Source organism: Hemitrygon akajei, chromosome 4 (assembly GCF_048418815.1).
Source record: "Hemitrygon akajei chromosome 4, sHemAka1.3, whole genome shotgun sequence".
Lineage (NCBI taxonomy): Eukaryota > Metazoa > Chordata > Chondrichthyes > Myliobatiformes > Dasyatidae > Hemitrygon > Hemitrygon akajei.
Window position 1 is genome coordinate 85,017,057 of NC_133127.1, and position 144,179 is coordinate 85,161,235.

A 144,179-nucleotide genomic window follows, 5' to 3' on the forward strand; every position below is an offset into this window, starting at 1 on the left:
AACTGCTCACAGTACTCCAAATGCAGTCGAGACAATGCCTTATAAAGTCTCAGCATCACATTCTGGCTTTTATACTCTAGTCTTCCAGAAATGTCCTTTTGAAATGAAGGCTAACATTGCACTTGCCTTCCTTACTGCAGGTTCAACCTGCAAGTTAACCTTGAGGAAATCCTGCACTAGGACACCTAAGTTCCTTTGCACCTCTGATTTCTCAATTCGCTTCCTGTTTAGAAAAAAGCCTACAGTCCAAAATGCATGACCATACACTTCCCAGACTGTATTCCATCTGCCTCTGCATTGCCCATTCTTCTAAACTGTCCACATCCTTCCGTAGACTCCCTGCTTCCTCAACACTATCTGTCCCTCCACCTATCTTTGTATTGTCCACAAACTTGGCCAAAAACCCACCAACTCTATTATCATTGGTAAGGAGGTATGTGTTAAATCTGGATCTAATAAATGAAAGATACTCCAAAGATTAAGAGCTCATGGTGTGAAGGGTACAATTTAGCTGGGAGAATTTGTTGAAGGAGATAAAAGATAATAAGGAAAATAGTTCATTTTTACATGGGCCAGTCTGTAACTGATAGATTGTAACTGGGTTTTCTGTTGAGATCTCAACAGTGTATAATCCATATCAATGACATTTATGAGGGATGCAGTATAATCTATCTTCAGTTATTGATAGCATAAATCTAAGTAATAAAGTGAACCATGAAGTGTTTGCCATGGGACTCTAGATATTGATAGCTGAGTTGGGGGCACACTGGCTCTGCCAGTAGAGCTGCTGCCTACTGACTCCACTCATCTGTGTTCAATTCTGATGCCTGGTGTCGGTGGAGACTCACACATCTTCCCTGTGACAGCATGGGTTTCTCCTGGTAATCTGGTTCCTCCTACAGCCTAAAAACTGTGTGAGTCGAGTAGTTAATTGGCCGCGCGCTCTGTATAGTGTGGGGGTGAGTGATAGAAGATGGTTGGAGATGATGTGAATGGGAGGAAAGATTACTGGTGAAATTGAAGGGCCATGAGATTTCTCTCTGAGGGAGATTTGATAGGCTGAGTGATCTCCCATGATGTTCAGAATAAAAGAAGGTGATGTGGGATGTATTATGAGTAAAAATGCGAGATGGCTAAATTTAATTTGAAGGAAGTAGAATATTTTGTTTGTGAGCGGAGTTACAAATAATAATTTTGAGGGAAATTTGAATAATCTTACACTCAAAGAGAAATAGACCATAGAGCAGGAACTAGTCCTTTGCCCTATAATGCTCTGCCAAACTAATCAACTCAATAATTAAATTAAATGTTGACTAATAGACAGTGGAGGGCATTCTGACTTGTTGCATCATGGCCTGGTATGGATCACAAGAGACTGCAGAGGGTTGTAGACTCAACCAGCTCCATCACAAACATAACCCTCCTCACCACTGAAGACACTTTCAAGAGGTAGTTAAAGATCCTCACTATCTGGGACATGGCTTCTTCACCTTCCTATACCACTGGGAAGGATGTAGATGTGCCTGAAGACCTAGTATCAACATTTTAAGTACAGCTTCTTTCCCCCCCCCCATCAAATTTCTGAAAGGTCCACAAACCTATGGACACGACCTTATTGTTTGTCTTTTGCACTACCACTTATTTTTGTAACTTATATTAATTTTAGGTCTCGCACTATACTGCTGCCACAAACCTCAAATTTCACAACATATAGTATGTCAGTGATTATAAACCTGATTCTGATTCTAATCCCTTCTGCTTATACAATGTCCTTTTCCGTTCTTTTCCTGTACATCCCTGTGCCTATCTAATCACCTCCATCACATCTGGAATATTACCATCCCTGGCAGTGCATTCCAGACATCTGCCAATCTCTGTGTGAAAAACAAATTCTTGCCCTGCACATATCCTTTGAGCTTATCCCCTACATGGCCTCTAATATTAGACAGTGAGGAAAGAGATACTGGCTGTATACTCTATCTATGCCTCTAATAGTCTAATAGATCTCTATCAGGTCTGCCATTCCAGAAAATAAAACAATGCAGGTTTGTTCAACCTCTCCTTATAATAGGCACCATCCAGGCCAATCTTTTCTGCACCCTCTCCAAAACTTCCACATTCCAAGAAATGAAACTCAGAGGTAGAGCAAGACAGATAGATGTTGCAATAAGTAGAGTAAGAAAGTTTTGCTGAATTGCTCCAGGCATTGATGACTATCCACCTCAAATACTTTCTGCAGTTCTGTAGTCCATACTGAGTAAAGTATACACTTGATCTGTATCAGTTAATATTATGATGCTTACACTAGTGTGGACTGGGTTCTTCAGGGAAATACAAATAGTTCTATATGGAAGGAGTGGCAATCATCTGTGTAAATTCCGTCAAGCTCCAGACTCCAGCATAAGTAAAAGTCCCAAATGTGTTTTTTTTTCTTTTGAAAGGATTTTCTGGTGCACACAATGTTGGACTCCAAATGGATAACACTGGCAAAACACTGCAATACCCCTGCATTTATAATGGATGATTTCACATGAAAACTTAAACTAGATCAAATCTGGTTCAGGAATGGTGGTTGCTTCCAGTTGAATAGAGAGGAAGGTAAGCATTAGGAAATTATATATTTTGTATTTTGTTAAATGTCATTACTATTTTTAGCTTAACAAGTGTCCTTAAATGTTCTGTGTTTTATTTTTGTTTTCATTTATCCCTAACAATCAATAATGTTTTCATTATTTGATTTTTGCTATGATCCAAACATGTTTTGTTGTCATATTTTACAGGTTTGATGGCAAGTTACCTCACAAGAGCTTGTAATTGAATATCAGGCCAGTTTGTGAGTAAATATTTGGTAATGATTGTTCCACATTAAGAAAACTCAGTCATATTTTCAGGGTCAGCAGCTCATAATGTCAGGAATATGATTAACTTGAGGAAGTAATTTTCGTATGGAAATAAAATTGATAGAATAGGCCTAAACTCCCTTAAAATTAGAAATATGAGAAGGAAGTAATTGAAGCCTGTAAGCTTCTGAGGAGGATTGGATCGGGTAGATGCTGGGAAAATGGCTGAGTAGTCTAGAACAAGTTACAATTCTAGGATAAGAAATTGCCATTTAGAACTGAAGAGACATTTCATTCTTTAACGTGTTTGAATCCATAGAATTTCTCTCCCACAGAAGGCTATAAATTAAATATATTAAAACCTTACTCTGGTGAATTCAAAGGAGATCAAGGCTCATTGGTTAATATTTCAGGTTGATGGCCTTTCACCAGAACATCTGAAGAAACATTATCGACCTGAATCAGTATCTCCTGTTTTTCTCTATACAGATGATGCCCAACCCACTAAACATTCAAAATACATTTTTTTTTATCTTAGATTTCCAGCACCAGAAGTTTTCTTTTGGTTTTCAAGTAGATGAGGCAGAAAAATAGTGATGCCTTTTCCTATCAGGCATCATCTTACTAAACGATCGAAAAGGCTCAAGAGTTGACCTATCTTCTGAAGTGCATAAAACCTTTATATCAATGCACCAGTATTATTTTTTCCCAATATATCATACTTTTAGCAGCCACTTTCAAATTTATTACACATACAGTAGTCCATCTGTCAAATTTGCAAATTTTATTTAATATGGGAGCAGATTAGGTAAATAACATTTGTGTTCTCATTATACACAATTAAATAATATGAAATATTGATTGCTATGAAAGTTAATTTGTAACATTTCAGATTTTCTTTCATGTTATGCAAATGAGTTAAAACTTTAGATTGTATTTCACAACAATTAGAGTACAGGGGAATAATCTTATCAATGTTATAATTAAAATATTACATAATTACACATCGTGTACATTTTGATCAAAGAATTTTTATGTTGAACGTATAGAGTTGATGTGTAGAGATCCTACACCACTGACAATTTTGCATGTTAATTACAACACGCTATCAAAGGGAAAAGTGGTGTGGCACTCCAGGGGGTGAGGGGCAGGAGGAGCCATGGTGTTCAGCATTTCCCAGCAATCCTAGTGACCATTTCTTGTTTTAAAATGCTTTTGTGGGATTATACTGGGAAGTTCATTTATTGTTACATTTTTGCCTGGGTTATACACTTTTTTGTGGGTGACATTGACTGTAACCGGAGTGAGTAATAATCACCTCCCCTGTCTGTATGTGACTGAGTGGGTTCTCCCCCCGGGTCATAGCGCCCGGTCTGGTTTTGCGATTGTCACAATAAAAGCATCAGCTTTTCTCGTCTCTCATCATGGAACTAAAGCTCACCACACTGGTGGCAGGAGTGGGATTAGAAATTAACGGCAAGATTGAAGAGCTATGACGTCAGATGGAGTGCTTTAAAACTCAGGGGAGATGTCGAGGGACCGAGCAGCATGCCTTCACTGCAACTCCGGGCTGGGCTTCTGAAGATGGGAAGCCAAACCAGAGGGAGCACCTGGAAACCAATCATCGTGCCTTCCCAGAGAACCCCGAAGTGGTGAGCATACCCAGTTTCCTCAACCGGGGGACATGGCAGAGCGTATCACCCACCTCCCTCAAGGCCCACACCAGGGAACAAGACTCCACGGCCATGGTAGGATGGGCAACATGGCAGGCACCACCAACGCTGTGGAACAAGAGGAGGACCAACAGGCCTCAGCGATTAACAGCAAAAGGTCCACCCTGAAGCTCCCCAGATACAATGGTGTCAGACGCCTGGAACCTTACTTGACACAAGTCGAATGCCGCATGGCATAATAGGTGGAGCCTCTCCGATACGGCGGTGCATCTTGGCCTGGCACTGGAAGGGGATACTCTGCTGGCCCTCCTCGACCTAATGCTGGCTGAGAAGTACAACTACAGGCCCTCCTAATGATGCTGGAGCAGCGATTTGGGCAGAGACATTGGAGGAAGGAATGAGGGAAGAACTGGGCAGCAGGCGGTGCCGTCTGGGAGAAGGCTTGGCATATTTTCCAATTCCTTCCCACGGCCCGGGAAGAGTTTGTTCTCCATGCCTTTGAAAAAGGCACTGACGCCAGAGTGCCTTCGGCAGCATGTTCACCTGACATCACCATCATCGCTGGCCGAGACGGACAGGGCAGAGGCAATTCTAGACCGCCAAGGCATTCCAGAGTCACCCTAAACGCCGCAAGCCCAGGCTCGTGTCATCGAGGCAGAGGAGGAAACTAACGAGGAGGAGCTCATGAGACAGGTCCGAACAGGACCCAGCCACCCTCCGCGTGCCATCGAGCAGTCTCTGCCTCCGGTGTGGCGGGACTGCCCCAGTACCACACTACAGCCTAGCGCAGCCATCGTGAAACACTGAGTGGACAGCACAACCCGAAACCTCCAGCAGAATCCCTCCGTTGTCACCCCTCTGGGTGGGCTGTTCGGGTGAAGAGCAAGGCTTACACATGGACCGCGTGGTGGGGGACATCAGATTGGTGGATACGGGGTCAACCATCACTATCATCTGTCCCTGAACACAGACCAGCCATCCCCACCTGGGTGGACAACGACAGTGGCGGTTCAGCTGGCTACGGTCCCCAGCGAGTGTGCGGCGATGTGAGGGAAGAGGAGGCTGTACATCGCAGTGGGGAGAAACACAGTGGAGCACGAGGTGTGGCTGGCCAACATTCAGGACTCCTGCATCATTGGCCTGGGACATCAATCCCACGTGGGGACCCGTGTGGATGTGGCAGGGGTAACGCTGAAGCCGTGGCTCTTCGGCAGGGCAGCTCCAGGGAGCGGAGCCAGCAGGGACAGCGACAACCAGCACTGGTCTCGCAGTGGACAGCCACAGTGCAGGGCACCCCACAGCAGCCCAGTGCAACACAGCAGAACTGGGGGGGCAAGCAGCAGTGGTGGCAGCTAGCGACGAGATAGACCTCCCCACCATTGACCAGCAGCTGCACAGTGAGCAGGTGAGCGATTCCGCGCTGGCATGGATGAGGAGATGGGAAAGTGTGGGACAGCGGCCAGAGTGGGCTGAGGTCTCCAACCTGGATCCGGAGATCAAAGCCCTATACTCTCAGCGGGGCACACTGGAGGTGTGCGGTAGGTTACTTTTCCGGCGGTGGCAGTTTTCCGATGGGGGCGGACATCTCCTGCAGCTGGTGGTCCCCTGGGGGCTCCATGCCACAGTGCTGCGGTTAACGCAAGGGCTGGCGGGGGTCGGCCATTTTGGGTTTGCAAAGACGTTGAGCAAGCTGTGTGAATGCTTCTACTGGCCTGGGTACAGGCAGGGCGTGGGGCTGTTCATGTACTGCTGCAACATTTGTATGTCCCAGAAGGGGCCAAGCCACCAGTCCAGCGTGCCAATGCAGTAGTACCTGGTGAGGGCTACCCGGATCCCACCCGGATTAATGGACTATCCCCCAAGCTTGGAGGCTTGGAAGGGGCTGGGAGAGGTGCATCTCTGATGTGGTATCCTGGGTGCAGTTGCCTGAGCAGCGGAAGGCAGTCGTGCTGCACTGCGACCGAATGGCAACGTATTGGCCTTTGGCCACCGCTGATGTTGCGAGGCTGAAGGAAGGAACCCAGCCAGGCGAAAGAAGGAAGGGTCAGCCTTGGTGCCCTGCCTCTTGCCTAACCAATCAATGCCTCCATGAGGGGGAGGGGGCGCTACAGACACCACACATCGCCCCAGGTGGTGGCGTTGACCACACTGGGACTTTTGAACTGTGGCATTGGTGGGGACGGCTGCCCCCTCAGGCGGGGGCAGTGTGGCACTCCCGAGGGCACAATTGACAGCCCGCCCCGATTTCCTAGTGTCCAGCGCTATTTATTGTTCTTGTTTTAAAATGCTTTCATGGGATTGTGGTGAGATGTTCAAGTTCATTTATTGTTAAACTTTAGCTTCAATTGTACAGATATTCACATGTGTGTTTGTGGGTCATCCTAACTGTAAATGAGGTGTGTAATTATCACCACCACCCCCCCACCATCTGTATGTGACTGATTGAGTTCTCTCCCCACATTATAGCACCTGGTCTATTTTTATGCTTGTTGCAATAAAGACATCAGTTGAGATAAACAAACTTTTCTCGTCTGTCATCAGGGACTGAAGGGTCACCACAGAGGCAATGAAATTGTGGAATGTATGAGGTGCTGCTGATAATGTGTTTTTAAAGATCCAAATTATGGTAGGATAATACATTGTTCTATCTGATTAGAGAAAGAAGAATAATTTCAGAGTATGAATTCAGCATTTGTATAAATGACCACTTGATTTGTTTACCCCTTCAGAATGTCACTTATGCTACTATATCTTCTATCTTTCCCATCTTCTGATCTTCCCTTAAGTTTCATGGTCAATAAATCAAAATCCTTCCTCTGCTCCACTATTACTGTGGATTTCTCCTATAAGAAACAGTCTGTTGACTACAAAAAAAAGCAGAAATATTCCAACCCACATATTGAAAGCAGCGTCAACTAACCTTGTGTGAGCCTATGAATGTACAGTTTTCAAGTACATTTTGAAAATCAGAAAAAGACAGCAGAACATAAACAAGAGAAATTCTGCAGATGCTGGAAGCCCAAAGCAACACACACAAAATGCTGGAGGAACTCAGCAGGTCAGGCAGCATCCATGGAACGGAATAAACTATCAACGTTTCTGGCCAAGATCCTTCTTCAGAAGCTGGAAATGGAAACTATAAATAGAAAATGATGAAAATACTTAGCAGGTCAGACCATGTCTGTGGGAAGAAAATGAAGAGCCTTGAACTGAAGAACAATAATCCTTATCCCACAGATGCGGCCTAACCTGCTGAGTATCTACAACATTTTCTACTTTTATTTTGCTGGCATCTTTTGTTTCCCATACTTGGTGGCATTTACAAGCTTTTCATAATAGAATGCAGGCAAACAAGTGCTCACACTTTGATGCACCATCAATAACTCACGCTGAGACTTAGGAAGTGAGATATCGGCTTTTATTGACTGAAGAACAACACTACATCCTGGGAAAATGAGGGAGAGCAGCAGACCACAGTCGCCTTTATACAGGGGTCTGTGGGAGGAGCCACAGGAGCAGTCAGACAGGTATATCTAGTTCACCACACACTTGTCCCCCAGCAACAAATGCTTTCTGCAGCAGTGTTTATGCGTATGGATGTGTGAACAAGCTGAAGATTACCAGAGAGCCTTATACTTGGCATTAATTAACTGGACCAATTTGACATGTGAAAAAAAACACTTCCACCACATTAGCACAAGGAGTTCTGTGGATATTAAAATGCAGAGAAGTAAATGCATGATGTTAGGAGAACTCTGTATCCATCGGGAGCAATAAACAGTCGATGTTTTGGGCCAACGCCTTTCATCCTGAAAAGTCGACTGTTTATTTGCAGGACATTATTTTTACATGTGATGTTACAACAAATATATAACTTCTGGCCACTACAGTTTTATCAATCTTCCAGAGGGCTGAATGTATTCAAAATTTTGCAACATTCATTCTTTGATGTTCTCATAAAAGGCATACAGCACAGTAGACTGAAGAAAGTGGATCTTTGTTCTGTTGAATAGAAGAAAAGTGGAGATGCCCCTTATTTGAATGCAGCAGCCTTTAAAGAACTGATTGCTTGCTGGAAATCCCACTGACATAGTCTGCTCACCGCACTTCTACACTTGGGACTGTGTGTGGAATAAGCATACGGCATAGAAATAATCTTAACACACTATCAAAATGCACATCAAGTGTGACCTCCAATCTACTCCCAGTGGGTGGTACTAGACTAGGTCTGGAAAATTGGCCTGTAATTTCTGCTGATCCAGTAACTACAGAGATATTTGTGTATTATAATAATCAATTAATGTTGCTAATTTCATTACAGCTGGTAAAATTGCAATCACGCAGCCCCATTATCTGCTGACATAAGATGAGTTAATATCTATTAACTTAAACTTTTTCATTGGCTGCTGGTACTTAAAGAGAGATGTTTCCTTCTGTTGTGTAATTGATTCCCTGCTCAGATAGAATCCTCAGTGAAACCATCTAAATATCAGTATGGATGTATTAGTATATCATCTATAATTGTCCTTAAGTTGTTTCATAGTGAAACTATTCTTTTGTGTTTGCAGTTACATTTAAACTATGCTGAAGTATTTTGAATTAAATGACTTTGTCCTAGCTCAGATGTTAAACGTGTACAGTTGATACTTAAGCATTATTAGTTTATTTTATATTTGCAAAAGTTCATCACTTAATGAAAGATCCATTATTTATTATCATCCATAATATAGGAAACTTATGAAAACTTCCTCATAAATAATATAAACTATTATGGTATTACAATTTATTTAATATAGTTAATATGCATTTTAATACAATTAATTGGACAATTCATTTATTATAGCTTTAGTTTAATAATACTAATGTCTTGATGGAATGATAAAGTGTTATGGTTTCTTTTACAACTGCTGTATCCTTATTTTCTGAAATCGTTGCCATTCAGATAGTTGGAATTATCACTTGGTGGATTGCTTGCTGACATTCCCATATTTGCTGGCATTTACAAGTTTTTCTTCCCAGAATGAAGGCAAACAATTAAAGGTACATATCTGCTCATATTCTAATATATCCTAATCCATAATACTCATTTTTGATCCTTTATCCTAGACTTAGAGCAAGTGAGGGAATGAGCCAAAAGCATGGGTTTGTGCAAAGCCCCAGTGTGTGGCCACAGGCACTGCAGATTATTAAACACTTACTAATTGCATTTAACCAATGACGGATGCTGAGCAGAACTCAGAGTCTCTAATAACTATGAAATACCTTAAGGACAATTATAGATGATATACTAATACATCCATATTGATATTTAGATGGTTTCACTGAGGATTCTATCTGAGCAAGGAATCAATTACGCAACAGAAGGAAACATCTCTCTTTAAGTACCAGCAGCCAATGAAAAAGTTTAAGTTAATAGATATTAAGTCATCTAATGTCAGCAGATAATGGTGCTGTGTGATTTCAATTATACCAACTGTAATGAAATTAGCAACATTAATTGATTATTATAATACACAAATATCTCTGTAGTTACTGGATAATAACATTCCAGCATAGGGTAGGCAGTTTGGCCCAAAAAGCTTTGCTGTGCACAGGGCCTTGCCTCTCCTTAGGAGACTGCCCAGGAATATACTGGTAGAAACATGATGCTCCCAACTGTATGATAGTTCTCAGATCTCTGCTGCCCTGCTCCCCAGCCACAAGATAATCTTGTTTCAATCTAGAAAAAGTATCCATTTATTATCATTTCACATAGTATTGCAGTTTCAGGGAACACAGAGGATCTCCTGTCAAAGCAGACTATGATTGTTCAAGAATGTACTCTTCTAAAAAATTCAGTCAAGTAACAAACTGCTCTCTAGGTTGGAGTGCTGTTTTCTAAAATGTTCTGGAATTCAGGGAAGATTTTTAAAAAATCCACTTCAATTTTACACTGACGGCAAGGATAATGAGGAATAACAGCCGTTAAAATGATGAAGTGGTTGATAATTTATTGTTAAGATGAATCCACGAAGCTCATGATCAATCATGGCAAGTCTCAGGTTGAAAGACAAGCATGGGAAAAGGGAAGATGCACATGAAAACAGAGATGCAGATATTATGACAGGACCAGACACAGAATGGTTCCATTCGGAACAGGGAACTATTCCCTCTATACATCAAAAAGAGTTAAAACAATTTAGGGAAAAACATTTTTGTGCTAGAAAACGGGTTTTGCACAAAAATAAAAAGGTAAATTTGTTAGTGGAATATGATCATACATCATTGGCAAACTTATGCCCCATAGATAGTCAATGTCTCACCAAACAAGGGATTGGGTGGGACTACAACTAGAGGTTATGGGTTAAGTGTGAAAGGTGAAAAGTTTAAGAGGACCATGAGGGGAAACTTCTTCACTCAGAGGGGTGTGAGTATGGAACGAGCTGCCAGCACAAGTGGTGTATCCAAGCTCAATTTCAACAGCTAAGAGACGTTTGTATAGGTACGTGGAAGGTAGGGGTATGGAGAGCTATGCTGCAGGTCAATGGGAGTAGGCAGCTTAAATGCCTCAGCACAGTCCACATGGGTCAATTTTCATGCTGTACTTTTCTATGACTCTAGGACATTATAGAAACCACAGAAGATTTGCAACCTACCTCCCAAAGAAATTCAAATTTACTGCAAGTCAGCAGAGAAGGATGGAGACCATGTATCGACTCTGTAAGATCTGGCATTCCATCAATACATTTCTGAATCTTGTGCAGAAGTTAGTTTCTGTGTCAACTAATGGATGAAAGCACTCAGTCCAGATTAAGATTTCATGTTTGAACAGGCATGTGTAGAAAGGACCTTTTAAAATGTGAGTGAATGTTGGCCTGCTGATTATATTTGTGACAGAGCTATGACAATGAGTCTCAATCATACAAACGGTGAACTGCAGGCCTGGCATTTCAGTTGCTGTGGGAATCATTCAGCATAAAAAATTCAGCCAGATATTTTATTTGCATCGACACCATCTTGAGCATGCAAAGCTAAACAGAGCTCACCTTTATGTGTTATATCATTAGACTAACTAATCACTGAGTTACAATAATGTTTTCTAGAAATTTCCAGAGGGATAGTCTGTAGCAGTTCTTAAACAAATGCACACTTTGGGTTTCTCATGTCTCATTTATAAAAGTCTGCACATTTTGCATCGGATGTGCTGACTGAAAGGTTGATCAACTACTGTGAACTTATCCCAGTGTAGGTGGGTGGCAAAGCTTTGGGAATTGGTGGAAATGTGATGAGAATGGGTTGCAAGGAAACGTAGTTAAGGAGTGGAATTTCTCATCGAGCTCTCAATAGCCTAGTAGGCTGAAAGGGCCTTCAATGTTAGAATAATGGAATAATGCAAGTATATAAGTATATAATAACCAAAAAATTAAGAGTAGAAATTAATATTCATGATACAAGCATGACTATCACATAGCTGAAACTGACTCCAGTGAGGGAAGGTGCCTGCGTTTAAATGGTCTATCTCGCCTTTGATCTTTTTGGAAGATGGTTCCGAAGTTCCGGGTCTGCAATTTGTGAGTTGGACTGTAGTTCCTGTTTGCTCATTTTTCTGTTGTTACTTTGGGCGACTTTGAATCAGGGTGGCCAGCAGATAATGAGCACTGAGCTGAATTGAATTATGACACTTCAATATTGTATTTAGTTTTTGTGTTTATGCTCATTCTCTCCTATTGCTGTTTGCGCGAGGAGGTAGTTGATGTTCTTGTTGCTTTTGTGCGATTAGTTTTTTTGCACACACGGGTGTTGATTTTTTTTTCATTGAACGGGTGCCATGGTTTACTTTCTTTTGTGGCTGTCTGTAGAGAAGATGAATCTCAGGATTGTATACTGCATACATACTTTGATAATAAATTTGAATTCTTTGAAGTTGATGTCTAATCAGTAGTCAGGTGCCATTATCCAGAAGAACATTAAATTTGAAGATTTACTTTTCCAAGGTCCCAGTAATATGAGGGAAAATATACATTGAATCTATTTTACCTAATTGCCTCCCCCCTTCCCCCATAGAAAGCATTCTGTATCTTTTTGCCATGCTTGGAGCTATTGAAAACCATGTCTCCCCCGCCCCCCCCCCCCCCCCCTAATTCCGATGCTATTCACCATTTGTGTTTCTTAGTGTACTCACTCTAACTACTTTGTCACTGACCTTCATGCCCTGCTCTGAATAAATCATACTCACATATATCATAATGAAAGTAATGAACTATACTTGAATTAAAGTGACACCCAACATGACATTGTTTTATAATTAAAAATAATTCCTTGTAATTTCTCTTCAAAGTAATTGGTGCAGGAAGTTGTTACGCCTGTGGCCCCCTCCTTTTTGAGAATGGCAGGATCGCTATTGCTTCGAGTCAGGAGACCCAGGAAATGAGAGAGAGACACGCAGATTCCTCAATGTTTGGAATGTGTCCTGGGCCTCCGAGATACAAAGCCACGGAACAGGTCATTGTCTTTTGGAGATGGAATTGTGTATTGAATACTGTACGATTCATTGAAGCCCCCCCAGGCAATGAACCGAGGGGGGTTGGTGGAGGGATTGCATCATCCCAACTTGATTGACATCTGAGACCCTGTGAGTCAGGATAAAATAGGGTCTGTGGGAGCAGCCCCTCAGACGCACCAGAAGAAATGCTAGAACTCCTGTAACGGCATAATAGCGAAAGCCGGTGGAAAAGCCCACGTGCGTCCTTTTCCATTTGCCTCGGAATTGGTGGGGCGGTTACCATGGAAGCCCGGCTTTAGCTAACCACAAAGGGGAAATCAGTCCCCAACGACTCTCGAAGGATTGACATCATAAAAGGAATGGGCAAGTTAAACCTCCGTCTTTCTCTCCAACCAAAAGCTGCAGCTTGAATGAACTAAAGTGACTTTTATATTTCCATCGGACAATACATTATCCCCTAGACAATGATAGAGCTATTTCTTATTGATGATTATTAGACCCGTGCTTTTAGATTTAGTATTGACGACGTATATTATATGTATGTTTGCATTGATATTATTTTTGTGTATTTTTATCAATAAATACAGTTAAAAATAGTACCATCAGACTTCAACGGACCTCTCTATCTTTGCTGGTAAGTGACCGAGTTATGGGGTACGTAACAATTGGGGTTCTCGTCTCAGGATTTGACACCAAATTGGGAGGCCAGTGAATCGGGCTTGTAAGTCCAAACTTTGATCTGGTTATGCGGGTAGCCAGAAGGGAAACCAGCAAAGATGGACGTGGGTGAATTTATAGAAAACCCGACTCTGGAGGCGCTAGAGGCGGCCACCAGATCAGACTTAATAAATATGGCGAAGGGGTTAAACCTTGCAGAGGTGAGGTTGTCAATGAAAAAGCGGGAAGTGCGAAGGGCCATAACTCAGTATTATATTAAGAAGAATGTGTTTGCAGCGGAGGTATTGGAAAATGTCCCTGAAAAGTACCAGCTAGTGGGACGGCTAGTGGGACGGCTCAGTTAGAGTTGGAGAAATTAAGGTTGGAACATGCAATTAAGTTAAAGCAGCTGAGAAGGAGAAAGGCAGAGCCGAGAAAGAGAAAGAAAGAGCCGAGAGAGAAAGAAAGGGCCGACAAACAAAGAGAGCATGCGCTCCAGCTAAAGGAGTTAGAGGTGAAACAGGAGCATGAGCTCCAGCTAAAGGCGTTAGAGGTGAAAAGGGAGCAGGACAGGGCTGAGAAACAAAGGGAGCATGAAATTCAGTTAAAACAACTGGAAGCAGCTGAGAAAGAAAAGGAGAGAGCTGAGAAAGAAAAGGAGAGAGCTGAGAAAGAAAAGGAGAGAGCTGAGAAAGAAAAGGAGAGAGCTGAGAAAGAAAAAGAAAGCTGAGAAGGAGAGAGAGTATGAGGAGGCAGAGAAACAGAGGAAACATGCCTTGGAGATGGAGAAGTTAAGGCAAGAGTGAAGAGATCCAGGATCAGACCAAGAGGAGTGGTTTAATGTTAGTTGGGAGTTGAGGTTAGTACCTCCGTTTGAGGAGACCGATGTTGATAGTTATTTCTTGCTTTTTGAGAAGGTGGCAGTGAATCAGAAGTGGCCCAGAGATCAGTGGGTGGCGCTGTTACAAAGTGTGTTAAAAGGGAAGGCACAACGAGCATATACGGCGTTGCCCATGGAGGAGGAAGAGGAGGAGAGTTATGACAAAGTAAAGGCGGCCATTCTCTGGAGTTATGATTTAGTACCTGAAGCGTATAGACAAAAGTTCAGAAATTTAAAGAAAGGGTGGAATCAGACGTATACCGTGTTTGCCTATGAGAAGGGTGTGCTCTTGGACCGTTGTTGTACAGCAGAAATAGTGGACGAGGATTATTGGCGTCTCAGGGAGTTAATTCTGATTGGGGAATTTAAAGGTTGTGTTTCGGAGGATATCCGGATGTACTTGAATGAGAAGCCGACTAAGTCCATCTCAGAATTTGCTAGGTTTGCAGATGAATATGCCCTAACCCACAAGACAAAGTTTTCCTCGAATAAAAGTTCCCAGAGAGACTGTGGGAACGATAGAGAAAGCCCGCCGGCTGAGGCAGAGGTCCCGCCGGGAGCTAGTAGTAAGATTGAGGGGGAAAGGCAAGACAGCCAGAGATTTCCGGGCTTGACCTGTTTTAATTGTGGAAAGGGGGGGGGGGGGGGGCATATCGCATCTAGTGCTTTGCTCCGAGGAAAGAGACAGGAAAAGGGAAAGCAGTATTGGATGTGCCGTGGTAATCAGTAAATTGACAAGAGAGCCCCGGGTAGACAGAGTATGAGAAGGGTCTGAGACTTGTATGTCAAACGGAACCATGTCTGTAAGGGAGGGAGACACACCAGTTCCAGTACGGATCTGGAGAGACACGGGGGCTGAACTATCATTGATTAGCAGTGAGGTACTAGATTTTGGTCGCAAGACAGGAATGGTAGCGGTGAAAGGAATAGGAAAAGGGACGGAAATGGTACCCTTGCATAGGATCATTCTGAATTGTGAGCTCGTTTCTGGACCAGTTGAAATGGGGGTGCGATCAGAATTCCCGAGAACTGACGCGGACGTCCTTCTGGGTAATGATTTAGCCGGTGGTAAGGTTTGGTCAGCAATGACGCTAACCAGACAGCCGGTGGAGGCTCCGCCCCTAGATTCCAAAATCTATCCCGCATGTGCGATCGCTCGCAGCATGTTGAGAAAGGCAGCTGAGAAAGGGAGCAGTTTAAATCCGGCCAGTATCGATTTGGCTGAGACGTTTTTACCGACCCTGTACCATAAGGGTTTAGAGGGTGGTAAAACGAAGAGTAGTAAAGGGAAAGAGAATAAGGGAGTGGAGGTAGACCTTCCCTTAGCGAAGAGAAAAGTTCTAGGGGCATGAAATAAAGATGAGAAACAGATAGAGCTGTTAAAAGGTCCAGAGTTGGACATGGATGATCTGTCTGGTTTGGCAGAACTGTTTGAAGAAGTTGAAAATTCTAAAGGTGTTCCGGATAATGAAATGAGGGCAGTCCTAGATGAAAAGGGTGTCCTTACCTTGAAGAAGTCTGCTGGGTTGGCAGATGAGGTTGTTTCAGCCCGCGGGGTTGAGTTTACTCTGGAAGGGAGTTGCCCAGAGAGTAGCTGGGAGAAGCGGGGGAATTTAGAAATTGGACCGGGTACGGGTATTGAAAGCCTGGAAGAGGCAGATGTCCCGTTTGAGTGTGTCCAAGATTTGGATGCACGTGGTACTGAACCTAGTAATGGAGCTCAGAAAAAGTCTGAGGTATTTGATTTAGTTGAAAAGGAATGCAGTCCTTGTGGGTCAGATAGACTTGGTTCAGTGAAGAAAGGGTTAACCTCGGTAATAGTGGGAAGTGAGAGTTCCCAGGTGTTTGTGCTTGAAGAGGTGTTAAAGGTTAGCGAGGAGATAGCGGGTGGTGAAGTGACTATTATTATTGCAGGAAAAGGGAAAAGTGCGGTTTCCAAATCGAATGAAGAAAGTTTAAAGTCTGAATTGATATTAGAAGCAGCCACCAGGCTACAGGGACAAAGGCTTGGTACCGCGGCACCTGTGGATCAATTACAGATTGAGTTGGAAGGTAAAGGGGCCCCACACGCTATTGTTATTCCAGAGTGTGGTGTGAAACCGCAGAATTCGAAATGCTGTTTGAACAAAGAGGGATCACTGGTATCGAGACCCAATAGCCTGAAGGGTCCGGAAGAGAAAACTAGCAACTTGAGAAAAATTAAAGAATTGGGTGGAAATTTGGGAAATGGTCTAAGTTTGGAACACATTGTTAATAAAATCACTCCTATGGAAGGAGCGGACAAAAGCCTGTTTTGCCAGGGTGCGCCAGCCCCCCACGTGGAAGTAACCGGAAAAGAGGCGAGGGTTAATGGGGACGCCATTTTTAAATAGCAGTAACCGGTTTTAAGGGATTTCAACAAAGCCTGTGAATAATAAAAGACAATCCCTATGGAAGCCTGCCTGTTAAGTTGAAAGCAACATAAAGATTAGTATTTGCATGAACTTCTGTAGTATACCCATAAGCTAAGATCACAACTCTTTAGTTCTTGTTTGCTAAAGACAATAAGAAAAAAAAATAGGTGGTTACTAAATTGGAGTCTGATGCTACAAGACTTTAGTAAGGTACAAGATGTTAAGATATAAAAGGAAGTGACAATGTAATCGTTACCTGTTTAGATGCTGAACTGAATGGAGCGGCTGATAATACAGAATCTGAGGCCACAAACCAGGCACGCCCGGGATCCTCTTCAGTTTGCGTATAAGGAGAAGGTGGGAGTGGAGGATGCTATCATGTATTTGCTGCACAAATCCCTCTCTCACCTGGATGGGGTCAGTGGTGCTGTGAGGATTACATTCCTGGACTTCTCTAATGCCTTTAACACCATCCAGCCCAAGATCTTAAGGCACAAACTAACGGAGATGGGAGTAGACTCTCACATGGTGGATTGGATACTGGACTACTTGACAGATAGACCTCAGTATGTGCAGTTGGTAGACTGTAGGTCTGACACGGTGGTCAGCAGCACAGGAGCGCCGCAGGGGACCGTGCTCTCTCCGGTCCTGTTCACCCTGTACACATCAGACTTCCAATATAACTCGGAGTCCTGCCATGTGCAGAAGTTCGCTGATGACACGGCCATAGTGGGGTGTGTCAGGAATGGACAGGAGGAAGAGTATAGGAAACTGATACAGGACTTTGTGATATGGTGCAACTCAAACTACCTGCGTCTCAATATCACCAAGACCAAGGAGATGGTGGTGGACTTTAGGAGATCTAGGCCTTATATGGAGCCAGTGATCATTAATGGAGAATGTGTGGAGCAGGTTAAGACCTACAAGTATCTGGGAGTACAGTTAGACGAGAAGCTAGACTGGACTGCCAACACAGATGCCTTGTGCAGGAAGGCACAGAGTCGACTGTACTTCCTTAGAAGGTTGGCGTCATTCAATGTTTGTAGTGAGATGCTGAAGATGTTCTATAGGTCAGTTGTGGAGAGCGCCCTCTTCTTTGTGGTGGCGTGTTGGGGAGGCAGCATTAAGAAGAAGGACGCCTCACGTCTTAATAAGCTGGTAAGGAAGGCGGGCTCTGTCGTGGGCAAAGTACTGGAGAGTATAACATCGGTAGCAGAGCGAAGGGCGCTGAGTAGGCTACGGTCAATTATGGAAAACCCTGAACATCCTCTACATAGCACCATCCAGAGATAGAGAAGCAGTTTCAGTGACAGGTTGCTATCGATGCAATGCTCCTCAGACAGGATGAAGAGATCAATACTCCCCAATGCCATTCGGCTTTACAATTCAACCGCCAGGAGTAAGATATGTTAAAGTGCCGGGGTTAGGACTCAATGTATTTAAGTAAACTACTTAAGAACTTTTTAAAAGCTATTATTAATGCTATTTGAGAGGGTGATTTTAGATGCATATCATATTTTTACTGTTAAGTATTGTATGTAATTAGTTTTGCTACAATAAGTGTATGGGACATTGGAAAAAAAATGTTGAATTTCCCCATGGGGATGAATAAAGTATCTATCTATCTATCTATCTAACTGTATTACTCTGTAGTGAAAAGAAAAGCTTTTGTATTGTTAGATTCTAAAATCCTGTAAGACTCTGTATTACTCCGTTTTTACCAATGGTAAAAACGCGTTGAAGAAAGGGGGTGTTACGCCTGTGGCCCCCTCCTTTTTGAGAATGGCAGGATCGCTATTGATTCGAGTCAGGAGACCCAGGTAATGAGAGAAAGACACGCAGATTCCTCAATGTTTGGAATGTGTCCTGGGCTTCCGAGATACAAAGCCACAAAACAGGTCATTGTCTTTTGGAGACGGAATTGTGTATTGAATACTGTACGATTCATTGAAGCCCCCTCAGGCAATGAACCGAGGGGGGTTGGTGGAGGGATTGCATCATCCCAACCTGATTGACATCTGAGACCCTGTGAGTCAGGATAAAAGAGGGTCTGTGGGAGCAGCCCTTCAGACGCACCAGAAGAAACGCCAGAACTCCTGTAACGGCGTAATAGCGAAAGCCGGTGGAAAAGCCCACGTGCGTCCTTTTCCATTTGCCTCGGAATTGGTGGGGTCGTTACCACGAAAGCCCGGCTTTAGCTAACCCACAAAGGGGAAATCAGTCCCCAACGACTCTCGAAGGATTGACATCATAAAAGGAATGGGCAAGTTAAACCTCCGTCTTTCTCTCCAACCAAAAGCTGCAGCTTGAATGAACTAAAGTGACTTTTATATTTCCATCGGACAATACATTATCCCCTAGACAACGATAGAGCTATTTCTTAGTGATGATTATTAAACCCGCGCTTTTAGATTTAGTATTGATGACGTATATGTATGTTTGCATTGATATTATTTTTGTGTATTTTTATCAATAAATACCATTAAAAATAGTACCATCAGACTTCAACGGACCTCTCTATCTTTGCTGGTAAGTGTCCCAGTTACGGGGTACGTAACAAAGTCATCTGTAAAGATCAGCCCTTCATGAACTGTTAGTTCACAGACCCATCAGCCCCATTCTTGTTGCTGATTGTAAATGCTTGGGTTCACTTGTACCCAAGGTCCTGCATCATAGTTGGAGAGGAGTGGAGGAGTCTTCCGGGTTTAACCCTGTGCTGTCACCCCCCCAAAAAAAAAACCTCTCTTCTCCTCCTTCCCCTATTCAGTTTGCTTCATCTCCAGAAAAGACAGTGCTTTCCACAGACAGATCAGGTAACTGCCTATGCAGTAAACAACTTACTTTCTAGCTTATCTATATTAATTAATTGATTAATTAACACTCAAATAATTACTTTCAATCTGAAATTGCCCCTGAGCAGATGGTCGTGTGTTGCCTTCTTGAACCACTGCAGTCCTTCTGGTGAAAGTAATCCTAAAGTACTGGTTCTGAGATTTGCACTCAGCAGTGATCATTGACCAGTGATTTTTTTTTTTCCCAAGTGAGTACAATGTGTGCCTTAGAAGGGAAAATTCTTCAGGTGGTACTGTACCAATATGCCTCCTATCCAAGTGGTTTGTGGTAGAGAATTTCACACATTTGGAGGGTAACATAGCTGAGTGTTGCATTTTGCAGATGGTAGACATTACAGCCTATCGGTATTTGTGCAGCAAAAAAATAATACCTAGGAAGAGGTGCCATCTAAAGTGCTGAACTCCTTTGAGTTGTTGGAAATGCATTCATCAGGAAAATGGAGAACATTCATCCACATCCCTCTCTTGTGCACAGTGCCCGTAAATTGTGCAAGCTTGATTTTAATTCTATTAAGGTATTTTATGATTATCTTATACTTAATGTAGATACCTACAAGTTATTCTGCCTCTGAATTTTAAGATGTTGATTCTAAATATGTGATATAGAATCAAAGGGAGGGGAGGGGATTGTTGGATTAAACTTGATAATTATTATTTGCAATTGAACTTTCTCATGTCTGCTTGTACTTTATATAATTTCCTCTATACACATAACTTTTCAGTGTGGCACCTAGTAGTTGTAGGTCTTGTATCATTCTGCAAGTCTCTCTCTCTCTCTCTCTCTCTCTCTCTCTCTCTCTCTGTCTCTCTCTCTCTCTGTCTCTCTGTCTCTCTGTCTCTCTGTCTCTCTGTCTCTCTGTCTCTCTGTCTCTCTCTCTTCTTTCCCCCCCCCCCCCCCCCCCCACTCGTCCGTCCGTCCAGTTTTACAGCAGTTGGCACCCAGCTTAATGGTGCATTACCGCCACATTCTGCTCCGGAGTGTGCGATAGACTCACATTCTAAATCCCTTCACCCAATCTCACACACACATACTGATGCACCATCAATAACTCTCTCTGAGACGTAAAGGCGAGGTATTGGCTTTTATTGACTGGAAGAAGGAACAAGCAGTGGTTGACCACCATACTACATCCTGGAGACAGAGGCCGGGCTCAGACTTCAATCGCCTTTATACAGGGGTCTGTGGGAGGAGCCACAGGAGCAGTCAGCAGGAGGCGTGTCCAGACAGGTATATGTAGTTCACCACACATACCCTAACCTACACTTTATCTTCCCATCTTTGGCCATCCTAGTACCCTATTCCTGTTTATTCATCATGTCCTATAAAAAACCCCTGTAACCCTTAAGAAAGACAAAAATACCATGCTCAGCAACCCTTTTAATGTGAATTCCTGCACCCCCAATTCCCTTAGATTAATTCTCATCATCTCTCTCTGTATCCCATACTTCCTGCAACTCAGAACTACATGTTCTACTGACTCCTCTTCCTGACATTCCTCACACAGCCCTATCATTTTCAATGTTTTGTTTAGTGCACAGTGCCCCAGCCTAACCTAGTCCACACAGTTTCCTCTCTTCTGTATCTACTACCTACACTAGTACCTGCAACACTTTTTTGTATTTGATATAAATGCCTCCCTTTCCCCTCCCTGTCCCATCTTTCTTGCCACATTTGGTTGATTTTTTTCCCAGATAACACACTTAACCTCTGCTTTACTGATACTAATGTGCATTTCTATATTATCTTTCTTTAATACCCTCTTTGCCAACTCATCCACCCTCTCATTCCCCTTCACCCCTACATGAGCTGGAACCCATAGAAATTTAACCTGACCTCCCTGATTTGCAACTCTTGTGACTGACTGAAGGACTTCATGAACTACATCTTGCCGGCTGTTTGAGTGAGAAGACCTTAAACTTGCTAGAACTGAGGATGAATCTGAGCATATCAACGCTTTGACTAATCTAGCTTTCTCCACCCATCACAACGCAACCAATACTGCCATCATCTCCACTGTATACACCGCTAACTTATCAGATGTTCTTCTGCTGATTGCAATTGCTTTTGCTGGTATAGCCACCCCAAACCCTGTCACTCCTGTCTCAGGTTCCTTAGCACCATCTGTGTAGACCTGAGTATTATCGCTATACTTTTCCATCACATGACAGTTTGACTGTCAATGCACTTACCAAATCAGTTTTATATATTCCTTTCCCTTTTTACCTCTAACAAATGCCAGTCTATGTCAGGCCATACAAGCTTCCATGGAGCTACAACCGGATAAACAACTGAAGGACTTATCCTTAGATCAAACACTCCACATGATCTAGCAATATCATTCCCTACCCGACTAAAGTTTTCCCTCTGAAACCTCCCATTTTCCCAAGACTCCTGCAACACTCCTTTAGCAGGGTGAGAATCATTGTGCCCCTGCAAATTAGCCCAGTAGTTTGCCATCAATTGCATCCTTCTTAATTCCAAAAGGATTACTCCCATTTCTACCTGCAGGGCTGATAATAATGATGTTTTAAAAGCCCCACTGCACATTCTCAAAGCCTGAGGCTGAATCACATCCAGTTTCCTTATAAGAGACCTAGCTGCTGATCCATATGCTACACTTCCATAATCCAACACAGATCTTACTAAAGCCACATACCTTCTCCTCAATGCTGAACAACTTGCTCCCCATTCCCGACCAGTCAAAAATCTCATCACATTTATTACTTTTTTACATTTCTCCTCAACTTTCCTGATATGGTCTGCCCATGTTAATCGTGAATCAAATATAACTCACAGAAATTTAAATGATCCAACCCTTTCTAATTCAATCCCACACATTCTTAACTTCTTCCCTACCTCAATTATTTTCCTGGTGAAAAATACAGTTTGAGTTTTTTCTACTGAAAATCTACATCCCCAACCATAACCCCACTCTACCACTTCATCAATTGCTCATTGTAGTTTCCTGATAATATGCTCCATGTTTCTGCCTCTTTTCCACAAGGCCCTATCATCCGCAAACAGTGACCTATCTATATCCACTGGTACCTTTGTGAAGACATCATTGATCATAATGATGAAAAGTAATGGGCTAATCACACTACCCTGAGGTGTGCCATTTCCCAATATGTACTGTTTTGATAATTCTGATCCAATCCAAACTTTAATTTTCTTACCAAACAAAAAATCTTTAATCCAATTAAAAACTCTCCCCCCAACTCCCATTTTGTGCAACTTAATTCATAATCCTCCTTCCACATCATATCATAGGCTTTTTCAATGTCAAAAAACACTGTAACTACTGATTCTTTATTTGCCTGGGCCTTTCTTATTTCAGTCTCTAACCTTATCACTGAGTCCATGGAATTTCTCCCCTTCCTAAAACCACTCTGATAACTTGCCAGCATTCCTCTCTTCTCAAGATCATATGATAACCTTTCTGTTATCATCCTTTCCATTATCTTGTATATATTTGATGTTACTGTTATTGGTCTGTAGCTAGTGGGTTTTGACGGATACTTGCCAGGTTTCCTTATTGGAATTACTACTGCTTCTTTCCATGCACTTGGTAATCTTCCCTCCTCCTACACTCTGTTATAAAGATGCAGTAACTTCAAGAACGCTCCTTCTCCTAGATTTTTTAGCATAACATAGCATATCAGATCTTTCCCTGGGGAGGTTGGTCTCGATCTCCTTATTGCTCTCACCATTTCTGCCAAAGTAAATGGATCATTAATTATATCATCAGTTTCTTCCCTCCTGTTTAACACACCTGGGTGTTGACTCATTGTCCTTTCTCTTCTCCTTCTCCATTCTTCAGACAAATATTCTGAACTATGTATCTGTACAAATGACATGGCCATGATCTCAGCCTTATCCCTGCTGGAGACTTGCTGTTTCCTCCTCAGATATCATTACTGGATACTCCCAATCCCTTCTATCTCCCCCTATCCTCTTAATCATTCCCCATACCTCTCCCACTGGTGTTGTTCTTCCTATTTTGTTGCAAAAACTCCTCCAACTTGCCCTTTTAGCTTGACATATAGTTCTTCTCACCACTGCCTGTGCCTTCTTATATTGAATTAAATGCTGCATGTTCTGTTAACTAGTTTGAATGCTCTATTTCTGTTTTTTACAGCCTGACAACATTCCTCTGTCCACCATGGAACTAGTTTTTTATTCATCCTATTTTTTCTCCTGGGTATAGATCCTTCTGCTGCTACAATAATTGCTGAAGTCACCTGACTGTTTAATTCATCTATATTTCCAGAAATGTCAATCCTTGTCAATGATTCTTCACTCAACTTCTGGAACTTACCTCAAGCTGCTTTTCCAAACATCCACTTTGGGATTCCACCACCTGATCTTACTTCAACACTTTCACCCACTAAACATGAAACTGGGTAGTGATCGCTGCCTACTGTGATGGAAAAATATAATGATTATACTCATATTTATACGGATGGTGCTAAGGAACCTGAAACAGGAGTGACAGGGTTTGGGGTGGCTATACCAGCAAAAAATTGGAATCAGCAGAAGAACATCTGATAAGTTAGTGGTGTATACGGTGGAGATGTTGGAGGTGTTGGGTGGAGAAAGCTAGACTAGTCAAAGCGTTGATATGCTCAGATTCATCCTCAGTTCTAGCAAGATTAAGGTCTTCTCACTCAAACAGCCGGCAAGATGTACTTTATGAAGTCCTTCAGTCAGTCACAAGAGTTGCAAATCAGGGAGGTCAGGTTAAATTTCTATGGGTTCCAGCTCATGTAGGGATGAAGGGGAATGAGAGGGTGGATGAATTGACAAAGAGGGCTTTAAAGAAAGAAAATATAAAAATGCACATTAGTATCAGTAAAGCAGAGGTTAAGTGTGTAATTTGAAAAAAATTGGAAAGATGGGGCATAGAGGGGAAAGGGAGACATTTATATCAAATACAGAAGAGTGTTACAGGTACAATTTTCTGAACTATGTATCTCAGCCTTATCCCTGCTGGAGACTGCTGTTTCCTCCTCAGATATCATTACTGGATATTCCCATTCTCTTCTATCTCCCCTCATCCTCTTAATCATTCCCCATACCTCTCCCACAGGCATTGTTCTTCCTATTTTGTTGCAAAAACTCCTCTAACTTCCCCTTTTAGCTTGACGTATAGTTCTCACCACTGCCTGTGCCTTCTTATATTGAATCAAATGCTGCATGTTATGGGTTCTTTTAACTAGCCTGAATGCTCTATTTCTGTTTTTTACAGCCTGACAACATTCCTCTGTCCACCATGGTACCAGTTTTCTATTCATCCTATTTTTACTCCTGGGTATAGATCCTTCTGCTGCCATAATAATTGCTGAAGTCACCTGACTGTTTAATCCATCTATATTTCCAGAAATGTCAATCTTTGTCAATGCTTCTTCACTTAACTTCTGGAACTTACCCCAATCTGCTTTTCCAAACACCCACTCTGGGATTCCACCACCTGGTCTTACTTCAACTCTTTCACCCTCTGAACATAAAACTGGGTAGTGATCACTGCCTACTGTTGAAGAAGTCCAACCTCCCCTGTTACTAATGCCAGCCAAGACATTAGACACTAACGTAATATCTAATACTGACTCAGTTCCTGTTGTTATGTTTATCCTTGTTCCTCTACCATCATTCATACACAGCAAATCCCTTTCTTCCATCAAATCTTCAATAACCTTTCCATTTGAATCTGTAATCAGATCCCCCCATATTGTGCTGTGAGCATTGAAATCTGCACGCCACACTACTTTATGTCTGTTTTGTCCGTGTATCCTTAATAGGCTGTCCAAATCGAACCTTTTACATGGATTGTAGTTGTTAATTATAACCACTCTCTCCCCCTCTCCCAGATTTCCACCACTATATATTCCTGGTCCTCCCCTTTTTCCAGTACTCAATACGGTATACCTTGCTTGATTAACATAGCACAACCTCCTCCTCCCCCTAGATTTCTATCTTTCCTTATCATTGTATACCCATATACCACAAAGTCTAAAGCTGGTTTCAACCATGTTTCCTGGATACACACTACATCTGGTTTTACAACCATTTCCTTAATAAAGTGCTTGAATTCCTGGCCATTGGCCAGTAAGCTTCTTGCATTCCATTGCAAAAGAAGCACCATAATGAGTATTAGCCAACCCATGACACTTCCTTGCTTGACTGATTAGTGAGGTTCTCCCTCATTTCTTCCCATGTCAGTCCTACTAACCCTAAATGGTTCACTGCTGCTTTGACCACCAGCTGAATTTTGTCACTTTTTGACTTTACCTCTACCGTACTATTAAACACTCCTGCAATGAATTTTACTAGGGCCTTTTTGTCTACATAAATCCTGTCATTTGTTCTTTGCTGCATCTCTCGCATCCCTCTTGCTCCCTGTTCATTAGGAGCATTATTCTGTTCTTTTGACATTCTTACAGCTTCTGCATAAGTGATCTTTCTTTTCACTCTTATTTCTTGAATTTTATTCTCCCGTATCATAACCTCACACCCACTATCTGCCACATTATGAGCTCCTCCACAATTACAGCATTTTGGTTGCACTCCTGTTCCGCACTTTCCATATTCATGATCATCCCCACAACTAGCACATCTCCTCTGCCTTTTACAGTTTTTAGCTATGTGTCCAAACCGTGGATAATTATAGCACCTCAATGGCTTTGGCACATACACTCTTACTGAGTAACTCATGAAACCCAGGAACACTTTCCTTGGCACTCTTTCTTCTTCAAATTCAATCAATACTGATTCCTCTTTAAGTCCTCCATGTTTATACTCATTGGTACACCCATGATCACTCCTTTACAACCACCATTTCATGCTCCCACCCTCCCTGTATACTCCACCTTGCATTTTCCTATCTCTTTTAGCTTGAGTGCTTTCTCAAGTTGTTCCTTATTCACACATCTTACCAATAGGTTGCCATCATTAAGGACTTTTCCAAGTACTATTTCCCCTATCTTATTTGCCAGAGTTGTTGTTAGCACAAATGGGTTAATTTTCTTCATGTGTCCTTGAGCCTTCTCATTAAACCTAATTATGACAACACCTCCTCTTTGAACTTGTTCATCTTCCTCACTTTCAGAACTCTCTCCACTGTCATTTCTTATTCTTTTATTCCCTTTGTCTCGGTTTTCATTCATCCATCCCCTCACTATCTCCTCATTCCCTTTATTTCTCCCTTCACCATAATCCATTTCTCCCCAGCTGCCTACCTCTGATCCCAAATCCCTACCCCGCTCCTTCTCCATTCTTTCCCTCAACCCCCCCCCTTGCCTTGTCCGCCATTACCAGACACGGACGACCCCCTCCCAACAATTCCCACTCCTTCCCCACTCTCTTTCCCTCAACAAGTTCCAAACCACATTCACGCATGCACCAGCCCTTCACTTCCACCCAGCCCGCACGACTACCGCCTGCTCCATCCTTTCCGTCCAGCCAATATGTGAGCCACATTCTGCAAGCTTCTTTAGCATTGCATTATTTGAATGGGGGCTATTTGATTGGTTAACTCTTATCTACAAATTTAAATGGAAAGTCTCTTATCTATGATAAAAAGGGCGAGCACATAGGCCTGCATCTTTTTCTGTTCTTTGTTCTCAGCTATTATACTTTGTCATTTTCCATTTCCATTTCCTCTGTTCTATGAGCAGTTAGTGAAACGATCATGAAGTAAGAAGTTCTATGACAATTTCTTGACTCTTGAAACATCCTTGGGATCAGAATTCAACTGCATGCTGATAATGAAGACTGATAGAAAATTTCCAAGTCAGCATGGAGTGTGATTTGGAGTGGGATTTACATTTTATAGTGTTCCACCATGCCTGCTGCAGGCGTGTGCCGTTTAAGCTTGCAGAACATTGTCATCACATTTTTTGGGAAGGCCATATCAATCCTTGTCAACATTCAACAGTGCATTTTGTAGATTACACATATTGTAGCCATGGTACACCCTTTTTGAAAGGACAGGATATTATGATAATAGAGGGAGGCCTTTCAAGTCAATTGTTTTTCCTGAACACGGTTGAATCTTTAAAATTATCATAGAAACATAGACACATGGAAAACCTACACCACATTACAGGCCCTTCGACCCACAACGTTGTGCCAACTATATAACCTACTTTAGAAGCTGCCTAGAATTTCCCTTCCCTATAGCCCTCTAATTTTCTAAGCTCCGTGTACTTATTCAAGAGTCTCTTAAAAGATCCTATTGTATCCACTTCTATCACCTTCACCACCACCCTCTGTGTGAAAAACTTACCTCTGACAGCCTCTATGTATCTACTTCCAAGCACTTTATCACTATGCCCCCTTGTGTTAGCCATTTCAGCCCTGGGAAAAAGCCTCTGGCTATCCACACAATCAATGCTTCTCATCATCTTAAACACCCCTATCAGGTCAACTCTCATCCTCCATCGCTCCAAGGAGAAAAGGCAAAGTTCACTCAACCTATTCTCATAAGGCATGTTCCCCAATCCAGGGAACAACCTTGTAAATCTCTTCTGCACTCTCTCTGCAGCATCCACATCCTTCCTGTAGTGAGGTGACCAGAACTGAACACAGTACTCCTAGTGGGGTCTAACTAAGGCCTTGTATAGCTGTAACATTACCTCATGGCTGTTGAACTCAATCCCACGGTTGATGAAGGCCAACACGCCATTCGCCTTTTTAACAACACTGCCAACCTGTGCTGCAGCTTTGAGTGTCCTATGGATACGGAACCCAAGATCTCACTTATCCTCCACCAATAGTCTTATCATCAATATTATATTCTATCTTCAAATTTCACATACCAAAATTAACCACTTTACACTTAGCTGGGTTGAACTTCATCTGCCACTTCTCAGTCCAGTTCTGCATCTTATTGATGTCCCCGTGTAACCTCTGACAACTCTCCAGACTATCCACAACACCACCAATTTTTGTGTCACCATACTTACTAAACCACCCTTCTACTTCCTCATCCAGGTCATTTATAAAAATCACAAAGAGGAGAGGTCCCAGAATTGATCCCTGTGGAACACCACTGGTCACTGTCCTCCATGCAGAATCTGAACAATCTACAACCACCCTTTGCTTTCTGTGGTCAAGCCAATACTGGATCCACAAAGCAAGGTCTCCTTGGATCCCTTGCCTCATTACTTTCTGAATGAGCCTCGCATGGGGAACCTCATCAAATGCCTTACTGAAATCTATATACACTGCTCTTCATTCATCAATGTGTTTTGTTACATCCTCAAATAATTTAATCAGATTTGTAAGGAATGACCTACCCTTAAAAAAGCCATGCTGACTATTCCTAATCAGATTGTGCCTCTCCAAATACTTATAAATCCTGCCTCAGAAAATCTTTTCCATCATCAAAGGACTGTCATCTTTTTGGGAGTGAGAATATCCAATAACCCTTCTGATTCATGTCCTGAAGAAAGTAGTTAGGCATTGAGAAGCCAGGTGGTGTGTCACCAGTCACTAAGTATCTAGTTCCCATCTCACCAAAATATAACTTGATGTTCCAGTTAAACTTCTGATCAATGATGACCACTAAGGTGTTGATTGTAGAGGAACTGCTGAGGTTAACATAACTGCATTAGAAGTAGAATAATTATGCCAAATTGAGAAGTGTAGCACTACGATAATCTTCATTCCAAAACCATTACTGTTGTTTAGTGGATAGTTGTGGATTGTACAAATGAGCAAGACAAATTATTGCATTTCTTGAAGTGAGCTCTATACATTAATGAAAAATAGGTACAGGTGAAGGGACAGTATACTAGATCCAAATTTTGTGACAAGTCAGGGCTAGGTGGGTATGAACTCTGAGCAAGATGCAGAAAGCTATTTTTCCTTTATTGGATACATTTTGATTTCTTTGGGCAACATTGATTCTTCACTTCTGGGAAATAAGTCTATACAGTAACTGATTTCTCTCAGCATGATGAACATAAAAATCTTTGAAGCCAATGGTGTATTCTATAGTTGAATGGAACAGAAGAAGAAGAAACTATCAAGAGTAATTATGAAGAAATGTGTTCTGAACACTGCTGCAGATAGGAAGAATCTGAAGCTAAACTCTCAATCACACTGTTCAATATGCAGTTAGTCATACAGCATCTCATGGGTGCAGGTAACAAACCACTTCAGTGTTGGATCTGAATGGGCTCAGGTTCGTACTTGGATATGAACTTTCTACTGTTAAGTACTCATGACATGTGACAGTGGTGCCCTTGTCATGTGACTGGGGTTGAAGCTATACTGGACTTGAAGTGGTGGTCTTGTGGTAGTGGAGTGATGTCATTTTCCTGCCAGTAGAGATCATCTGACAGGTTTTTTTTACAGGGTATAAAAGGAGGACCCCTCCCTGTGAGGAGGGGCAGTTCGTGGCTGCATTTGCCATGTTGACTTCATGCCACTGCGTGATTTAATGTGATGACGCAGTTTAGTTGAAAGATGAAGTTTTATCTAATGCCTAAAGTTTAAAAGGTCATTGCCAGCAGTTTCTTTACAAATACTGCTAGTTGAGAATCAGTGGAGAGTGAAGATCGGAGTTCGGGAGTTAAAGATCGAGGAGAATCGATTTTTGACGGTGAAACGGGTTCGACCTTGTTTGATCCTTATTCAGAAGGATTTTGTTGACTGTTCTCGTGTTAATCTCTGGGAAATACCAGAAAAGATTGAGGACAGTGTGATAAAGAAAAGGTCAGTGCCTTTAAGCCGTTTTGTTTCGTAAAATTCTTCGTGGGAAAAGTTCGACTTCGGGGACTGAAGAAAACAATGTGAAAGAGAATTTAAATCGTCTTAAAAAGTCTCTTCTTTTAAATGGACTGAGCATTTTGAACTTTTGGCAATACCACTTTAAAGAACTGTTTTTTTTTTGCAACATCGCTTTAAGAACTGTTCAAGCTGCCGCACAGCAGCTGATTTCCGGTTACGTTAGTGATTTGTTTACTTTTGGGGGGGTTTGTTTTCAGTGTTTAATAAATGTGTTATTTGTTATATAAACCCTTGCCTAACTCATATATTTATTGTTGCCTGAATACGTAACATAAATATGGGGGCTGCGTCCGGATTGGATCATTTGAGTTTAAATGCTTGTTGAATTTTGAATCAGTGTTTTGGAAACGGGGGATGCTCGATTCTTTTGTTTGATTGGCTTGTGAGTGGTATTCGGCAAAGATGAATATTGATGAGTTTCTGGCTTCGCCAGGCACGGCATTGTTAGCGAAGGCAAAAAAAAACTGAGGTATCTGAGATAGCTAGTAAATTGCAACTTAAAGGTATTTTGCAGACTACATCTAAGGCTGTAATACAGAGAAAAATCGCGTCACACTTTGTGGATTCGGGTGTTTTTGATTAATCGATTTTAGAGTCGATTCCTATAAGTAATCTGGAGATACAGTTGCAAATCGAACAAATGAAGTTGGAGCATTGTAAATTGGAAGCTGATCAGAAGAAAAGAGAGTTTGAATATGCAATGGCGGAATTAAGGTCTGGGAATCAGTCTTCTGGTTCTAGAAAGCCGTTTGTTGCTAGTCAAGAAATTAAATTGGTCCCTCCATTTAGTGAAACAGAAGTGGAAAGATATTTTCAACATTTTGAAACTATTGCTCGGATGTCAGAGTGGCCGAGAGATAAATGGTCAGTGTTGTTACAGAGTGTAATTAAAGGTAAAGCACAACAAGTTTACACAGCTTTAACTGCTACACAAGCACTTGATTATGATATTGTGAAAATGCATATTCTAAAAGCATACGAATTAGTCCCAGAAGCGTATAGAGAAAGATTCAGAAGTTTGAAGAAGTCTGTTGAAAAGACTTATGTGGAATTTGCCTATGATAAAGCTGTGTGTTTTGAGAGATGGGTTTCTTCTAAAAATGTAAATAGGAACTATGATACATTGAGAGAGCTGATTTTAATGGAGGAATTTAAAAGAAGTATTCCTGTTGAAGTAAGGACCTACTTAAATGAGAGGGATACTGATAAATTGCAGGACTGTGCTAGATTAGCTGATGAGTATGTTTTAATCCATAAGAATAAATTTCCTCAGGGCAGAATTTTTAAGAGGAAAAATAACATGGAGACTCAAGGTAAATCAGAAATTAAATCAGATGTTAATGAGAAAGGAAAACCTGTGAAGGAAAGACAGTTTGGTCTTATTTGTAACTATTGTAAGAAACCTGGCCATGTAATAGCTAACTGTTTCAGATTGAAAAAGAAAGAGAAGGAAGCAGTTCCAGATGCTTGTGTGCAACATACTGAAGCACCTGTAAAATTACAGGGTTTGATAAACACAAATGAGGTTTTGTTAGAGTCTGACCAAGTTAAAAGGGGATATGATCATTTTATAACTGAACGGTTTGTATCCTTGAAAGAAGGATCTACTCTGGTGCCAATAAAAATCCTTAGGGATACTGGAGCTTCTCAATCACTGATGTTAGACAGTGTGTTGAAGTTTAATGAAGAGTCTGATACTGGTGAGGTAAATTACATAAGAGGTGTTGGGAGTGATTTTATGCCTGTACATTTACATAAAGTAAATTTAAAGTCAGGGTTAGTTACAGGATTTGTTAAAGTAGGATTACAGCATAGCTTACCTGTGAAGGGTATTTCTTTATTGTTAGGTAATGACTTGGCAGGTGAACAAGTTTTTCCTGAAGTGCATTTGACAATGGAGTCAGAGGAACCAGAGATGAATTCTAACACAGATTCTTCCTGTGTTGTGACTAGAGCTATGGCTAAAAAGATTGATGCGCAGAATGAGGTTGTTACTCAGGACTGTTCAACTCAGGATTCGAGTTTTGAGGATGTGTCAGAGACTTTCTTACCTTCGTTGTTTGAACAAGATTCTGGGAGTAAGTCTGACTATGAAGATGTATCTCTGTCTCGAAAGGAGATGATAGCAGAGCAGAATAGAGACCCTGAGATTATAAAATTAAGGGAACAAGCTTTACTAGGTAGTGAAGTTGAGAAGGAGCCAGTAGGATATTACTTGGAAAAAGGAGTGTTGATGAGGAAGTGGAGATCGCCTACAATTCCTGCAAGTGAGGATTGGAATGTTGTTTATCAGGTAGTTGTCCCTAAAGTTTATCAAAATGAGATTTTGACTTTAGCTCATAGTGTGCCTTTAGGTGGACATCAAGGGGTAAGGAAAACTGTGGACAAGATTTTAAAACATTTTTACTGGCCTGGTCTAAGAAAAGATGTGGTGATGTTTTGTAAAACATGCCATACTTGTCAAATTGTGGGTAAACCAAATCAAGTTACACCAGTAGCTCCATTACAACCTATTCCAGCATTTGGTGAACCATTTTCTAAAGTTATTGTAGATTGTGTTGGTCCATTACCAAAGACAAAAACTGGTTATCAGTATTTGTTGACTATCATGTGTACTTCATCTAGGTTTCCAGAGGCAGTACCACTTAGGAATATAAAAGCTAAAACTGTGATAAAGGCTCTTATAAAATTCTTTACTTATTTTGGATTACCTAAGGAAATACAAACTGATCAAGGCAGTAATTTTATGTCTGGATTGTTTCAACAGATAGTTTATAAATTGGGAGCTAAGCAAATCACTTCATCCTGCATACCATCCAGAGTCACAAGGTGCCTTGGAGAGGTTTCATTCTACCCTCAAGAATATGATCAGGATATATTGTGTGGAAAATGAAAGTGACTGGGATGAGGGTATAAACTTATTTTTATTTGCAGTAAGGGAATCGGTACAGGAATCTTTAGGTTTCAGTCCATTTGAACTTGTGTTTGGGCATAGAGTTAGAGGACCTTTAGCTTTATTGAAAGAACAGTGGATTAGTAAGGAAATACACACTAATTTGTTGGTCTATGTTTTGAAATTTAAGGACAGGTTACATAAAGCTTGTAGTTTAGCCAAAGAAAATTTAGAGTTGGCTCAGGAGAAAATGAAAACTTGGTATGATAAAGAAGCTAGGATGAGGATGTTTAAGCCTGGAGATAAGGTGTTGGTTCTTTTCCCAGTGCAGACAAATCCTTTACAAGCTAGATTTCATGGTCCTTATGAAATTGTGTCTAAAATCAATGATGTGGATTACGTGATAAAAACTCCAGATCGTAGAAGGTCAACACAACTTTGCCATATAAATATGATAAAACCATATTTTGGGGAACAATCTGATACTGTGACTGTTGTGGTTAGTGAGAATGAGTTTGATGTAACCAGGAACATGATAGATGATTCATCTGACTTTCATTCTAAATCCAACATTGTTTCTGTTAGGTTACCAAATTCAACCATTCTGGAAAATATTGATGAGAAATTAGCACATTTACAGCTAGAGCAGAAACAACAGATGAAGGAATTAATTTTTAAATATAAGGATTTGTTTCCAGATGTTCCAAGAAGGACTAATATAGCTTCACATGATGTAGATGTTGGAGATGCCAAACCTATTAAACAACACCCATATAGGATGAACATTGAAAAATGTGAACTTGCTGAGAAAGAAATTGAATATATGTTAGAGAATAATATTATTAGACATTCTAACTCGAATTGGAGTTCACCATGTGTTATGGTGCCAAAACCAGATGGTAGTATTAGGTTTTGTACGGACTATAGGAAGGTGAATGCTGTAATGAAAACAGATGCATATCCAATTCCTAGAGTAGATGATTGTGTAGATAAAGTTGGACAAGCAAAGTTCCTTACAAAGATTGATTTATTGAAAGGGTATTGGTGTGTTCCATTAATGGACAGAGGTAGAGAGATTTCTGCATTTGTAACTCCATCTGGGTTATATGAATATAATGTTCTTCCATTTGGGATGAAGAATGCCCCAGGTACTTTCCAGAGGATGATTAACTCTGTGATTCAGGAATTGAAAGATACTGATGCTTATATTGATGATTTAGTGACAGGAAATGATACTTGGGAAGCACACATTATTGTGGTGGAGAAATTGTTTGATGGCTTTCAAACAATAGCTAACTTAACTATTAATTTAGCTAAGAGTGAATTTGGACATGCTACTGTGACTTACCTTGGTTATGTTGTGGGTCAAGGTAAGGTAGCTCCTGTTCAGGCAAAAGTTCGGGCAATTTTAGAGATTCCCACTCCAACGGGGAAAACAACTCTCAGAAGATTCTTGGGAATGGTAGGATATTATCGAAAATTTTGTAAGAATTTTGCTAATGTTGCCCTTCCATTAACTAACCTTTTGCAGAAGAATGTGAAGTTTGTGTGGACAGTGCCTTGTCAAGAAGCATTTGAAAAATTGAAAACAATGATATGTCAACAACCTGTGCTTAAGGCACCTGACTTTGAAAAACCTTTTTCATTAGCTGTAGATGCTAGTGATGAGGCTGCGGGAGCAGTATTGATGCAAAGGAATGAGGGTGATGATGTTGATCATCCAGTAGCTTACATTTCTAAGAAATTTCATAAGCATCAAAGAAACTATTCGACAATAGAGAAAGAATTGTTATCTCTTGTTTTAGCTTTAGAATATTTTGAGGTATATGTTGGTACAACTCAAAAACCACTTATTGTTTACACTGATCATAATCCGTTAGTTTTTCTGAGTAAGATGAAAAACAAAAACAGAAGATTATTAAATTGGAGTTTGATGTTACAAGAGTACAATATTGTGATAACTCATATTAAAGGTAAAGATAATGTGGTTGCTGATTGTCTATCTCGATGTTGAATGTACAATGTAATTTTTGTTTGGAGTGGTTTTTTTTCGATTGTAACACTCCTACTGTATTGTGAGTTGTAAGATGTTATATGATGATACTGTATTGTATATGGTGTATGTTATAAAATTTATACATTTGTTTTTCTTGTAAGTAATTGTTAAAATTTTTGTTTTTGTCAGACCAAAAATGTTTTTTTTGGAGGGCGGTGTTACGTACTCGTGACACGTGACAGTGGTGCCCTTGTCATGTGACTGGGGTTGAAGCTATACTGGACTTGAAGTGGTGGTCTTGTGATAGTGGAGTGAAGTCATTTTCCCGCCAGTAGAGATCATGTGACAGGTTTTTTTTACAGGGTATAAAAGGAGGACCCCTCCCTGTGAGGAGGGGCAGTTCATGGCTGCATTTGCCATGTTGACTTCATGCCACTGCATGATTTAATGTGATGACGCAGTTTAGTTGAAAGATGAAGTTTTATCTAATGCCTAAAGTTTAAAAGGTCATTGCCAGCAGTTTCTTTACAAATACTGCTAGTTGAGAATCAGTGGAGAGTGAAGATCGGAGTTCGGGAGTTAAAGATCGAGGAGAATCGATTTTTGACGGTGAAACGGGTTCGACCTTGTTTGATCCTTATTCAGAAGGATTTCATTGACTGTTCTCATGTTAATCTCTAGGAAATACCAGAAAAGATTGAGGACAGTGTGATAAAGAAAAGGTCAGTGCCTTTAAGCCGTTTTGTTTCATAAAATTCTTCGTGGGAAACGTTCGACTTCGGGGACTGAAGAAAATGATGTGAAAGAGAATTTAAATCATCTTAAAAAGTTTCTCCTTTTAAATGGACTGAGCATTTTGAACTTTTGGCAATACCACTTTAAAGAACTGTTTTTTTTTGCAACATCGCTTTAAGAACTGTTTGAGCTGCATCGCTTTGAGAACTGTTCAAGCTGCCGCACAGCAGCTGATTTCCAGTTATGTTAGTGTTTTGTTTACTTTTGGGGGGTTTGTTTTCAGAGTTTAATAAACGTGTTATTTGTTATATAAACCCTTGCCTAACTCATATATTTATTGTTGCCTGAATACGTAACACTACATTTATCCCACTAGTGGAAATGTGTCAGAGCTCACATGAGGCATGTTGGCTGGTTTGGTTCGAATGACTGATACAGTTTGTTTGGAGATGCTAAGTATGTTATCCTCCTGATTCTTATACTTATTTGAATCCAGAATGCTCAAACAAAGCATGATATGAATTATGAGGAGAAATGAAGTTAGAATTTTGGCCTAGAAATTCAGACAGCTTGAAAGAAAACTGTATCTTCAAGGGATCCTACAATTTTTCTTCCAGTTCTTTACCCAGTCATTACCTTAACCCCATCCTCTTGGCTCATATTTTATACCACTGATTCTTTGTCAAAGTACTGGATTCCTGAATCTCATAGCATTGCAAGATCCATCTCTACTACTTGAACTGTTATCACTCATCCAGAAAGCTACCTTCCCTAAGGCAACTAGGATCGGAGATAAATCTTTCCCATACTATCACTAACAATCATCCAAGAGTGGATAACTTAAAATATAGAGCAGTTGGAGCAAGAGGCAGAGTAAATTATATTTGAGGATTTGATATATAGTACAATTAATATGAGCTAACATAACAAACAGAAGAAATAGGTGTCTTAAGGCCTGTGGTTCTGAAAAGTTTCCAACACTGAGTGTTCCCTGATGTCACATCTAACTAAAGATTTAAATAATCATGTTGCAGAGAAGGAGACTAGTTGGCTATCATGCTTGTGTAAACTGATTGGATAGCGCTTTCAATCAGTCCAGTTATCCTGCTCTTAATCCAACCAGCCATATATAGTCCTTTCAAATGCTTACCCAATTTGCTTTCAAAAGTTGCTACTCAGTTTGCCTCAGCCATCTCTTAGACTAAAACAATCTGGAAACAGATAGTTTGTTCCACTGGAGAATATACCAGTCAAGAGACACCCACTTTCACACAAATGTGGCCCCAGCCCATTTTATTCTCTCCATGTTACCTTTGACTTCCCCGACAATCTACCACTCATCTGCACAGTAATGTATAGCAGACAATTTGCAGTTGCTGATTAACCGACCAAACCATGTGTCTTTGGAATAGCAGGAGGTAAGCCCATACAGGCAGGATCAGAATCGGGTTTAATATCACCGACACTTGTCATAAAATGTGTTGTTATGCAGCAGCAGTGCAATGAAATACATAGCTGTGAATTACATAAGAAATATAGATATATAATAAATAAATATAGTAAAAAGATAAATAAAAAAGCAAGGTAGTGTTCATGGGTTCAATGTCCATTCAGAAATCTGATGGCAGAGGGAAAGAAGATGTTCCTGAATTGTTGAGTGTGTGCCTTCAGGTGTCTGTACCTCCTCCCTGATGGTAACAGTGAGAACAGTGCACATCCTGGGATCTTAATAATGGGTGCTGCCTTTTTGATGCATCGCTCCTTGAAGATGTCCTGGATGATGGGGAGGCATGTGCCCATGATGGAGCTTACTGAGTTTGCAACTTTTTGCAGCTTATTTTGATTCCATGCAGTGCCCCCCACCCCATACCAGATGGTGATGCCGCCAGTTACAATGGTCTTCACAGTACAGCTGTAGAAATTTGTGAGTGTCTTTGATGACATACCATATCTCTTCAAACTCCTAATGAAATATAGCTGTTGTTGTGCATTCTTTGTAACTGCATTAATGTGTTGGGCTCATGGTAGACCCCAGAAATACAGTACTGTCACTCAAAAACTTGAAGTTGCTTACCCTTTCCACTTCCGATCCATCTATGAGGATTGATGTGTGTTTCCTTGTCCTATCCTTTCTGAAGTCCACAATTAATTCTTTGTTCTTACTGATGTTGAGAGTGCAAGGTTGTTGCTGTGAGACCACTCAGCTAGCTGATATATCTGTCCTCAGTACTTGTTCTCAACATCATTTGAAATTCTGCCAACAATAGTTGTGTCATCAGCAAATTTATCAGCAATACTTGGGCTGTGCCTAGCTACACAGTCATGGGTATAGAGAGAGTAGAAAAGTGGGCTGAACGCACATTTCTGAGGTGCACCAGTGCTGATTCTCAGCAAGGTGCAGATGTTATTTCCAATCCATACAGACTGCAGTCTTCTGGTGAGGCAGTTGAACATCCAGCTGCAGAGGGAGGTACAGAGCCCTAGATTTTGGAATTTTTTGATCAGAACTGTAGGAATGATAGTATTAAACATTGAGCTCTAGTCAATAAATGGCAGCCTGAAGTAAATATTAGTATTGTCCAGATGATCCAAGGCCAAGTGAAGAGCCAATTAGATTGCATCTGCCGTAGACTTATTGTGGGGATAGGCAAATTGCAGTGGGTCCAGGCCCTTGCTGAAGCAGGGGTTGATTCTAGCCATAACTAACTTCTCAAAGCACTTCATCACAGTAGATGTGAGCGCTACTGGACAATAGTCAGTACGGTAACTCACCCTGCCCTTCTTGGGCACTGGTGTGATTGTTGCCCTTTTGAAATAGGCAGGAACTTCCAACTGTAGCAATGAGAGATTGAAAATGTCCAGCACCAGTTAGCTGGCGCAGACTTTCAGAGCCCTATGAGGTTGCCTTGAGATGTTCCATCCCCTTGACGTTGGCCTCTAAGAAAGGGATAACAGGGTCACCAGATCCTACAGGGGTTCCTCATAGCTGTAGTTTTATTCTCCTTTTCAATATGCACATGAAAAGCATTGAGCTCATCTGTGACTGAAGCATCACTGCAATTCATGATGTTAGGTTTTGCTTTGTAGGAAGTAATAGCCGGTAAACCCTGCCAGAGTTGACATGCATCCGAGTCAGCCTCTAAAGTCAATTGGAATTGTTCCTTTGCTCTTGAGATAGCCTTCCATATGTTGTACCTGGCTGTCTTGTAAAGTGCTGGATCACCAGACTTGAAACTACAGATCTAGTCCTCAGCAGACTACAAATTTCCTGGTTCATCCACAGCTTTTGATTTGGGTACGTACAACATGTTCTTATAAGCACACACTCATCCACACAGGTTTTAATGAAGTCAGTGACAACTGTGGCATATACTTCCAGACTCAAAGTTGAATCCCTGAATGCTGTCCAGTCCATTGACTCAGTGCAGTCCTGTAAGCACCCCTCCACCTCCCTTCTCCATACCTCCTTGGTCTTCTCTACTGATGCTGTGGTTTTCAGTCTCTGCCAATGCTCAGGGAGTAGAGGTACATCCAGGTGATCAGACTTTCCGAAGTGTGGGCATGGGATGGCACAGTAAACATTAATGATGGTAGTATAACAGTGGTCCCGTGTGGTGGCTCCTCTGGTTCCACACGTGATATGTTGGTAACCAAGCTGGCCTGGTTAAAATCCCCAAAAATGATGGGGAAGGCATCAGGGTGTGCTGTTCCATGCCTGCTGATTAAGTCGTTCAGTTCAGCTAGAGCCTTTTTGACACAGGCACTGTTACCAAGATGATGACTAAAATCTTCCACAACAGATAAAATGGATATCGCCTGGTCGCTAGATGTTCCTAGTTGGGCGAGCAGGAGTAGGACAGAACTGTCATGTTCGTGCACTATAAAGATTTGATGATAAAGCATACTCCACCTCCTCTGTATTAGAAAGATTCAGCAGTCCTATCTTGGCTGTGAATAGTGAAGCCAGTGAGCTGTTTCACTGCATCCAGAATGGGAGGGGCTGTATAACCAAGTCTCTGTGAAACAAAAGAATGTCACAGTCCCTGATATCCGTCTGAAGTAGGAATCTTGCTCTGCACATTTGCCAGCAGAATAGTAATGGAAATCGGAACCCTTTTCTCCTTAATAAATATTCATGTTTATAGAGTCACAGAACACTACAGCACCTAGTCCATGCTGAACTATTCATCTGCCTAATCACATTGCCCTGAACTTGGACCATAGCCCTCCATACCCGTCCTATCCAAATATTTCTTAAAATTTGCATCCATCACTTGTGCTGGCAGTTCATTCCATACTCTCACCACCCTTGAGATGGAGAAATTCCCCTGATGCATTTCTCCTTTCACATTTAACCCATGACCTCTAATTCTCATCTCACCCACCCTCTGAGGAAAATGCCTGATTATGTCCCTCATACTTTTGTATATGGTTGTGGATCCCGCAACCCATCTGGGTCACAGGGGCTCTGTACTGATGAGCTCTGCACCAGTTTCCTCCATCTCTCATGGCTGCGAGTGCCTGGGTTACGGTAAAGCTCTCTCTGTCCACTCTGCAATGTTGTCTGTCCCTTTCTTCCTCTGTCTGACCCTTTTTCTTTTCCCCTACACTGTTCCCTGAAGAATGGTCTTTGAGAAACAACTGATCTTGCTTTATGGCCATACCATCTCAGCTTCTTCTTCTTTACTGTGGATAGTAGATCTTCATAGTGTCTCATGTGCTGGGTGATGGTGCTTTATGCTTTGTCATTTGTATACTGCTATCAAATCTCTCCTCCTTCTTTAACAATTTAGAGAGTAATGACCTAACCTGTTCAACCTTTCCCTAGAACTCAGGTCCTTAAGTCCTAGCAACATCCTTGTAAATTTTTGTCTGCACTCTTTCAATTTTTTGGACATGCTTCCTGTAGGAAGGTAACCAAAACTGCACACAACAGTCCAAATTAGGCTTCACCAATGTCTCAGACAATGGCCACTCCCACAATGTCCGCTCTTCTTGAACCTAACTTACTTTTACATAGACATAGAAACATAGAAAACAAACAGCACAATACAGCCCACAAAGCTGTGCCAAACATGTCTCTACCTTAGAACTACCTAGGCTTTACCCATAGCTCTCTATTTCTCTAAGCTCTATGTAGCCATCCAGGAGTCTCTTAAAAGACCCTATCGTTTCTGCCTCCACCACTGCCACCAGCAGCCCATTCCATGCACTCACTACTCTCTGCATAAAATAATTTACCCTGACATCTCTTCTGTATGTACTTCCAAGCACTTTAAAACTATGCCCTCTCATGCTAGCTATTTCAGCCCTGGAGAAAAGCCTCTGACTATCCACATGATCAATGCCTCTCATTATCTTGTACACCTTTATCAGGTCACTGCTCAATCTCCATTGCTCCAAGGAGAAAAGGCCAAATTCCCTCAACCTATTCTCATAAAGCATGCTCCCCAATCCAGGCAACATCCTTTAAAATCTGCTCTGCACCCTTTCTATGGTTTCCACATCCTTTCTGTAGTGAGGCGACCGGAATTGAGCACAGTACTCCAAGTGGGGTCTGACCAGGGTCCTATATGGCTGCAACATTACCTCTCGGCTCTTAAACTCAAACCCACGATTGATAAAGGCTAATGCACCATATGCCTTCTTAACCACAGAGTCAACCTGCGTAGCAGCTTTGAATGCCCTATGGACTCGGATTCCAAGAACCCTCTGATCCTCGACACTGTCAACAGTCTTACCGTTAATACTATATTCTGCCATTATATTTGACCTACCAAAATGAATCACTTTACACTTATCTGGGTTGAACTCTATCCGCCATTTCTCAGCCCAGTTTTGCATCCTATCAATGTCCTATTGTAACCTCTGACAGCCCTCTACACTATCCACAACAACCCCAACCTTTGTGTCATCAGCAAACTTACTAACCCATCCCTCCACTTTCTCATCCAGGTCATTTATAAAAATCACAAAGAGTAGGGGTCCCAGAACAGATCCCTTAGGCACTCCACTGGTCACTGGCCTCCATGCAGAATATGACCAGTCTGCAACCACTCTTTGTCTTCTGTGGGCAAGCCAGTTCTGGATCCACAAAGCAATGTCCCCTTGGATCCCATGCCTCCTTACTTTCTCAATAAGCCGTGCATGGGGTACCTTATCATATGCCTTGCTGAAATCCATATACACTACATCTATGGCTCTACCTTCATCAATGTGCTTAGTAACATCCTCAAAAAATTCAATCAGGCTCATAAGGCATGACCTGCCTTTGACAAAGCCATGCTGACTATTCCTAATCATATTATGCCTCTCCAAATGTTCATAAATCCTGCCTCTCAGGATCTTCTCCATCAAGTTACCAACCACTGATGTAAGACTCACTAGCCTATAATTTCCTGGGCTATCTTTACTCACTTTCTTGAATTAGGGAACAACATCCGCAACCCTCCAATCCTCCGGAACCTCTCCCGTCCCCATTGATGATGCAGAGATCAGTACCAGAGGCTCAGCGATCTCCTCCCTCACTTCCCACAGTAGCCTGGAGTATATCCCATCTGGTCCCAGAGACTTATCCAACTTGATGCTTTCCAAAAGCTCCAGCACATCCTCTTCCTTAATATCTACATTCTCAAGCTTTTCAGTCGACTGCAAGTCATCCCTACAATTGCCAAGATCCCATTTCCATAGTGAATACTGAAGCAAAGTATTCATTAAGTACCTCTGCTTATTTCCTCCAGTCCCATACACACTTTTCCACTGTCACACTTGATAGGTCCTATTCTCTCACATCTTATCCTCCTGCTCTTCACATACTTGTAGAATCCCTTGGGGTTTTCCTTAATCCTGTCCACTAATGCCCTCTCATGGCCCCTTCTGGCTCTCCTAATTTCATTCTTAAGTTCCTTCCTGCTAGCCTTTTAAACTTCACACAAATAACCCCTGAACATTTGCCACATTTCTTCCATGTTTCCCTTAGAACATCTGTTTTCAATTTATGCATTCAAGTTCTTGCCTGATAGCCTCATATTTCCCCTTACTCCAATTAAATGTTTCCCTAACTTGACTGTTCCTATCCCTCTCCAATTCTTAGGTAAAGGAGATGGAATTGTGATCACTATCTCCAAAATGCTCTCCCACTGAGAGACCTGACACCTGACCAGGTTCATTTCCCAATACCAGATCGAGTACAGCCTCTCCTCTTGCAGGCCTGTCTACATGTTGTGACAAGAAACCTTCCTGAACACACCTAACAAACTCTACCCCATCTAAACCCCTCACTCTAGGGAGATGCCAATCAATATTTGGGAAATTGAAAATGGTTTTTATTGGCTTTTGCCAAGTTCCTACTAATGCATAATACAACATCTCTCAGAAGCTGAGCTGTGCAGAATGACTCAAGTGCCCCTGGTCACTTCATTTGAACTCACTCTCCTACTTTGTCATCCGACATCTCCTTGGGAATTGTGGTGTGCAAGAAGTCCCAACTGCTCCCACTTGTGTTCTTTTTAAATCTCTTTCCTGCTATGCGATCGAATATCTCCATGGGAACTGTGGTATGCAGAATATGCTGACAACCTTACTCCCTCCTTTTGAATTCTCTCTGCTTCTACACAATCCAATGTCTCCTTGGGAACTGTGCAGTGCAAAATATTTATATTTGAAAACATAAGGTTGTTATTGTTTAAGTATTGTTCTTGTTATTTTTATTATTTAAATAAATGCATTTCAACTCTTCCTATGTATCATGGGTCAATAGATTGTGCTTAAATTCTGCTGGCTGCAGTTAAGTCATCATTCACAGCCAAATTCAGCTCAGGGAGTTTCCATAATGATCATACTGGCAGTAAGTTGTGTTTTAAGAACATAAGACATGGGAGCAGGATGAGGCCACCTCGCACATTGAGTCTGCTCCACCATCCATCATGGCTGATTTATTATCCCTTCCACAAGTGGTTTCAGATGGGTCATATTCTGCATGGAGGCCAGTGACCAGTGTGTGCCTCAGGGATCTGTTCTGGGACCCGTACTCTTCGTGATTTTTATAAATGACCTGGATGAGGAAGTGGCGGGATGGGTTAGTAAGTTTGCTGATGACACAAAGGTTGGGGGTGCTGTGGATAGTGTGGAGGGCTGTCAGAGGTTACAGTGGGACATTGAGAAGATACAAAATTGGGCTGCCAAGTGGCAGATGGAGTTCAACCCAGGTAAGTGTGAAGTGGTACATTTTGCTCGGTTAAATATGATGGCAGAATATAGTATTAATGGTAAGACTCTTGGCAGTGTGGAGGCTCAGAGGGATCTTGCGGTCTGAGTCCATAGGTCTGTGGTTAAGAAGGCGTACTGTGTATTGGCCTTCATCAAAATCATGGAATTGAATTGAGGAGCTGAGAGGTAATGTTGCAGCTATATAGGACCCTGGTCAGACCCCACTTGGAGTACTGTGCTCAGTTCTGGTCGCCTCACTACAGGAAGGACATAGAAGCCATAGAAAGGGTGCAGAGGTGATTTACAAGGATGTTGCCTGGTTTGGGGAGCATGCTCTATGAGAATAGGTTGAGTGAACTCGGCCTTTTCTCCTTGGAGTGAAGGAGGATGAGATGGTGACCTGGTAGAGGTGTACAAGATGATGAGAGTCATTGATCGTGTGGATAGTCAGAGGCTTTTCCCAGGGCTGAAATGGTTGGCACAAGAGGACACAGGTTTAAGATGCTGGGGAGTATGTATAGAGGAGATGTGAGGGGTAAGTTTTTTACTCAGAGAGCGGTGTGTATGGGAATGGGCAGCTGGCAACGGTGGTGGAGGTGGATACGATAGGACCTTTTAAGAGGCTTTTAGATAAGTATATGGAGCTTAGTAAAATAGAGGGCTATAGGGAAGCATAGTAATTTCTAAGGTAGGGACATGTTTGGCACAGCTTTGTGGGCTGAAGGGCCTGTATTGTGCTGTAGGTTTTCTATGTTCGATGTTCAACCGTATTTTCCTGCCTTCTCCCAATAGACGTAGAAGCCCTGACTAACTAGGAATCTAACAACATCCACTTCAAGTCGACTCAATGACTTGGCGTCCATAACCAACTGTGGCAATGAATTTCACAGTTTCACCACCCGCTGGTTAAAGAAATTCATTCTCATCTCTGTTCTAAATGGACATCCTTCTATTCTGATGCCGTGAAGACTCACCCGCTATAAGAAGCATCCTATCCACATTCACTCTATCTAAGCCTTTCAATATTTGATAGTTTCTAATGAGATCTCCCTTCGTTCTTCTAAACTCCAGTGAGTACAAGCCCAGAGCCATCAAAGTCTCCTCTTAAGATGCTGCGCAAAAGTCTTAGGAATGTGTAAAAAAACTGTAAAGTGAAGATGCTTTCAAAAATAATGAAATGAGAAGTTTCTAAATAGCAAAAAAAATATAAAGAGCAGTAAACAATCAAAAATGAATTTAATCAATATTTGGTTTGACCACCCTTTGCCTATAAAACAACATCAATTCTCTTAGTACATAATCATGCAGTTTGTAAAGAAAAAAATCAGCTGGTAGGTTGTTCCAAGCACCTTAGAGAACTAGTTACAGTTCTTCTGCGGAATTTGGCTGTCTCGCTTGCTTCTTTCTCTTCAGGTAATCCCAGACAGCTCAATGATGTTGAGATCAGGGCTCTGTGGAGACCATATCACCTATTGCAGAATTCCTTGTTCTTCTTTTCACTGAAGATAGCTTTTTATGAACTTGGCCATGTGTCTGGGCCATTGTCCTGCTGCAGAATGAAGCTGGGACCAATTAGAAGCCTCCCTGATGGTTTTGCATGATGATTGAGAATCTGCTTGTAGTTCTCAGCATTGAGGATTCCATTAATTCTGACCAGATCACCAACTCCATTTGCAGAAATGCAGCTGCAAACCTGCAGAGAACCTCTGCTGTGCTTCACTGTTGGATGCAGACACTCTTCCATAGAAAATTTTTGAATTTTCTGTGAGTCTGTCTATGATCTGGGTACAGATTGATGGGACTAGGCAGTTCAAAATGGTTTGGCACAGACTAGATAGGCTGAAGGGCCTGTTTCTGTGGCTGTAGTTTTCTTTGACTCTATGGGCTATATACCTACAAAGTAATCAAGTTTTTATTTCAAAAGTGGTCGAGTACTTAATATGTCACTTTCTTTAACAAACTACAAACATTTTTCTGTAACATTTAATTTCTTAGAAAATGAATGTTTGGAAATCTAAAATTTGCTCTTTTCTACTGCCACATGAATGCAAAAGACAAATAAATAAGCAAAATTTATTTAAAAAATATAGAGTATGCCTAACATTTGCAACAGTACTATACATTAACTCTTTCATTCCTAGAATCATTCTCGTGAACCTCCTCTGGACCCTCCCCAATGCCAGCATACCTTTTCTTAGATAAAGAGCCCAAAACTGTTCGCAATAAACCAGGTGTAGTCTGACAATATCTTATCAAGCCTCACCACCACATCTTTGCTCTTATATTCTAGTCCTTTCAAAATTAATGCCAACATTGCATTTGCCTTCCTTATCATCAAATCAACCTGCAAGTTAACCTTTACAGAATCCTGCACAAGGACTCCCAAGACCTTTTGCACTTCTGATTTTTGAATCATCAGCCCTTTTAGAAAATAATCTATGGCTTTATTCCTTCTATCAAAGTGCATAACTATACACTTCCCTACATTTTATTCCACCTGCCACTTCTCTGTCCATTCTCCCAAACCGTCCATCTTTCTGCAGATTCCCTGCTTCCTCAAAGCTACCTGCCTCTCTGTCTATCTTTGCATTGCCTGCAAACTTGGCCACAAATATATCAATTCTGTCATTCAAATTGTAAACATATAATGTGAAGAGTAACACTATATATTACTGATAACTGAGAAACACCACTCACCACCCACAGCTAACCAGAAAAGACCCTCTTTATTCTCACTCTTTACCTCCTGAAAGTTGGCTAATCTTCTATCCATTCTAGTACCTTTCCTGTAATACCTTGGACCATTACCTTGTTAAGCAGCCTCATGTGTGGCACCTTGTCACAGGTCTTCTGAAAATTCAAGTACACAACGTCCAACGATTCTCCTTTCTCTATCTTGCCTATTATTTCCTTCAAGAATTCTAACAATTTTGTCAGGCAAGATTTTCCTTTAAGGAAATTGGCCTATTTTATCATGTACATCCAAGTATGCTGAAAGTTCTTCATTAATAACGGACACCAACATCTTCCCAACCACTGAGTCAGGCTAACTGGCCAATAATTTATTTTCTTCTGCCTCCCTGTGTGGAGAGACATTTGCAATTTTCTAGTCCTCCAGAACCATTCCAGAATCTAGTTATTATTGAAATATCACTACTAATACTTCTATAATCTCTTCAATTACCTCTTTCAGAACCCTGGGGTGTAGTCCATCTGGTCCAGGTGACTTATCTACCTTCAGACCTGTCAGCTTCTCAAGCACCTTCTCCTTAGTAACTACATTCAGTTCTGCCCCCGGACACTCTCAAATTTCCGGCATACTGCTAGTGTCTTCCACTATGAAAACTGAGATAAAACACTTCTTAATTTTATCCGCCATTTCTTTGTCCCCCATTACAACTGCTCCAGCATTATTTTCTAGTCGACTAATATTCACTCTTGCCTCTCTTTTACTCTTTATACAGTGTATCTGAAAACACATTTGGTATCCTCTTTGATATTATTGGTTAGCATTCTCCAGAATCTTCTCCCAGTTCCACTCTCCGGATTGGATAACATAGATTCCTAAGCATCCCTTATCGATAATGGTAATCCAAACACTGCCAGCAGAACACACTGCTTATACAGAAAGACCATTACATGAACGATCTTACATTAGCAGTGAAACCTCTACCAGGGCATTACCCACTCCCCCCAACAAAAATAGTCATGTCTGCATGATTTTGAAATTTATCAACCCCTCATTAATAATAGACTTTTCAAAGGAATGTCATGACATCAAGACTTCCAATCAATTTGTAAATGTTCTCTGATGGTGGTGTCTGAAAAGAGGATGCTGTCCAAGTTGCATGCCATCTTGGACAATGACTCCCATCCACTCCATAATGTACTGGTTAGGCACAGGAGTACATTCAGCCAGAGACTCATTCCACCAAGATGTAACAATGAGTGGCATAGGAAGTCATTCCTACCTGTGGCCATCAAACTTTACAACTCCTCCCTCGGAGTGTCAGACACCTGAGCCAATAGGCTGGTCCTGGACTTATTTCCACTTGGAATAATTTACTTAATATTATTTAATTATTTATGGTTTTATATTGCTATATTTCTTCACTATTCTCGGTGCAGCTGTAATGAAACCCAATTTCCCTCGGGATCAATAAAGTCTGTCTGTCTGTCTGTCTGTAGTGACATATCTCACTTGGGGATAAGCACAACACCCTGTTTCCCTGGTGCAACACAGGCCAGCCTATGAGACCTCCTTATCCCGTCATCTACTTCTTCAGTTTCAAACACTCCCTGGGATCTTTCTTGTCTGCATAGAGAGGTCTCCCCCTGTCTATTACTTATGCCTTCTGGAAACTCAGATCCCCCTGTCTCTTGGCTGAGCTCAGTTACTTTAGAGCCCAGTCTCTCATCATTGTCCAGCCACAAGCCTACCTGTCTTGCTAGGGAAACTGCTAGTTTCCCCTGTTTCATTGGCATCAGCAAGAGGAGGTTTGGGAATCTCTTCGTCAATTATTGGGGAGTTTGCTTAGGGTAACCTATACCGCCCCCCCCCCCCCCATTTCCTCATCCTCTGAGTCAGTACAACATTCAGTGGTTAAGTCCCCTTCAGGTCTCTCCACTGCTTCTCTTTCTGTTCTCCCATGTCAGGCTCTAGGTCAACACATACCTCTTGTCCTAAAGGTAGAAGGCGGTTCCAATGGGGAATTTGGACAGGTTTGTTTCCATGGTCTGGGTTCATCCAGAGAACTGGCACATTTGGCATCAGACTCTTCACTACATAAGGTGTAGTGACCCAGCGGTCAGCCAGTTTATGCTTCCCTGGTAGCCCCAAATTCCTTATTCAAACTCTGTCTCCAGGTATCAGTTGGGAGAACCTAATCTTCTGATCATATCTCCTTTTACTTCCTTGATTCTACTTGGTAGCAGAGACCTCTGCTAGTTCACAAATATTTTGGAGACAAACTATCCACTGACGTCTTCTACAAACCCACTGACTCCCATAACTATCTTGACTATACCTCTTCCCACCCTGCCCTATGCAAAAATGCCATTCCCTATTCCCAGTTCCTCCGTCTCTGCCGCATCTGCTCCCAGGATGAGGCTTTCCGTTCCAGGACTTCTCAAATGTCCTCTTTCTTTCAGGATCGTGGTTTCCCTTCTGGCGTCATCAAAGCTGCCCTCACTCGCATCTCCTCCACTTCCCGCACTTCAGCCCTTAACCCATCCTCCCGTCACCACAACAGGGACAGGGTTCCCCTTGTCCTCACCTACCACCCCACCAGCCTCCGGATCCAACACATTATCCTCCGCAATTTCCGCCACCTTCAACAGGACCCCACCACCAAGCACATCTTTCCCTCCCTACCCCTCTCAGCTTTTCGCAGGGATCATTTCCTCCACGACTACCTGGTCCACACGTCCCTCCCCACAGATCTCCCACCTGGCACTTATCCCTGCAAGCGTAAGTGCTACACCTGTCCCCACACCTCCCCCCTTACCACCATTCCGGGCCCCAGACAGTCCTTCCAGGTGAGGCAACACTTCACTTGTGAGTCTGCTGGAGTCGTCTATTGCATCCGGTGCTCCCGGTGCGGCCTCCTCTACATCAGCGAGACCCGACACAGATTGGGGGACCGCTTCGTCGAGCACCTCCGCTCTGTCCGTCACAATAGACAGGACCTCCCGGATGCCACCCACTTCAACTCTGCCTCTCATTCCCAATCAGATATCTCCATACATGGCCTCCTCTACTGCCATGATGAGGCCAAACTCAGGTTGGAGGAGTAACACCTCATCTACCATCTGGGTAGTCTCCAGCCTGGTGGTGTGAACATCGAATTCTCCAATTTCCAGTAATTCCCTCCCCCTCCCCCTTCCCATATCCCAGGTCCCTCTCTGCCTCTCTCACCTTTCAACTTTCTGCTTCTTTATCTCCACAGTTCTTTCATGCTTATCCCCTCCCCCTCCCCCATTTATCTTTCCTCTGATTGGTTTTCCACCTGGCGCCTCTAGGCCCGACCCCCTCCCCTATCTTTATTACTGGGCTTTGGCCCTCTCTTCCCCCCCATTCCTGATGAAGGGTCTCGGCCCGAAACGTTGGCTACTCTTTTCTCACGGATGCTGCCTGACCTGCTGAGTTCTTCCAGCATTGTGTACATATTCACAAATATTTTACCATTTTCTCCTTATGTTAGACATGTCAGATAGGTCATCTGAGCAAATCTTCCCCACCAGTCCCAAAATAAAGGTCAACAAGCAGTCTTGCTTTGTGGCCAAACATCAAATAATTTGGCAAGTATCCAGTAGCTTAATTCTGTGTACAGTTGTAACAGTGGACCAAGTGCCCAATATTCTGACTCTATTTGTTCTTCCTGTTGATCTCCAGGGTTCTGAGCATGTCTAGCAATGTCTGGTTGAACCTCCCAGTCTGAGGGTGATAACACATAGTCCTTAACTTCTCATGTATGAGCCTACTCTCAAAACCCCGACCTGATCGCTATGTATCCATCTGGGAAGGCCATAATGAATGAAATACTTCACCCATAACACTTTGGCCATGGTGGAGGCCCTCTGATCCTTTGAGGGAAGGCTTGAGCATATCTGGTGCAGTGATCAGTAACAACCAAGACATTCGCCATGTTGCAGGAATCATGCTCTGTAAAGAGGAAATCCATAGTTACAAGATCAGGTGGCCCCACACTCTGTAAATGGGATAATGGAGCAGCCCTCATAGGCAGCGTCTTCCTCTGAATACAATGAATGCATGACCTACAGTACTCTTTGACCTCGGGCTTCATTCGGGGCCAGTAGAACAAACCTATGACCAATCTATAGGTCTTGTCAAACCCCAAATGACCTGAATCATCATGAACTGACTTCACACTATCCTCCGATACTTCTCAGGCAGGACCAACTGGGAATGCTGAGGCCTGTCTGGAGGAGACATGACCCAGTATAGAACCTGGTCCCTCAGCTCCAGTTTGTTCCAATCTCTCAGCAGTAGAGATATGGCAGGGTGTTTCATACATCCTCTTCCACAACAGCTGAGCAAACAGTACCGATGCAAGGGTCATCTCACTGAGCAGTGGCCACTTCCCCCGGACTCAACTCAGGCAACTGCTTTGTAGTCAGAACAGTCAGGTTGCAGTAAGCTCATGAAATGGCACAACCAGAATTCCCAAATGGTCCACCACTCGATCCTGTTCTTGCCTCACCTCTGAATTCCCCGTGATCGAAAACTGGCACATTGTTTTAACTCCAGGTGCACAAACTCTCTCCCACTCCCCATCCATTTACAGCCCTTCTTGCGCACGTCAGGCCAACCCGTCGGCATCAATGTTCTGGCTCCCCATCTGGTACGTCAAGCTGAAATCATAGGAAGACAATCCAATTTCGCCAAGTCAATGGATTGTTGTCCGTCCTCACCTCAAACTTGGTGGCATATAGATAATCACGTAACTTATCCACCACAGCCCACTTCAATGCCAGGAACTCCAATTTGTGCGTGGGGTAGTTTCGCTCAGAGGGTGATAGACTCCAGCTGACAAAAGCAGCAGGTGTCAACCCTGTGCCCTGATCTTGATATAGAACTTATCCCTCTTGGCTGGCATCTGTATGCAGTATATACGATCATTGGAAGTTTGCAAATGCCAACACAGGCACTTTCATCAGCAGCTCCTTCAGCAACTGAAAGGCCTCTTCACATTTTGCATCCCATCTTTTTCCAAAAGGCACTGAAGGTCTAACATAACCTTTACCATCTTTTCCTTTTGTCCTCCTCCCATTCTTTCCCAAGGGAGGGTAACTGCACAGAAGCTGATTCAAAGGGTGACTCACTTAACAATAGTCCTCACAAGCCTTCAATAGTACCAAGAGAATGCTTACATTCTTGGGCCTTGGACATGTGGTCACCACCTCTATTTTAGACAGATCTGTAGATACTCCAAACTGTGAGACTATGTGCCCAACACAGTTGACAGGTGTTTTGCAGAACTGGCATGCCCAATGACAGTTTTAACCCTTTGTTTTCCGGTGATTTAACACCTTCAGCAGTCTCGGCTCATGCTCTTCCAGGATGGATCTGAAAACTATGAGATCATCCAGGTACAGCAGCACTTCCAGCAAGTTCATATCCCCAGTGGTTTTCTCCATGACATGCTGGCAAATAGCCAGGGCTCCTGATGTGCCCTGGGGCAAGCTTTCAAGCTGAAAGAGTCCAAGTGGACATACGAATGCCATCTTCTCATTGTCAGCCTCACTCATGGGGATCTGACCTCAAGTCCAGTACACTGAACCATTACAGTTCACTCACGCAGGTCAGCGCATATTCGATCCATGAAACAGAATACTTTTCAGGGACTATGAGTTGGTTCAGTGTTTGATAGTCCACACACATCCGTACCTTCCCATTCTTCTTCCTCACCACTACTACGGGTGACAAATAGGGACACCTGGACTCAGTGATAATCCCAGCTTCCTTCAGCTTCTGCAGATGCTGCCATACATCCTCCACCTCGGCAGGTGCCAGTCGCCAAGATCCTTCACTGAAAAAGGTGTCCTTTGCCTCTCCGATGGTGTGGCGAGTACTCTTGGAGCAACCCACATCAAACTCGTCAGTAGAAAAGACTTCTTCGAACTTTAACATCTTCTCTGTCACTCTCCTCTCCAGGTACTCAGGAGTCATCAAAGTTGAACGACCTGGCTGTCAACTTCTTTCCAGCGGATGGTTTCTCTCCTGCTTGTCTTACAGGAAAACTAGACATTACAGTCATGGGAAAAAGATGTGCCTCACCAGTGCCCCAGCAGGTAAGCATAACTTCTCTTCATTGTCTTCCAGAGCATCCACCAAGAGGGTCTCGGCATCAGGCATTGGAAATTTGAGGATTCCCATAACTCTAGCTATTTCCCCTGGCCGTAACACAACAGGTTTGGACTGGGTGTTACATACAGTCCCTTGTTTATGCTCATCTTCCAGTCTAGGACGGGTGCGCACTTCCTCAAAAGGAGCTCTGAACACAGGGTAAATGGACAAGATTTTCAGAAGACTCTCTTCAACTCTCTCCTTGTAGGTTCTCGCTAGCCTCCTCACAATTGGAGTATTTGTTCCCACAAGAATTGAAGCTTCACCCCTCTCGACTGGGTCCAGACAAAGCAACACTAATGTATCAAGAGCCTCAGCTACTCACACATCTGCCTCCAAAAACTCTAACTTCAGCCACAAGTAACCATTATATCAGTAGTCAGGCCCCAGAGCTCTATAGGGCATTGAGTGGCGTCAATGGTAAATGCATCAAATACCGGTTGCAGAAGGATCTGTACAGCAGAGTAACCCGAGAACCTGTGTCAAATATGGCTCGAGTATAAATATTCTCGATAGATAGATAGATAGATACTTTATTCATCCCCATGGGGAAATTCAACTTTTTTATCAATGTCCCATACACTTGTTGTAGCAAAACTAATTACATACAATACTTAACTCAGTAAAAAATATGATATGCATCTAAATCACTATCTCAAAAAGCATTAATAATAGCTTTTAAAAAGTTCTTAAGTCCTGGCGGTTGAATTGTAAAGCCTAATGGCATTGGGGAGTATTGACCTCTTCATCCTGTCTGAGGAGCATTGCAACGATAGTAACCTGTCGCTGAAACTGCTTCTCTGTCTCTGGATGGTGCTATGTAGAGGATGTTCAGAGTTATCCATAATTGACCGTAGCCTACTCAGTGCCCTTCGCTCAGCTACCGATGTTAAACTCTCCAGTACTTTGCCCACGACAGAGCCCGCCTTCCTTACCAGCTTATTAAGACGTGAGGCTTCCCTCTTCTTAATGCTTCCTCCCCAACACGCCACCACAAAGAAGAGGGCGCTCTCCACAACTGACCTATAGAACATCTTCAGCATCTCACTACAGACACAGGATGCACAGGAATACACTGGAGCTTGGCCCACTATGCCTTCAGGAACAGGATCTTTCACTTTAGTGTTTTCCTTGATACATTGATTGGAATGTGTTCGCCTCGAGATGCCAGGCTGTTCCCTCATTGGGTCTTTCTGAAGCTTCCCGACTTCTCCTTCTGTTTAAGTAACCATGGGCTCACTTTCCAATGGTTTTCCTGTCCTTCAAACTCCCGCCTGAAATGTCCCTCCACACCACAGTTGTAACAGACAGTACCAGTCACTTCCCTTTGCAACGGACCCCGTTCAGTAGCAGCCCACTGCTTAGAACTTCCCATCAGTGGGTCCGGCTCCCTATTGGCTTTGGCTTGCTTGGTGACAGCACCCACCAATATCAGCCGAGATACCTCACCTCTAAAACTTTCACAAACTCCTGTAACACCCCTGCCTGTGGGACATCAGGGGTTGCTTCAGCAACAGGGTTTACTACTGAGGACCGTACACTGTTGATGAAGGCCTCCTACTCCTCCATCGAGTTTTCCTCCTCTCTTACTTCTCTGATCAGCTCAACAAACAAGGGGGGGTGGGGGCTCATCTTACGGTACTTAAAGTGATCATGTTCTGTGACCGTGCACACTTTGCCAATTGATTCACCTCAGCCAGTTTTATGACCCCTTTATGCCACAAGCAAAGCAGTTGGCTCTACAGGCGAAAATTGTTGGCTGAAAGTTTCTCCCTTTCTCCTGGAACATGCTCCTAAACCCCGTTATAAGATCCATTGGGCTTCCCATTGTGCCAAAAATGCTTTCTAGCAGTTGCATGTAGCCTGTGAAAGTAGCTAAGGGGTCCTCTGCCTTGAAGGATCTCTCAACCTCAGTAGCTGGACCTTTTAGCCTCTCTCCCATTTGCTGTCTTTTCACATTATCAGAGCACCGCCACTCACCCAGCACCTGAGAGGTCTGCTCTGCTCAAGCTTCATATTCCTCCTCCCCCGTGGAGGTGAGTTTCACTCCTGATAGCATTCTCAGCCTACGATAACTTTGACTCTACTCCAGTGCACTTTGCCATTTATCCGCCAGGGATGTAAAGACTGATACCAACTCAGAATTTTCACCCCCCTCAGTGGATGACTCATTAGACCTTCCACATAAGACCACTCCTTCCCCTCACTCCACAGAGACAAAAGTCTTTACAGCTACGGGAATCTCAGCTTCAAATTCAGCACCCTCAATAACACTTCCCGCTTCTCTTAAAGTGTGGATGGCCATGGCCCTGCCTCTCCAGTAACTCCAATGGTATCAGGTAGTTCCACTCCCATTATGCCAACACCAGACTGAATCAACACATCTTTCCCCTCCTTTTACTCATGTTGCCGCTCCATGATCGTAACTTTCCCTAATGCTCTAACAGTACTTAAAACCCTAATCAACAATCCATCTGGGCTGCAGGTATCCACCCTGCTCAGAGCACAAGAAATAGTTACGGGCAATCTCTTTGAATCACACCAACACTTAATCACTGTGGTGTCCATAATCACGTATCTTAATCACTTTCCCAGACAATAGTTTAACAGAGGCATAAACTCAAACCATTTAATCAATTCTTAGGGCAAGCACATAGCATCTAGGGTGTATATGACTTTGGTCCTGCCAAATCTGTGACGTTGGGATGTTTCACCCACCAAAACCATGATTTGTGTGAATGCAGTGTGATTTATTGCCCCTGGCAATCACCTGTCAGCAAGAAATAATAGATTGTACACTGCATACAATTATAAAGAAATATATTTAAGAAAGTTAACTTAAGCAAACAATTAAAGCCATATAACCATATAACAACTACAGCACAGAAACAGGCCATCTCGGCCCTTCTAGTCCGTGCTGAACACTTACTCTCACCTAGTCCCACCGACCCGCACTCAGCCCTTAACCCTCCATTCCTTTCCTGTCCATATACCTATCCAATTTATTAAAGGAAAGAAAGGAAAAAACCAATAAGGGACCACTATACTTAAACAGTCACACGTGCACAGTGGAGTGCAGATCTTCCAGAAGCCATTGTTTTTGATGAACACACTGCAACGGCTCCAATTCACCACCTCCCAATAAAAGTTTCCCTCTTGGGCTCCACTGGATCGCATGTTCCTGCTGGATCGAATTCTATGGCCAGTCCTCTCAAGCTCCTTCTCTGTGTCCATCTCCTGCCAAAAAAGAGACCTCAACCCACCTTAGTGTTTGTCACAAAAACTGCTCCCCCAGTGTTCTCTAGAACCTTCTCCCAGTTCCACTCTCCCGACTGGATGACACACATTCCTAAGCATCCCTTAACATTAACTGCAATCCAAACACTGCCAGCAGAACACACTGCTTATACAGAAAGACCATTACATGAAATGCCCTACAGCATTAGCAGTAAAACCCTTACCAGGGCATTATGCACAAGTTCCCTCGCTTGGAATCCAGCACCGATGAGATTTTCTCTATCTACCTGCATATTGAAATCCCCCATGACAATCGTAACATTGCCCTTTTTACATGTCTTTTCTATCTCCTGTTGTAATTTGTAGCCCACATCCTGGCTAGTGTTTGAAGGCCTGTTTTTAACTCCCATCAGGGTCTTTTTACCCATGTAGTTTCTTAACACTATCCACAAGGATTCTACATCATCTGAATAAATGTCACCTCTTTCACAGATTTTATTTCATTTTTTTTACCAATAGAGCCACCTCAACCCCTCTGTTTACCTGCATATCCTTTTGATACAAGGTGTATTGTTAGATGTTAAGCTCCCAGCTATGATCTTCTTTCAGCCACAACTCAGTGATGCCCACAACATCATATCTACTAATCTCTAAAAGCGCTACATCTACCTTATTCTGTATACTGCGTGCATTTCAAATATAACACCTTCGGTTGATTTTACCCCATGTTGCCCCTGAACCCATCCCACTGACTGCAGGTTTTTTTCCTATCATCTGCCTGTCCTTCCTCACAGTCTCACTACATACTGCATTGACTTGTAGCAGGAAGAGATGACTGCAACCAGGGGCAACCGATGAGGTGAACACAAGGCAATCGATATGAAAAGATGTTTAAGAATTCCTACACCAGATCTCTAGGGGCACAGGCATAATTTATATATAAAATTGAATGCCAAGCTGATCCACTGTAAGCTCAGGCCAATATCCTGTACACTGAAAACTCAAGTGGAAGAGCAGCTCAATTGGAATAGGAAGCAGGAAAAATTGACAGATAGTGATTAGACTGCATACATTGAAGTATTATTCCAGGTCAATAAGATGATCTGCTACTGTGGGGATTATCATGGAACAGAAGATGGTGTGTAATATCTGCTGCCCTCATCTCATGACTCCTATGCTCAACTAGATGGGAAAAGAAATCCTTACAAAATTGCTTGTGCTCAGCTTAATGTCGTTGAAGAGAGTCAAAGCTATTTGACAAATAATACCACAAGGAATTATGCTGGTATTTCAAACTCCATTATGGGACAACATTATCACCCATGGTAGTCCAAACAAGATTGGGTAAGATGTAAATCACAAACACGCAAAAATCTGCAGATGCTGGAAATCCAAAGCAACTGTTGGAGGAGCTCAGTGGGTCAGGCAACATCTGTGGATTAGATGTGGAAAGGGATCTAGTAGAGTTTGCCAAAACCAAAGTTTTGAGTGGCTGTGGTGCAAGCAGGTAGCAATGCTGGTGGAGAGCTAGACTGAGCACAACTAGGCCAGTTTTATAAAGCTGCAGCCGAAGTATACTCTCCAACGTGGAGTTCTGAATAGCGTATGGATGATGATATAACAAATTAAAGCTGCAATGCTCATTAAATAAATCTCCAGTGGTGAGATGTCAACTCAAATCATTTTAATCTGCTTTATACTTGAAGGCTTTGTTTTCCCCTATTAAGCCAGGATGACCATGAACGTAAATCTCTGCATTGTTGTCCATGAAGAACTGTTCAGCAGGATAACCAATTAGTTACACATAACTAACCAAATAAACATTCACAGCATTGGCAAGGTTTATCACTAACTTCTTTGACCCACCAATGTTGATTAAAGTCTACAGACACATGGAAGGCTGTATGCTAAGGTTCATATAAAACCTGAGGGAAATGCATATCTAGGGATATAATATAAAAGAAACAGATTTTTCAGAAAAAGAGAATACTTGGAGTGAAATAATCACTGAATATGATATACATAAGGCTGATCTTAAAACTCTTTCAACTATTGATAGAAATTATTTGGATAAGGGCATTGAATTTGTAAGTTTCCAAATGATATTAAATAATTGAATCACAATTTAGCTACAGCATCCAGAGTCCATTCAGCCCATAGAATGCATATGAACATAGAAATCTACAGCACATTATAGGCCGTTTGGCCCACAATGTTGTGCTGACCATGTAACCTACTCTAGAAGCTGCCTAGAATTTCCCTAGTGCATTGCCCTCTATTTTTCTAAGCTCCATGTACCCATCTAAGAGGCTCTTGAAAGACCCTATTGTATCTGCTTCCACCACCACCACTGGCAGTGCATTCCATGCACCCACCACTCTCTGTGTGGAAGCCAAGGAATATGGAGACCAAGAAAGAACAATCTAGTAGCTTGCATTTTTCTTGCTCTCACAAATTCTGTTCTTTCAGACATTTATCTAGAACTCTTTTGAATATTCCAATTGTAGCTGTCTGCACCATCATTGCAGGCAATGCATTTCAATGCAGAGACAACTCACTTTGGAAAGAGTCTCCTTGTGTCTGCTGAGGCTTTATATGGCATTGGTCAGACTGCATGAGCAGTTTCGGTCCCCTTATCTAAGAAAGGATGTGCTGGCATTGGAGAGGGTTGAGGGTGGGTTTACAGGAATGATCCCGGGGATGAAAGAGTTAACCCAGGAGCAGTGCTTGATGGATCTGGGTCTGTACCCGCTGGAGTTTAGAAGAAAGAGGAGGGATCTCATTGGAAGATATTGAAAATTGAATGGCTTAGATAGAGTGGACATAATGTTTCCTACTGAGGGGGAGCCTAAGAACTGAGGGTATACCCTCAGTTTAAAGGACATCCCTTTAGAACAGAGATGTGGTGGAAATTCTTTAGCCAAATGGTGGTGAATCTGTAGAATTCATTGTCATAAATGGCTTTGGAGTCCAAGTCATTGGGTATATTTAAAGCGAACGATGATAGGTTAGAAACATAGAAACATAGAAAACCTATTGCAAAATACAGGCCCTTCGGCCCACAATGCTGTGCCAAACATGTCCCTACCTTAGAACTACCTAGGCTTTACCCATAGCCCTTTATTTTTCTAAGCTCCACTTAGCCATCCAGGAGTCTCTTTAAAGACCCTATCGTTTCAGCCTCCACCGCCATCACCGGCAGCCCATTCCATGCACTCACCACTCTCTGCGTAAAAAACTTACCCCTGACATCTCCTCTGTACCTACTTCCAAGCACCTTAAAACTATGCCCTCTCATGCTAACCATTTCAGTTCTGGGAAAAAGCCTCTGATCAATGCCTCGCATTATCTTGTACTGCGCTATCAGGTCTCATCCTCAATCGCTCCAAGGAGAAAAGGCCGAGTTCATTCAACCATCCTCCCTAATCCAGGTAACATCCTTGTAAATCTCCTCTGCAACCTTTCTATGGTTTCCACATCCTCCCTATAGTGAGGCAACCAGAACTGAGCACAGTACTTCAAGAGGGGTCTCACCAGGGTCCTATATAGCTGTAACATTACCTCTCGGCTCTTAAACTCAAACCCACAATTGGTGAGGGCCAATGCACCATATGCCTTCTTAACCACAGAGTCAACCTGCGCAGTGGCTTTGAGTGTCCTATGGACTCGGACCCCAAGATCCCTCTGATCCTCCACACTGCCAAGAGTCTTACCATTAATACTATATTCTGCCATCGTATTTGACTTACCAAAATGAACCACTTCACACTTATCTGGGTTGAACTCCATCTGCCACTTCTCAGTCCAGTTTTGCATCCTATTGACATTTTGCTGTAACCTCTGACAGCCCTCCACACTATCCACAACAACCCCAACATTTGTGTCATCAGAAAATTTACTAACCCCTCCCTCCACTTCCTCATCCAGGTCACATAAAAAATCATGAAAAGTTGAGGTCCCAGAACAGATCCCTGAGGTACACCACTGGCCTATGACCTCCATGCAGAATATGACCCATCTACAACCACATTGCTTTCTGTGAGCAAGCCAACTCTGGATCCACAAAGCAATGTCCCCTTGGATCCCATGCCTCCTTACTTTCTCAATAAGCCTTGCATGGGGTACCTTATCAAATGCCTTGCTGAAATCCATATACACTACATCTACGGCTCTACCTTCATCAATGTGTTTAGTCACATTCTCAAAAAATTCAATCTACCTCATAATGCACGGCCTGCCTTTGACAAAGGCTTGCTGACTATTCCTAATCATTTTATACCTCTTCAAATGTTCATAAATCCTGCCTCTCAGGATCTTTTCCATCAACTCACCAACCACTGAAGTAAGGCTCACTGGTCTCTAATTTCCTGAGTTATCTCTACTTCCTTTTTTGAATAAGGGAACAACATCTGCAACCCTCCGGAACCTCTCCCATTGATGATGCATTGATGATGCAAAGATCATTGTCAAAGTCTCAGCAATCTCCTCCCTCACTTGCCACAGTAGCCTAGGGTGCATCTTATCTGGTCCTGGTGACTTATCCAACTTGATGCTTTCCAAAAGCTCCAGCACATCCTCTTTCTGAATGGATGAGAGGTGACCTGATAGAGGTGTATAAGAAGATGAGAAGCAATGATCGTGTGGATAGTAAGAGACCTTTTCCCAGGGCTGGAATGGCTAACCCGAGAGGTCACAGTTTTAAGGTGCTTGGAAGTAGGTACAGAGGAGATGTCAGGGGTAAGCTTTTTACGCAGAGGCTGGTGAGTGTGTGGAATGGGCTGCTGGTGATGGTGGTGGAGGCAGATATGATAAGGTCTATTAAGAGACTCCTGGATAGGTACATGGAAGTTAGAAAAATAGAGGGCTATGGGTAACACTAGGTAATTTCTAAAGTAAGTACATGTTGGCACAGCATTGTGGGCCGAAGGGCCTGTACGGTACTGTAGGTTTTCTATGTTTCTATGTTTCTAAATTTGCTGATGATACAACCATTGTTGGTAGAATCTCAGGTGGTGAGAAGAGGATGTACAGGAGTGAGATATGCCAACTAGTGGAGTGATGTCGCAGAAACAACTTGGCATTCAGCATCAGTAAGACAAAAGAGCTGATTGTGGACTTCAGGAATTGTAAGACGAAAGAACGCATACCAATCCTCGTAGAGGGATCAGGAGTGGAGAATGTGAGCAGTTTCAAGTTCCTGGGTGTCAAGATCCCTGAGGATCTAACCTGGTCACAGCATATTCATGTAGTTGTAAAGAAGGCAAGACAGCAGCTATACTTTATTAGGAGTCTGAAGAGATTTGACATGTCAACAAATACACTCTAAAACCTCTATAGTTGTACTGTGGAGATCATTCTGACAGACTGCATTACTGTGTGGTTTGGAGGGGCTACTTCACAGGACCAAAAAAAGCTGCAGAAGTTTGTAAATCTAGTTAACTCCATCTTGGGCACTAGCCTATAAAGTGCCCAGGACATCTTTCGGGAGTGGTGTTTCAGAAAGGCAGCATCCATTATTAAGGACCTCCAGCACCCAGGGCATGCCCTTTTCTCACTATTACTATCATGCAGAAGGTACAGAAGCCTGAAGTCACCCACTCAGCAATTCAGGAACAGCTTCTTCCCCTCTGCCATCCAATTCCTAAATGGACTTTGAATCTTTGGACACTATCTCACTTTTTTAAAAATACACAATATTTCTGTTTTTGCACATTTAAAAAAATCTATTCAATATACATATACCATAATTGATTTACTTGTTTATTTATTAATTTTTAAAATTTTATTTATTATTATAATTTTTTCTCTGATTGATTATGTATTGCATTGAACTGCTGCTGCTAAATTAACAAATTTCACCTCACATGCCGGTGATAATAAACCTGATTCTGATTCTGAAATGGCCTAATTCTGCTCCTATATGTTTTGGTCTTTAGTGTCACTGTCAGTCCTTTAGCCTTATTTAACATTTGCTTTCTTTTTTCGATTTTCCTAACCTGCTCCGCTGTCTTCAAAAAATATCCAGCAAAGCTGTCTTGAGAATTGTGTTCTCTGGTTTATATTTTCTCAACTCATTCTTCCTACAGAAATGTAATACTTCACATTTCACAGTATTAAATTTTATCTGCTCATTCCTTTACTTAGCTTGTATATCCTCAAGGTGTTTTACTATCCGCCCCATGGTTCATTACATCTCAGATCTTTGTGTCATCCACAAATATGTGAATTGTGCCCCAAAGCTGAATCCAAATCATTACTAAATATTAAGAAAAGTGTCAGCCCTACTATTGACCATTGGCAAATTCACTCTGGTTTGTCAAATAGCTTTTCAAATCCACAATTTGTAAAGGTCAGATACTTGCCGGAACGTAACGGCGGGGTCCAGGCCCAGAGGGCATTGAAGCGACAGACCCTGGTCCTAGCGCAAGGAATGACCCAATTTTTGGATGATTTAAATGCCAGGCCAGATTGAAAAGGCAGTGTGTCGTGACCAGAGGCAGGGATCGGGCTGGTTCTGCACCTCCTCTGCTACGTTTGCTCAGCTCTGTGCTGAACTGAGTCTTGGGCTTGCTCTGGCTGAAGTGATGCCTGTGGACTCACTTTCATTTTGAATGCTATTTTCTTACTTTGATTGATGGCAATATTTGTTTTTATTCTATCTGCACATTGTGTATTAGACAGTCCTTTTTTATGGGTTTCTTTGTTTTGTGGCTGCCTCTAAGGAGACAAATCTCAAGGTTGTGTAATGTACACATACTTTGATAATAAATGTACTTTGAACTTCCAGCATCCCTATCAATATAGTTAGACACAATTTGCCTTTAGGAAATGCATGCTGCCTTTTTGTAATCAATCCATACTTACTTATGTAGCTACTAATTCTGCCTTTAACTATTGGTTTTACAATGTTCTGCATCACCAAAATGACAGAAGAATTACCATTGCTACTGGAGTTTTAGCTTAGCAATTTTAATGAAAGTACCTTCTGGAAATGTGGCAGCAAAGATTCTTTTTGTGAGTTTATGGTCAGGACAGTTGTCAAGTGCGGAGAAAAATTACTTCCTTGGTGTTCAAGGAGGAAATATTTGATGTTGAAGTTTTCAGAGAGGACTTAAGATAAGATGAAACCATCTCAGCTAATATACCCAAAGACTTCTGCAAAGAGAAAGATTTGGTGCACTAATCTGAAACAGATTCAAATCAATATTAAAAATATAAAATACTATTGTACCCAGCCCAGGACAAAAGTGTCACTCAACATCTCTACTTCAAGGTTGCAGCACAGTGAGATGCATGTTCAATATTGTGATGTGCCCCAGGATGTTAGAATATAAACTTAAATCTTGAATTCCTGATAAGATGCAGTCCTTATCTGAGTGTTACTGTGCTATAAGGTTCCAGTGAAATATCTAACTAATTCTTCACAGCAAGGGATAAGGACAAATCCAATGAAGAAACACTCTTATCTCCTTTACCTTTCCTTATTGGTTGATAATAGAACAGCTTTGAAATAGGTTTATTTATTTATCCTGTGATGATGTGCAGATCTTAAAGGCCAAATGAGAGGCAAAGAATAAATACAAGATGTCAGATATACAATTATTTTGAATGAATATTACTGGTTGTAATTTGTCTTTAGCAGTAGACATAGATTTTACTTGTTAACTCTGTGATATTAGTCAAAAATAACGTATGTTCTTCATATTTAAACTTTCAAAAGTTCAAAGGTCAAAGTAAAATTTAATATTAGAGTACATATATGTCACCACATACAACCATGAGATTCTTTTACCTGTGGGCATTCTCAGCAAATCTATAGAACAGTAACTGTAAACAGGATCAGTGAAAGAGCAGAGTGGAGAAGACAACAAACTGTGCCAATGAAAATATAAATAAATAGCAATAAATAACGAGAGCATGAAATAACAAAATAAAGGCTCCCTATAGTGAGATCATTGGTTGTGGAAACGTCTCAATAGAAGAGTGTAGTTATCTTTTGTTCAAGAACTTGATGGCTGAGGGGTAGTAACTGTTCTTGAACCTGGTAGTACGAGTTCTGAGGTACTTGTGCCTTCTATCTGATGATAGCAGGGAGAAAAGAGCATGGCCTGGGTACAGGTGATTCAAAATGTTTCATCAAAGAATGGAACAAGATTGAGTTCCCATCCACAGGATGAAATGCATAATGACTCATAGAATAGAAGGGGGATGGTTAAAGTGCGTCTTTAGACATTAAAGCTTTCTCAGCTTGAGTCTGGAAGGTGCAGTATTGAGGTACGAACTTCGTATTTGTGGAAAGAGAGTCCTGTTCAGTTTTCTCAGTATTTTCAATAAAGTAATGAATAGACGGGTAAATTTAACAAAAACATATTATAGCAGCAAGAGATTTCTTTCCTTCAAGTGAAAGGGAAAAAATATACATGAAAACATAATAATAAGAGATGCAGATCAAATATAATCAGTTTTCTTTGGAATTCCTTGGAATGTATAAATTTACTGGAATTTCTAATCAAATGTTTAAATTTGCAATCTGTTTCATTACTCTAAACCTCAATTTTTAAAGTGAATTTTTTTTAAAAGAATATCAGTCGTGATAAAATCAATTGTAATTCCCAAGGCTGCAAAAGAGCAGCAGCAAAAGTGTTAAACTTGAATGATCATATTACTGAGGAATAATTACTTTGGAGATGATATCAATTATGTACACCAGAAAATATGACTCAAATACATTACCCTTTGGCAACTCAAATCACGTTTGCTTTTCTGTATGCCTGACAATTTTCAATTACCTAATGTATTATATTTCCAATTTCATTGTTCAGCCTCCTAGATGCCATATTTTTGAGCTTTCCCTTCTATCTCAATAATGCACGCAGTGGGCTGACACACAGGACTGACTGACTATAGGAATGTATTCTTTTGTATCTCCTGGTACTCATTTGGACAAGCTAATAGACCTGTTATCAGCCACTTCCTCTTACTCTTGTCATTGGTTTCTCTATTTTACAAGATCTTTGAGAGCAGACATGATTCTATTTGAATATTGTCATAAACATCTGAAAAGCACCTTGCAGTATACTTGCATGAATAAAGTTAGAACTGAAGGTGCACCATTCATAGACATAAAACATATTTTTGACTTACAAAGTATTATTTTCGAGTCTTATCAGATCAAAAATAGGTAAGGTCAGAGAGTCTCAAGAAGCGACAGCTGTATTCTTCAATTCATTTATAGTTATGCCAACTTACTTACTGTTGTGCTGTTATGTATGTTCGTCATCTTCTATAATAAATATATTGAGTTCTGAAATCACTGAGTATTTTCAAGATCAAATTATTGAACTACTGAAGACTGCAATGAAAAATTGTGGCTTTTAATATTTGGCGATTGCCTGAGAATGAACTGCTCGGCCTCATTCAATGTCCATGCATTTTTGATGGGAAAATTAATTGAAATTTTTTGCCTTTCAGCATCTTTTAAGCAGTTCTCTGGACCTTCATTTCTTTTTCTCCTTTCTCTTCTTCACCTAGAGGCTGTGATACTTTGCAGCAGAACTCCAAGCATTCATAAAATCTAGCCAGAAGATTAATTTTTCATGTTCAATAAAACAAAGTAGAGTTTGGAGTTGAATAGATAACTTGGATATGAACTTTCTATATTTATCCCTCTGGAGGAAATGTGCAGGAGACGCATCAGACTGGCTGAAATGTCTATACATTGCAGCAACTATGATACCTCAAACTCAATACCTATAATATGATACCTATAATAATATGGATAATAATGATACCTATAAACTCAAAGCAGTCAGGGTTAAACACCAAGGAACACATTATCAGAAAATTCCCTGGCCTTAGCTTGCAATATGTTTGAGTGTACTAAGAGAAAAGTGTCACCCACCCTCAATATCTGCAGAAGTGTAGGACTCCAGGCAGCCTTGTCCTAAGGAGGTATTTTCGTTCTTAAGAAATCCTCCACAATTTCTTTGGGTTCCTTAGAAACATAAAAATCACTCATTGATATCAGATGAAAAAATGTTTTTGGAGACATAAAAGCCTGCAGATGCTGTAATCTAGAGCACAGAAACAAATTGCTGGAAGAACTTAACAGGTCAGGCAGCAGCTGTGGAGACAAATGGATGGTCAATGTTTTGGACTGAAAGTGTAAAAGAAAAATAACCAGCATAAACAGGTGAGAGGGACAGGCGAGACAAAGGCTGGCATAGGTGGAACCAGGTGAGGTGTCGCATCAGTATGGGGCACTCCAGTAATGTAGCTGTCTGCCCGACGCTATTACAGCTTGCCTCGATGGGAATGGATTACCTGAAACTGGGAAAGTCAGTGATTATACCATTGGTTCTGGACTCTGAAATGTGTGATTGGATTTAGTCTGCAATGGAGAAGGCTAAGGACAGGCAGGCTGGTGTGGGGGCAAAGAAGGGAGATGAACAGACATGCAAACAAGAAGGTCACGATGACAGAAGGCGTTGTCCTCTATTGCATTTGTATTTTCACAGTTCAGCAATGGAGTTCTTGACAATCATAGCCACTGTACTTTTTGCAATAAGTATGTTGTCTGATTGGCATTTAGGTCAGAAACAGAAGGCACAAATGGAAGATAATTTGCAAAAATCCAAAGGGAAATGAGCTGAACTATTTGATTTATTCAGTGAGTTGTTACGACCTGGAATAGGAGGTTCAGGGGCACCACAGGTAGAACTGCCACCACCCTGCATCAATTGTTCAATCCTAGCCTTTAGGGCTGTCTGTGGGGGATTTTGCACTGTGGACTTCAGGTGTTCCTGTTACCTCCTACTATTCCAAAGACACGTGGCTTGGTCAGTTAATCAGCAACTGCAAATTGACTACTCTACATTACTGTGCAGATGTTTGGTAGATTGTCGGGGGAGTCAAAGGTAACAAAAGGAAAATGATTTTTCAATCGAAGCAAGAGGCTGAGAGTGGAAGACTGAAGTATCGCTGAGGGAAGGTCATTTTTCTTTTGTTATTATATATCTATATTTCTTATGTAATTCACAGCTATGTATTTCATTGCACTGCTGCTGCATAACAACACATTTTATGACAAGTGTCGGTGATATTAAACCTGATTCTGATCCTGCCTGTATGGGCTTACCTCCTACTATTCCAAAGACACATGGTTTGGCCGGTTAATCAGCAACTGCAAATTGACTGCTATACGTTACTGTGCAGATGAGTGGTAGATTGTCAGGGGAGTCGAAGGTAACACGGAGAGAATAAAATGGGCTGGGGCCACATTTGTGTGAAAGTGGGTGTCTCTTGACTGGTATATTCTCCAGTGGAACAAACTATCTGTTTCCAGATTGTTTTAGTCTAAGAGATGGCTGAGGCAAACTGAGTAGCAACTTTTGAAAGCAAATTGGGTAAGCATTTGAAAGGACTATATATGGCTGGTTGGATTAAGAGCAGGATAACTGGACTGATTGGATAGCGCTTTCAATCAGCTTACACAAGCATGATAACCAACTAGTCTCATTCTCTGCAACATGATTCCTTAAATCTTTGGTTAGATGTGACATCAGGGAACACTCAGTGTTGGAAACTTTTCAGAACCACAGGCCTTAAGACACCTATTTCTTCTGTTTGTTATGATAGCTCATATTAATTATACTATATATCAAATCCTCAAATGTAATTTACTCTGCCTCTTGCTCCAACAGCTCTATATTTTAAGTTATCCACTCTTGGATGATTGTTAGTGATAGTATGGGAAAGATTTATCTCCGATCCTAGTTGCCTTAGGGAAGGTAGCTTTCTGGATGAGTGATAACAGTTCAAGTAGTAGAGATGGATCTTGCAATGCTATGAGATTCAGGACTCCAGTACTTTGACAAAGAATCAGTGGTGTCAAATATGAGCTAGGAGGATGGGTGTAGGGTGATGATTGGGTACAGAATTAGAGGAGAAATTGTAGGATCCCTTGAAAATAGAGTTTTCCTTCAAGCTGACTGAATTTCTAGGCCAATATTCTGACTTCATTTCTCTTTGTAATTGGTACCATGCTGCGTTTGAGTATTCTGGATTCAAATGGGTATAAGAATCGAGAGGACAATATGAACCACATACTCAGCATCTCCAAACAAACTGTATCAGTCACTCGAACAAAACCAGACAACATGTCTCATGTGAGCTCTGACACATTTCCACCAGTGGGATAAATGTAGAAAGTTCATATCCAAGTACGAACCTGAGCCCATTCAGATCCAACACTGAAGTGGTTTGTTACCTGCACCCATGAGATGCTGTATGACTAACTGCATATTGAACAGTGTGATTGAGAGTTTAGCTTTAGACTCTTCCTATCTGCAGCATCGTCCAGAACACATTTCTTCATAATTACTCTTGATAGTTTCTTCTTCTCCTGTTCCATTCAACTACAGAATACACCATTGGCTTCAAAGTTATTTTAAGGTCATCATACTGAGATAAATCAGTTCCTTATACTTTTATTTCCCAGAAATGAAAAATAATTTTTGCCCAAAGAAATCAAAATGTATCCAATATCAAAGAAATAACTTTCTGCATCCTGCTCAGAGTTCATACCCACCCAGCCATGATGTGTCACAAAAATTTCGATCTGGTATACTATCCACTCACCTGTACCTATTTTTCATTAAAGTACTGAGCTCATTTCAAGAAATGCAACAATTTCTCTTGCTCATTTATACAATCTACAACTAACTACTGAACAATGGATATGGTTTTGCATTACATTCTCATTTGGAGTGAAGATTATCATAGTGATACATTTCTCAATTTGGTGCAATACTTCTGCTTCTAATGTAGTTACATTAACCTCACCAGTTCCTCTAGAATCAACACCTTAGTGGTGACCATTGATCAGAAGATTAACTGGAACATCACATTGTATTTGGTGAGATGGGAACTAGTTATCCGGTGGCAAGTGGCACACATACTGGCTTCTTAATGTGTAGCTGCCTTGTTCAAGACATGAATCAGAAGTGTTACTGAATATTCTCACTCTTAAATAAGTGACAGTCCATCGATAATTAAAAAAAAAATTCAACACTATCCAGGAAAAACAATTGGCTTGAAAGGCATCCTTCTATTACCTTAATATTCAGACCCTTCAACAAGGGTGTACCATGGCTACAATGTGTATAATCTACAACATGCACTGCTGAATGTTGACAAGGGTTAACATGACCTTCCCAAAAAATGTGATGACAAGTTTCTGTAATTTCAAAGGGCATATGCCTGCAGCAGGCATGGTGGAATATTATAAAATGCAAGTACCCTTCGAAATCACACTCCACACTGACCTGGAAATTTTCAATATTCTTTATTATCAGTATGTTGTTCGATTCTGACTGAATGATTGAATTCTAAGAATGAATGGGAAGGAGAACTTCAGGTATCTTTACCTATAGAGAAATGAGAGAAAATTCTCCAACTAGTTAACACTCCTTCAATGTGTGCGAGACACAATTTAAGGTGGTTCATAGGGCCCATATGTCCAAGGATAAGTTACTCATTTTCATTGCCATATAAATCCTGTCTGTGACAGATGAATGTTCTGGTCTTGCCCTCTTTTGGAAAAATGTTGGAAAGATATATTTGATATTATTTCAGCAATTTTGCATATTGATTTACAACCTCATCCTATTACAGCAATTTTTGGATTACCAGTGATGGACTTTAGTCAATTATCCCTTTCACCTTGCTATTTGATTGCATTTGTTACATTAATAGCCAGAAGATCCATTTTATTTTAATGGAAAGATTTTAATCCCCCTACTGCATTTCAATAATTTTTCCAAACTATAACATGTTTAAACTTGGAAAAAATTAGGAGTGGCACTATTGACCCTTCGGTTAAATTTGAAGAAACTTGGAGACCATTTATTCAACATTTTCATATGATGTAAGCTGACCTTTTCCGAATCCTTCTCAATAGCTTTTTGTTTGTGTATAGAGGAGCGGAGTTAATGACAAATAACGATTTTAACCGATGAAACATGGCAGCCCAGCTTTTGTTTAGTTTTGTTTTTATTTTGGTTTTATTAGTATGGGGGACTTTTATCTCTTGTAAAAAAAAATTTTTTTGAATCCTTTTCATGTTTAGTTACTAAGAGATTGGGAGGACTAGATTACAGATGTTACTCGGAGTCTGTTTCTGTAGACGTTAACTGTTATTAATGTAATCTCCATCTCTTTGTATCATTATCGGTGTTATGTTTATCTACTCTAAACTCAATAAAAAAGATTGAGAAAAAAGAGAAAGGATTCTGAATCAAGGATCTTTTGGGAGTCAAGAAATTGGCATAAAGTTTGATGCTTCATGATTGTTTCAGTAAGTGCTAGGAGAACAGAGGAATTGGAAATGGAAAAATAATGCAAGTATAATAGTTAACAACAACAAACAGAAAAAGATGCGGGCCAATATGCTCCACTTTTCTTATATAATAGATAAGAGACATTCCATTTAAATTTGTAGATAAGATTTTAAAAAATCAGATAGCCCCTATTCAAATAATGTGATACCAAAGAAGCTTCCAGAATAATACAAAGAACTGTAACCACTAGGACATACACTGAACAGTTATCTGTATATAAGTAATTATATAAAATATAAGCAGGCATGAGAATGTTAAACTGCAAAAAATATGAATTATGCAGTCTAATGCAACATTCCCCATTTTGATTCTAAATTACACATTTAGAATTATTACATCTGAAAATCCAGAGGCAGAAAACCCTGTGCTAGCTACACTAAGTATAAATTAATCAGTAAACTACATAAGTTCAGGAAATATCAAAGGGTATTCATAGGATTATGTCATTGTTAGACAGATTAGTAGGGACACTTGCATGAGTTTTTCACTACTCTATTTATGATGACCCTTATACAATTAAAAATGGAAAATATGAAAAGGCATATCTGGATAAATATTATATCTCATAGTGCTGAGCAATCCCCCGGAGACTATTCCTGTTGTTACTTTTCCCAAGCCATCAGCAGTGTCATTGCCCACTCTTTCTAAAGTTACACCAATGTTTTTAATCCCTCCTATATTCCCTGCAACACCATAAAATGGGAAGAAAATTGATGCAAAATGATCTCCCTCTAAAATGTCTCATTTACCTCTGGACCCAGGAGGCAAAGGTGAAGTGTATGTAATTCACATAGCAGGAGAAACATACTCGAAATAACAAGATCCTAACCAATTACATGGAAGGGATGTATAAGACCCACTTCCAAACATAAAATACGTATTGTTCTATGATCTTAGACAAGTTCTTGTTACTCAACAGGAATCTTGTTGAACTGTAATATTTATGTGATGGATATTGTCAATGAAGATTCCAGAGTCATTGCACCTTTTAGGACAACGTAAAGTATAATTGCATAATGGTACCTATGTAAATGTACCTTCTGAACTCAAGCAAAAGGTAGCATTTATAGAGAGAATGTTTTATAGCTTTGTCATCAACATCAGATGCAGGTACAGCTGTGTCATTAACATTAGATGCAAATATAGAGATATCCTAGGTAAGACATGAATAGGGTCAGATTTGATATAATTCCCTAAATCATGCTGATATATTTACATAAGTGATCCAGTTCAAGACAATATGTGGGGGCGGGGGCATAATCAGCCTCCCTTGAGAATGATAATTCATGGGCATAATATAAATATTGCCATTACTGGGCAAACTTTGCTTAAGGAAGAGGGCATATGTTTGTTCTGGACCTGCAGAAAAGCCTAGCATTGGTGAATATTTTGAAGTGTGTGGTATACATTGACATACCCAACAGCTAGGGACATAAACACATGAATAATATTAGAATAGACTTCATAATGTCCAATAGCTGTCAACTCTTCTGGATGGTTAGTGATTTGCCCACTGTAACCCAGCAATGTAGGTCCTGGGTCAAAGGTTGCCTGCAGTGCTTTTCTTCCTTCATCAGGTACTACTTTAGCTTGCTCACCGTCATATTGAGTGGCTCCATGTACTTTTACCTTCTACCTTCGCCACCGAGTTAGTAATTAACAACACCTGATAGCGACCTTGCCATTCAGCTCCCTGTGTTTCCTTAAGTAGTTTCTTAACCGGGATCTACTCACCAGGAATCTGGGTGCACCCTCCCTCTGCTGGGACACTCCAAGTGGCAGAAACCTGATGAGAAGTAGACTAGACAGCTTGGGTTAATTTCACACAATAGTTAACTGACTCTCTGCCATGATGTGTATAACAGCCTCTCTGAGATCAAGAGCTCCCGGCAGTGACATAGGAAGCCATGTTATTACCTCAAATGGACTTAGTTTAGTTTTTTTTTGTTTGTGGTTGCTCTGATACTACATAAGACCAAAGGAAGATCCATTGGTCATGGTATGCCTTCCTCATGATACTTAGTCAGTTGTTGTTGGATGGTTTTGCTCATTCGTTTGACTTGATGACTCTGGGTGATGTGGACAATGGAAAGACTATTCAATGTTCATCAGTCGACATAATTCCTGACAAGCTTTCCCAGTTAAGTGTGTTCCTTGGTCAGAGTTGATGTCACATGGCAACCCCCATCTGGAAATATAGTCCTTGCTAAGAATTTTTGCAGTGTGCATGGCTGTGGTTTTCCCTGCTGGAATAACTTTCATCCATCTTGGCAAAGTAACGTAGTCCGCTTGTAAGTGTAAAAATGGCCCTGGTGGGGCAAGAGCACTTAATTGGGGTGTATTTTTCACAAATCCAAGATTTGTTTCCATAATTTCAGTGGCTGGGCTCACTGCACATGTTCTCGGTATCATACTTCTTTTAACTCTTTGACCTTTAACACTCTTCGACTTCTTTTATTACTTTTACACCTTCCAAAGCTGCTTCTTTCCACAATTTCATCTGTGAATGAATTTCCACAACTTTCCATGGTAGTAATTTTGAGTATCCTTTACATTTTAATATAACAAACTCTGACGCAATTGTATGGCATTTGTGAGTTCTTGTACTAGTTGGCCATTCTTGATTGGGGCTCCTACAGCTGTAAGAAATCCCCTTCATATTCACAAATTTTCAAAGTCATGAACAACTCCAAAAGCATATTGAGTATCAGTGTAGACATTAGCTGATTTTCCCTTTGCCATCTTATATGCTTCAATCAGAGCTCTCAGAGGGACCAGGACCCATACTTTCTGTTGTTTCTGAAACTTTGGCTCATCCAGCCATTTGAATACCTATCTCAATGGCTGAGGAGCCTTCAGTGCACAAAATCAGATCTTTGCAGAGTAATAACCAAAGGGATGCTGTCAGTTTTATGTTCCTGAGTTAAGACTGCCATCATGTGTTTCTCGTTGACATACAGGGTGAATAGTTTACCTGTATCAAGGATTCCGAATGCAGCTGTAACTTTAAAGTTTGAAACACTCTCAGTCATTCATCATTAAGAGTCACAGAGTCATCTGACTGCTTACTGCCTTTCAGCAGATTTTTGAGTGGCTGGGCAATTTCAATTTATGAATCGACCCATACTCTGTTGTAGTTACAGAAAAGATCGAAGTTGATGGACTGTTGTAGTAGGTTTTACTAACTTAATGGCTTTTGCAGGATCCTCAATGATTTCCTGCTTACCTTGGGAAATTTTCTGTCCCAAGTAAGTTACTGCTTGCTGCAGTTGTGCCTTGACTAGATTTGCTTTGTAACCCTTGGAGGATAAATAATTGAGCAAATAAATCACATCATGTTCATGCTGGTTCACAGCTCCAGATGAATTCAGAACATTATCCACATATTGTATGATAGTCTGATCAGTGGTTGGTAAGTTGCCCAGGTGTTGTCACAAAGCCATGTCTTGATAGTGGGACAATGGTGGAGCCCTTGTGGTAGCTCCATTCACTGGTCTTGTTGACCATCAACTGTGACAGCCAACCATGGTTGACATTCAGACACAGTTGCATCAGAATCCATTGGACATATCAATAACTGTAAACCACTGTGATGTAAATTGTGTGATGGCTTCAGGGCATTGAAAACCATTGATGGATCTGCCACCAGAGGGGTTAGCTTGTCAATATGTTGATAACAACCTGGTAGTCCACTGTGAGTTTCTTTGCATAGGTTCTTTCTTCAGTCTGGTGTGTCTTCCTTTCTTTGGTTTTTATTGGAGCAAGCTGTGACATATCTGCCAATCCTATTGCTTCAGCACTGTCATCTGCACTTGAGTCATGAGAGGCCATTGCGGAGTCCTTGTCATATCCATCCTGTAATTCCCCAGAGCTCAGATGGTGGCACTGTCTTGGAGGACTGGTCAATGTAGGATTTTCCAAGGAGAAGTGTCACTGGCAGGACCGCCCACTTCCTAAGCTTTCTCATATTGCTTCAGTTGGTCTTGAAGCTCCATGCAACACACTTCAATTCGATTACAATTATCATGTTTTTCCAATTGTTCAGTTTATGTAGAAATTTGCTCTCATTTATTGTCTCTATCATACTGTTTTTGTAGTTTATCACTTATTTCAACTTCCTGTCTCGGTCGATTAGTTAATTCCTTTATTTGCCCCATTATGTATTTTTACTCGATCACACATTCAATCAAACTGACCACGTGTTTGTATCTTTAGCTCATATATTCCAGTTGTTTCCATCCCTTCAGGCATTCTCTGGATCTTTTTTTTTCATTTACAGGATGTAGGCGTCGCCAGCTAAACTAGCATTTATTGCTCATCCCTAGTTGTCCTTGAGAAGGTGGTAATGAGCATACCTTCTTGAACCATTGCAATCCCTTATCAAATGCCTTCTTAATAAAATTAACATTGATGGTATTTTGCATATGTTTTTTTTCATTAATCTTATCAAACTTAAATGTTTAATTCAGGTAAGATCTCAGTTTCATAATTTTGGCCATTGCCTTTATTCAATTGATGCAGCTCTATAAAACTCTAGTTAGGCCACACTTGGAGTACTGTGTCCAGTTCTGGTCGCCTCACTATAGGAAGGATGTGGAAGCACTGGAAAGGGTACAGAGGAGATTTACCAGGATGCTGCCTGGTTTAGAGAGTATGGATTATGATCAGAGATTAAAGGAGCTAGAGCTTTACTCTTTGGAGAGAAGGAGGATGAGAGGAGACATGATAGAGGTGTACAAGATAGTAAGAGGAATAGACAGAGTGGACAGCCAGCGCCTCTTCCCCAGGGCACCACTGCTCAGTACAAGAGGACATGGCTTTAAGGTAAGGGGAGGGAAGTTCAAGGGGGATATTAGAGGAAGGTTTTTCACTCAGAGGGTCAGCACAACATTGTGGGCCGAAGGGCCTGTAATGTGCTGTACTATTCTATGTTCTATGTTCTATGTTCAATCTCGTGCAACACTTCATATGTACGTACTTTTCACCAGACTGCAACTGAAGTTTAAATAGATTGCCATGCAACCGAAGTTACAATAGATTGCAACTGACAGATCTGTTTTTCAAAGTAGCAACGTGTAGTAGTTTCCTCACTCCTGCATTTCCACCAGCTGGTGTGTTGAAGCAGAATGTATCAAATCTCTCAGACAATTTGAAATCTGAGGAAGTTCTTACCTCCTTTTCACTTCACCTGGATTTATTGAGTCTTTACCACCATTCTTGCTGACTATGCCAGATTGTTGGACTCTAATATTTTTGATCAAAGGTGTTTTTGGAAGTCAAGAAAGAGACCTAAATCTTGTTCTTCCTTAATTATTTTATTAAGCACTAAGAGATCAAAGGAATTGGGAATGGAAAATAGCAAAAATCTAGTGGCTAAGAACAAAGAACAGAAAACGATGGTGACCCAATGTGCTCTGCTCTTTTTAAATCATAGATAAGAGATATTCCATTCAAATTTGTAAGTAAGAGATAACCAATTAGATAGCCCCTATTCAAATAATGTGATATCAATAAAGTTTCCGGATTGATACAAAGAACTGTAAACACTAGGAGACACGCAGAACAATTACATGTATTTAGGTAATTACATAAAATACAAGCAGACATGAAGAAGCTAACTGCAAAAAATAAATATTATATAGTCCAATCCAACAATATCAAATCCTTCACAGGTACCTTCTCGGGGGCAGAATATGGTGCTAAATATGAGCATCACCACCTTTACAATTAAGTATCATCCTGGTCGTGTTCTAATGGGACCGAAGGTTCAATTCTCAGAGACTCTCCAACTGATCGGACTCCTGCCTGGAGTTTTCCATTTAATTTCCTATCATTTTGTTCATTTTTATGAAGGAATGCTAATCATGGCAAACATATTTAATAAAGTACATCTAGACAGTAATTTCCTCAAATTGCAGGATAAGGAACAAAGCTATGAAACTTTACAGTTAAAGACGAATGCTTATAGTGGATCAGGAAGCCCACTTCAATATGAATGGCAGAAATATGGAATTCACCCCCTTAGGATTGACGTTACGCAAACCAGAATTGTTTCTGACTCAGATGGCCCATCAGAATTTTTACTCTGTATTGATATCAAAGGATATGGAACAAAATTACATAAAGGCTGTTAATAATAATTACCCAAGATCTAATTGAATGGATCAGCATTGAGGGGCTGAATAGTTCATTTCTGTCCCTATATTTATGTTCCAATGCCACCAATAGATTATGATGAATGCTGTATAACTTTATAAAAATCAGATTTTTTTTAAATGTCACAAACCCTTGCATGTTTAGTAGACTGACTATTGTTGTCCAAGATCACTGCACCACAGCTGCAGAATATTACCTTGGTTTGGATATGAAGTGTCAATGTTGCTAACTTTGTGCACCCTGGAGTCTGATGGTGTGACCAGAGCTTCCAGAAGCTTCCACTGCTGCCAAACTCTTGACCTCCAAGACAGAAACGACAAGCTAAGTTGGTGCATGGGAGCATCACCACTGTCGGTTCTTCTAATATTTGTGCACCATTATTACTTGGAAATACATACCTGTTCTTTCATCATAATTGGATCTAATTCCTCAAACTCTCTACACAACACCACTGTGGGAACAGCTTCTCCGGAAGGGCTCAGCAGTCGGAGTTGTCAGCTGCTCAAGGGAAATTAGGGATAGGCAGTAAATACTGGCCTCAGCAGCCCAAATGTAATGATAAACAAAATATGAGGTTGTTCTGCCCCTGAAACACTATTGACAGGTTTTCACAGTCAGCAAAACACAATCCCAGCTGTGTTAACTGTCAAATCTCTGAGCTTTTAATAGTCCTTTTAGATCAGCTAAAATTGTTAAAATTAAAATATAAAATAAGATTTTAAAATTATCAAACATTTTCAAATGAAAATAAAAATAAAACGTTGCCTGTAAGCACCTGAAACACATAAAAAATGAAAATCGCCAGAGCAAATAAAGTAAATTAAATCTGAAACTGTTGCACTAAGTTCTCCATCGAAGTCAATGGGCTATCATATCTTGTTCCAGATCTGTCCTGGCACTGGATTCTGGTGGCAATTCTCAAATATAATGCTCATGGGTCCAGGACAAACTGCTGTTTAAATGGCTTGAAAGCCAGTAGTTAGCAGTATTCCTTTCACTGACAAAGATATAATTAGCATTGCAAACATTCAGCTTCGAGTGCGGCATTACAGAGCAAAGTGAACTCTTAGCTTAGCAACAGTAAGTGCCATGAAGCTAGCAACCAACGTAGCAATGTGAAACTAACAGTGAAAGAGGACACGATATTTCATGACTATTGTAGAAAAACCGCATTTCTTCACGCAAAGTTTTGGGTAACTATTTATATGTCAAATCACAGGACCATTATTTGGTCTATGAACAAAACAAAGCATATTTAACAGGTTCCAACAGCAGAATATTTTCAAAATGTTTTAACAAATAAAAATTGTTACAGAGAGTACTTGCCTATAGATCCATATAAAGAACCCTGTCACCATTTATAACCCTGAGCTTCACTTTCTTGCGGGCATACTCAAGCGACATTCAAGAGACATAATAGAATCAATAAGAGACCGCACCCAAAAGCATGGACAAACCACCAATGGGCAAAAGACAACAAACTGTGCAAATACAAGAAAAGACATAATAATAGTAAATAAACAATAAATATCAAGAACAATAGAATCAACAAAGGAACGCACCAATCAGTGTGCAAAGGACAGCAAACTATGCAAGTACCAAAAGAAAGAAGAAAAATAATAATAATAATAATAAATGAACTATCAAGAACATGAGAAAAGAGCCCTTGAAAGTGAGTCCATAGGTTGTGGGATCAGTTCAGTGATGGGGCAAGTGAAGCTGAGCAGTTGAGAGCAGTTTGGCCCATGTGTATAGGGTCTCAGACAATGGGTGCTGCTTTCCTGTGACAATGCCCCGTGTAGGGTGTGCTTTACCTATGATGGTGAATCCATCCCTACCATGGATGAATTTCCAAACTTACCAAAGAATATAATTCGATTGTAATATTTAAAAATTGATAGATTTTAACAATAATTGGCAGTAATACAATAAGTGTCATCTCAGTATGCAGATTAAATGGCATATTATTCATAGAAATCAAATTTATTGCAGAAAAATGTGTCATATGTATAAGGTATGTATAAGGTATAAGGTATCAGAAGCTTAATCCCGCAAAGCAAGACTGGATGTTCATTCTGACGAGTGCAATAGAAGTTCTTTATTAAGCCAGAGAGTGGTGAATCTGTGGAGTTCTTTACCACAGGCAGCTGTGGAGGCCTAGTCTTTATGTATATTTAAGGCAGAGGCTGATAGATTCTTGATTGGTCAGGGCATGAAAAGATACGGGGAGAAGGCACGAGACTGGGGCTGAGAGGGGAATTGGATCAGCCATGAAGAAATGGCAGAGCAGACTTAGTGGGCCAAATGGCCTAATTCTACTTCTATGTCTTTTGATCTAAAGTTTAACCCCATTGTTGGGTCAAGATTTTGCAACTCCCCTTCTGACACAACTATGGAAACACCTTCATTAATAAGACTGTGGTCATTCAAGTAAGCAGCTCAATCATCTGCTTCAAATGGCAGTGCTTCAAGAAGGCAGTATCCATTAGTGATAATACTCAGCATCCATAACATGCCCCCTTCTCATTACTACCATTAGGAGCAGGTACAGGAGCATGAAGATGCACACTCAACTTGTTAGGAACAGCTTCTCCCCTCCACCAACAAATCTCAAAATAGCCCATGAACATGACTGGAATATTTTGTTCTCACGCTCACCCACTTTCAATAAACATGTCACCTATCGCCCATGCCTGAGTGCAGACTCCCCGAAAAAATGCAGTAAATCCTGTCACAGCAACAGATCTCCAGTCAGCTAAAGAGAAATTTCAGGGATGTCTTATTGTACTTATCATAAATTTTTTGTATTACACTGTACTGCTGCCACCAAACAGTAAATTTCACAACATATGTCAGTGTAATAAACCTGATTCTGATTCATGGGTAGCAATGGATAGACAACAAATCCTGGACAGATCCAATTCATTAATGAGTTTAAAAATATTATTGGCCACTGTCCTTATCTTATTGTCTTGATAAAGGGTCTTGGCTGGAAATGCTGACTGTTAATTCCTCTCCATAGAAGCTGCCTGGCCTGCTGAGTTCCTCCAGCATTTTGTGTGTGCTGTTCTGGACTTCCAGCAACTGCTGAATCTCATGTACTTTTTGTTGGCCATCAGTATATCCCTTTGCGTGGATTTGATGAGAGTTTCAATAGCAAGTGTTTTGGCAGCCTGGGATGGGACAGGAGAGATGGTTGGAAGTCACATTACTTATGCTGAACTGGATAAATGCAGAGGAATCGCGGTTGGTCATAGCAACTGAATGAGCTAAATGAAATGGCTAAGGTATTTGCAAATGCTCTGTGCCAGCTTTCTATGTAAATGATTATCAGAACACCTTCAAAAGCAGATCCTTCACAAATGAATGAAGAGGACGGGACCCAAAGCCTCAGGGAAAAAAAGCAAGAGCCAAATGATTTGGCAGGAAGTCCACAATTATTGTTTATGTAGCCACAAAACGCAGAGGAGCTGGACGCACAATGATGGTAACCGCATAGGGGGCACATAAAGGAAATGTCATGGGACAGCACAAATATATAATGCCTAGCAGATGATGCTGCTAATTCTGAGAAAATTAATTTATAAATAAATCCTCTGATTTGAAATTATGTTCTGTGATTTTATTATGAGCACAATGAAGTCAGGCTTAAATTTATCACTGAAGAAAATAATTAATTTTGTAATAAATGTTGAGACAAAATCAGAGGAAAGAATAGAAACAGTAGAGGCACAGTGAGCTATGATTTCCACCCCTGTCCCCAGTCCTATCCTTCATTGGCGGACTATGATCCTTGTTTCCTGCCAATGGGTCAAGTACTGTGGTGAGCTTTTGATCCCTGATGATAGACGAGAGAAGCTCATTTTGCTGAACTGCTGGCGTTATTGTGAACTGGGTGCTAAGACCCAGTGAGAGAACCCACTTAGTCACTCAACCGAGTAACAGTCAGGGTGACCCACAAACACACTAGCAAATAACCAGATACCCTAAGCTAAAGCGTAACAATAAATGAACTGGAACGTCCCACTGTGATCCCACAGATGCATTTTAACACAAGGACAATAAGTAGCTTTGTCCTCCAGGAAGGCTGGGGAAAGCTGTCACTGTCATCCCCGCCCAGAGTTCCACACCACCCCCACCTGAGGAGTCAGCTGTCCCCGGCAACCCCAGAGTCCTAATGGCGGTCAACGCTGCCACCTGGAGCACTGGGTGGTGAGGCAAGGAGCAGGGCACGCAAAGTGTCATTGCCTACCTTCAGCCTCACTAAGTCAGTGGTGGCAAAGGGTCGGCATGGTGCCAGCTGGTCCTCGTGCAACACAAATGCCTTCAGCCACTCAGGCAACTGCACGCAATATTCCATATTGCAGTCAATGCAGTCGAGCCTCTCTCCTAGCCCCTTTCGAGGGCTTCCCAGCTTATGGGATAGTCCCTTCTTGCTGGTGGGACGGTAGACCCATACTGGGGCCCAATCCAGGTACTGCCGCATGGACACCCTAGACTGGCAGGCCCGGTCCTTTCTGGGACATGTGAGCATCGCAGCAGTGCACGAACAGCTCCATGTCCTGCCTGTACACAGGCCAGTAGAAGCATTCGTGCAGCTTGCCCAATGTATTTGTGACCCCAAAATGGCCAGCCCCCACCAGCTGTAAGAGATGTCTGTCACCATCAGACAACTGCCACCGCCGGAAAAGCAGCCCACCGTGCACCTCCAGCATGTCCCACTGAGAGGATAGGTCTTTGATCGCTGGATCCAGGACAGACACCTCTGCCCACTCCTACCGCCATTCCATGCTAACCCATCCCCTCACCCAGGCTCACCTGCTCGCTGCACAGCTGCTAGTCTAGGGTGGGGAGGTCTATCTCACTGCCAGCTGCCACCTGAAGTGCCACCACCAATGCTGTGGGGGTGCTGCACTGCTGTGGGCCGCAATGGGACTGGTGGTAGTTGTCACTGCACCCGCCTGGTCTGCTCGCTGGAGTTGCCCTGCTGGAGAGCCACGGCACATCCATGCTGGCCCCGAGTGGGGCAACAGGTCCAGGCCAATGATGCAGGAGAGCCAGATATCGGCTAGCCTCACCTCGTGCTCCACTCTGTTTCTCCCCAAGGAGATGCGCAACCACTTCTCCCCTCTCATCACCACGCAGTCGCTGGTGATCATAGCTAGCTGGACCGCTGTAGTTGTCCACCCAGGTGGGGATGGCTAGTCCGTGTTGGGAAGGACACAGGGACGGATAATTATGATGGTTGACCCCATGTCCACCAAAGCAAGGCATCTGATGCCCTCCACCACACAGTCCACGTATAAGCCTTGCTCTTCCCCAAACAGCCCACCCAGAGACGCGACAGTGGAGGGATTCTGCTGCATGTCTTGGGTGTCACCGCTCATTCGGTGTATCTTGATGGCTGCGCTGGGCTGTGGTGTGGTGCTGGTGTGGGGTACGTCTAGGCCTCATGGCCTACCTCGCCACACCAGGAGCAGAGATCGCTTAGTGGCTCGTGTCAGGGCTGGTGTGGCGCTGGTCAGACCTGTCTATCGGCCTCCTCCTTGCTAGTTTCCTCTTCTGCCTCACTGACACAAGTCCAGGCTCGCAGTATGCAGGGTGACACTCGAATGCCTTGGCAGTCTAAAATGGTTTCTGCCCTCTCAGCCTCTGCCAGCACCTCGACCAGCAACGATGGTGATGTCAGGCGAACATCCTGCCGAAGGCGCTCTGACATCACCATCTTTACAAACACGTGGAGGGCAAGCTCTTCCTGGGCTGTGGAAGGGAACTTGTGGGTAGCCATACCTAGCAGAGCGGTGGAGATCTGCCACGAGCGCCCCCAGGCATTCTCCCACACAGTGTCACCTGCTGCCTAGCTCTTCCCTCATTGCTTCCTCTGATAGCCTCTGCTCAAAATGCCGCTCCAGCACTTCTGCGAGGGCCCTGTAGTCACACTGCTCAGTTGGTGAGGTCAAAGAGGTCCGCAGGCGGTCCCCCTCCAGCGCCAGGGCTAGGTGCACCGCTGTCTCGGTGGGGCTCCACCCACTGTGCCATGTGGCAAGTTTGACTTGTGCCAGATAAGGCTGATACCATGTATCTGGGTGGCTCCAGGGTGGAACTTCTGTGCTAATTATTCAGGCCCGTTGGTCCTCCTCTTGCAAGAGGAGGACACAAGGGAGGCTGGTGATACACTCCGCGATGTGCCCCTGGGTACAATCGCCCCATCAAGGTTCCTTGGGAAGGCATGATGCTGTGTAACCCTCTCACTGGGGCTTGTATGCCCTGATAGGTGGCTCGATAACTATCCCTACTAACAGCTATGTGGCTCAGTGGTGAGGGGGCCACCTTTCATAAACAATATACGTCTAGGGTTGGTATGATTTCAGTTCAACCAAACCGTAAAGTTGGGATGTTCCAATTAACAGAACCTCGATGGTGCCAATACTGTGTAAATACTGCCCATACACATTTTTTGGTCAGCAAGAAATAATAGGTCATACACCATATAAAATTATAAAGAAAATATATTTACTAATATTTGCCAACAGTTGTTAAAAGAAAGAAAAGAAATAAGAAGTCCCTTTGCTGTTAAACCAATCTAACTGTGCATGTGACTGTTAGAGCTCATCTCTTCCAAAAGCTGGGTATAACTGTTACTCATGGCACTGAATTCTCAGCACCAATCACCAGTAGAGCTTCCCAGTTTGGAATTCTTCACTCACTAAGAACTCCTTGCAAATATATTTTCCTGTAGGATCCAATCCCATGGGTGTCTCTCCTGACCTCCCACCAAAAGGCTGCAAACTTGTCAGAAATCTCTCTTCACCCAGCTCTCTCTAGAACCTTCTCACAATTCCGCCATCCTGATTGGGTGACACCACATTCCTAAGTTGAAAAACATGCCTCCTTATCTTTAGCCAGAAACCAAAACATTCTACCAGCAGGACACACTGCTTACACATAAATCTTAACCGGGGCATTACGTTTGGATCCCAGATTCTCCTTCTGGTTCAACATCCCATCTTCTGGAGCCTGAAGGTGTGGGGGAGGCATACTGCTTGGTCCCTCAACTTATTCCCCGGACCTTAAGGTGTTCCATTTGGTGTTGAGGCTCTTCAATCTCACCATCAATTTCTAATCCCACTCCTGACGCCAATGTGGTGAGCATTTAGTCGACAATGACAGATGAGGGAAGCTGATTTAACTCAAAAAGCTGTTTTTATTGTGACAAGCACGAAACAGACTGGGCTCTATGACCCAGGGAGAGACTGACTCAATCACATACAGATGGAGGAGGTGATTATCACACACCCTAGTTACAATCAGGGTGACCCACAAACACACATGCAAATAACTGATTAACCCAAGCTAAAATGTAACGATTAATGAACTGGAACATCCCACCATAATCCCACAAACATATTTGAAGAGAAGAACAAGAAGTAGCGCAGGCCATTGGGAATACTGGGATGAGTTGTCAATTATGCCCCTGGCCAGAGCAGCACATAATTATTTCATTGGTTTCTTCCTTCTCTTTTTACATAAGAACATAAGAAATAGGAGCAGGCGTAGGCCATCCAGCCCATTGAGCTGCCCCGCCATTCAATAAGATCATGGCTGATCTGTCTGTAAACTCAGCTCCATCTACCTGCCTTTTCTCCATAACCTTTAATTCCCCTACTAAGTAAAAACTTATCTAACTGTATCTTAAATATATTTAGTGAAGAAGCCTCAACTGCTTCCCTGAGCAGAGAATTCCACAGATTCACCACTCACTGGGAAAAGCAGTTTCTCCTCATCTCCATCCTAAATCTTCTCCCCTAAATCTTGAGGCAATATCCCCTAGTTGTAGTCTCACCTACCAATGGAAACTACTTTCCATATAACCATATAACAATCACAGCACGGAAACAGGCCATTCCGGCCCTCCTAGTCCGTGCCGAACTCTTAATCTCACCTAGTCCCACTTACCCGCACTCAGCCCATAACCCTCCACTCCTTTCCTGTCCATATACCTATCCAATTTTACCTTAAATGACACAACTGAACTGGCCTCTACTACTTCTACAGGAAGCTCATTCCACACAGCTATCACTCTCTGAGTAAAGAAATACCCCCTCGTGTTTCCCTTAAACTTTTGCCCCCTAACTCTCAAATCATGTCCTCTCATTTGAATCTCCCCTACTCTCAATGGAAACAGCCTATTCATGTCAACTCTATCTACCCCTCTCAAAATTTTAAATACCTCGATCAAATCCCCCCTCAACCTTCTACGCTCCAATGAATAGAGACCTAACTTGTTCAACCTTTCTCTGTAACTTAAGTGCTGAAACCCAGGTAACATCCTAGTAAATCGTCTCTGCACTCTCTCTAATTTATTGATAGCTTTCCTATAATTCGGTGACCAGAACTGTACACAATATTCCAAATTTGGCCTTACCAATGCCTTGTACAATTTTAACATTACTTTCCTACTTCTATCTCATCTATCCCTTACAATATTTTGTATGTTTCTATAAGATCCTCTCTCATTCTTCTGAATTCCAGACAGTATAGTCCCAGACGACTCAAACTCTCCTTATAGGTTAACCCTTTCATCTCTGGGATCAACCTGATGAACCTCCTGCACTGCCTCGAAAGCCAGCACATCCTATCTCAAGTATGGAGACCAGAACTGCACACAGTACTCCAGGTTCGGCCTCACTAGTACCCTGTATAGTTACAGCATGACTTCTCTGCTCTTGAATTCAATCTCTCTAGCAATGAAGGCCAACATTCCATTTGCCTTCTTAATAACCTGTTGTACCTGCATGCCAACTTTTTGTGATTCATGCACAAGCACTCTCAAGTCCCTCTGCACAACAACATGCTGCAATCTGTCAACATTTTAAATAATAATCTGCTCTTCTATTATTCCTTCCAAAATGGATGATCTCGCATTTACCAACATTGTATTCTCTCTGCCAGTCCTTGGCCCACTCACTTAACCTATCTATATCCCTCTGCAGGCTCTCCAAATCCTCTGTAAAATTTGCTTTTCCACTCAGTTTAGTGTCATCAGCAAATTTTGCCACACCACACTCAGTCCCTCTTCCAAATTATCAATGTAAATGGTAAACAGCTGCGGGCCCAGCACCGACCCCTGCGGCACCCCACTCACCACAGACTGCCAACCAGAGAAACACCCATTTATACCAACTCTCTGCCTTCTATTGGCTAACCAATCCACCATCCATGTCAAAACACTTCCTCTGACTCCATGCATCCGTATCTTATTTATAAGTTTCTTGTGCGGCACCTTATTGAAGTCCAAGTAAACGACATCCACCTGTTCCCCTCTATCCACTGCACTCATTATGTCCTCAAAGAACTCCAGTAAGTTTGTCAAACAGGACCTGCCCTTTCTGAATCCATGCTGCTTCTGTCTAATGGAACTACTCCTTTCTAAATGTTTCTCTATTTCTTCCTTAATAACAGCTTCAAGTATTTTCCCGACTACAGATGTTAAGCTAATTGGCCTATAGTTGCCTGTCTTTTGCCTACATCCTTCTTTAAACAGTGGCATGATATTTGCTGTCTTCCAATCTGCCGGGACCTGCCCAGAGTCTAGAGAATTTTGGTAAATGATTACCAACACCTCTACTATAACCTCCGCCAATTCCCTCTGCACCCTGGGATGCATCCCATCAGGACAAGGGACTTATCTACCTTAATGCCCTCTAGTTTGCTTATCACTGTCTCTTTAGTGACAGTGATTTTATCAATGTCCTCACCTCCCATTTTGTCCATAACATCATTCTTTGACATATTAGACCTGTCCTCCACCGTGAAGACCAACACAAAATAGTTGTTTAATGTCTCAGCTATTTCCTTATCACCCAATATCAATTTCCCCTTCTCGTCTTCCAAGGGACCTATGTTGACTTTAGCCACCCTCTTCTGCTTTATATATTTATAAAAACTTCTGCTATCTGTTTTTATATTTTGTGCTATTTACTTTCATACTCTATCTTCTCTTTTGTTATTTCTTGTTAAGTTGTTCTTTGTTTCTTTTTAAAGTTTTCCCAATCCTCCAGTCTCCCACTACTCTTCGCAACTTTGTACTCTTGAGCTTATAATTTGATAGTATCTTCTATTTCCTTAGTTATCCAAGGTTGGCTCTCCCCACATTTACTGTCCTTAATTTTGACTGGAATATATTTTTGTTGAGCACTGTGAAAAGTCTCTTTGAAAGTATTCCACTGTTCCTCAACTGTCCTGCCAAAAAGCCTGTGCTCCCAATCCACATTAGCCAACCCCTCCCTCATCCCGTTGTCATCTCCCTTGTTCAAGCATAGTACACTAGATTTGGATCTAACTATTTCATCCTCCACCTGTATGTGAAATTCATTCATACTATGATTACTCTTTCCAACAGGATCCCTGACTACAAGATCGTTAATCTTACCTGTCACATTGCACAGGACTAGATCTAAGATAATATTTTCCCTTGTAGGTTCACTAACATGCTGCTCAAGGAAGCCATCACGGATGCATTCTATGAAATCCTCCTCAAGACTTCCTTGACCAACATGATTCACCCAATCTATGTGGAAGTTAAAATCCCCCATGACAACAGTCATTCCGTTCTTACAAGCCTCAGTTATTTCTTGGTTAATCGCCTCTGCCACTGCAATATTTTTATTAGGTGGCTTATAGACAACTGCCAACAGTGATTTTTTTTCCCTTTACTATTCTTAATCTCTACCCAGATTGACTCAACATTCTCCTCCATATACCTTATATCATCTCTCAGAATCGCCCTGATCTCATCCTTAATTAAGTGCGCCACCCCACCTCCTCTGCATTCCTGCCTATCATTCCGTATTACCTGATGCCCTTGGATATTTAATTCCCAGTCATCTCCACCTTTTAACCAGGTGAACTCTTTCTGTGTTAGATATCTGTCAGTGACCAGCACTGATCGGCATGATGTTACATTTCTATCTTGTATCAGATAGTATAAAATAGATAAGTTCAAATGGCCCAGGCATCAATGGACCACCTGGGGTTCTCTCTAATGAGTATCCTGGTTTTTGTTGAAAAGACTACCTTTATATTTCTGATGTGATTGCTTATGAAGTGCTAAGCCTGACAACAGATACTTTCTTTCGGTCAGGAATTGTAAAGGAGGCTTTACGCAAAAGCAGAACAGCAGAGATGATTTAGCAATAAATGATAACTTACTCATAAACTGCAAAATGTTAAGCCATGAGGGGGCCAGAAAACAGGAGAGAGCAGATACTAAACACAACAACCAATAAGGCAACTGAAGACTAGCAGCAATGGGTTGTTTTGATGGGTGAGCAAGGACTGTGGCTGAGAGCTGGGTTCAAATAGGCTGCAGGTGATGAGTTAGAAACAAGTGGCAGGTGACTCCTGCTAGCTGGCTGGAGACTAGGAGGTGCCAGCTTGTGTAGGCCGGGCAGTATTCCCCCCACCCCAGCTAGGGCCAGCACCTGATGGACCAGGATGATCCAGGTGGGTCCAGTGGAACCCTTCATTGAGCTATGGATCCAAGATGAAACTGGACAGTACCCATCAGCCCTGGTTCTGGAGCTGCAGGCTCAAGTGCGTTGAGTGGTCCATGGACAATGGGCTTGAGGCAGGACATGTGGAAGCTAGTGTGATCCTGAGGGATAGTGGCAGCTGGAGATGTTAAGTGACCAGATTGATACGATGAATAATCTTGAAGGGACCAATGAACCGGGGTGAAAAATTGTGGGCGTCGGTGTGCAGGGGCAGATCTTGGGTGGACAGTTAGACATGGTCCCCAGGCCAGAATAATCTGGCTGGGCACTGACAGTGGTTAGCCCTGATGGCAGTAGATGTGGTTAGCAGCTAGGATCGCCCTTCGTGTCCTCTTCTAAGCATTCAGACTTCAGTGAGCCAGGACCTCCATCATTGGCTCCTCCGTGGGGAACAACAGGGACTGGTTGACATGAAGTATTTCAAAGGGTGATATACCTGTGACAAAGGAGGTATGTAGATTACAGGACAGCTTTGCCCAGAGCAGGTACTTCTTCCGTGTGCATAGCAGAACTTCTCCACTTTAATGCTGCTCTTTTGGTTTGAGAAATGGTCTGCAGATGACCGTCAAAGAACGAACTCATTGAGGTGTGGAGGAGAAAGCAGAAGGCCAGCCAGAAGCAGGAGACAAATGGTGGGCCCTGGTCTGACCCCATGCCATGAGGGAAACTGGAGGAAAACTACATTGCCGGAATACCAGTTCCATTATCTCAGCGGCTGACAGAATTTTGGGGAGGACAATGAAGTGGGCCACCTTGAAGAACCTGTCCACCACTCACATGATAACAGTGGCCCCATCTGAAAGTAGTAAACCTGTGACGAAATCCTTTCTGATGTGAGATCATAGGTGACGAGAGACTGTTAGGGTCCCCAGAGGGCCACCGATTGGAAGAATCAGACAGGGCACATTGAGGGCGGGCAGCATCTAACTGACATACATCTGCAATCATGGTGGGCCACCAGAGCAGGCACCAGAGAAAATGCAGAATCCGTTGTGTGCCTGGATAGCTGGAAAGTAGTGAAGGTTGAGCTCACTGGAATGCCTGAAAAGGCATGGCCGCTGGCAGGTACATGCAGTTGTCAGGAGTGTTGGCTGGAGTAGGCTCATGCAGATCTGGTTCTCAAGATCACAGATGATCAGGGTGAGGATCTGAGCGGATAGAATGATGGGCTGAGAGTCAATCTCCTTTCCAGCTGGTTCGAACTATAGTGACAGGATGTCTGCTTTTGTGTTCTTGGAGATCGTAATGGCCAGTGGGTGTTATGACTGCCATCTTTGACTCATTCCCCTGGCAGATGCAAACCAGGCTGTATGTACTCTGTAGATACAGTTCGGTGAGGATCCGGGCCTCATTAAGTGTCTCGAATGCATTGTCCATCGAGGGGGAGAGGGCAGCAGTTCTTGATGGTGATTTTATTGAGTCCATGGTAGAGAATGCAAAGACCCTCATCTTATGTGATGACAAAAAAGAATTTTGTACCCACTGGGGACTGGGATGGTTGAATGAAGCTGTGATGTAGTCATTGATGACTTGGGTCTCAGAAGGGGAGAGGCAAAGAAATGACCTTGAGGAGGATCAATATGAGGTCAATCGTGGAGCAGGGTACTAGCTTTCCTTTTACTGAAGGCAATAGCTAAGTCATGACATTCCTGTGGGAGTTTGGTGAGGTCGAGAGTTTCCTCCATCTCCATGGATTTACAGGGTGAAGTCAACTGAGGTTGCAAGCTGATGAGTCCCCAATGATAGAAACATAGAACCATAGAGCATAGAGCAATCCAGCAATGAACCGGATGACCAGGCAGTGTGGGTCATGAGTGAGGAACCAGGGGCAACCTACGATGAGAGAAGTGTTGGGTGAGTCAGTTAGGAAGAATTGGATGAACTTGTAGTGCTTCCTGATGCTCCTGTGCAGAGGCTGTGTGCACACTCTGACCGTCTGAGACACTAAGGGATGTCCATCAATGGCCGTGATGTAGAAGTAGTGAGAGTTAGGCTTGGTCGGGAGTTTAAGCTGTGCACACAGAATCTGGTCCAAAAATCCACCTGACCCTCCCGTGTCTGTCGACCCTTTGGCTTGTGGCGGAACACAGAGAGTGATTACGGCTATGGGGCTGAACAGGAGCCAGTGCGGGGGCTTGCCAGATCCAGCCTTTAATTAGAAAAGCTTTAAATTTTGGCCAATCTTGCCTCTTAAGGAAAGAGAGACAAATTTACCTTGCAGTCATTTGTGCTGGTGATGGAGAATGGAAGGGTGAAGCAATGTGTCCCACTCAGTGAAGTACATTTGGGATGTATTCATGGCTGTCATATTGGGAATACACTGGAAAATTCTGCACATAACAAGCTTTCACAAATGCAAAATTAATAATAACTGGATAAGCTCTTCCAGTGATGTTGTTTAAGAGAAGAAGAATTGGCCAGGACAACAAGGAAAACAGGAACAAAGAAAGGATTTACAGTGGGTTAGACAGCATCTGTGGAGGGAACTAGGCAGCTGAACAACATCTGATCTTGAGCTGAATCATTAACTGTCAATTCCTCCAGAGACACAGTCTCACCCACTGCGTACATCTACACATCTACTAGCTTGTTCTTTGCTCCACACTGCAGCATCTGCAGTTTCTTATGTCCCCATCAAGGATAACATCTGTATTCTTCTTCAAAATAACATTATGCGGTATTTTACTCCCATCTGAATGAGAAAGCATGGTTCTGTCACCTGAGGCAGTGCAACAGTCCCTCAACATTGCACTAGATATTCCGGCAAGAGTTTTGAAAAGTTGCTGGAGTGGGAATTAAAGCCCTATCTTCTGAGTCAGAGGTGAGCATGTGATCAATTGGGCAATGACTGTCAGTGCTAAGATTAAAAGCAATTACCAAGAAGAACTATTCTAGGAAACACATATAAAAGCACAGAAACTGCATTTAATTGCTTTGGCTCTTTATTCACCGATTTGGCCCTTCATTATTCAAATGCTTCTCTCTTCCTTTCAACTGTAAAACACATGTGGTACACAGTTTTATTCTTGAATGCAGAGAAATTAAGTGCTTAGCAAAAATGCATTAATGTAAGGCAAATGCATAATTGAGGCAAGATGAGTGATTACATTACATTACATTACTTGTTAAACTGCAGACTTTGGGAGTCATTACCTTTGTACAATATATTATAGCAGACGTAAAGACAATTTATGCAGTTGACAGGGTGATTTACAGCATGTAGAAGTTTCTGCATTATTATGCTGAGAGAGTGTGATGTGCTCTGTAAAGTAATAACAGCACAGCTGTACGTCCTTCATGTCCAGCTGCAGTACTGTGGAAGGGTTTTATGTGAGAAGATGTGACTATCAGGTGGCATGAAGACAAGGTGATCGACGATACGCTTCAGATGGCAAAATGTACTGCAGCATAATTGTTACTTTACTTGTCTGTCAAAAGCCACTTCTATCATCGATTGGGCGATCGGTTGATCGCTCAGGTCGTCGAATGGCCCAGTTGAAGTATGCGGCAGCTCTCTCCCATGGTTGCCTTGTGCGCCACGGCACCACTGTCCAGCTTCAGATATCTCAGGGGTATTAAAATAGCACATATAGGAGATTTGTCCTCTCTTCTTTTGTTCCCATGCTTCACACTGAGGTCATGACCAATGCTGAAGAACCATTTGGGAATGTATGCTCCAGACTTGGGGCAGCCCATGTGCACTCTTAGCTAAGTATTGTTGGTTCAGTATTTAGTTATGTAGTCTGTGTAACTTGAGGACTTAGATATCTGGTCAAATCTTTACTGTTTGTAAATAAATGAATAATATGCTTATTTGTAATCAGTACCTGCTTCCATGTTACAATAATAAGTGGTTCCAAGCTCCCTGTAAAGAATTGTGCTCACTGAACATGAACCTGAGGTCAGGCCATAAATACTGTAACATCAATTGTTCCATCAGCACTTACCAATGCATCTGCCTTATATTCAGAATGAAGGACGAATGTTATTAATTCGTTGTACTTTTATGGGTAATGCAAAGTGATTTAACCTAATAGTCACTGCTTTATTAGAAAGATATGCCTTATACCATAAGACACAGGAGCAGAATTAGGCCATTGGGCTCATCGAGTCTGCTCCACCATGGCTAATTTATTATTCCTCTCAACCTCATTCTCCTGCCTTCTCTTCAAGTCTAGTCAAGAACCTATCAACTTCTGCTTTAAAAACACTCAATAACATGACCTCCATAGCTGTACTTGGCAACGAATTCCACAGATTCACCACCATCTGGCTAAAGAAATTCCTTCTCATCTCTGTTTGAAATAGATGTCTCTCTATTCTGAGGCTGTGCCCTCTGGTCCGAGACTCAGACACAATAGGAAACATCCTTTCCACATCCACTCCGTCGTGGCCTTTCAATATTTGATAGTTTTCAACGGGATCCCTCCCCACTTTCTTCTAAGCAGCAGCAGTACAGGCCCAGAGCCAACATTAGCTCCCCATACTTTAACCCTTTTGTTCCTGGAGTAATTTTTGTGAACCTCCTCTTGTTTCCCTCCAATGGCAGCACATATTTTCTTAAATAAGGAGCATAAACTGCTCATAATACTCCATATGCTCTGATCAATGCCTTTTAAAGCCTCAGCATCACAGCCTTACACTTACATTCTAGTCCTCCATTTGTCTTCCTTACCACTGACTCAACCTACAAATTAACCTTTAGAAAATCCTGCACAAGGACTCCCAAGTCATTGCTCTGCTGAGTTTTCAATTTTCTCCCCATTTAGAAAATAGCCGATGCCTTTATTCCTTCTACCAAAGAGCATGACCTTATTCAGTACTATGCAAAAGTCTTTGGTACACATATATATCTAGGGTGCCTAAGACTCTTGCATAGTATTGTATTTGTCAACGTGGAATGGAGAGTGAGTTTGTAAATCTGGTGAGAACAAAGGATGTTGGGAATGGCGAGGGTGGAGCACTGTGAGAGGGGCATGGGGCAGGTGGCAGAGGAGCAGTGCCACGGGCAGGTGGGGGATGTCGTGGATGCTGACACGCCCAGCCGCGGACACCAGGCAAGGTCACTTGATTCCAAACAATTGGTTTATTGATCATTACAGAATGTCTCTCTGGTGTTTCCCACTCCCTCCCTTCTCTGTTCCCCTTTTCCCAACCATGATTCCCCTCTCCCTGCCCCCTTCCCACTCTCAGTCCACAATAGGGACTCATATCAGAATCAGGGTTATCATCACTTTCATATGTTATGAAATCTGGTTTTTTTTGTTTGCGGCAGCATATATATGTACCAGAGACTCTTGTACAGTACTGTACTTCTGTATACTATATTCCATCTTCTGCTTCTTTCCCATTCTCCCAATATATCCAAGCCCCTCTGCAGACTCCCTGTTTGCTCAACACTACATACCATTCCACCTATCTTTATATCGTGTACAAATTTGGCCACAAAGCAATCAATTCCGTCATCCAAATTGTTGATGTATGAAGTGAAATGAAGCCATCCCAATACTGACCCCAGCAGAGCATGACTTGTCACCAGCAGCCAACCAGAGTAGGCTGCCTATATCCTGATTGTTTGCCTCCTGCCAATCACCCAATCTTCTATCCATTCAATCCACGGTATCTTCCTTGTAATACCATGGGCTCTTATCTTGTTAAGCAGCCACATGTGCAGCACCTTGTCAAAAGCCTTCTGAAATTCCAAGTAAACAACATCCACTGACTCTCCTTTGTCCATCCTGCCCAAAGAATTCCAATTCGTCAGGCAAGTTTTCTCCTTAAGGAAACCATGCTGAGTTTGGTCTATTTTATCATGTGCCTCCACATACCCCAAAACCTCATCCTTAATAATGGATTCCATCTTCCCAACCACCGATGTCAGGATAACTATCTTATCCTTTCTTCTGCCTCCCTCCCTTCTTAAAGATTGGTGTGACATTTGCAATTTTCCATTCGTCTGGAACCATTCCAGAACCTTGTGATTCTTGAACGATCATTACTAATGCCTCTATAATTTCTTTGACTGCATCTTTCAGAACACTGGGGTGTAGGCAAATCTGGTCCAGATGACCTATTTACCTTCAGGCCTTTCTGCTTTCCTTCTTCTTGGTAATAGCAACTACACTCCCTTCTATCCCCTGACACTCTTGAGTTTCTGGCATATTACTGCTGTCTTCTGAAGTCATGGCTGATGCAAAATACTTCTTAGGTCCATCCGCCACATCTTAGTCTCCCATTACTACCTCCCTAGCTTCATTTCCAGTAGTCCAACATCCACTCTTGTCTCTCTTTTACTCTTTATACATCTGAAAAAAATTGGCATCCTCTTTGATATTTTTTGGCTAGGTTACATTGATCTATCATCTATTCTCTCTTTATGTATTTTAGTTGCTTTCCATTGGTTTTTAAAAGCTTTCCACTTCTCTAATTTCCCACTAATGTATGCTATATTATATGTCCTCTCTTTTGCTATTTTGCAGACTTTGACTTTCCTTGTCATCCACAGTTGCTTCATTCTCCGTTTAGAATATGTTTCATCTTCGGGATATACAGCATCGATCCTGTGCATTGTGAATTTTCCCCGTTGCTGTTCTGCTGTCATTTTTGCAAGTGTTCCCTTCCAATTAACTTTGGTCAGTTCCTTTCTCATGTCTCTGTAATTCCTTTTACTCCCTTAAATATTGATACATCTGACTTTATCTTCTCCCCTTTCAAAATGCAAGATGAATTCTATCATATTATGATCACTGCCTCTCAAGGGTTCCTTTACCTTAAGTTCCCTAATCAATTCTGTTTCATTGCACAACATCAAATCCAGAATTGTCTTTCCCCTAATGGCCTCAACCAGAAGCTGCTTGGAAGAAAGTAATCTTGTAGACATTCTACAAATGATCTCTGTTGGGATCCAGCACTAACCTGATTTTCCCAATCTTCCTGCATATTGAAGTCCCCCATGACTATTGTAACATTGCCCTTATTAATATAATCATTGCTTTTTGTATCTTAATGATAAAGGTGCTGATAGCACCTTCTCTGGATTGATCCAAGATGAAGAAGGTCCCATTTGTTTCAATGGAATATTTGAAAGGAAAAAAAATGGTATCCCTCTCATGCTTATGACTTCAGGAAGGGTAAGACAAAGGAACACATACCAATCCTCATAGAAGGATCAGAAGTGGAGGGACTGAGCAGTTTCAAGTTCATGAGTGTCAAGATCTCTGAGGATCTAACCTGGTCCCAACATATCAATGCAGTTATAATGAAAGCAAGACAGCCACTATACTTCATTAGGAGTTTGAAGAGATTTGCTATGTCAACAAATACACTGAAAAACTTCTATAAATGCATTCTGACAGGCTCCATCACTGTCTGGTATGGGTGGGGGGGTGGGGGGGTGGTTGTACTGCACAGGACTGAAAAAAACTGCAGAGGGTTGTAAATTTGTAAATTTAGTCACCACCATCTTTGGTACTAGTCTACAAAGTACCCAGGACATCTTCAAGGAGCAGTGACTCAGAAAGTCAGTGTCCATTATTAAGGACCTCCAGTACCCAGGGCATGCTGTTTTCTCACTGTTACCATCTGGAAGGAGGTACAGAAGCCTAAACCACACACTCAGCGATTCAGGAACAGATTCTTCCCCTCTGCCATTCAATTTCTAAATGAACATTGAACCCTTGGACACCACCTCACTTTTTCAATATATATTATTTCTGGCTTTTGCACAATTTTAAAATCTATCCAATATACATATATTGTAATTTATTTATTTATTATTTTATTATTTTTTCTTCTTCTATATTATGTTTTGCATTGAACTGCTGCTGCTAAGGTAACAAATTTCACGGCACATGCTGGTGATAATAAACCTGATTCTGATTCTGACATCCTCAGAATGTCCAAATGGCCTTATGTTTTAATGGTTGTTTTGAGGGGTATTTGTTCAGCATTCTAACATTCAATGACACGCTGAAATACTAACATACAGTATATGATGTAGTTTGGTCCTTGCAAAGGAAATTGAACTCACTACTGTTGAATGTAGGTGAACCTCCATCTTTCATCCACCACCATAAATGTGACTTGGTGTCTGAGTTGAATTAATTAGCTGAAGTTCACAAGCAGTACAATTCAATTTACTTTTAATAGTTGTGTGCACTACAAGGAGAACAAATGCAATAATGGCTATTCTCCTTAACGCACCATTTTTTCACTTCAAGCTCTATTCTCCTGTTCTGTTCTCTTGCATTCTCTTTGATTTCAAACACCAGTCACTGTGGTGAACACTCAGAGGATCCATTTGCACTTGCACAGGTGAGCAAACTATCTGCTGTACTCATTCTCATTGCCAATACTTGTCAATAAACGCTGCATTTTTGCAATGCACAATAACACATACCATGCCAATTAATTTACCACAATTATATTTGTACCATTTTAACCTTGTCTGTTTTATATAGTTCCATGAAGTTTCAAGAAGCAGCTGGAAGAAATCCAAACTCAGTGGAACCATAAATAGTACCACTCGTACAGTTTTCAAGATCGTGTTGGCAACCTCACCACAGAAGTACATTGTAGTCAATTTTTACCAGCGTGTATTACATAGCCATTTCCTTGTTTAGTGAGGTTGTTTCATTATATATCCCTGTGTGGATAATTGCTGATTTATGAGTCTCCTTAGTTCTTTATGGCATCTGGGATAGGAAGCTTTGACAATTTTTCTGTGTGAAGATCACAAAGCTGCCTTTATGGTTCAGCTTCTCTGCTATATCACTGGTGATTTACTTTCAGTTAAATATGTTCTTGCTGCAGAGCAGACGACACTCTCCAATTTAGCATTGACTGAGCTAGCCTGGCAAAGGAATAACCTTAGAGCTTTCAAACAGGCACAAAAGACTTTAGAATCAGAACCAGGTTTTATATCTCTGGCATATATTATGAAATTTGTCAACTTTGTGACCACAGTACAATGCAGTACATAATACTAGAAACAAACTGTGAGTTGCAGTAGATATACATATTGAATAGATAAATTAAAGAAGTAGTGCAAAAATAGAAATAAAAAAATAGTGAGGCAGTATCCATGGATTCAACGGCTATTCAGAAATTGGATGGCAGAGATGAAGAAGCTGTTTCTGAATCATTGAGTATGTGCCTTCAGACTTCTGTACCTCCTTTCTGATAGTAGCAATGAAAAGAGGGCATGTCCTGGGTGATGGGGGTCCTTAATAATGGATACATTCCTTTTGAGGTCTCACTCCTTAAGGATGTCCTGAATGCTGGGGAGGCTAGTGTCCATGATGGAACTAAGTTTACAACTCTCTGCAGCTCACTTCAATCTTGTGCAGCAGTACCTCCCCTGCCCCCCACACCAGACAGTGATGCAGCCAGTTAGAATGCTCTCCACAGTACAACTGTAGAAATTCAAGTTGCTATGGTGACATACCAAATCTCCTCAAACTCCTAATGAACTGTCCTGTCTTCTTTGTAATTGCATCAATATGTTGGGCCCAGTCTATATCCTCAGAGATGTTGACACCCAGGAACTTGAAATTGCTCTCCTTCCACTTCTGATCTCTCTGTGAGAACTGGTATATTTACCCTCATTTTACTCTTTCTGAAGTCCACAATCAGCTCTTTGGTCTTACTACATTTCTGAAGTTTACATAAAAACATAGAAACATAGAAAACTTACAACACAATACAGGTCCTTTGGCCCAGAAAGCTGTGCCGAACATGTCCCTACCTTAGAAATTACCTAGGGTTACCCATAGCCCTCTATTTTTTTGAGCTGCATGTACCTATCCAGGAGTCTCTTAAAAGACCCTATCGTATCCGCCTCCACCGCCGTCACCGGCAGCCCATTCGATGCATTCACCACCCTCTGCGCAAAAATCTTGCCCCTGACATCACTTCTCTACCTACTTCCAAGACTCCTTCTCCACTCTTTCCTGTCATCTATGACAAAGCCAATTTTGCAGCTAATGGATTGACTCACTGCAAATCACCTGCGACTTAATCTTCTGGACTAGTCTATCATAACGGACCTTGTCAAATGCTTTTCAAAAAAAGTAATTGATTATCAATTCCAGCATCAGTGAAACTCATTTGCAATGATAAAAATATGCAGATGTAATTAAATATTAACTCTTGTGACTAATCCATGAAGCATGTGCACTTCATGATCAAAACCCTAGTTCTTTTGGATGAGTGGCAAATTTAAAAATACTCTGCATATGGCATGCAATTTATTAAGGGAAATCACAAGCAGGATTAATAGGGCACTTTAGATTTTGGAATAGTGATGCAATAGTTTGCTGTGTAGAATGATTATAACAAATATATACCATCTTTCAGTATGCTTCCACCATATGCTTGAAAACCATTGACTAACTCCACTCCTCCTGTCCTGGTGTGAAAAAAATGGGAAAATATATGGAAATCCTTCCTTCAAGTAGGAATCAACTGCAAGAAAAAAAGTGGGTAACTTTTGGAAAATTTACAAAGTTCATTGATCTTCTGTATTGATGTACCATTCAGCAAGCCTACATGAAACACTGTTGTAGGAAAACAGCATCCATCAAGAGGAACCCCCACCACCCAGGTCATGCTCTCTTCTTGCTGCTGCCATCACGAAGAAGATACAGGAGCCTCATAACTCACAGCGTCAGGTTCTCAAATAGTTATGATCCCTCAACCATCAATCCTTGAACCAAAGGGGTAATTACACTCAGTATCACTTGCCCAATGTTCCCACAAACAATGGACATTCCCAAAGACTCTTCATCTCATGTTTTTGATATTTATTGCTTATTTATTTATTATTATCTTTTCCTTTCGTATTTGCACAGTTTGTTGTTTTCCGCACTCTAGCTAAACGCCCTAGTTGGGCGGTCTTGCATTCATTCTATTATGGTTATTGTTCTATAGATTTATTGAGATTGCCCACAAGAAAATGAATCTTAGGGTTGTATATGGTGGCATATACTGTATGTACTTTGATAATAAAATTTACTTTGAACTTTGAACACTGTACTGGACATTTCAATGGCTCCATTTAATAGGTCGATTTTAGTGACCAAACAGAAAACCAATTTGACCAGTTTGGATTTTTATTGTTCTTTTGGCTTGTTAAAATTTCCAAAACACCTTGCAGGAGTATCATAATACAGTGTTTAACTGAGCTAAACAAGGTAGCAGATTACTTGAGTAAGTATTGTGTAGAGTCTTGGGAAAATGTGATAAGCAGGTTGGGAGCTATGAATGATTAAGGGAAGTATTCCATAGCTGCATGCCTATACAGCTACATATGAGGCCTTAGTGAGGAATCTATGCTTCTGATGGGTTGGCAATCACTTTATGTTAATGACTCTGTGGAGACTTATTACATTTTGTGGATGTTCATTTTTTTGTAACATGTTAATTAGGCCTTGAGAAGACATCAGACCGATTCATACTTTAGCCATATGACAAGCAGCAGGAGCATCATTTCCCTTTCCATGGTGTGCAGTGGATTCCAAGCATGTTTATTAGATGTTTAGGAAGAAGCTCTCTTGTTGTGTTGATGGCAGTTAGCTGCTTTTGGGAAAAAGGATTTTTTTTTTTGCAGCGCCATTCACTTGCGAAAATCAGAAAATGTTAGAAATGTTCAGCAGGTCAGGCAGCAGCTGAGAAGATAGAAACAGAATTAACATTTCAGGTTGAACACTCTTCATGCAATCACTTTTGTGTGAATCCAGAGCCACATTGCCACTTCTAATCACTTAAAATTTACATCAAAGATTCCTTGGAGTCGATTTTTTTTAAGGCACTCTTGTACTCTCTAGCTAGAGTGTTTTTGACTGGTGCAAATGTACAGCAAATATCTTTTCATTTGTAGCCTTAAAATGTAAATAAGGTCCTCTGTTACTTATGGCCTCCTGCTTCAACCATCCTTATCCAGACTCCAATTAATTAGTAACCAGACTATTTCTGGATTGCTCCATCAGCACTTTGACCAGTGAAGCAAGTTAAACACGTTCAACCATACCAACTTTTGATGAGGTGACTGAAAAATGTTGATGAGGGAAGTGAAGTAGATGTAGCTTTTGAATGCTTTTGAACAGGTTCTGTATGGTAGGTTCCCTGGAAGGTTTGGTCACATGGAATCCAGGAAGATCTGGCTAATTGGATAGACTACCAATCTGATACTGAGACAAGTAAAAGAAAACAAAACAGTAACTTGGAGAAGTGACGTGGGAGAAGAAAAAATAACTGCATGAAATTATCAGGAGGAAAATACACTGGTTAAGAAACAAAAATAATTTTGCTTGAAATTCAGATTACCTGAATTTGTTCAAGCAGGTATTGAGGCTGGAGAGTTATAACGTATTTAAATAAGAAATGAAATATTCTTCCTCAAACTTACATTGAGCTTTGACATAGTACAACAGACTAGGATAAAGAGGGTAAAGAAGAACAAATACAAGTGTAGGACTCCCAGTACCATTAACTGTGGCGTTAACTGTTCAGGCTAACAAAATGGTTTCTCTGTATTGTTATAATGAAATGGCTTCTCTGTAATGTTACTCCATGCTGTAATGGGTTTCTGTATCTGGAATGTTTGGGTTATAACTGCAGATAAAGGGGGAACTAACCAATGGAGGATTGTTATTCTATCTTGTATGTGTGAGTTGAGCGGGAGTTTGCGGTCATTTTTGGGAGGCGAGCAAGGAGGACAGACATGTGAGGAGCAGACAGCGGTTCCAGGGCGGTGGATACTGGATGTCGGCGGTTCGGACGGTGGCCGAAGGCTCGGAAGGTCGTTGTGGATGGAACCGGAGGCGTGAGCTCCAACGTATTAAAATATTATGTACACAAACTGATAAACTTACTGATTTGGTGCCTTTAGTTTATCTGTTTCTACCAACCCATCACTAAGAACTAACTATAAAGTTGCAATTATTTACTCGCCTTTGGTGTATTGTCTGATATTTGTATTGCGAGTGTGTACTGGGGGTGGGGCATTACACCATATTTACACTGAAGTATTGCACTGTTGGTGGGGTGACGGTGGTTCACCCTAGACGAATGGGGGTAAATTGGGGGCACGGATGCTACACAAGCAATTAAAAAAACTGATTTGAAACTCAGAGTCACTAATCTACCTTTGGCCTTTTCGGGATCAATAGATTTCTTGGATATTAAGGAAAATAGGAGAAGTGATAGGTGGGCAAGGTGATGAGGCGAGAGAGGGATGGGAACTGGTGAAGAAGGGCTGTGGGGGGCATTACCGGAAGTTCAAGTAATCAATGGTTAATGCCATCAGTTGGAGGTTACCCAAACAGAATATAAGGTGTTGTTCCTCCAACCTAAGTGTGGCCTCATCTCAACAGTGGAGGAGGCCATGGATGGACATCTTGGAATGGGAATGTGAAGAGGAATTAAAATGGGTGGCCATTGGAAGTATTTGCTTTTTCAGGCGGACGGAGTGTAGGTGCTCGGTGAAGCAGTATCCCAATCTGCATCACATCTCACCGATATACAGGAGGTCACACCGGGAGCACCAGACACACTATAGGATCCCAACAGGCTCACATGTGAGGTGCTGCCTCACCTGGAAGGACTCTTTAGGGCCTGAAACCTCCATCTGGATCCCTCTGAATCCACCCATTGCCTCCCTCTGGTGCTCATCCCCTCTTTTCTTTCTTCCACAACCTTCTGTCTCTTTTACCAATTTATTTCCCAGCTCTTTACTTCATCCCATCCCCCTTCACATTTCACCTATCACCTTGTGTTTCTCTCTCCCCTCCCCACACCTTTTAAATCTACTCCTCAGCTTTTTATCACCAGTAATGCCAAAGAGTTTCAGCCTGAAATATCAGCTGTACACTTTCCCATTGATGGCATCTGGCCTGCTGAGCTTCCCCAGCATTTTGTGTCCATTACGTTCAGTTCTGGCATCTGGTTGTAGAAACTATATGGAAGCTCTAAAGAGGGTGCAGCAAAGAATTACCTGGATGCTGCCTAGATTAGAGAGCGCATCTTAAGTGGATAGGTTGAGCAAGCTAGGGCTTTTCTCTTTGGAGTGAAGGAGAATGAGAGGTGACTTGATAGAGGTGTGTAAGAGTCAGATAGAATGGACAGTCAGAATTTTCCCAGGCTGGAAATAGGTCATATGAGGGGGCAAAAATTTAAGGTGATTGGATGAAAGTAAATGGGGATGTCAGAGATAGGTTGTTTTTATGTAGGGAGAGGTAGGTGCATGGAATGTGCTAGGGTAGTGTTAGAGGTACTGGAATTGGATTTGGATTGTATCATATATCATGATAGTGATACAACAAAACCTAGTTCTGCAAGCAATCCATACAGACCATTATAAAACCTGAGTATATTCAGGTAGTACAAGGAAAATCAATAACAGAGTTCAGTATATATTGTTGCAGCTACCACAAAAATGTAGTGTATGTGGACAACAAGGGGCAATAGTCAAACAATGTTGATTATGAATGTAAGTGCTCATCTTGAATGTCCAGGCACTCCATTCAACAGTCTCATATCAGCAGCACAGAAGCTTTCCTTCAACTGGGTGGTGTGTACTTTCAAGCTTTTGTATCTTCTGACTTCTTGAAGAGGAAGTGCTTTTCTAAGACAGCAAGTACAGACAGGTTAATAGTAATCCCCTTGGCTACGTTAATGACAATCACTGGCTCATTAAGGACCCTCATCGCTCAGGCTATACCTTGTTCTGATTGTTACCATCAGGAAGGAGGTACAGAAGCCTGAAGGCACACACTCAATGATTCAAGAACAGCTTCTTCCCCTCTGCCATCAGATTTCTGAATGGACATTGAACCCATGAACACCTCACTTCTGCCATCAAGGCAATAAATTTCACGACATATGCCGGTATTATTAAACCTGATTCTGATTCCTATTTATCAAATTTTCAATTACTTTCTCAGACCTTTCCTTTCAACTACAGGTTAAGTACCCTTTATCCAAAATGCTTGGGGCCAGAAGAGTTTCAGATTTTGGAATATGTAATGAGATAGCTTGGATCACCATAATTTCTGATTCTGAATTTATGTGATACTAGTGAGCAATCTTTGTCTTACACTTGTTCACAATACATATATACTCAATAAAAATTATTACATACCATTAATATGATGAAAATATAGTGTGTGTAGGGTAACAAATGCAACACAGCAGCATTGGGAGAATACCTGAATCGGCTGTTGAAGAAAAATCAAACAGCAAGCTTTCATTCTCCACTTTCAATGCCATACTTTGATTAAGAGGTTACAGTTTTTGTATTTTACTTCCTTTTTAGCCTTTATCCAAGGTATAAAAAGAATCAGCATCATGAACTTGTTCTGGTGTTAGCTTTTCATCAGCGATGACCTTCACAAATTTATCAGTGCTGCATGATCAGCAGACACTTTATCAGCGCAAATCTTTAAAAAGTTAATGGTGTTGTAGGGTAATGTAATAGATGGAAACATCCATAATTCACAACCACCAGCACTGAGTTAGGGTTCACTTTAAGAGGCTGCTCTGACATGATGATGTAATTATGTGAGGTTCTATCATACGGTTTTGTGATGAGAGTCTTTGATGAAGATGGTTTGGACACAAATGCTGGAGTATCTGAGGCAAGGACTGAGACATTTTCAAACTGGAACTTGAATCTGAGCACAAAGGAAACACCAGACCAAAAAAAAACCAAGAGGAGACCGATCCTCAGTTCAGGTGCTCCTTAAATGCTCAATCCTTGACACCCAGTACATGATTGGCAATTAGTGGGTCTGTCCTAAATCTTTAAACAGGCTGCAGCAGCTATCCATACTCTAGGGAGCTAGAGTGTCTAAACTTTGGAAGCTGGTGTAAATGGGTAAATGTCATAACCAGTTTCTCTTAAACTCAAAACATTTCTACAATTTTATTTATGAAAACCTACACTGGTGACCCCAATGCTCTAGGACAATTGCAGAGTTATTCAATGTGTTAGCCAACACAGTCACTTTGAGACTGCTGGAGTTTTGGAGCAAAATGCCATCACTTGGTTTCTACAAGTTGAGGCCCAGTTCGTGCCGTGAGAAGCCTCCATCGGTGACAGCAGGTATGACTATGTAGCAAGGTCACTCAGAAGTTCTACAGCAGAAAGAGTGGTGAATCTGCTTGAACAGCCACGAAAAAGATAAATATCGATCATTGAAAACTCACCTTTTACAGACTTCTAGACTATCGGAGTCAGAGCACGCCAAACAGTTTCTCTCCTTGCCCGGCCTGGGGGACACTAGGCCTTCAGAGCTAAAGGACCATATGCTGTCTCTCCTGGGAAATCACCATCCTTGTTTTACTTTTAAAGAACTGTCACAAACAGGGGCAGGATTGGACCCAAATGCAGGACACAGACACTGAAGTACTAGGGGTAGGACAGGATGGGGATGCCATGGCATGTGAGGGGTGAGGCCAGCAGGAGGATCCCAGAGTTCAGACAAGGCCAGCAGGAGGATCCCTCATGGCGGGCCACATGGATCCCAGGCAGGGCCGCCTCCCAGGCAGAAAACACAGAGGCCTGAGCCAGTCACAGACACCTGGGCAGGTGCAGGGCACAACGCTTGGGAAATGAGGGGAGGAAAGGGTAGGAGTCCTTAGGGCAGGCCACATGGATCCCAGGCAGGGCCACCTCCCAGGCAGAAAACACAGAGGCCTGGGCCAGTCGCAGACACCTGGGCAGGTGCAGGGCAATAGGTGGAAAGGGCAGAAACCCCCACTAGCCAGCAGCAATCCAGCCAGACCTGCCCAACAGAGGCAACAGGTAGGTAGGGGCAAAACCCCCACCAGGCAGCAGTCCAGCCAGATCTACTCAACAGAGGCAAGGGATCAGAAGGAAACTAGGTCCAGGGTGAGCAGCAGGACTACCATGATACACCAGTAAATTGGAAAAGGCCACCAACAGCATGGCAGCACAAGCAAGGAGAATAAGGTGGAACAGCAGGACCAGTGCACAGGAGAGAAGCAGGGGAACAAGACCAACCGGATAGAGTATATACAGAGCAGGACAACCCCACAACCAGGTGCAGTTCCCAAGCCCCTTATAAACACCTGCCCCCAATAGGCAACAGGTGTACCTCCTTAAGCCAGGATGATCCAATGGCTCCATGTGACAGGAGGGCTGGCTGCAAGGCCCGGAGTCCAAAGTCCGCGGACCGGAGCAAGACCCAGAAGGTGGGCTCCGGACCAGACCCCAACACTCTTGATGCAGCCAATGTCTGATCAAGTTGACATAGCCCTCACGAATACACCCATGAACTTGCTAAAATCGAAGATAATCTACACTCAGCCAGGCACTGATGCATCATTCATCCTCCTTTCCCTGCCTCAAAAAGCCCAGTCAGCAAGGCCCCCTATATAAGGATGCCCATAGCTGTGAAACAGACGATGCTGGATCCGTGCTTTGGTATGAACGATAGGATGTCCAGACTGCCCTGTAGGTTCAACAGTGCTGGTGCATCGGGACATCAGAGGTCTGGGGGCAGCGAGGGTTCCCATGCCAGATTCGTCCATTGTTCATTAGATACCCTTTCTGGGCGACATTTCCAGTGTGACATGGGAGCTCAAGTGAGTGTGCTGTTCTCATCACCTATTGATGAGAAGGCAAAGAGCAACAAAACTGCAAGCCGCTAAAAGCAGCAGGTTTCAGACTTACGGGACACGACGGGTGACGCTTTGCTGCAGTGGGTGATGTTACACATGGGACTTTATCCTGACTGAAGTGGCTAACCTCTGCTCGGTGCAGATTTCCTGTGTGTTAGCTGATCTTAAAAACTGCCGGCTTGTGGATACCAAATACTTTGAGTCATTACCTTGTTCCTCTAGTAAGTTCTCCACAACAACTCTGTCAAGCGCATGCACCACCGCATGTGAGTTTACTCAGATGCTGGGCAAATTCCCAAACCACACCAAGCCCACGTTCTCCACTGCAGTCACAAAACATGGCCTTGAGCACCACATTTCCACAATTGGCATATCGGTCCATGCCTATGTGCATAGACTGGACCCAGAAAAGCTGACAACCACAGAGACTGAGTTTGCCAACATGGAAAGGTTTGTCGTTTTATACAGGTGGAGTAGCCACTGGGCTTCCCCCCTCCATATGACTCTAAATCCAATGGTGGTCGCCACCTGTATAGTGATTACCGATGCCCTAACAAGACCACCACCCCTGATCATTATCCGGTCCCCCACCTCCAAGAGTTTTCAGCATATTTAGCCAGAAAAGTTGATGTTTTTCTAAAGTTGACTTGGTTTTGGGCCTGTATGCATGGACAACATTCCAGAAATGGCTGTGAAAATCGCATTTGGGCTTTTTGAGTTTCTGTGGATGCTGTTTGAGCTGAAAAATGCAGCACTGACTTTCCAATAGCATCTGAATTAAAATACTTATGTTTTCTTTCTGTTTACCTGGATGACATACTTGTCTCCAGCACATCCAAATCTGAACACGGACCTCATCTCTGCACACTTTTTGAGCGTTTAAGCCAACACTGGCTGATTATTAATCCTGTTAAATGGCAGTTTGGGTTGTCAACCATCAACTTTCTCAGCGACCCCTGCAGAGGATGCAATAACACTCCCATCAGAAGTAGCTGCTATTATGGATTTCCCACCACCCTGCTCTGCTGAAAAGGCATGGTGAGTTTGGATCTCCCAGTGGCCACACATTTTAATTCCACGTCCCATTCCCATTCTGATATGTCTATCCATGGCCTCCTCTACTGTCAAGATGAATCTACACTCAGGTTGGAGGAACCACACCTTATATACCGGCTGGTAGCCTCCAACCTGATGGCATGAACATTGACTTCTCTAACTTCCGTTAATGCCCCTCCTCCCCTTCTTACCCCATCCCTGACATATTTAGTTGTTTGTTTTTTTCTCTCTCTGCTCATCACCCTGCCTGTTCTTCATCTCCCTCTGGTGCTCCCCTCCTCCCCCTTTCTTTCTCCTGAGGCCTCCCGTCCCATGATCCTTTCCCTTCTCCAGCTCGGTATCACTTTCGCCAATCACCTTTCCAGCTCTTAGCTTCACCCCACCCCCTCCGGTCTTCTCCTATCCTTTTGCATTTCCCCCTCCCCCCACTACTTTCAAATCTCTTAGTATCTCTCCTTTCAGTTAGTCCTGAAGAAGGGTCTCGGCCCAATACGTCGACAGCACTTCTCCCGATAGATGCTGCCTGGCCTGCCGTGTTCCAGCAGCATTTTGTGTGTGTTGGTGAGTTTCTATCACTGCTTTCATTCTGCAAGCTGCTGAATTTATGCCCCCACCCCTGTATAGTGTGCTTAAGGCAGTGCTCCTAATCACGTGCTTGACTGGTCAGCAGGCATATCCAGAGTATTTGATGACACCAAACAAGCTTGTTCCAATGCGACCCTATTGGTGCACCCGCTCGCCAATGTTCATATAGCCATTACTACGGACACTTCGGACTATGCTGTGGGTGCTGTGAATGAGCAGTTCGTCGGAGGTGTGTGGCAGCCACTTGCCTTCTTCAGCCGGCAGCTCCCTCCCCCCCCCTCCAAAAGGAAGTACAGCTCATTTAACCCCGAGCTCCTTGGGCAGTTTGCCCATTTCATTTTCTTCTATATGGTCACTATTTCACCACGTTCATTGACCGCAAAGCCTTTGTGCACGTGATGGCTAAAATAACAGACCCTTGGTCTGCATGGCAGCAATGCCATCTGGCCTACGTGTCAAGAGTTCATAACGCATATTCATCACATCAAGGGGAAAAATAATGCCGTGGCTGATTGCCTCTCATTGACAATGGCCTCATGATTGCCTCTGAACATGGCAGCTAGCCAGGTTACTGATCCAGAGGTCCAGACTTACCAAACAGCAGTAATGGGCCTGTGGTTTGTTGACAATAAGTTTGGGGAAGCGGGGATTTCTCTCCTGTGCAATGCCTCAACCAGTTGCCCTCACCCTATCATGTCCACAAAATGGAGGCGGACTCCATACATGGCCTCTCACATCCGGGCTGGAAGGCCTCACAGAAACTGATTGTGCTAAAGTTTGTTTGGCACGGCCTCAGAAAGGATGTACACGATTGGACTGCAGCCTGTGTGTAGTGTGAGAGGGTAAAAATTAACCATCAAGTTCAGGCACCCCTGGCACCTTTTGAGATCCCTGGGTGAGGGTTTGACCGTGTCAAAGTGGACCTGGTTGGTCCTCTCCCCCCAACACCCCATGGTTTCATTCACTTCCATACCATGGTGGATCGTACCACCAGGTGGTCAGAGATCATCACTCTAGCATTAACAACAACCTCAGACATGACTCGGACGCTCGTCAGCATCTGGGTTGCTCGGTTTGGGGCGCCCCATCTGATATTTCTTCTGACCGCAGCTACCAATTCACCCCAGATCTATGGGCTGCAGTGACCCAGAACGTTGGCGCTAGGCTACATCACACCATGGCATATCACCTGCAATTGAATGACCTATGCAAGCAGTTTCACCGCTCCTTAAAGGCTGCTCCGAGGGTTTCCCTGATGGATGAGTGTTGGCAGGATCATCTCCCATGGGCCCTGCTAGAGCTCAGAACCACTCCTAAAGAGAACCTGCAGTCACCTGCAGCAGAATTGGTATACGGGCAGCCATTACACTACCAGGTGACCTTATTCCTGATGTTACAACCACCTGGTCGGCCCCATAACAGCATTCCACCCTCCTCAGTAAATTCAATTCCTTTTCAGCTATTCCTACTTCCCATCATGGGGTACAGCACTCTTGGGTTCCTGTTGACCCACATACCACTTTGTTTGTTTTCATCTGCCATGATGCACACCAACATCCTCTTAGGCCCCCTTATGATGGCCCGTTCCACGTTTTGGAGAGAAAAGACTTCTATCATGGATAGCCTGAATGTACTTTGGTAGATTGCATTAAACCAGCCCACCAAGATTTGGAGGATTCCCCTTCAATGCCCCTGCCATCACAACATGACCATGATCCTATTAACACACAGCTGGATGAGCCTGAGGCAACTGCTGCTCCTCCATGCATGGAACACAGGACCTGAGCCAGGCTCACAATGCCGGTTTTGGTGAATTCTTAGGGCGCCTGTGTAGGGTAATGTAATGGATGTAAACATATGCATGATTTAAAACCACCAATATTGAGTGGGATTACTGGTCTGATGTGATGACATAACTATGTGAAGTTTTACTGCACTTTATGACAATAATGAAATTGTTACGATTTCCTTTGAACTTAAATCACCTCTGTGGTTTCCTTTACAAAAACCTACACCATGCCTTTTCTTAAATTTCAGCAATCAGCCTGCTAAATATTCACAATTATCTTCAATTTTCAGCTCATTGTTATAGATCTTTGCTTTTTTCATAATCAGCATGCTGTTAAGTGGCATATGTTCACTCCGACGCTCTTTCAATACTTGATCGAGATCGTATTTTTCACTTTATGCAGCATTTTTCTATTCCAAGGTTCAAAGTACATTTATTATTGTAGTCTGTGTACTTTATACAAACTTCAGTTTCATTTTCTTACAGGCAGTTACAAACAAAGAAACCCAATAGAACCCATGAAAAAAGACTGTCAAACACCCAACAACCAAAAAATAATTGTGCAAACAATAAGAGTGAAACCCCCTGCTTTCCTGGGCTGTGTAAATCTGGGGAATACACACTCTTGTTCTACCAAACCCATGGGATGGGGACACCTCTCCCACCCCAAACCGCGGTTTGTGTGGATGCTGTGTAATTTGCTCCCCTGTTACAAATTAATGCCACGAAATAACAGAATGTGTACGATTAAAGGAATTATATTTATGAATCTAAACTGAATGGTCAGTAAAGAAAAACAAAAAGGGCACATTTTAATTAAACAGTCAAATGTGCACAAGTTGGGGCCAAGACTTCTCTGATCTTCACCGATTCTCAGACGATCTCGCCACCTGGCTCCATCGAATCACGGTCCCATTGAATCCTATGACCAGTTCTCTCCAGCATCTTCTCTCTTTATCTCCCGCCAAACAAAGGCCCAAGACCAACCTTACTGCTCCCCACCAAAAACCTCTGCCCCCCCCCCAGTTCCACCATCCATGGCACACGTTCCTCATCATCTCTTACCTTCAACAATAACCCAAACAAGCTGACAGCAGAACAGACTACAGAACTGCTAGATGAAATACCTACAGCATAATAGCACTCAGAACTGAGTCTGCACTTTGATAGCTGCTATCCACAGTCACAGTACAGTGCAGAGATGAGTCAACCTCACGGAGCATGCGACTGAACCAGCCCATTACTTGTCTCCAGCCTGGACACCCTGACCTTTCACAATCTGGCTTGGCGTTTCAATCATCCAAACCTTAGGTTAGTCCTTGATCCCGGACCCGAGCCCTGCCACTTTGATAAGCTCTCAGGCTTGTGTCGAACCATCTCAATTCGGCCTGTACTAAAACTTTTCCAATTGGCTCAGTGCCTAAATCAATCGAATCTTGAGTCTTTCCTCATTCTCAGGCCTGGGTCTGGGCCCCGTCACATTGACTCTGCATGGCCTCCACACTCCTCGTCTTGACTCTGCTGAATCAAATTGCCACCATACCTGCACCAGTCATTTCCCGCTCTCCAGCCCAGACTCCATCACCTCAATTCAGCCACACATCACACTGCAACTTGACGAAGGGTCTCGGCCCGAAACGTTGACAGTGCTTCTGCCTATAGATGCTGCCTGGCCTGCTGTGTTCCACTAGCATTTTGTGTGCGTTGTTCACACTGCAACCGTTCTGCACCTTTGTGACTTCATTTCCCATCACAAAGTGCCAAGTTGTACAGGGAGTTCAAAAGCTCGACTCCAATGGAGAAGTTAGAGTCTATTATTTGTAGTGATCACTTCCAAAATAAGTGTGATTAATAAAGTTTTTGGTTATTTCTTTGTTTTATTTCCCAACAGCAAGTAGTCACTAACATTCACCAGTACCATCTTAAATCAGAATATTTATCATTAACTTCTGTTCATTATATAAATGAAGTCACTTCCCAGTAATCTTTGTGAACTGCAGAGACCTGTGTATTGTCTGGGAACCTTCCCAGCACCTTGAGGAATTTTCCATTATGTGACATCATGTCAGTGCTAGAGAAAAAAAATCGAATTTTCTAAGTTTTTGGGTTTTATAATTATGTATAAAGGGTACTCAACTTGCATTGATTATATTGAAACAGCCCAAAATCTATTGTTGATTTTCTGGATGTTTTCAAGAGAATCAGAAGCAATTGTCTATATTTAAATGAGTACCATTCAAGCTGACCTGATCCAGCATAGGGATTGTTTGAATCACCCGGTTCAAAGCTCAAAAGTTCAAAGTAAATTTAGCAAAGTACATATATGTCACCACATAGGATTAATTTTCTTATGGTCATACTCAATACATCTATAATAGAATAGTAACCATAATAGAATCAATAAAAGACTACTTCAACTTGAGCATTCAACAAACTAAGCAAATACAAAAATAAAGAAATAATAAATAAATAAATACATACATACATACATACATAAATAACTATCAAAAACATGAGATGAAGAGTCATTGAAAGTTAGTCCATAGGATATGGGAACATTTTAATGATGGACAATTGAAGTTGAGTGGATTTATCCTCTTTGTTTCAAGATCCTGATGGGTGAGGGATAACAACTGTTTCTGAACCTGGTGGCATAAGTTCTGAGGATCTTGTATTTTCTTCCTGATGGCAACAGTGAAAGAAGAGCTTGTCCTGCGTGATGGGGATCCCTGATGATGGATGCTGATTTCCTGTGACAACGTTTCATGAAGATGTGCTCAGTGGTGGGGAGGGCTTCACCTGTGATGGACTGGGCCATACCCGTTACTTTTTGTAGGATTTCAATGGTTCATTTCAACTGCTCAGCACAAAATAATTGCTGGACCACATATCCCATTACAAACTGGGACTCATTTTTGGTTGGACCATAGCTATACTACAGGAATGGTATAAAGACTAATTAAATGTTAAGGATTATTCATTTTCTACTGTAGTCCTTTAATAATAGTAGAAAAGGATACTATCAAGTGCAATAGCTTGAGTGTCTGTTTTTGGAGCTCATTTTGTTCCACTACTGATGGAAATGACAAACAGTAAAACTGGGTGTTGAACATTTGCATTCAGAGCTTTGCTCATTCTCTTAGTTAAGGTTTCCAGTACATGGCCTCGTTGCTTGATTGAATACAATTAAAGTTGCTTTAAGCAAAACCACGTAACACTAACTAGAAGAGAAATAAATTGTCTCGTGGTTAAGATGGATTGTGCAAATAATAAGATAAGAAATAGCAAACACAGAGGGAATGTCTTGAATTGAGGATTAGAAAATTATATATTGATTCCTTTCTAATCTATACAACATTACTAATTTTAAATATCAACACATTCATAGAATAGTACAGATACATTTCACATGAAAATAATAATCACAAAATTCCCACTCAACAACATATGTATGTTTCTACCTGCACACATATTCAGAGTTACAAAGGAAGATTTTAATGTTTCTCCTTTCTGCCCTAATAGTGCAAATCACGTCAGGGCAGAATTAATTCTGCAGTTCTCTAGTGTTAACTTCTACTGTAACTATTTTATTATGTCAAATATTATGCTCAACATTTTAATACAGTGAGAGGTCCATAGCCATGGTTAAGAATTCTACAGATTCACCACTCTCTGGCTAAAGAAATTCTTCCTCATCTCAGTTCTAAAAGGACACTGCTCTATTCTGAGGCTGCATCCTCTAGTCTTAGACTCTCCCATCATAGGAATTATCCTTTCCACATCCACGGTAACAAGGCCTTTCATCATTTGATAGGTTTCAATGAGGTCACTCCTCATTCTTCTGAATTCCGTTGAGTACAAGCCCAGAGCCATCGAATGCTCTTCATCTGACAAACCATTCAATCCTGGAATCACCGTTGTGACCCTCCTTTGAACCCTCTCCAGTTTTAGCACATCTTTTCTAAGATAAGGGGCCCAAAACTGCTCGCAATACTCCATGTGAGGTGTCACCAGTGCTTTATATAGTCTCAACAATACATTGTTGCTTTTATATTCTAGTCTGATTGAAATGAAGACGAACTTTGCATTTGCCTTCCTCACCACAGACTCAATTTGCAAATTAACCTTTAGGACTTTCAAGTCCTTTTGTGCCTCAGTTTTTTGTATTTTCTCTCCATTTATAAAATAGTCTACCCTTTCATTTCTTCTGCCAAAGTGCATGACCGTACACTTCCTGACACTGTATTCCATCCGCCACTTCTTTGTCCATTCTCCAAATCTGTCTGTGTCTTTTTGTAGCCTCTCTACTTCCTCAAAACTACCTGCTCTGCCACCTATCTTCATATCATCTACAATCTTAGCAACAAAGCCATTAATTCCATCATCCAAATCATTAATTAACATATAACATGCACAAGATCTTTGGTTAGATCTATGAAAATTGCATACAGGTGCAAATTTTGTACTCTGCACTTTTCCTGAACCTGACGAACAGCGAAAACCATGCCAATACTGCTTCAGCCCGAATGAAAACCACACCGTGCCTCAGGGACGCTCTCTCCTGATTTGATGCTGATTAGGCGGTTGAGAATAACACAGGCCAGACCATCCCAGCAATGAATAGAAGTCACCATGGTCAGCTTTGCCTGTCTTGTGTTTAGATCAAAGAGTAAAGGAGGAGGGCCATGCTTCATGGTCAATAATGCTTAGTGCGAACCCCAGAATGTGCATACCCTCAAATCCTTTTGTTCCCCGGATCTGGAGTACCTAGTGCTGCTGTGTAGACCTTTCTGGCTGCCGAGGGAGTTCACGGCTGTTAGTATCACAGTGATGTACATTCTGTCGCAGGCTGATACTGACCTGGCTCCCAAGGAACCGTATGAGACCATCAGCACCCTGAAGACTGCACATCCAGAGGTTGCCTTCATCATCACCGGTGACTTGAATAGAGCGTCACTGTCTGAAGTCTCTCTGAATTTTTGTCAATACATCCAGGTGAGCACATGGGGAGATAGCATACTTGATTACTGCAAGTCTCCCTTCCGCAACGCTTACAAAGTGCTCTTTAACCCGCCATTTGGAAAATCAGATCATTCCTCCATTTTGCTTCTGCTGATGTACAAGCAGAAGCTAAAACAGGAGCCGGCCATAGTTAAAACTGACCAATCAATTTCCATGCTACAGGACTGTTTTGATAATGTCCACTGGAATGTCTTTCATGATGAGGATGTCTCCATGATGGGGTCATGACCTTAATCGCAGGACTCTGCAGAAAGTGGTGCAGACAGTCCAGCGCATCTGTAGATGTGAACTTCCCACTATTCAGGACATTTACTGAGACAGGTGTGTAAAAAGGGCCCAAACAATCATTGGGGACCCAAGTCACCCCAACCACAAACTGTTCTAGCTGTTACCATCCGGGAAACGGTACCGCAGCTTAGAAGCCAGGACCAACGGGCTCCAGGACAGTTTCTTCCATCAGGCCATCAGAATGATTAATTCATGCGGATACAATAGTATTTCTGTTATATTGACTGTCCTGTTCTACAAAATATTTATTACAATTACCATGATTGCACATTGCACATTTAGATGGAGACGTAGTATAAAGATTTTTACTCCTCTCGTATGTGAAGGATGTAAGTACAGTAATAAAGTCAATTCAATTCAAAGCATTTGACACTGTCATCAGAGAAGTGCTGTGGACCGTATTGTTGAAGCTGTGATTCCCTCACAGTTTCATCAACTTTGTTCACCCCTTTTATGACAATACGACTGGCCTTGTCTGGTAAACCAGAGAAGCTTCAGAGCCATTCAGCATTTCAAACGGTGTGGTGGCTCCTGGGCTATTTCACTTATTCGTGCTGAGTCATGCCATCACAGCCCTCGAACAGGGAGTGTGTCTGAGGTACAGGCTTGATGAATCATTCTTTGACCTGCATTGCAAAATCAAAGGTAATTGTGAAACTTATCCTTGAAGTGCTTTATGCTGATGACCATGCCCTAATGACCCGCACAGAGTTGACAACTTATTGTGAACAGCAATGCAGAAGCCTCTCATCTCTTTGGCCTCACCATCAGTCTGGTAAAGATGGAAGTCCTACTTCACTCTGCGGCTGGATCTGCTGCTCCTCTCATTTCATCACCTTCGAGGAAACAAACTTGAATATGGTTGATGGGTTCAGGTACCTCAGCAGCATCATCTCTACTGATGGCTCCCTGGACAAGAAAATCATTGCCAGAATTTGCAAAGCCTGCCAGAAACTTGGCCATCTGCACTTACTAAGTGTTGGACCAGCACATTATTTGACTATCAACAAAGCTCAAGACGCACAATGCTGCTGTCATTCAGTCTCCTTTATGGTTGTGAAACATGGACTGTTTACAGAAGATATCTCAGACGGTGAGGGTTCTTCCAGATTCATAGCCTGAGATTGGTCGAACCCAGGCATTTGCTGACAGGACCGAGTCACAGACCTACGAGTCTTCGACAGAGCGGAGACCACAAGCACTGAGGCCATGATCCTGAAAGGCCAGCTTCAGTGGACTCTAGAATGCTCAGATAGCTACTGTATGATGAGCTATCACTGGGCAAGAGGAACCAAGGTAGGTCTCACTGGAGGTTCAAAGGTTGTGTGAAAGCTGATGCCACATATGATGGACTTACTCCAAAGCATCTGGAAGAGTGCATACAAAACCAGACTGGGTAGCATGCCTTGGTAAGACATGCTCACGACAACTTTGAAGAGAGGTGTCTTGTAGACCTGATAGCTGTCCAAGACCAACGGAAAGCTGCAGCAGATCCCTGCCCTCATTGTGAATGGGTCTTCTGCTCAAGACTTGGACTCTACAGCAACTTTTGGGTCCATAACAGATGAGCCGGCAGAAGAACGGCCATCATCAGACGAAACAGATGACCATCACAGCACAGGAATAAGTCCTTTGGCCCATGATGTCTGTATCAACCATGATGCTAACTTAAACTGCATTTCAGCCTGCACATGGAATACTGTATCTATTATTCTCAATTTCCTGCTTGATCATGTGCCAATCTAACTACCTCTTAAATGTTGCTATCATATCTACTTTCCCCTCTTTCCCTGACAACATGCTCCAGGCACCTAGCATTCTATTAAAAGAAAAATTGCCATGAAAATCTTTAATTTTTCTGACTCTCATCCTAAAGCTATGCCCACAGTATTTCACATGTCCACCCTGGGGAAATGGCTAACTATCAACCCTATCTTTGCCTGTCCAATATTCCAGAGAAAACAATCCAAATTTGTTCATCTCTCTGTAGAATAATGATTTAACCTCTCTGTATAGAATAATGATCCAACTTCTCTGTATAGAATAATGATCCCTTTTATAGGCAACATCTTGATGAACCACTTTTGAACCCTTTTCAAAGCTTCCACACCCTTACTGTAATATACTGACCAGAAATGTACACAAAACTTCAAATGTAGCCTAACCAAAGTTTTACACACTTGCAACAAGACTTTCCAACGTTTATATTCAACTCCTCACTGAAGAAGGCAAGTATGCTTCTTTTATCACTTATCTCATGTTGCCACTTCAAGAGAACAATGGACCTGTACCCATGGTCCCTCTGTACATCAGTGCTCCTCAGCATCTTGACATTTATTGTATACTTTTCTCTTATAATTGTCCTCCCAAAATGCAAGTTCTCATACTTGGCTGGATTAAACAACATCTACCATTTCTTTCTTCACATTTCCTACTGGTCTACTGTAGATATTGCTGAATCTTTTGACGGTTTTCCTGACTACCATCAGACATGAGGTTCAGGACCCTCATGTCCCACACTATCAGGTTCAGGAACAGCTATTACCCTTCAACCAGTATGGATAACTTCACTAACCTCAACTTTGAACTGAATCCACAACCTGCAGCTTCATTCTCAAGTACTCTACAACTCTTGTTCTCAGTTATTTATTTATTTGTGCAACTTATCTTCTTTTGCACATGGTTGTTAATTGATCTTTGTTTATCTAAGGTTTTTCATAAAGCATTTTGTATTTCTTTACTTTCCTGTAAATGCCTGTGAGAAAATGAATTGCATTGTTGTATATGTTGATATATATGTACTTTGATAATAAATTTACTTTGATTTTGACTTTCACTGATTATAACTCTGCAAATGTTTGTGTTGTCTGCAAACTCACTAATCTGATCACTTACATCTTTGTCCATATCATTTGTAGTTCAGCTTTGCAAGGGACATGATCATTTACAAATTGAGTTATCCAGACACTTTTCCAATCTCCATGTAGATTTTAAAATAAACAACCTTTAAAACTGAGATCTCAGTAGCAGTACAGTTAGAATATTCAAAATTCAGCAAAGCAAATGACAAGTTTGTGGCACAAATTTTCTCGTAAAACACATAGTCAGTTTGGGTCCAGCACCTATATATTGTGTTTGTATATGGAGCAAACTTAACAGCATGCTAAATAACGAGGAAGATAGTACCATATTTCAGATGGAAGTACGAGTGGTGAAATGGGCTGATGTATGGCAGATGCCGTTTAATGAAGATGATTGTGAGTGTTTGCAGTTTGGATCACACAACGTACAGAGGCAGTACCATCCTGATCCTACCATATATTGGCTGCTCATCAACAATCCTTGAAAGTCACAGAGACATTTTTCTGCACAATTAATAATGTATATGAGCTATTTGGCTTTGTAAACAGAAACAACAAATGCAAAAACTAACTGTTACAAATCATTGTAAGACTTCAACTAAGTATAATGTCCATTCTCTGTTCAGATTCATATGAAGTGTGGCCTGGGAAGGGCAGAAGTGAGTCCATCCATTTGGGAGCCAGCGTTGGACTTCCACCTGATCCAAGCATGTCCTTTTATCAAGGTCCGAGACGGCTTTGCCGCAGTCCTTCAATGTGGCCATGAGCTGGAGGAGTGGCTTGACAGCAACCAATTAGAAGCGTGAAGAGAAAAACATCTGCCACATGAAACAACAAAACAACTCTTTTAAATGAACGTTAAATGCTGGAGAGGGTACAAAGGAGGTTCATCAGGATAACAGCAGAATTAGGAACTTCAGTTATGAGGAGTGATCACAGAAGCAAAGGAAAGTATCACAGAAGGAACAATGTAGGGAAAGTTAGGGAAGGAATCTAGCAAAGGAATTCAAGAAGAAGTTAGTTGCAAAGGGTTGTAACCAATGGTTATGGCCTTTCACAAGCAACAATGGTTAATATAGTTAAAATAAATTATTTTATAAAATAATCTGGGGAGGTGAAATGCAGTATGTGCATATTTTCTTTAAACAGAAATGATTTTCACATATCCTCATGATGTAGATGGAAGCCATTTTGGCCCATCAGCGTTATGCTAGTTCCCACTATCCCACCAGCTTCTCCCAAATTCGATCACTCACTCAACTACAGGCTAGGGGCGATTTCCAGTGGCCAATTAACCCACCACTCACAGATCTCTGGGACGTGGAGTACCTGGCAGTATCACACGTGCTTATAGAAATAATGTGCTAAATCCACGCTAATCTGGACGTCAGGAATGAACACACCACTGTGCCACCCCCACATTATCTGAAACTGCGTGGTATCAACCTTCAAAAGGCATTCAGATGTAGAATTGATTTGAGATTTGAGGGGATTGGAAGGAAATATTGGAATACGTGATTAAATAAAAGAGTTGGTATAGTCATGACATGTTGCATGCTGATTGTCTGATTCTACCGGACCAGCACTGTAGTAAGTGACTGAAGTAAACACATAATACATTTTAAGTGATTTTAATGAAAGAATAATTGTGACAGATCTGCATTATACATCAAAAATTTAATATTTCTGGATATATCTAACATGAATACAAATAAGAAATTACATACAATTAAATTACTTCTTTTAATTGAATATTTCATTTTAAACATGGAAGATAATTCTCTATCAATTGAAAACGTAACTAAAGTACAATTTTGGGCAATTAATCTGTTCCACCTGAGTTCCCTCACTTTGCATTTTACAAATGCTCAATGTGCGAGAAGCTTAATTGATTCTAGACTGTATAATGTATGCAAGCTTGCAGAAACAGGGAAAGCGAAAGATGTTTATCTGTAACTTGACCTGTGGGGGGACATTTCAGAAAGGACTCCTTTGTTAGTAGCCATATTAACTGATTGAAAAGTAATTTGTTTATTCTTCAAGTAGGCCCCATTTGAGACATAAACATAATCATGCAGCTGATTTGTATTGTTGAGCTCCCTGCCTTACTTAAAGTGATTACACCAAGGAATCGTTATTTATATTGCTTAATATGAGAGATTCATTTGGAAGATAGAGAATAAAATGGATATTTTGATTACTTAATTTGTTATTAATGTTTAAGTATTATATAAATTAAATAAAAATAGCCATTTTAGTACAAAATGATTGAAAAGATCACAGAGTTTTGAATAGTATTAATCTGTGGAATTCATTGCCACAGGCAGCTGTGGAGCTAAGTACAGGTAATTGGGTGTATTTAAGGCAGAGGTTGATAGATTACTTATTGGTCAGGGCATGAAAGGGTGGGAATAAGCAGGAGATTAGGACTGGGGGGGAAAATGGATCAGCCATGATGAAATGGTAAATGAGACTCAATGGACTAAATGACCTAATTCTCTCCTATATCTTGTGGCCTTAATCATTTTATATTTTGCCGGTTGGTTCAAGAACTGAATAGTTGAAGGGAAGTAACTGTTCTTGTAAGAAAAGTAGTAGCAGCAGACACAAAAGCTTTGCCCAAAATGCTGGAGGAACTCAGCAGGCCAGGCAGCATCTATGGAAAAAAAAGTACAGTCAAAGTTTCAGCCCAAGACCTTTCCCATCGATTGTACTATTTTCCATAGATGCTGCCTGGCCTGCTGAGTTTCTCCAGCATTTTCTGTGTGTTGCTCGGATTTCCAGCATCTGCAGATTTTCTCTTGTTTGAGCTTTGCCCAAATCTCACCAAATATGAGCATATAATGTAAACCTGCTTGTGCTGAAACACTTTAGGTTATGTATAATACTGCTTTATTCCACCTTTCTTCCATTTTCAACTTCATAATACCTTTCTATCAGTGTGGCACAGGTGTATTTCCAGGTCCACGACTCCATTTCAGAACCATTAGTTCAAACCCAAGGATTACTGCAAAACTAATTCCACCATTCCACCATTTCGCCCAAAACTACTATTTTCTGCTGAACATCATCTACTAGAATTTTAGCAGTATCTTTTTCAAACACATTTTAATGATGCACTTTCTTAATAATGCATTAGTAGAGAGGGCAGGCAATGGATGTTGTAAATTAGACTTGCAAAAGGCATTTGAAAGCTTATAAAATAAAATATATTCTGTAAATAAAACTACAAGGCATTAAGTGCCTGGTGGCATTGTTGACTTATAATCAGTTAAGGATCACAAGCAGAGATACATGGCTTAAGATATTTCACTGACTCAAGGACAGAGATCCCCAGAGGCAGTGTTAGGGTAAGGGTAATTTCTTTTATTGTTATATATAAATGTTCTATTTGCATGCTGGAAGCACAGTTTTCATGTTTGTATAAAATGTAAGACATGATAATACAATATACAGTGTATGAATGTAGCAAAGGTTAGAAGAAAATGGACTGGTAAAGTAGGGAGCAACAACTTAGAGAAAATGCATGGTGAATTTGTCAGGTCTGCTCAGGCAGCCATCTCCCATTCTCTACCCAGCTATCAGGAGTCACCTGCAGCCTACTCAAACCCATCGCATATCTATAGCATTTTGTTCACCCATTGAACCAGTCAGCCTCAACCAGTTACTTTGTTGCCTTGTCATGTGTAGTATCTGTTCTCTCTTGTTTTGTGGCCCCTTGTGGCTTGCCATTTTCCAATTTAGTAAAATATTGATCAGTGCTAAATCATCACTGCTGGTCTGCTTTTGGGTCTAGCCTCGTCTACATTTCCTAGCAGAAGAGAAGAAATTTGAGAGAAATAATTTGCAAGGAACTGGGACACAGGAAAAGTGTATACTAAAGGATAGCAGCACAAATTTCTAAAACAATTAAGGAAGTTAATGGGTTTAGTGGGAAGAGACACTGAATACAAAATTGAGGAAGATACTGAATCTTTGCCAGTTATCAGATGGGCTTCATCTGGAAACTTGTCCAATGTTCTGGTGCTTTTAAGTTCAAAATTCAAAGTAGGTTTTTTAATCAAAGTACACATATGTCATCGTATACAGCCCTGAGATTCATTTTCTTTCAGGCATCTACAGAAAAAAAAAGAAACACAATAGAATTTATGAAAAACTATACAAAAGCAGAGAGACTTCACAGTACATGGGATTTCAGGAGCTTGGAATACTAGACAGATGCACCATGATAATTCTGGGGATGGTGACCTTGGCTCTGTGGAAAGATTTGAGAAGTTCTTCTGTATCACAGAAGACTACTTAATAGAGTTATTGAAATTTACAGAGATTTAGATGTGAGTTATGTTGCAAGATCGGTATTCATGTAAGGTGGAATACAAGTATATGTAAAAGTCAGGAGGTGACAAAAACAGATGAGTGTATTGACAGCAAATATCTTGAAACTGGATTCTAGCCAGTTAATGTAAAAAAGTGGAAGTATGCTATTTGGCGATTGAATAAAAATAGTGGGAAGCTCAAGTAGCACCAGTGTTGATTCGGAATCAGTCAGTTGCCCAAAGGCATTGCAATAGGTTATGGATCCACATCTTCTGTCTCTATAAATGCTGACAGTCTTACTATCACAACACTATGGTCAAGCCAAAATTCAGTGTGAGCTTTTATCTGCTTCAAAACAGAATAATCATTATCTCTCAATGATCACACTCTTCAGCATTTTCTGTTGATTTTTCAGACTTACAGCTTTGTATTGCTCCCACCGTGATTTATCCTCTGGCAATTCTGAATCAAAAAACAATATCATAACATGGAGGAGGAAGAGAAAACACATCGTCGTTCCCCAGACATTCAACTGAATTCTCAGATAACTTTGATATCTTTTTGAACTGTGTCTGGAAACTTCAAACCTTTATGCTTCTTTTAATGCTGCATATCCAAGAGTGCCCATTCCTATGCTTTCTCTGAATTAGAAGATTCAGAATCAGGTTTAATATCACTGACAAATGTCAGGAAATTTGTTGTTCATTGAAGTTTATTACCAGAAATGGATCATGTGTCCAATTAACAGTGCAACCATCAATTTCACTATGCCTACTGATTGTGCAATGCAATACAAACCATGACAAGCTGAATTACTTTTGATCTGTGTTCTACCTTTGATTTCATAAAATTAATGCTCACTTGTTCAGCCTTTGTTGAAAAAAGTAAGCTTAGTTCTGCAGGTCTTTCATGATAATTATAGTTATAAATAACAACATCTCTGTGGCTAATTGTCTTCAATATTTGCACTACAGGCAGTCCCCGAGTTACGAACGTCTGACTTATGAACAACTCATACTTGCGAACGGAGGAAGGAGAACACTGTCCCCCATTTTAAGTTGGATCATGAAGCCGTCTGCCATTTTAAGTCATTGCTGTTAACATTGTGTTGACTGTGTAACTTTGTATTTGGCTTAAATATTTCTTAGCAAGATTCACCTTGACCCACCCCCTTTTTCCAGTCAGCACTGCCCCCACATCCTATTTAACCTGTCTCAGTGTGGGTAGACTTTAGGACCTGGGGCAGCAGAGGACCCGCTGCCCGCGGCTGCTGCTGAATCTGCAGTTTTCTGTTCCGTTGACGGAAAACGATCACGATTGAAAATGAAGTGGAAATAATAAAGCGATTGGAAAGAGGTAAAATGCCATCAGTCATTGGAAAAGCGTTAGGCTACAGTCAGTCAACAATTGGAACAATTTTAAAGAATACAGGTAAAGGATAAAGTGAGAATAACGGAGCATGTGAAAGGCCCTTCTCCGATTACAGCTACAATTATTACTAAGCAATGCAGTGGTTTAATTATTGAAATACATACATTTCTTATGTGTTTTATATGCATAGAAAGGTAAAATATATACTATATACTAAGACAAACGTTTGACTAACTGACACTAAATAATACCAGATGTACCTGTTCCGACTTATGTAGAAATCCGACTTTAAAACGGACTCAGGAACAGAACTTGTTTGTAACCCGGGGACCACCTGTAACCAGTGCCAAACAACTTTTGATGCACCTCAACAAATTTATTTGGTTATCATTTGAAATTCAGAACCAACATTTCCTCTAATTTTATTTACAGCAGTGTGGACTAACCATTGCTCTGAGCAGGAAACTTTTACACAGCCTGACAACAATTTAAATGTTTTTTTCGTAATATGAATATTTAGAATGAAAATAGAAAAATCACATACTTCTGATTTTACTGAAGTGTAGAATGAAATACAGTACAACAAAGTAAATCTTTCATGTTCTGTAAACTTTTTCTCATCTGTTTTTATTCCATCTGCACAGCAACAAAAGCCACATAGCACACCCATACAACTTAGAGGGAATAGTTTCCAGAACCACCCGTCTGTGATTCTTAGCTTCACTCGCTCTTCCATTCACTGAACTAATTTCAGCAATAATCCCACCTCAATGCCATTGCTCACTGATCAAATTATTTTCTCAGCCAACTGAAGTCCACCTCAGACTCTCACTCAGTCATCCACTTTCATTCATTGCTTCATGTGAATGCCTTATGTATTATCCGAAATCACTAAAAAATGGAGAACTAGGTAATTAAAAGACTAATAAAAAATCAAAAGGTTTGAAACTAATATTATATAAAGGTCTGGCTAGAACTGCATTTGAGATAGAGCGTTCAGTTCCAAGTACTGTACTGAGGAAGGACATTTTGACCTTGGCAGCACTTATTCACTAGAATAATGCTGAAACTAATAACATTAATTTGCAGGGCCAGATTGCAATGTAGTCCCTTGAGCATAAAAAAATTAAGTAGTAATCGACTAGAAGTGATTAGGATTTTTTTGAAAGTTCATTTATTTCAGGATGTGAGTATCTCTGCCAAGGCCAACACTTAATGCCAGCCTTAATTTCCCTTCAACTGTATGGCTTGGTGAGCCATTTCAGAGAACTATTAGGAGTCACATTTTGGGCAGCCGAAGCAATACTCCCTGAGGAGCATTTGGAGAACCAGATGGGGTTTTACTATATCTATTAACATCACCATTACTAATATTTCAGGTTTATTTAATTTACTGAATTTAGGTTCCCCAGCTGCTGTGGCAGGACTTAAAACTTACATCACTCAATCATTACCCTAAGCCGATCTTGGTTACTTAACCATTGTAACAGTTCCTCTTAATTATCTCAACTGAGGTAATTAAGGGCTGGTATCACTGAAGCTGACTGAAGGTACTGAAAAAGAAGACAGAGGAAAACTGACTGAGAAGTCTGTATGTGCCGTACTTCATTTATTTAAGTATTATGTGTATGTAAATAATTATTCCACAATAGAGTGCTATTGCAACTATTTCTGAGTTGGATTTCACCTTTCTAGAAATTCAGCCAGTCATTTTCAGTCAAAAATAAAACTTAAACCAAAGATGCAATTTCCATGTCTATAATGAATAAAATGACATAATTCCCCAAGCGACCTGTCATGTATTCTCACAACAATGCTTTGATAAGCTGTTGCCTTAGCAGGTTCCAACACATTATTTTTTTTCCTTACCTTCCCTCCTCCCCTCCTTGTCTCACAACCCACTATTTAGGTTGCGAGTTTCAGATCACCCTACTCTTCCATTATCCCCCAGCTGTAACTCGTTCAATGGTTGACCTAGCGTGGCAATAGGCAAATTGCAATGGATCCAGGTCCTTGCTGAGGCAGGAGTTCAGTCTGGTCATGACCAACCTCTCAAAAACATTTCATCACTGTAGATGTGAGTACAATAGTTATTAAGGCAACTCACATTATTCTTCTTTGGCACTGGTATAATTGTTACCCTTTTGAAGCAAGTGGGAACTTCTACCTGTAGCAGTGAGAGATTGAAAATGTCCTCGAATACTCCTGCCAATTGGTTGGCACAGGTTTTGAGAGTCTTACCAGGTACTCATCAGGAACTTCCACCTTGCAAAGGTTCACTCTCCTTAAGGACAGCCCAACATTGTCCTCTGAGACTGAGTCATCAGATGCAGCTGGGAGCTTCACAGCTGTATTTATATTCTCCCTGTCAAGGTGGGCATAGAAGGCATTGAGTTCATCTGGTAGTGGAGCTTTGCTCCCATTCATGCTATGAGGTTTTGTTTCGTAGGAAGTAATGTCTTGCAAACCCTGCCAGAGTTGTACATTTGATGTTGCCTCCTATGTCAGGATGCTATCAATGGACTATAGCTCGGCATTTAATACCATCATTCCCACAATTCTGATTGAGAAGTTGCAGAACCTGGGTCTCTGTACCTCCCTCTGCAATTGGATCCTTGACTTCCTAACCAGAAGACCACAATCTGTGCAGATTGGTGATAACATCTCCTCCTCGCTGACAATCAACACTGGTGCATCTCAGGGGTGCTTAGCCCACTGCTCTATATTCCCATGATTTTGTGGCTAGGCATAGTTCAAATACTATCTATATATTTGTTGATGATACAACCATTGTTTGTAGAATCTCAAATACTGATGTGAGGGTGTACACGAGCAAGATATGCCAACTAGTGAAGTGATGTTGCAGTAACAACCTAGCACTCAACATTAATAAGACGAAAAAGCTGATTGTGGACTTCAGGAAGGGTAAGATGAAAGAAGATATACCAATCCTCATAAAGGGATCAGAAGTGGAGAGAGTGAGCAGTTTCAAGTTCCTGGGTGTCAATATCTCTGAGGATCTAACCTGTTCTCACATATTGATGTAGTTATAAAGAAGGCAAGACAGCGGTAATACTTCATCAGGATTTTGAAGATATTTGCTATGTCAACAAATGCACTCAAAAACTTCTATAGTTGTACCCTGAAGAGTATTCTGACAGGCTGCATCGCTGTCTGGTATGCGGGGGGGGGGGGGGGGGGGTGAGTGCTACTTCACAGCACCGAAAGAAGCTGCAGGAGGTTGTAAGTCTAGTCAGCTCCATCTTGAGTACTAGCTTACAAAGTACCCAGGACATCTTCAAGGAATGAACGGTGTCTCAGAAAGGCAGCATCCATTATTAAGGACCTCTAGCACCTAGGGCATGCCCCTTTCTCACTGTTAACATGAGTTAGGAAGTACAGAAGACTGAAGGCACACACTGAGCGATTCAGCAACAACTTCTTTCCCTTTGACATCCGATTCCTAAATGGGCATTGAACCTTTGGACACTACCTCACTTTTTTAATATATATTTTTTCTGTTTTTGCATGATTTTTAATCTATTCAATATGCATATACTGTAAATGGTTATACTTATTTATTTATTATTATTATTATTATGATTTTAATTTGAATTTTTCTTCTATATTATATATTGCATTGAACTGCTGCTGCTAAGTTGGCAAATTTCATGATACATGCCAGTAATAATAAACCTGACTCTGATTCTGATTATTCTATTCACTATGACGCTTAACTTGATTTTCTAATTGGACTTGTGACCCTCAACAAATGTCCTAATCTACTTTGAAAATTCAGGACCATGACTCATTTCCTGCACATTAATTTTCCTTGTACCTTTTGCAATGGCTCAGATTTGAAGGGAGGTGTATAATGAAATATTGAGTCTTGATCAGCATCAAAGGATTTGTAAGCGACTGAATGTTTTTACTTGGGAAATTTGATTGGAAGAGCATAATATTAAGATTAGACTTTGCCATTTAGAGGTGTGGTCAACAGGCATTTCCTTCCACGTTGCACAGGGACGTAAGAAGCTGCAGAGAATAGTGGAGTCAACCCAATACTCCACAGACACATCCCTCCCCACCATCATTCATCTACAAAGTGGCACTGCCTAAAGAAAGCAACATTCATCACTAAAGATTTCCAACATCCGTTACATGCCATCTTCTCACAGTTGTCATCAGGTAGGAGACAGAGAAACCTGAAGTCCTACACCAACAAGTCCAAGACCAGCTACTTCCCTTCAACCATTCATTTCTTGAAACAGGCGACACAACCCTAATCACTATAGTTTAGCAACACTATGACCACTTTGGCCACTTGGCCCTAAGATGAACTCAGTCTTTTTTTAATCTACTTGTGCTCTTCCGTGTTAAAATAATGTCTATTTTATAATGATTCCTACTTTTCTTGTGAATGCTGATGTGTGTCTGTGATGCTGCAGCAATTTAGCTTTCCATTGTCTCCGTGCATATGACAATAAACTCCTTTGAAAAGGAAAGTAGAAATATGATACTTTCCTCTCCAGAATGGTGAATTGAAAGTTTCATGATGGACTTCATGAATATTTATTTAAACAGGTGTATTTAAGGTTATGGAACCTCACTGGCTAAATGGAATTAAAGTTATGATCTGAACAAATGGTCAAGTAGACTCACGGTCTGGAAGTGTAGGGGATGCTTTTATGTAACCAGGTGACCATTAAATATTATGTTTATTGTTAAAAGTGCACTTACGTATTCCCCTGGTAATGCTAAAATAGCTGCCCCTGCCTTTAAGAGAAGATGGTGATGTCATTATGCAAGTCTGGAGTAGAAAGCAATAGTACAATGATCTAGAAAGGTGAACATGAAGTGCTGGGTGCTGCTTCTCCCAGGCATGCTGGTCGTATGGTCAGGAAAGATTTTTGCGAGTAAGGTATCGGCGTTAGATAGCGTGGTCGTGCAAGTTCCTTATCGGCCTAGTTGGTTAATATTTCTCATAATTTATTGACAAGGAAATAAACTGTAAATGTTTTTGTAAAGTTTATTTTTGTCTTATTTTATTGTTTCATGACCAAATGTGAATGTAACTGAGAAATGTGAAATGTTAATCTCGAGTTCATTTCAGGATCTAGTCTATAATGTCTGGAAGATAAGAACATGTGTGCCAAAGTGAATATACAACTTAGTTAAGATTGGATGTATTTATTTTTTGATATTGTGTACAAGGTACAGGGTTGGTGGGATTCTGATGTTGTCAGTATTGTCTTTTAGAATTTCCACTATCGTATTGATTTAGTTTGTCTTGCTTTATTTATTTTCGTACTGCATACATGACTAGATGATACACAAGTGCGTGGGCAAAAGTTAAGCTGAGATTGTAACAGCAGGAACTGTTATTTTTAAAGTCATTTTGATGTTTTTATTTTGATATCCTCTTTCTGAATTCAACATCTAAAATAGATAAGGGAATTAAAGACCTGATTAAGATTTGTTCTCCTGAGTATATTTTTTGCAGGCTATGAATTTTAAATCTTGAAGTTTAATATTTTTAGTTACAAGATCAGATTATTTATATTTCTGTGGCAATCTAAATTCTCTTCCCTTTTATACTCATTTTTAATTTAGCATTTTAAGTCTGAAGAACAGGTAGAGCATGTCCATATGAAGTTACAAAAATGCTGCTAAAACATATTGAACAAGAGGAACATCTAAAGGCCTTTTAAAATAGGTAAACAGAGAACATTGAGATAGAAATGAGAAAGGTTGGGGAAGAAGACTTCCTTTAGAATACTGGGACTAAATATTTTTACCAATACAACATTCTGAAGCCTTAGTGCCAAACTTCAACATTAGGACACACTGATGTTGAGCCTCAGACCTCAGCCTAGAAACCTTGCAATAATGTTGAGCCACATAAGAAATGAAATAATTGTTTAATAAAGCTAAGTGAAAGATGTTGTATAACTTTATGGGCTTGCACCAGGTTCTACCTTCAGTTAGCAACAATTTGACTGAAGGGCAGATAGGTGTCAAGGGGTTAATAACTTTATTAGAAAGACATTATAAAGATAGTTTTGAAGGTTTATTTAAAAACGTAGGTTGCATGTAGGCTTGACCTGCAATTTGATGTTGTTTTTCATAGTAATGCAGGTTCTCCACAACTGCAGAATGTCTGAATTTGAAGGGATAGGTTTGGAGTGTGCACCAGAATGAATAAAAAGAGACACATTAATTAAAAGTTAGCGGTAGAAATGAGGGAGGGAAAGGTCAAATGTAATTGTTTGCACATCAGGTGGAGCTTTTTCTTGTCCCTGTGCATGATGTTAATGATGTTAAGGTGCAGACTTGCAGCATAAAAGTCATTTGCAACAGTCACACATTTATTGTATGTAACAGTAATATCTGGAAAAGCCCAATGGCTCTGGAAAGGATACTTTAATGATGAGAACAGTGCCTCCGTAAACTAATTAGCTGCTAAAAGCTTCCATGCCTTGATTTTGTTTTGATACCATCTTCTTTTTAGCTCAGTGACAGATAACAGCCATTTCATTGGTATTTATACGTCTCAAAAATAGTTTTGTTCAGAACTGAATACCTTTAGATATTTTTGATTATAATGGAAAGAGAACGCTGAGGAAGATCCAGGCTCTTTAATCATTGCCCAGTTTGATCTGGAATTATTCAGTAACTTGCATGAGGAAGGCAAATGCCATATTAGCATTCATTTTGAGAGGGCACGAATATATAAAAAAGGGTGTAATGCTGAGTCTTTATAAAGCACTGGTGAGGCCTCACTTGGAATATTGTGAGCAGTTCAGGGCCCCTCATCTAAGAAAGGATGTGCTGACACTGAAAAAGGTTCAAAGGACGTTCATGAAAATGATTCTGGGATTGAAAGGCTTGTCACATGAGGAGCTCTGGGCCTTTACATACCGGGACTCAGAAGAATGAGGTGGGACCTCATTAAAACTTATCTGATGTTGAAAGGCCTCGATAGAGTGGATGTGGTGTTTCCTATGGTGGGGCAGTCTAAAACCAGAAGGCACAGCCTCAGAACAGAAATCACCTATTTAGAACAGAGGTGAGGAGGAATTTCTTTTGCCAGAGAATGAAGAATCTGTGGAATCCATTACCACAGGTGGCTGTGGAGGCCAAGTTATTGGGTATATTTAAGGCAGTTGATTGATTCCTAGTTAGTCAGTGCATGAAGGGATAAGTGGTGAAAGCAGGAGATGGGCTGAGAAGGAAATGGATCAGACATGATGAAATGGTGGAGCAGACTCGATGGGCCAAATGGTTTAATTCTGCTCCCATCTTATGGTCTTATGGTTTTATAATTATTGTAGGGTACAGAACTATATGGATCCCTGGGAATGTTCAGCAACTCTCTTTATATGTTGTAGAGACTCTCAAAGCTCTGCAATGTTGTGAAATTCCAGCATATAGTCATGATATGGTGAATGAAGAATATCTTTACTAAGGAATCTCTGTAGAATATCTATAAAGGCTACAACAATTAAAAAATAACTCATCACCCAATTCAGCAGGATCAAAACATTTCATCATTTACCATACTTGTTTTATTCCATGTTAGGTTCAGCCACCAAAGTGAACAATCTATCCCAGGAGGTGGGAAGGCCAGTAAAGAACAAAAAAAATGTGGAATTGGTGAGCCAGATGAAGCAGACTCCTTGCTTTAACCTGTTGGCAGAATAGCGCGTTTACAGCCTGTAATTTCTATGTCAAGAGTCTGCAGTTACATCTTGCTTGGATGTTACCCAGTCCATGGATAGCTGGGAACTCCTTACTAACTTGTCAGTTTATGAACATTTGTTCCAGGAGCTATTCTTTATAAATCATTTAAGGAATCATTGATGTCCACATAGATCCACACAATCTACCTAGTTCTGGCTCTCGCACCTTAACATCTACCTCCACTGCAGTTTCCCTGTAACTGTAACGCTACATTCTGCAATCCATTATTGCTTCTACTTTGAACTACCTCTCTATATATATTTTGACATGATCTGTGTGCATGTCTTGCAAAACTAAGTTTTTCCAATGCATCTCATGCATGTGACAGCTTTGTAGCTTTCGTGTAAATTACCTAATACTCGTACAGGATTCCCAAAGGATTAAGTTCATGGCTGAGTCTATGGTGAGGAAGATAAATGCAATGTTAGCATTCACTTCAAGAGGACTAGAATATAAAAGCTAGGATGAAATAAAGCACTGGTGAGACTTCACAGAGTATAGTGAGGAGCACCCGAGGGAGATGATGAGCAGGTAAGGACATAAGGTGAGAGAAGGAAACAGGAATGGGGAATGGTGAAGGAGGGTGGGGGGAATTACTGTAAGTTAGAGAAATCGATGTTCAAGTCATCAGGTTGGAGGCTACATAGACGGAATATAAGGCATTGCTCCTCCAGCCTGAGTGCGGCCTCATTGCGGCAGCAGAGGAGGCTACGGACAGATATATTGGAATGGGAATGGGATGTAGAATTGAACTTGGTACTGATATACCTGCCCATCACCTCCCTCTAATCCTCCTCCTCCTTCCCTTTCGTCCATGATCTGCTAACCACTCCTATCAGATTGCCCCTTCTTCAGCCCTTTATCTCTTTCACCAATCAACTTCACAGCTCTTTACATCACCCCTGCCCCATCTTCTACCACCTTGAATTTCTTCCTCCCCTCCTCCAACCTCCTTACTCTAACTTCTCTTCTTTCTTTTCAGTTCTGATGAAGGGTCTCAGCCTGAAACGTCAACTATACTCTTATCAATAGATGTTGCCTGGCCTGCTAAGTTCCTCCAGAAATTTGTGTGTATTGCTTGGATTTCTAGCATCTTCAGAGTTTCACATGCTTGTCATACACCATTAAAACACGTCCTTTGGTTTACTAAGCCTGCACTAACTACCAAGCACATAACCACACTGATTCCAGTTTTTATTCTCCCCACATTCCCATCGACTCACCCTTGCTTCTACAACTCAAATAGCATTAGGAGCAATTTACTATGGTCAATTCTCAGAATCTTTGGGATATGAGAGGAAACCGGAGAACCTAAAGGGAACCTACATAGCAGGAGATACAGATACTACAGAAACAACCCCAGGGGTCAGAATGTTTTTAATTGTGTGTTTTATGTATCGTATTTGGATGATATTTTCATAGTGCAAAACAGGGAAGTAAAGATGCATATAGTGGTGATAAAAAACACAGAATTGTTAATCTACAAATAAGTGATTATAACCTGAGGATGAATTCATGAATTCATAAGAGCTATTTCAATAAATTAGTATGTTGTGGAACCAATTAGAGGAAATGCTATTTTAGAACTGCTGCTGTATAATTAGAAAGTGCAAGTTTATTATTTGGTAGTTAAGGTATTTTAGGGAACAGTGACCCTCATATGACATTCTTTTATATAAAATGAAGAAACTCTTATGTTAATCTGAAATATGAATGAAGAAAACTGCCCCCAGTGTGTAGGGTGTGAGTTGATGCAGGTATCTTGGAATATTATGCTACAAAGGAGATATCAGGGGTAAGTTTTTTACGCAAAGATAGGTGAGTGCATGGAATGGCTGCTGGTGGCGGTGGTGGAGGCGGAAACAATAGGGTCTTTTAAGAGGCTTTTAGATAGGTGCATGGAGCTTAGAAAAATAGAGGGCTATGGGTAAGCCTAGGTAGTTCTAAGGTAAGGACATGTTTGGCACAGCAATGTGCTGTAGGTTGTCAATGTTTCTATGTTTCTCTACAATACAAGCAATTGTAAGTGAGGCAGGTAGAGGATCCATGAGGTAGTGCTGGAAGAGTCTAGACCTTTGAGATTATCCAACAGGTCTGATATTCTTGCTCCTTGTAAGGTTAGAATGACACCCCCCCACCCTCCTCTATCTATTAGTTCAAACATTGCAATGAACTGTAGGCACTTTAAACCACTTTTTACAGGTGTCCCCCAATATATGAACATTCGCTTTACGTCACTTCGCTTTTACGAAAGACCTACATTAGTATCTGTTTTTGCTAACCGGAAGAAATCCAAAGAGGATTTTCGCTTTTACAAAAAAAGGCACCCGCTTTACACTTGTGTTTACCCTGAGAAAGACTACCATGACTGTGAAGCCTTGTGTGGGCAGGTGTGTACGCATGTGTGACGTGCGCATACGTGTACGTGCTGATTTATTTTCTACAAATCGGCTTTTGGCCAAATCTTCCCAATTTTGGTTAGTGAAACTACACTGTACATACATTATTTCTACTTTATGTAGCTGTGTATTTATCATATCATTCCTGCTTTTACTATATGTTAGTGTTATTTTAGGATTTATGTGCTATTTGGTAGGTTATTTTTTGGGTCTGGGACATTTAAAAATTTTTCCCATATAAATTAATGGTAATTGCTTCTTCGCTTTATGCCATTTCGGGTTACAGTTTCATAGGAACGCTCTACTTTCGGATAGCAGGGGAAAACTGTGTAGTGTTTTTACACTATAAATACAAGCTGGTATTTATGAATTCATACAGATTTTATTCCAAAAAGGTACCTTAACCTCCAACTTTATTTTTATATACAGTCGGCCCTCCTTATCGTGGGGGATTGGTTCTGGGACCCCCTGCAGATACCAAAAAAGACGGATGCTCAAGTCCCTTATTTAGCCTGTCTCAGTACGATGGTCTTTAGGACCCAGCAGAACCCTGGACTTTATTTAATCTGTTTCAGTGCGGTGGATCTTAGGACCTGACACTGGAGCTCTGAATCCGCACTGTTTATGTTCAAGAAAATAATCACGATCACGATTGAAAATAAAGTGGAAGTAAGAAAGCGATCAGAAAGAGGTGAGACGCCATCGGTCATTGGAAAAGCATTAGGCTACAGTCGGTCAACGATCAGAACAATTTTAATGGAGTATGTGAAAGGCCCTGCCCTGATGAAAGTTACAATTATTACTAAGCAACGCAGTGGTTTAATTATTGAAATACATATGTTTCTTAAGTGTTTTATATGCATACAAAGGTAAAATATATACTAAGAAAAATGTTTTACTAACTGACGCTAAATAACACGGGATGTACCTGTTCTGACTTCAAATCTGACTTAAAGACGGACTCAGGAACAGAACTCATTCATAACCAGGGGACTGCCTGTACTTTTAAAACATCTCTAGATTACTTATAATACCTAATACAATGTAAATGCTATGTAAATAGTTGCTATACAGTAATGTTTAGGGAATAATGACAAGAAAAAAATAGGCTGTACATGCTCAAACAATGAGTACTGGAGAGAGAACTTCTGGGTTTTCCCAATCCGCGGTTGGTTGAATACGCGCATGCGGAATCCGCGGATAAGGAGGGCCGACTATAGTTCTTTATTCTTTACAATTGTTGAGTGTTGTTGTTTTTTTGTTGTATGTAGCACCAACATTAGCAAATTTCTAATACACATAAATGTTCAGAGGATTGCAGTTAATTAGGCCATTGGTTAATGGGGGCAGCCATTTATTTGGGGCAACTCTTGAAGAACAAAAACTAAGTCAAAAAAATAGCTGTGATTTCCTTCATTTATTTGGGACAGTATGCCACTTAATTGGGGCAGGAGGCTGTTGCCAAACAGTTTCTAACCAGCATCAGTAGTATGCACGTGTGTGGCCATTAGACCCTACACTGTGCTTGCAGCCATCAGTTTTCAAGTAGCATCAGCTGTAGGTGCTGTGTTCAAAAAGCAGCGATTTTTGTCACCAATAGGTGGCAAGAAATAAGCAGTAAGAAAATTCAGTCCTGTTTTGATCACTGTGCTTTCAAGTATTTCATGCTTGGAGATATCAGAAATGGCCAGGAGTGAAATTTGAACAATTTCACTACTTCAATAAGTTAGGAAGTACAAAGAATTTGAAGGTATCGACAATCATCTTGAATGTCACAATGAAAATGAAGATGCCATCATCTAAACCATTATCTACACAAAGGTGTCTGCACTGATTTTATTAATTTACTCTCAATCAAAAGAAAGTGGCAGATAAATTCCTCCGTCAATAGCTTTTAGGAGCTAATATACAGTTTTATAGTACTGTGAAGGCATTGATGGTGTTCTAATTTGTTCTGTATTTCATTTAAATACATAAATTGTTGCACAGTTAGATGGTTGTTTGACTATTTCCATGGAACTTCAGTCAATTGGGGCAGCTGCTTAATTAGGCTAAAATATATTGGTTGTGATGTGTCCTAATTAACTGGAATCCATTGTATATGGTGAATAGATTCATGATTCAAAGTACATTTATTATCAAAGTACGTATGCAGTATACAACCCTGAGATTGGTCCTCCCCACAGACAGCCACGAAAAAAAGAAAAACATGGAACCTGTTCAAAGAAAAACATCAACCCCACCCTGTCCCACCCACATACATGCAAAAAAAATCTCACACAAACGGCAACTAAAAAAGAGAGGAACACAGAATATAAAGCACATAGAAAAAATCCCGTCACGTTCTGTTCAGCTCACTGTTCGTTATCTGTAGGCTGCCCTGATTCAAAATCACCAAAAATAGCAACAGAAAAAGGAGTGACCAGAAACCAGAAACACATCATACTGTGAACTCCAATGCACAAAGTGTATCGATTAAACCATGCCAGAACTCTAGCACCATCCGCTGACAGGATCAAGGGAAAGAGAGACCATTCAAAAGCAAGGATCTTCCTTCGGGAGCAATGAGTGAGGGAGGGAGAGAGAGAGAGAGAGAGAGAGAGCATCACACGCAGACAACTTCTTCCGGCAGCAATGAGTGAGATGCTGGCAGACAGCGCTGAACACCCTCTCGCCTTCTGCACTTTCCTCGATGTTTTCAATCTTCCTCACCACTTTAATCGCCGAGATCGGTAAGAACTGAAGTTGATCATGGGCTCGCACCCCATCTCCAGGCTTGCTTTTGGCCTCAAAGCTGTACACCCACAGAACAACCTCGGGGACAAGGAATGTCAGGTCACTCAATCAGACCGAGAATATACCACCAAAGTGTAAATCACAGTCTTCAACAATTGCAGAATGACCTTTGAAAGAAAAAGAAGATGTAAAAGAAGTGAAAGAAACAGTTTTGTGAACCATCAACAAAGTTGATCTCTGATCCTTCGTTGGGCAGGTGGGCTCGTGGTGCTAGAAGGGCCTGTTACCATACTATGCATCTCCAGAAAATAAAATCAGCCATGGTCAAATAGCAGATCAGAACTGATGGACTGAATGGCCTAATTCTTTCAATGCCTTATGGTCTCCTATTCTGAATGTTTAATGAACTAGAATCTAGATTACAAATCACAACAAAAAAAAGAGAAGCAGGTCTAATGGTGGCTATCAGGACCATTTTAAGTTAATTGGGACAAAGTAATTCACACCAATGGTCTAAAAGCTGCTGGGACTGAGATCCTAGAAACCCAAAATTAGTGTTGTTCAGGCTGACTCTGAGAACCCAGCTATCGATTGATGAACTGTACCTGCAACCACGTTTGGTATGTTAAGTGATAACATTAGTCTGGTTTGCCAGCTTGAACTCAGTCACAATGCAACAAATGATGGAGCCGATGTTGCCTGGTTTGATGCAGGCCAATTGACATAACCCCGTTGTTTTATGTTTGACTGATGCAGACAAGAACATCTCACGGTCACTTCACTTTGCAAACACATCTCTTGAGCAGCCAACTGCCTGCTGTGGGCCAGCAGTCTCTGCTCTGTAGACAATGCTGTTCACAAAATTGTACTTTTAACTTCAAACTGATTATTGCTTGCAATTTTCACTAACTGAAAGTTGGTTCTTGCTTAAATTAGTATCTGCTATATTCACATAATTTCATAACTACAGAATAATCCCTAACATACAGTATAAGAGTGATTGAGAACCTCACAGAAATTGGCATGAGCAAATGAAATTAGAACAAAGGAAACTGATACTGAAGGACAATAGACCTTAGGATCCTATAAACAGAATCCTAAATTTTTTGGAGGGGATATCCATGAAATGTAATATTGCAAAATGCATGGTCATGTACTTTGGCAGTAGATATAAATGTGCCGACTATTTTCAAACCGGGGAGAAAATCAGAAAATCTGGAATGTAAAGGAACTTGGGAGTCCTTGTGCAAAATACCCTATAAGGTTAACTTGCAGATTGAGTCAGTGGTGAGGAAGGCAAATGCAATGTTAGCATTCATTTCAAGAGGTCTAGAATACAAGAACAGGAATGTGATGCTGAGGCTTTATAAGGCACTGGTGAAGCCTCACCTTGAGTATTGTATACAGTTTTGGGCTCCGCATCTTAAAAGAGAAGTACTGGCATTGCAGAGGGTCCAAAGGAGGTTCACAAGGATGAAAAGGTTATCACACGAGGAAAGTTTGATGGCTCTGGGTCTATATTCACTGGAATTTAGAAGTTTGAGGGGTGATCTCATTGAAACCTTTTGAATGTTGAAAGGCCTAGACAGAGTAGATGTGGAAGGGATGTTTCCCATGGTGGGGGAGTCTAAGACAAGAGGGCACAACCTCAGGATAGAGGGACGTCCATTAAAAACAGAGATGTGGAGGAATTTCTTTAGCCAGAGGGTGGTGAATTTCTTGCCACATGCAGCTGTGGAGGCCAGGTTGTTGGGTGTATTTAAGGCAGAGATTGATAGGTTCTTGATTGGACATGGCATCAAAGGTTAAGGGGCTGGGGAGTGGAGCTAAAGAGGAGAAAAGAAAGGATCAGCCATGATTGAATGGTGGAACAGATGGCCTAATTCTGCTCCGATCTCTTATGGACTTATGGCCTATAGAGGTCATTCTTTCATGAGATGGCTTACACAAACTTGCAGGTAACAAATATAATAGCACTATGTAAGAAAAGAGAGAACGATGAAGCAGGGGATTACAGTCCAGTCAACTTGATATCGGTAGAAGGAAATAAGAAGGACAAATACAAAAACAGGCCTTATTTATGTCTGCCTGCAGCTGTGACTTTTCAGTACAAAAGATCAGTGTATCAATGCAGTTCTGATCCTATGTCAGAATGCCAGCATCGATACTAGTGTCTGAGAAAAAAAATAACTTTACAAATAGTTCTTATTCATAAATTTGCGAATATTAGATACAGTATACATATGCTGCAACACCATTCCATGTGTATTATATCAGCCTGACATAGATTTTCCTTTGCATACACTTCTTGCGCAAGTGTCAAAGACATTTGCTCTTCAAGTTGCAAACAAGAAAGGCCTGAACTGTGCCCAGCAATGTCATTGAGCTAGCTGCAACAGTCTTCAGTGTATCTGTCAGTATGTAGTCCTGAACTATGGAACATGGCAGTCCACAATATTTAGTCTTAGGCAGCTCCTTGGAATTGGAAAAACACCAGGTTTTGGGAAGGCCGAAGTGTGTCCAAATGTGTAAGCTGATAATCTTCAGGCAGCAGATGATAATGACTCAACATGTGTCCCCGGAAACAGTAAACCTACCATCTCTGATGAACCTTGACCAAGACCAAGCCTTTTTTGATCATCTTGGTTGAAGATGGAAATAGAGGATCAGCTCATCCTCAGCACAGCCACCTCAGAGGCAGTATGGAATCCCACTGAGACTCTGACAGGGAGGTCCGTTCCCACTTCCAGCCAAACAAAGTGTGGACACTACTTCAGGGCTTCAAATGATCTGGACAGTCTGTGAGAGGAATTAACTGCCTGATTGACCTAATTGAATATTTCTCCTGTTTAAAGTATTTTACAAGGGGCAGATAGTGTGACATGAGGCAGATCAGTGTGGTGCTTTATGGCCAAGGTGATCATCAAGATGACACACATTTTTATCTCTTTCCAAGGGAGATTTATATACCACACTCCCATTAATACAGTATGTTTTAATCTCCAGATAAAACAAAAAATAAAGTTTCAGATGGTTGCTGCAGTGCAGATGTGGGTTATTGGTTGCATCTATATCATATACAACATTAAGATTGCCTACTGGTCAATTTCTTCCCAAGTTCAGAACACCATTGTTACATCACTAAATTTATTTCACCTTAACTGTACACAATACCCATTTCTTCAAATAGGCCTCTGCTTTTCCACGTTACATTTTCTGCACCTTGGGAAAAGTTTTTCACTTCTCCACTTTGATTTGTTAGGAAATGGGAAAGGCAATCAAAAATGATCCAGTTCTAGTCAAGTTTTATGACTACATTATCTTTATCTGAATTTGACATTTGATTTTCATTCAGATTTTGTTTCTGTTCTCTTAACTATTTGCCACCAGACGATACCCAAGAAATACTGCTCTAAGTTCTTAAGTGTTTCAATAATCAATCTCTTGAATTAATCTGACAGAGTCTGGCATTGAGCTATCTATGATGATATACAGTAGATAGAAAAAGATATGAAGGTTATAATGAGTAAGGGTATCACATGTCAATCGGCAAGTAAATATCAGTCCTCATTCCCTTGCTTCTTCTGATGCCCTTAGCTGATAGTGGAGCAGAGGCCATTGATGGTCCCCCATCTCCATTGTCCTCTAAAGTCAATGGTATGTTTGGAGTTCATCAATGCTTCAGCAATCCCTTGCAGGGGATGGGCCTATACAGCTTCACCAGAGCCCTGATGGCCAGTCTTACCCATTTCCACCTCTCACGTTGGGGAGATGGGGTTGGACTTTGAGAGGTCCTCAGTTCCCTTGCACCCCTGTAAATTGTGCACTAGAGTATGACAGAGGTTTGTGGAGTTGGAAGGATAGCAATGGGTCTGCATGATATATAAATGATAGATAATAGCAATTCAAAACAGGGTGATGTGTTTCTGATGAATTGAACAATTCTCAGTAAAGCCTGGACAATTTTGCCAAGTTTACCTCATTTAAATTTCTGGAAAATAACGTGAACAATAGTGAGTCTCAACCTTATTCAGAAAAATGTACACAATTTATGAGTAGGAGTAGAAAATGCTGGAGTTCCATTATATTGCCCCCGTTCTAATGGAGCAGTTGAATGTAGATTACAAATAATTAAATTGACCCTTGTTAATGAAAGTGCTGGATCTTAATTCAATTATTGAATACCAAACATGCAAACTTTCAAAAAAATTATTGAAATACAGCCTACAACATAACTGGGGCAAGACCTTGGACTGTTTCTAAAAAAGCAGCCACAAATAATACTCTCATTGTTGAAGCTAAATTCAGTCATCAGCAGAAGAGAAACAAGTAAAGCATGAGCTGAGATTGGAGCAGAGTCAGAAATTTGCAATCATGCCAGAGTTAAGGGAGGAAAAGCACCACCGGGGCTGAAATGGTTTCCGAGACTGCTGAAAAGTGCAGGGCCCTTCCATATATTGATTCAAGATACTTAGGAGTAACAACATTAAGTTTTATAATATAGTTGCACTTTATCAAAATCAAAGGAGATAAATTTGGGATGAATTTGATTCCACATAAATACATTGTTAGGGGTCATTCTGGAATTCTGCAGTGGAAGATAAAAGTGTGTGTGTGTGTGTGTGTGTGTGTGTGTGTGTGTGTGTGTGTGTGTGTGTGTGTGTGTGTGTGTGTGTGTGTGTGTGTGTGTGTGTGTGTGTGTGTGTGTGTGTGTGTGTGTGTGTGTGTGTGTGTGTGTGTTCACACATGTACACCTATGCAGGTCCACATTCTGCTGGGGTTTCAACTAACATGTCAGCTTCACAAATCTCTCAGATCACTGAGTTTCATCTTGTATTATTCTTGGCTGTAGTGGAAGAACCTACTGCAGACACCTCTTGCCATTTCCTCTTCATTTCATTTAGCGTGGCCTCCTGATGCAGCAGACCAACCTTACCATCTCTGGATGGTTAACCCTTTACATACCATATGGTTTATTTAAATAAAATGGATAATATTACTAACTTTGTCTCATGGAATATGAATGGTTTGAACCATCCAATTAAACAGAAGAAGAATTTTGAAGTTTTTCTTGGATTGAATGCTCAGATTATCTTTGCCCAGGAAACTCATGTGAGGAATGAGGATAATCAGCATTTCTTTAGGTTTTGGAAAGCCAACAATTTCACTCTAGTTCACAGGCTAAGGTGAAAGGTGTATCTATTTTTATAGACTCCTCAATTTCATTTGTTCACTATGAAACAATCTCAGTCCTGAATGGTAGATTTCTATTAATTACTGGTTTACTTTATAACCAAAAAGTTGTTATGGTTAATATCTATGCACCAAATGCCGACTATCCTGCATTTTTTAAACATCTATTTGCATCTCTTCCTAATTTAAATGAATATATGTTGATAATGGGTGGAGATTTTACTGTTGTCTGAATCCCTCAATGGACAGGTCTGTGTCCAATCAGGTACCTCCAAACAAATCCGCTATACTTATTAATTCCTTTTTAGTTGACTCTGGAATTTTAGGAGGTTTTTACATCCTAACGATAAAGAATTTTCATTCTTTTCTCATGTCTATCGTAATTAATTTAGAATTGATTACTTTATTATCGACTCTCGATTAGTTCCATCTGTTACTGCCTGTGAGTATGATGCAATCGCTTTTTCCTATCATGCGCCCTTGAAACTATCAATCAAATTAACTGATGTAACTTTTAGCACTAGGCATCAGCGGTTCAATTCTACTCTACTTCAGGACATAAACTTTGTTAACTTTATTAAAGAACAGATTGCCTTTTTCTTTTCAACTAACTTTACGGAAGAAATTTCCAAGTCAAGTCAATCAACTTTTATTGTCATTTCGACCATAACTGCTGGTACAGTGCATAGTAAAAATGAGACAAAGTTTTTCAGGACCATGGTTACGTGACACAGTACAAAACACTAGATTGAACTACGTAATAAAAAAAAACACAGAGAAAGCTATACTAGACTACAGACCTACACTGGACTACATGAAGTGCACAAAAACAGTGCAGGCATTACAATAAATAATAAACAGGACAGTAGGGCAAGGTGTCAGTCCAGGCTTTGGGTATTGAGGACTCTGATAGCTTGGGGGAAGAAACTGTTACATAGTCTGGTCGTGAGAGCCCTAATGCTTCAGAGCCTTTTCCCAGATGGCAGAAGGGAGAAGAGATTGTATGAGGGGTGCATGGGGTCCTTCATAATGCTGTTTCCTTTGCAGATGCAGCGTGTAGTGTAAATGTCCATGATGGCGGGAAGAGAGACCCCGATGATCTTCTCAGCTGAACTCACTATCCGCTGCAGGGTCTTGTGATCTGAAATGGTGCAATTTCCGAACCAGGCAGTGACGCAGCTGCTCAGATGCTCTCAATACAACTCCTATAGAATGTGATGAGGATTCGGGGGTGGGAGATGGACTTCCCTCAGCCTTCGCAAAAAGTAGAGACGCTGCTGGGCTTTCTTTGCTATGGAGCTGGTGTTAATATATCCAGTGGGATATTATGGGATACTTTTAAAGTATACATCCATGGCCAAATTATATCATATTCTGTTGGATTGAAAAAACGAATTAATAATAAAATACGTACATTGGTTGATAAGATTAAAGAAATTGATTTTAAAAATTCTGCTGTTCCTAATCTGGAGTTTTATAAAAAGAGAGTTGAACTTCAGATGCAAAACAGTTTATTATTAACATCCCCGATTGAAAAACAATTACTTAATCTACGAGTCAATATATACATGGTGATAAATTGGGTAAATTATTGGCCAACCAATTGAAAATTGCTTCAGCTAAACATCAGATTATTGAAGTTCATAACCAGGATGGATGGTAGTTTGACGGTTGACAATGACGAAACTAATAAATCTGTTCAAGAATTCTATACCTCTTTATACCAATCAGAATTTCCTGATGATTCTACCATAATGCATGAATTTCTAAGGAAAATGAATCTTCTGAAATTACCACTTAATGAACATTTAGCATTAGATGCACCCATCACGGAAGAAGAAATAAAAAAAGCAATTTCTTTGATGAATTCTATTAAAGCACCTGGTTTGGATGGGTATACAGTAGATTTTTAAAAATCTTTTTCAAATCTACTTTCTCCTTGGTTATGTAGAATCTTTAAGGATGCCTTATTTGTAGGTAAATTACCATAATTTTTTTATGAAGCGTCTATTTCTTTAGTTCCTAAAAAAGATAAAGACCCCACTGAATGTGCATCATATAGACCTATATCCTTGTTGAATGTGGACTCCAAAATCTTTTCCAAAATATTGGCAATTAGATTGGAAAATGTATTGCCACAAATTGTCTCTGACGACCAGGCAGGATTTATTAAAAATCATTACTCGTATCTTAATGTTAGGAGGTTAATGAATATTGTATATACTCCTTCATCTAAAACTCCAGAACGTGTTATTTCTCTTGACGCTGAGAAGCCGTTTGATAGAGTTGAATGGGAATATTTATTTAACATGCTTGAGAATTTTAATTTTAGCCCAAAGTTTATATCTTGGATTAAATTGATGTATCAAACACCTTTGACAATAGACAATAGACAACAGACAGTAGGTGCAGGGGTAGGCCATTCAGCCCTTCTAGCCAGCACTGCCATTCACTGTGATCATGGCTGATCATACACAATCAGTACCCCGTTCCTGCCCTCTCCCTATATCCCTTGACCCCACTATCTATAAGAGCTCTATCTAACTCTCTCTTGAA